The sequence below is a fragment of the Dama dama genome, chromosome 20 (genome assembly GCF_033118175.1).
Source record: "Dama dama isolate Ldn47 chromosome 20, ASM3311817v1, whole genome shotgun sequence".
NCBI lineage: Eukaryota > Metazoa > Chordata > Mammalia > Artiodactyla > Cervidae > Dama > Dama dama.
The window spans coordinates 10,752,222-10,868,122 of record NC_083700.1 but is presented as its reverse complement, the minus strand read 5'-3'; the positions used below and the strand labels follow the sequence as shown (position 1 = coordinate 10,868,122).

General features: G+C 40.7%; 2 protein-coding genes across 22 annotated transcripts; both read right to left on the bottom strand.

The window, feature by feature from the left end:
• Positions 1-18,458: 18,458 nt before the first annotated feature.
• Positions 18,459-45,355, bottom strand: SLAMF6 (SLAM family member 6). 16 transcript variants are annotated; one of them, XM_061120372.1, is made up of 10 exons: positions 45,226-45,355; positions 34,178-34,501; positions 31,518-31,781; positions 30,921-31,040; positions 30,190-30,228; positions 29,008-29,087; positions 26,993-27,067; positions 26,497-26,540; positions 20,179-20,249; positions 18,459-19,573 (listed from the first exon to the last, which is right to left on the bottom strand). In XM_061120372.1, exons 1-10 carry the CDS (start codon positions 45,329-45,331, stop codon positions 19,566-19,568), a joined length of 1,131 nt encoding a protein of 376 aa, XP_060976355.1. In that variant the 5' UTR covers positions 45,332-45,355; the 3' UTR covers positions 18,459-19,565. The 16 variants fall into 16 exon arrangements, 14 of the variants coding, with proteins under 14 accessions (XP_060976355.1, XP_060976357.1, XP_060976352.1 ...); XR_009688996.1 differs by lacking the exon at positions 20,179-20,249 and adding an exon at positions 20,748-20,922 and having other exon boundaries at positions 19,498-19,573; XR_009688994.1 differs by lacking the exon at positions 18,459-19,573 and adding an exon at positions 20,748-20,922 and having other exon boundaries at positions 20,205-20,249.
• A 13,546-nt stretch (positions 45,356-58,901) lies between these two features.
• CD84 (CD84 molecule) lies at positions 58,902-110,752 on the bottom strand. 6 transcript variants are annotated; one of them, XM_061120383.1, is made up of 8 exons: positions 110,646-110,752; positions 93,732-94,070; positions 77,720-77,971; positions 77,185-77,322; positions 76,344-76,376; positions 74,361-74,458; positions 73,402-73,464; positions 58,902-71,762 (listed from the first exon to the last, which is right to left on the bottom strand). In XM_061120383.1, the coding sequence occupies exons 1-8, from the start codon at positions 110,725-110,727 to the stop codon at positions 71,697-71,699; spliced, it is 1,071 nt and encodes a 356-aa protein (XP_060976366.1). In that variant the 5' UTR covers positions 110,728-110,752; the 3' UTR covers positions 58,902-71,696. The 6 variants fall into 6 exon arrangements, with proteins under 6 accessions (XP_060976366.1, XP_060976367.1, XP_060976368.1 ...); XM_061120384.1 differs by having other exon boundaries at positions 77,203-77,322; XM_061120385.1 differs by lacking the exon at positions 73,402-73,464.
• Between the last annotated feature and the right edge of the window lie 5,149 nt (positions 110,753-115,901).

Here is a 115,901-nt window from a genome sequence, read left to right as displayed (position 1 = left end):
TTCCTAAGGGTCAGATCTACAATGTGGTCTGAAGAGTTTCCCTCTTTCTCCAGTTCTTTCTCTTTGTCTCATAGAAATCTCCCCCAATAAATCTCTGACATCTTGTTCCTTGGAGGATCTGAACTAATATATTTATTATTATTTTATTTTTGTTTTCTGTCAGTGTAAAATTTCATTTAAATAAAAGATTCCAGATCTAAAAGTTTTTGAGATCTAGTGATCTGTTTTATGTCACTTATAGTTTAGATACTGGAGCTTAGAGGTTCCTTCTGAAAACTGAGTTTGCAAACCTAAACCAACCTATGTTATGGAAATAGGTCATAAAGACTTTTGCTCTTATCTGGTGATCTGAGGTCCTGGACAAAGAATCAGGAGCCCTGACACACTACTAACTCTTTTTAGGACCTAACAAGCTACTCAACTTCTCTAAGCTTATTAAACGGTTTGGGCTAGCTCACCTATATAGACCCTTTAACTCTAAAATGTAATTTTGTACCTGAGAAACCTTAAATAATTTACCTGTTCAATTATCCAAAATGTTGATAAGGAATACCTGGAAAGAAAAGATATACCCATCTGAATGCAGAGTTCCAAAGAATAGCAAGGAGAGATAAGAAAGCCTTCCTCATGATCAGTGCAAAGAAACAGGAAAACAACAGAATGGGAAAGACTAGAGATTTCTTCAAGAAAATTAGAGATACCAAGGGAATATTTCATGCAAAGATGGGCTCAATAAAGGACAGAAATGGTATGGATCTAACAGAAGCAGAAGATATTAAGAAGAGGTGGCAAGAATACACAGAAGAACTATACAAAAAAGATCTTCATGACCCAGATAACCGTGATGGTGTGATCACTCACCTAGAGTCAGATATCCTGAAATGCAAAGTCAAGTGGGCCTTAGAAAGCGTCACTATGAACAAAGCTAGTGGAGGTGATGGAATTCCAGTTGAGCTATTTCAAATCCTAAAAGATGATGTTGTGAAAGTGCTGCACTCACGATGCCAGCAAATTTGGAAAACTCAGCAGTGGCCACAGGACTGGAAAAGTTCGCTTTTCATCCCAATCCCAAAGAAAGGCAATGCCAAAGAATGTTTAAACTACCACACAATTGCACTCATCTCACACACTACCAAAGTAATGCTCAAAATTCTCCAAGCCAGGCTTCAACAATACATGAACTATGAGCTTCCAGAAGTTCAAGCTGGTTTTAGAAAAGGCAGAGGAACCAGAGATCAGATTGCCAACATCTGCTGGATCATCAAAAAAGCAACAGAATACCAGGAAAACATCTATTACTGCTCTATTGACTATGCCAAAGACTTTGACTGTGTGGATCACAACAAATTGTGGAAAAATTTTCAAGAGATGGGAATACCAGACCACCTTACCTGCTTCCTGAGAAATCTGTATGCAAGTCAAGAAGCAACAGTTAGAACTGGACATGGAACAACAGATTGGTTCCAAATCAGGAAAGTAGTCTGTCAAGGCTGTATATTGTCACCCTGCTTATTTAACTTATATGCAGAGTACATCATGTGAAATGCTGGGCTGGATGAAGTACAAGCTAGAATCAAGATTTCTGGGAGAAATATTAATAACCTCAGATACGCAGATGATACCACCCTTATGGCAGAAAGTGAAGAACTAAAAAGTCTCTTGATGAAAGTGAAAGAGGAGAGTGAAAAAGTTGTCTTAAAATTCAGCATTCAAAAAACTAAGATCATGGCATCTGGTCCCATCACTTCATGGCAAATAGACGGGGAAACAGTGAAAGACTTTATTTTCTTGGGCTCTCAAATCACTGCAGATGGTGACCGAAGCCATGAAATTAAAAGACACTTGCTTCTTGGAAGAAAAGCTGTGACAATCCTAGACAGCATATTAAAAAGCAGAGACATTACTTTGCCAACAAAGGTCCATCTATCAAAGCTATGGTTTTTCCAGTAGTCCTGTATGGATGTGATAGTTGGACTATAAAGAAAGCTGAGAACTGAAGAATTGATGCTTTTGCACTGTGGTGTTGGAGAAGACACTTGAGAGTCCCTTGGACTGCAAAGAGATTCAAATGAATCTTGAAGGAAGTCAGTCCTGAATATCCATTGGAAGGACTGATGCTGAAACTGAAACTCCAATACTTTGGCCACCTGATTTGAAGAAATGACTCATTGGAAAAGACCCTGGTGCTGGGAAAGATTGAGAGCAGGAGGAGAAGGGGTTAACAGAGGATGAGATGATTGGATGGCATCACTGACTCAATGGACATGAGTTTGAGCAAGCTCTGGGAGTTGGTGATGGACAGGGAAGCCTGGAGTGCTACAGTTCATGGGGTTGCAAAGAGTCAGACACAACTGAATGACTAAACTGAACTGATCTGGATTGGACTTTTTCCCCAACAGTCAACAAATGGCACAAGACTTTTCTTGTATTGAACTGTCTTTAGAAAAATACCTTGATAAACCACTCGTCGTTAAGGATGTAACCTGAGGAAATGGATTTGGGGCTAATATAATGAAAGAAGTGGCCAAACTATTGTGAGTAAAAAAGGGAAGGCATTTAATTTTGATTCTAGGAGTGAACAGAAAAGAGAAGAAAGAAGCAAGGAAAAAGTGTGAAGCTAGCAAAAGAGTAAGAAGCTATAGAGGTACTTGGGGTGAACTTTCCTGGGGGTAAAATGGGGAAGGGGCTTTTTATTCTTTTCTTTTTTTTAAACTATGAAAGTATGATCCCACATTTACAGGAGACTTGGACAATACAGAACAAAGTTACACATAGTCCCACTATATATTGCAATCATTTTTAAGTAGATAAAATAAGATTTTTAGTTGGAGTTTCTACCTCAAACTCTCAAAAATTAATAAAATTAGTATGCAGAAAAGTAGAAGCATATAGTAGACCTGAAAAGCACTATAAACCCATTCAACATAATCAAGATTTACAGAATTTTCACACAACAGTAGGATACAAATTCTATTCAAGTTCCCATGGACTATAAATGAGGAGACACTGGATCATATACAGGGACATAAAACAAGGTGCAAAAATTTCATGGTCTAAAGGCACTGAAATCATAGTCTGTTCTCTTATGAATGTGGAATTATGTTAGAAATCAATATCAAAAGATATTTGAAAATAATCCACATATTTTCAAATGCAATGTGACATTTATCAAGAGAGATCTTTGACTTAGCCATTGAAAGTCTCAATAAAGTTAGAACACTGAAAAAACACAGAAGGTGATTGCAGAGAAGAAAGCATTTAAATGAGAAGTTAATATCAAAATGAGAAATTAATATCAAAGATACTTTAAAAACTCTATGTATTTAGAGATTAAATGTCCACTTTTAAATGATGGGTATCTAAGAAGCCTTAACAAGGATAATTAGAAAGTATTTATGACAGAATAAAAATGAAAAGAGGTTTTACCAAAATTTGTTTCATGCAGCTGAAGCTGCTGGGAAAGGGCTTTTACGGCTAGAGGTGGTTTTTTTTGGGAGGTTTTTAAAAAATTTTGTATGAATTACGCTTCCTGTGTTTGAAAGTAGCACTAATCCAAATCAAAGAAGTTTCAATAAAAAAATCTTAGTGGCTCACAAAGTTTGGAAAGATTCCAGGAAAGTCTGTAGCATCTATGGAAGAGTTATGGAAACCAGAGCTGTAGGAACTGGAACCAGAAACTTGAATGAACATTGCCAGATCTCTCTCTATCTTTACCTTCTTCTCTCCTTCCTTCTCCTATCTTGCTAATCTCTGCTTGACCCTTTCTTTCTCCGCGTGGGTCTTACCCTTCTCTACTGCAAACAGGACTTTGCCATGTGGTAAGAGATGTGACTACTATCAGACACATCTCAGTGACCACAGAGAGTTTTTTCTGGGTGCTAGTATGCATGTAATGGGGCTTCCCAGGTGGCGCTAATGGTAAGGAACTAGCCTGCCAATGTAAGAGACCAGGGTTTGATGGAAGAGGGCATGGCAACCCACTCTAGTATTCTTGCTTAGAGAATCTCATGGACAGAGGAGCCTGGCTGGCTACAGTCCATAGGGCTGTAAAGAGTTGGACATAACTGAAGAGACTTAGCATATACACACACATATATATATAACAATCTTAGGGATCTTCTCTAATTAGCCTTGCTTGGATTACATGTCCATCCCTATATCAATCATCAGTGCCAGTGACATAGGGCACAATGATTGTCCTACACAAATCATGTGACTATATTTTGGCCTAGAGAGGAAGGGTCTGTTACCAGAAGAATGGAGATGGAAATGTTTACTGGGAAGATAAAAATAATAGTGGAATCTTTGTGTTGCTTAAACCACAATCTTCTTTCCAGCAACAGGTTTGTGTAAGTGGAATTTTTTTAGCTAGAAATTTTGGAAGGGATCTTAGGCCTTCCAAAGTTCTGGTTTAAGGTAGTAAAGAATAGGGAAATACACATAGGTATCAAATGATCCATAAACTGAACTAATTTAGCAGAAGCAGGATTTTTAAACTGAACTAATTTAGCAGAAGCAGGAATTTGGAGCCATAAGTGACTATGAGAATAATGCTATGAAAGAGGGTGTTGGATTGCAAAATATGTAGAGTGGAGATTTGAGCCCATCTTATGTACCTCTGTTACCTGGAAAGGGGCAGATTAATGTTGTTGGCTTATTACAATGGGGTGTTGTAGGTTCTTCCAAGTTTCTTCTGATAGGACTCTAACTGTAATTCCTGTCATGTGGGTGATGCTTCTTATCCGACTTGCTGGTTTTTAACTTCACCTCCCAGGAATGAGCCTCCTATAGTCAACATAGGGTACATCTATGGCATCATGAACTTTCAAAGTGGCTCCAGGTGAACTCCATTTTAGAAAGCCTATGTCTGGTATGAGGAAATATTCTTATTTCTGTTCTGCCATCTGTGGATGGTCAGCCTTCTTTTTTCTCTGCTCTGTGGCCCCAGGCCTGTCTATCCCCAAACTCCAGAGGACACAGATCAGGCCGAATGATCTACTGCTTATGATTCTATTGAAGCCCTTCCAGTCAGCTTAAGGGGATGGAAAATTCCCCTTCCCCGCACTGTGAACATAGCATTTACACAACTCTTCTAAAGAAATTCTGTGCTTCCTCTTCTCTTCAACTTTAAATCTTGATTACAGGGAATGTGCTAAGGGTCACAAAGCCTTTTTTTGATTATCTCCTTTGTAAACTCCTGAAAAAAGGGCAAGCTTGGTAATGTGAGGAAAGCTTGGCATCTACTGTTTTATTTTTGGTTTTGTAGACTTAGCCCAGATTCACAAAGAAAGTATACTGTTTCAAGCTCTTTTTAACAAGGATTGGGCTTTCCTGGTGGCTCAGACAGCAAAGAATCTGAGGGATCGGTTGGAGAGGGAGGTGGGAGGGGGGATCGGGATGGGGAATACATGTAAATCCATGGCTGATTCATGTCAGTGTATGACAAAAACCACTACAATGTTGTAAAGTAATTAGCCTCCAATTAATAAAAATAAATGAAAAAAAAAAAAAAAAAGAATCTGCTTGCCCTGTGGGAGACCTGGGTTTGATCCCTGGGTGGGGAAGATTCCCTGGAGAAGGGAATGGCAACCTGCTCTAGTATTCTTGCCTAGAGAATTCCATGGACAGAGGAGCCTAGGGGGCTAGAGTCCATGGGATCGCAGAGTCAGACACGGCTGAGGGACTAACAGACACACACATGTACAAGCATTACCTCACTTAAACATTTTGGTATGTTGGTCCCATTTTACACATGAGAAAATAGGTTTAGAAAGGTTAAATGACTATTTGAGATCATACAGATAGTAAGTGGCAGGGATAGAATCTGAACCCAGATCTTTCTGACTCCCAGATCTTGATGTGTCTTCAACTTTAAAAGTGTTAACTGATTACCAGGGAGGCCTAGAGTCTTGTGGTTAATGCTCTGAATCAGATGTGAGGAGCCTTGATCAAATGCTGGTGCCTCTGATTCATTATGGTGTTGGTCCATTCACCTTTGTGTCTCACTTTTCCTTTCTGTGAGCTGTGGAACATAAAAGTAATACTTCTATTTTATTTTTTTCTATTCCTTCCTGGTTGGTGTTGGTGAGGTTTATGGGTTGGTGGGTAGGAAAAAGAACTGGTAGAATTAAAGTTTATTGAACATCCACTACCATGTTCCAGGCTGGCTCTGTGAGAGGCTCTTTACTATTTAATGTAACTGGTATTGACTGAAATCATTTAGCAACAAGTATAGCACAGTCAATGGCCAATTAGGATGATACTGGCCATTAATAGTCAGTAGGCTGCACCCTTGAGATCTGCCTGAGTGTGGGCCTCAAAGAAACAGGCTTCCAGAGCAGCTCACACAGGTCAAACAACAAGTGAGGAGGGGCCTGGACAACTTCCTGGGCTGACTCACGACAAAGTCCACACTCTTTCCAGCTATTTGATGAATACTTCAGGAGAAAGCATCCACACGGAGTTGAGCTATTATTATTCTCAGATGTAGGTACTCTGATGTTACTTAGGAAAGGTAAACAAGGCTAAGGGCTTTTATTTTTATGGTTCTCCTTTCAAAGGAACACTGTTTTGCTCCTTTCTCTTATCTATCTTTTTCTCATGCCTCTGGTGAAATAACAGCAGTTCAGTTATAAGCCTCAAAACCTTATGTTCAGAATCGTACTTCCTCCTGTTGTGGCAGGACTCCCCAATCAAGATACATGTACACGACCAAGAACAACACAAGAGAAAAAAGAAAGAAGGACAGAGGGGGAACAGATCAGAAAGAAAAGGTGACAAAGACAGAGAGGGAAGGAAGGAAAGAGGGAAGAAAAAGAGCAAACAAACAAAGATGCGATCAGACCACGGCTAGTTCCGGAGCTTGTTTCTACAGATTAATGAATGGAAAGTTTGCAAATTTGTAAGTCATTTCTGACTCCCTAGCAGCTTTCAACATCAAAGTGCTTCAGAGTCCCCAGTGTATTCACCTAACACCAGGGCTCCGGTAATGCCCACCTGGGAGGGGAGGTAAGAAAGGTACAGACTCAACTGTTACTTGTGGAAAAACCAAGGCCAAACAGGAAGAATTAAAACAGGAAATGACTCATAAACCGTAGAAGGGGCACTGCCTTTACTTTGATCATTCCTCTCACAGAAAGAAGCATTTCCATTGCTTTGTTTTTAGGAGCTTTCCCTCAACAACTCAGCCTCTCCTCACTCCCTCCTATGAGGCCAGGTCAGTTTTTCCAAAGAAGTCATGACAAACTGCCCTGGCCTCTTCTTTCACTCTGACTTCTCTTGAGTTGAACACTTGTGTTGAATACTTGCTATTGAAGATAAAGAAATAGTTGCCAATTGGTAAATACATTGCTTATAAAAAGCCACAGCAGCAGCTGCAAATTTTATGGGCCTGGTAAAATCCTTCAGAGAAGTGATAGGTTTAGAAAAGCTCCTTAACAGGCCTTTTCTTGGTTCAGATGCTCTTCAGATCCCGTTCTGAAAAAGGAACTACTGTAACAGTTGAAATTGGTCTGCATAATAGAGTAACAGTTGTATTTCAGTTTTCCCCTTGGGTGTGCTACCAAATGTTTAAAAACCACTTCTCTAATAAAAACAACAACAAGCAAACAAAAACCCACAAAACCCTGATTGGAAGCACTTGTCTATTCTGTGGTAGCGTTTGCATAAAAATGTGTACCATTATGTAGTATTTCTACTTTACCTGTACAATACATGGAAATAGTCTCAAGAGCATAGAATAGTAAAGTGTAATAAAATAATTGGGAAGTGAGTACTTATTATCTTTTTAAAAATGTGTTTTATTTAAATGTAACCTTATATAACTTCGCTTTTAATAACGGCTGTGTTTAACAACAGGCTTGTGAAATTTCCAAAATTTTAACAATGGACGTAAGTGAACCTGTATGCAGTGATGGGCATACCACTAGCTTTCGGGGCCCTGAAAATTTGAGAGGAGGAGAAAGAGAGCGAGAATGGGCTCTCAGGAAGTATACATGCCAAAATGACAGCAAAATGATGCCCAATGAGAAACTCTCTGTGCATAGACACCAATGGAATTGAGGACAGTGATTTAAATAAAGTAATTTAAATTTGTTCTCTATTCCAGCCTTTTCCCTCAAATCTTAGGCCTGTTAAACAATGATTAAAGAAGACAATTTAGGTGATACAAGCAATCTTTACTTAACATTTTATAAAGTAGACAATCTCCATTTGGACAACTGCAAAATGAGGCAGAAGGCAGGAGCTTTTCTGTTTTTTCTGTTTCTCTTTTTCTTGAAGTGTAGTTGATTTACAATGTTGTGTTAGTTTCAGGTGTACGGCAATGTCTTTCATATACATACACACACATATACATTGCTGTAGGTATATGTATATGTATGTGTGTGTATATATATGCATATAACAGCATATAAACTAATGCTACACACACACACACACACACACTTTTTCAGATTCTTTTTGGCAGGAGCTTTTATATGACAAAGAATAAGGCAAAAGCAAGGAAGTATAGAGCCCAGAGTTGGCTTGCATATTCTACATTCAAGCAAGCAGAATGTAGGTGAGTAAAATGTGCCACCCTAAAATATCTCTTTGGCATGAGAATGATTTTGAGCTGAAAACAAGCCAGTTCCAAAAGACTCAGGAAGGAGCTTTGACCTTCCACCTAAATGCCTAAAAAAATTCAGATAGAGGGCTTTTTCTGGAATAGAGCTATCACCAGAGATATCTGCAAAGACTATGGGCTAGGAGTGGTGGGAAAACTCAACAGGGCCTAGCGATCAGGATCCACTCTGTGTCCCGTACTTTCTGCCTGGCCCGGAAAACATTTGTTTACCAAACATTTGCTTTCCCATCCCGGTGTGAATTGCCCTCTTCCGCCTTGAAATCCCAAACCACTACCCCCAACATCCTCTTTGTCTTCAGCTAAATATGGTATATAAGGTTAGAGTTTGGACTATTTTGCAAGTTACTCAGTTTTCCTGTGTCTTTCCCAGGTATGCATGCAGCTAAACTTTTATTTTCTTCTGATCATCTCTCTCATGCTGATTTAATTCTTGGATTAGCCAGAAGAACCTAGAAGGAAAATTTCTATTGGCTGTCTTGGGTCTTCCTGCCTGCATGAGCTTTTTTCTAGTGAGTGGGGGCTACTCTCTGGTTGTGGTGTGTGGGGTTTTCAGTGCGGTGGCTTCTCTTGATGCAGAGCATGGGCTCTAGTGTGTGCAGGCTTCAGCAGTTGTGGTTCCCGGGCTTTAGAGCACAGGGTCAATAGTTGTGGTACGCGGGCTTAGTTGCTCCAAGGCATGTGGGATCTTCCCAGACCAACGATTGAACCAATGTCTCCTGCACTGGCAGGAAGATTCTTTACCACTGAGACACCAGGGAAGCCATTCCAGAAACTTCAGACATTCAGATTACCTGACCAGGAGGAATAGTATATAAAGAAGAGCTAAGCTACTAAAATGGCTACCGCTATGCCTTTGTTTATGGCTTTGTAGGAGAGGCCCTTGGATCATCTTTCAGAGTCTACCAAATCTTAATTCACATGGAATCAATGGCAACTGTATTTCTCAGGCCACAGCAAAAGTGAAACATCAGGTTAGAAGGTACTGCGTTATAAGAGACAGTTTCTACGATAAAGGAAGTAACTATTGTTCTCCTGATACAGTAGGAGACTTTAGGAGAACATGACTGTTGTTGTTCAGTTGTTCAGTTGTGTCCAACTCTTTGTGACCCCATGGACTGTAGCATGCCAGACTTCCCTGTCCATCACGATCTCCCAGAGCTTGCTCAAACTCATGTCCATTGAGTCGATGATGCCATCCAACCATCTCATCCTCTGTCATCCCCTTCTCCTTCTCCTCCTGCCTTCAATCTTCCCCAGCTTTAGGGTCTTTTCTAATGAGTCAACTCTTTGCATCAGGTGGCCAAAGTACTGGAGCTTCAGCATCAGTCCTTCCAAAGAATATTCACGATTGATTTCCTTTACGATTGACTGGCTTGATCTCCTTGAAATCCAAGGGACTCTCAAGAGTCTTCTCCAACAACACAGTTCAAAAACATCAATTCTTCGGTGCTCACCTTTGTTATGGTCCAACTCTCACATTCTACTGGAAAACCATAGCTTTGGCCATATGGACCTTTGTTGGCAATGTGATGTCTTGCAAAATTCAGGAAAACTTGGTAGAGTTCAGTAATTAATAGTTATATTGACATACATGATTAATCAAGAAATGGCAAAATAATAGTTTCTATCTTCTGTTTAAGAAAGAGGCTGCTAGTTAACTATTCTAGACAGATTTCCATAAATGTTTATAATACAAGAAAATTGCTTAAACAATTTTAAGCAATTGTTCCTGAACAAGTTGTGTTAATACAAATCACATTGTTTCTTAAAGATCCTGGTGCATGCAGATTTATTATCTAACTTTCACATTTGAGTTTTTTTTTTTTTTTAGATTTTATTATTTATTTATTTATTCTTTTGCCACACTGCCTGGCATGTGGGATCTTATCTTCCCAACCAGGGGTCAAATCTGTGTCCTCTGCAGTGGAAGCAAGTCTTAAGCATTGGACTGCCAGAGAAGTCCCTCTGTTTGAAGGTTTTTTTTTTTTTTTAATTCTATAACCAGTTTCCTAATTTGTCAGAGTCATTTGTTTGAATATTAACAAGAAGTCTAAATTGTGCCTCTGGCCACACTTTTCCATCTGATGTTCTGCTTTCAATCTCATTCTCAATTTATTTACAAGCAGACTCATAACTCTTCCTATGAAATAGTATAAAAAAAAATTCCTCTTTCCCCAGTTCATGGCACAGAGCTCTCAAAACCCTAGCAATTTCTTAATTCTTAAGGGCACTAGGAATATCTTTTGTTTTAATATTTGGTTTTTGATTTCAGCTTCTGACACAGAGCAACTAAATATCTTGGAATTCAAGAAATTCACGTGGCAGAAATGTTTTTTGTTCTAATGACTCTTGGTGGGATCCTGGATAGTTCAGGTTGGGGACTGGTCACCAGAAAGACCAAAGTATGATTAGAAGTGTGGAACTTTCAGCTCCATCTCCCATCCTCCAGAAAGAAGAGAGGGCTGGAGACTGAATTAATGATCTATCATCTCTCTGTGATGACAACTCCATAAAAATCCCCCAAATATCGGGGTTTAGAGAGCTTCTGGGTTGCTGAACACATGGAAGTACTGGAAAGAGAGCGTGCCTAGTGAGGGTGTGAACACTTTGAGCCCTTTCCCCCATTCTTTGCCTTACACAACTCCTCCTTCTGGATATTCATCTGTATCCCTTAACATGTCCTTTTATAAGGAATGAATAAATATAAGTAAATGTTTCCTGGGTTCTGTGAAACATTTTAGTAAATTATGGGACCCAAGGAAGGAGTTGTGGGAACCTTGATTTACATCCAGTTTGGGCAGAAGTTCAGATAACAATCGAGGACTTGTGACTGGCATCTGAAATGAGAGCTGGGGTACAGTTTCATCCTACTGAGCCCTTAACCTGTTGACTGTTGCTCAGTGTGCCTGACTATTTGTGACCCCATGGACTGCAGGCCTTGCCAGGCTTCCTGTCCTTGACCATCTCCTGGAACTTGCTCAAACTCAAGTCCATTGAGTCGGTGATGCCATCCACCCATCTCATCCTCTGTTGTCCCATTCTCCTCCTGGCTTGAATCTTTCCCAGCATCAGGTCTTTTCTAATGAGTCAGGTCTTCACATCAGGTGGCCAAAGTATTGGAACTTCAGCTTCAGCATCAGTCCTTCCAATGAGTATTCAGGACTGATTTCCTTTAGTATTGACTGGTTTGATCTCCTTGCAGTCCAAGGGACTCTCAAGAGTCTTCTCCAACACCACAGTTCAAAAACATCAATTCTTCGGCACTCAGCTTTCTTTATAGTCCAACTCTCACATCCATACATGACTACTGGAAAAACCATAGCTTTGACTATATGGACCTTTGTTGACAAAGTAATGTCTCTGCTTTATAATATGCTGTCTAGGTTCGTCATAGCTTTTCTTCCAAAGATCAAGCATCCTTTAATTTCATGGCTGCAGTCACCATCTGCAGTGATTTTGGAGACCAAGAAAATAAAGTCTGTCTCTGTTTCTATTGCTTTCCCATCTATTTGCCATGAATTGATGGGACCTGTCAGATCTAACACTAGCTTCAGGTATTAATAGATAGCATCAGAACTGAATTGAATTGTAGGACACCCAGCTGATAATGGAGAATTGCTTGCTGTGTAGAATACTACATATCTGATATCAAACACATTGTGAATAGGATGGTATACTTTCTGTGTCTATGATTTTGATGACACTAGATACTTCTTGTAACTGGGGTCGTGAAGTATTTATTCTTTTGTGTCTGGCTTATTTCGCTCAACATGTCTTTAAGATGCATCCATGTTGAAGCATATAAGAGGGTTTTCTTTTTTAAGGCCTTCTTAAGGCCTTCTTTTTTAAGGCTGAATATCTATTGAACTTTCAATTTCAGTGATTATATGCTTCATTTCTAGAAATTAATTTTATAAATCTTGCTTTTTGTTTTACTTTATGTCTTTAATAATTTTAAGCATTAATCATTAGTTCTTGTCAACCTACTATTTTATGTGCTTGAGGGCTCTAATTTTAATTTTCCTTTTTTTATGTGCAGATTTTAACTTATAATGAACTGTTTCCTTGTGTGCTTTACACGTTTTAATGGGTGCTCACAGATTTTTGTTAGATAACTAATTCAGGTACCACAAATGGTTTTCCTAAGTTTATTGTTTTACTAGGTTATGACCTTAAATCTATCACTAATAATCTTAACCTAGTATTTTAATCTTCTTGACTCAGATCTTTATTTTTATCACCCTCTTCTATATCCACAAACTAGGTCTTGCTAAATGCCATCTAGAATGGTTCTACCCGTCTGGAATACTAAACTTCTATATTCTACCTTTTGACAGCTTTTAATTTTGCTAGCTTTTGTGTCATTTCTCTGCACAAATTACAAGCTTCATCAGTATCTCTAGTTCAATGACCAACTCTTTTTTCCCTCAATTTATTTGTCTTCTCTCTAGCCTCACTTTGATTCTCCGTACGCTGAATACCCATATCTTTTGGAAACTCCTTTTCTTTCCTTCTACATGGTATTGATAGGGCTGCTGGTCACATGTTTCACGTGCTCTAGCCATCCTTATCATAGATGTGCGCCCCTGACCCAGGCTGTCTGGGCAATCCTCGTTAGGGCTTGATATGTACACAATGAGAGCAACGATCAGGGTCAGTCTGTGAGGTCATGAGCTCTAAAGAATAAATAAAAGTTGAGCTTCTGGAGGTTGTCCTGCCATGCGTACTTGGAGAGATTTGGGAGAGAATGAAGTCAAACAGAAGCAAACAGAGCTGAGTGATGAGAACAAAATCCTTCCTTCTCATTTACCAGCATTCACTCCCATTTAACATCTAAATCTTCTCTTTCTCTATTGAACTAAGCTCCTCAAAAATAGTAATTTCCAATTTCAGTCTCTACTTCCATATCTTCCAGCCATTTTCTCAATTCATTGTTTACCAGCTTCAACAAACCATGTCAGTGAGGCTGTCTTTGCTACGGTTCCTTGTAACTTCCTACTTATCAAACTCACATATTATGTAAGTGTACTGCAGAATTTACATATATCCTGTTTCTTAAAAAATTCCCTTTCCTTGAATTTTTACAACAGTAGGATTTTCTGGTTTTTCTAAACTCTCTTTCGATTCCTTTTTCTTCTTCAGGTGGGAGTCTCTTCATCAACCATATTACCTAGGGCTCTGTGTAGGTAATCATCTTTTTTTTCATGTCTTTCCTTTTCATACATATATACACACTCCTTGGGTGACCTTACCAATTTATAACTTCAGCTGTCACCCAGATGCAAATTGTTCCCAAATCTATATCTCCAGCTTCAACCATTCTCTTTTGTTCAGACCAAAGAAAATGACAATTGAGCAAAGACCGGAAGGAGATGAGGGAGTGAACCATGTAAATATCTGGAAGACTATCATTCCAGAGTGTGGAAATAGCAGGTATAAAGGCCCTGAGGTGGGAGTGTACTTGGCATGTCCAAAGAATGACTGAGAGTGAGGGGAAAATTAATAGAAAATAAGGTCAGAGAAGTAATGGGTGGGAGAAGGTCGTGTCTTGTAAGATCTTATTATAGATCATTTTAATGACCCAAACTTCTGCTCAGAGTGAGATGAAAAGTCAGTGGAGAGATTTTAGCAGAGGAGTGATGTGTCCTGCCTGATGTTTTAAAAAGGATCATTCTGTGTTGAGAAGAGACTGAAAGAGTAAGATATGAAGCCAGGCTAACTGATAAGGAGGCTACTGCAGTAACTTAGAAGACAGATGTTGGTGATCTGGACCAGGGTAGTAGCAGTGAGGGAGCTGATTATGGATCTGTTTTAAAGGGAGAACCAATAGTATATGATGACAGATTGGATGTGGAGTCTGAGATCAAAGGAGTATTCAAAGATTATTGTGCCAAGTAACTGGAAGGATGGGGTCACAACTTACTGAGGTGGGGAATATTGTAGGAAAAGAAGGTTGTGGGAACCAATTATATATGAGATACCTATGAGACATTCAAGTGTAGAAGTCTTGAGGCCTCTGAATAAAGGATGGAGTTTAGTGCTTAAATGGATTAGAGATATTAATTTGGCAGTTATCTTCCATAAATAACATTTAAACTTATGACAGTAGATGAGATCATCACTGGAATGAGAATAAATAGAAAAGTTAAATACTCTAAGAACTGAGCTTTGGAGTAATCTACTGTTAAAAGGCAAGGAAGATGAGAAAACTAGCAAAAGAAACTAAGGAGTAGCCAATATAGGGGAAGAAAATCAAGAGAGTTTGATCTCCTGGAAGATGATTGAAGAAATGTTTCAAGAAGAAAGGAGGGACTGACCATCAAATGGGGCTAATAGGTCAATTAAATTGAGAACAGAGTATTTCAATGGGTTAATAAAAACAGAGATTTCACTGAAAAAAGAAGGAGTAGCTGGAGAGGGAAGTAGGATCAAGAGAGTTTCCTTTTGTTTATGTTTGTAATCTGTTAGGGACGATCCGGTAGTAACAGAATTTGTTAGAGCAAGAAGAGAAGTGGGAGAATTGCTGGAGCAATGTCCTTGAGTAGGTGAGAGGAGATGGGTTCTGGTGCATAAGGAAAAGCACAGTCCTTTTCCTGACACTGTTAAATTTGTCTATAGTAACAGGAGAGGAGACAGAGCAGGGTACAGACATAGGTAAGTAGATAGTTACAGTGGTAGCAGATGGAAATACTCTTCTGCTTTCTATTTTTCTCAATAAGGGAAATGAGAGTGAGAGGATCAGTGAAGAAGAATTGAACAAGTGATGCCCTTTATTACTTCCCTGCCCTTATCTTCTAGTTGTTTAGGAGAATGAGAGAATGCACTAGGGAAATAAAATACAATTGCCTGGCAGCATGGGCTTCCCTGGTAGCTCAGCTGGTAAAGAATCTGCTTGCAGTGCAGGGAACCCTGGTTCAGTTCCTGGGTCGGGAAGATCCCCTGGAGAAGGCATAGGCTACCCACTCTAGTATTCTTTGCCTGGAGAATCCCCAGGGACAGAGGAGCCTGGTGGGCTACATTCCATGGAGTCACAAAGAGTCAGACATGACTGAGTGACTAAACACACACGTTGAAGTCAGGGATCATAAATGTAAGGGAGACTAGTCATAGCATAGTTATATGCCTTTCTCCATCTACCTTTAGTTGTGCAAATTCAAGCATGAAAGAGCCCAACCACTGGATTTAATCAGTATTGATTTTTTTATTTTTTTTGTTAGGCAAGTACAACCCCAAATGGAACAAGGTAGTTGGGAGTGTAAGGGAGGGAGTGGGGATGATAACCAAACATGGAATTTAAACTGGGTAAGGGGAAAAGTGATAACACAAGGGACATGATGGATCATGAATAGTGGTTGGATTAATGGACCATAGATCAGAGGATGGAGCTTAAAGGATGATTGGTATTGGGGAAAAATAGGGAGTGAGATGGAAAAAAGAAAGGTGGTGGTTAGAGAGAGTGGAGTGCTTGGAATTAAATTTTAGAAGAACTGTAACTTTTGGTACTAGTGCATGGCTATAGGAGGTAACCAGTCAGTGAAATCTAGGGAGACAAGTCTATGATGGTACAAGAATCCGAAGAGAAATCAAGCCAAGGAGTGGTAAGGAGGAGCTAGAAAGGCAGAGGAATATACTAGGATGTTCAAGAGGAGAGGAGTGACAGTAGTAGTGTTGAAGGATATGAGCTAGCTAGAAGCTAAACTTTTCAGGAAATGGGGGGCAGTGACCTGAGGCTAGCAGATGACTGTAACAAGGCAGTGGTGTTATAGCCTTAAAACACAAGGCTAGAAGCTAAAATTGCTCATCTTGTGGTCATGCATGACATCGTACTTACAAAAAAATTTTGTCTTAAGTTTTCTGCAGAATTTGTCATACTTCCACTTTCTTGAACTTCTCTTTTCTTTAAACCATATGACCTTGAGATCACTTGGTTCTCCCACCTCTCTGTCAGTTCTGTTTCTTGTCATCTCTTAGATTCTCCTTCTCACGAGTGTTATCCCTGACTCCCTACATGTTCTTTTCTCATCTCACTATACACACACTCCCGGAGTGATCTCACCAATCTCATGGCTTTAGCTGTAACACAAATGCATGTGGCTCTTAAATCTGTAGCTCCAGCCACAACTATGCTCCCTTGCTCTAGACCTGTGTTTCTGATTGCTCACTGAATAGCGTTAGGATGGGTTTTCCAGGTGGTGCAGTGGTAAAGAATCTATCTGCTAATGCCAGAAACAAAGAGACACAGGTTTGATCGCTGGGTCAGGAAGATAACTTGGAGTAATAAATGGCAACCCATTCTAGTATTCTTGCCTGAAAAATTCCATGGGCAGAAGAGCGTGATGGGATACAGTTCATGGGGTCATAAAGAACTGGACATGACTGAGAGATAGCATGCACATACATGCTTCAGACAGCTTAAATTCATTCAAGACTGAATTAATTATCTTCTTCTTTAAACTTTTCTTCATCTTTGAATTTCAGTCACTAAGATGACTCATCATAATTCAATTCCTCTTTCTCACCTCCCAAATATAGTCAAGTTATGAATTTCTGTGAATTCCATTTCTCAGCTGAATTCTATTTCTGAATTGTCAACACTGATTAAATCCAACTCTTTGACTTCTTCAAGCTCATATCTGTATAACAAAAATTTGGTGAAGAAAAACACAAAAGACATTGCCCTAGTCTCATGGAAGTATAGAAAATATAGTTTACCAAATGTTCTATTTTCTATAGCACAGGAAAGCACTTGGAAGGAAGATGGAAAGGATGTTGAACGTCTACTGATTACCCTGACATATCAGTTATGGGGTATGGGGTTTCCCAAAGAGGAAGAGAATTTTTCTATTTTTTGTGTGTGTTTATATACATCAGGTAAGAAGTTTTCATTGCATTTTGATACTTGTAAATTAAAAAACAAAAATGAAAAAGTCACTACTTCAGAGAAGCCTTGTTTGATCACCCTATCTAGGTAGGCTTTTCCTTATTATTCTCTAATAGGGAGAGAATTCTCTGTTCCTTTATCGATTTATCAAATACATGAAGTACCTATTTTGCATCAGGCACTATTCAGTGGTAGGAATACAGTGAAGAAAAGGGACAATATCCATACCTTCATTGATCTTGAGACTGGTGGGGGAGTCAGACAAGAAACCTGTATGGAAAAGAAAAGTAAATCTGTATGGAAATACATAGTGTATTTCTGAATAGTGATTGTGCTATGAGAAAATAAAGGATAACAGAACAGAATAAATGGGAGCAATTTTAAGTAGGAAAATTAAGGAAAGCCTGATCTTTGAGAAGATGAGGTTTTAGTGTAGATATGAATGATGAGAAGAAGGTAGCTAGACAAGGACCTCGGGAAAGAGATCTCCACAAAGAGAGAGTGGTGATTGTACAGACCCTGAGGTGTATGAGGTTGGCATGTTCAAAGATGCTGTCAATATCTCTGAAGCCCTCCTTCAAATCACTTACCACAGGCTGTAATAACATGTTTATTTTTGTTTACCTCTTTGGATCTATATATATCTATTATCTTTTATTTGTTCATTGTCTTTTATTCCCATGATTCCTGAGGACCAAGGCTATGCTTACCTTGTTAAAGATCCATACTTAGCACCTGGCACACAGTGAGTAGTTCAATGTTTATTGAATAAATAAATAACAGCTATTTAGTAAAAAATTTTATTTGTAGTCATTGAAATGGTACTTTTTGTCTTCTAATTGTAGAATTATAATTTTTACTATCTTTTTCAAACTACATATCCTGTCCACTGTAGTAAATAGGCTCTTTTCCTGTGCTCTTCCTCCCTTGAAAATATCTATTCTAAGAAGTTTAATGTTAAAGTTTCTTTTCCCTTTGTCTTCAATTGTTGTGAATTCACCCTGTGATTTGGATTGTTATCAGACCCCAAGAAGTGCTTTCATAGAGATGCTCTCCTTTTCTTGGGTCACTATAAGCATTAATTAAGGTTAGTCTAGAAACTAATAAAGGGAGAAAGAAAAGTAGAATTTAAGGTGATTATAGGACATTCAGGAGATATCCAGTCAATAGGGAGGGGATATCTGTCTGTTTATGGAACAGGAATCATAAGAGAAGCCAAGTTAAGGAGAGGTAAGGAAGAGCCAGAAAGATGGAAAAGAAAACTAGGATGGTGCAACTGAAAGGGGGAAACTTACGGGTGGGGAGGATTCTGTGAGGTCAAATGCTGCAGCGAGCGCCAAGATACAGAGTAAAGACCTCTGTGTCTAGACATTGACACTTAGGACTGCAGCTTCAGGAGAGTGGTGAGGCTAGATGTGAGGAAGTGAAAGCTTTTACATTTGCCATTCATTCCGGAGCTCTGATAGTAAAAGATCAGTGATTTTGCTCCTCTCCTTCTTTCACACAGGGATTATCTATAGCCCATCTCCGGGAAGAGGAAAGTAAGGGGTCATACTCGCTTCCTCTCTCATTGACAAGTCACTTCTCAACCCATTGTCATCACCTTGAAATTCAGGATGAAACGTCTGTCTAGCGACTCTGGAACAGGGTTCCCTTCTCTCTGTCCCACATCCATCTGCAGCAGTCTTCTCATACACTGGAGAGGTTGGGTGGTTCTTTACTAAAAACTTCAGGTAAACATTCTAAAGCCACATAGGGTCCAAGTGTTGTTTTGAGGGTGAATTGGGGAGTGGGTAAGGAAAATCAGGCATTGTTATCTTGGGTCTGGCTAATTTGCCCCTTTTACCAACATGATGTGGGGCAAAGCTTCATGGTTTAGTCCAGGAGTTGAAAACTTAAACATTTACCAGGCAGATATAATAAATGAAAGAAATAGGCAAGCCAGGCCAGGGATGAAGTGTAGAGTGCAAGTCCCATTTAGAATAGGATTAATACTACTTCCCAATGACACTCAGCACCAGATAATTGTTTCCCTGTAGAAATGTGGTTCCACTGTGGTCAGATATCTGGAAAACATTAAAAAAAAAAAATTCAGGATCTTTAAGTGAATTGTTCTAATTTCTCATGTTACTATTTTGCTTTTGCATTTCCTTATAAATTTTATTTTCATGTTACTAATTTTTAAAAAAGCACTGTGGGAGCCAAACACCTGTAGATAGAATCCTGGTCTCCAGCTTCCAATTTGTGATTTTTTTTTTTGTTTGTTGCTGCACAGTTTGCAGAATCTTACCTCCCCAGCCAGGGATTGAACCTGGGCCCTTGGAAATGATAGCAAAGAGTCCTAACCACTGAAGTGCCAGGGAATTCTTAGTTTGTGATTTCTGGTTTAGAACATAAGAAAGTATGCCAAGAAAATATTTCAGTCCTTCCTTAATTCATACTGGCCACTCCCCACCTCTACAGTACTTCATGGTGTCCTGGGCTCCTTTTTCTAAAGCACTCACTGATTGATTCTGAATTATTTTTCCTCCATCTTTATCTGTTGGCCCCAAGGGAAATAGAAGGATGGGCAATACCCAAAAGATAAGAATGAGGAAAAGACTGTGTAGCTTTTGCAACTCTTTTAGTTTCTCAAATTCACAAGAAGGCTATTGGTTTTCTCTTACAGTACCTGAGATACCATGTGAGGTTCTGGAGAATTTTCTATCTTCTTGGAATTTTAAGTCCAGTGGAGATGTATGTCTAGATATATGGACATATAAATCATAAAATTACATAAAAGCTTATAAAATTATAAGCTTTATAAATAATTGGGAAAATACAGGAAGCTGTGAAATCATATAACAGACAGCTGACTTAACTGGGTATGAGGATGAATGTGTCAAAGAAGACTTCTCTGGAGAAATGATGTAGAAGCTAGGTCTGGAAGACTAAATAAGAATTAGCTAACCTGCTGTGTGTGCTGTGTGTCTTTGTGTGTATGTGTGTAGAAGGTATTGCAGAGGGAACTCATTATGTTAAGCCACAGAAGCAAGAGAGTTTGGATAATTCTAGGAGCTGAATTAAGACCTGTGTGATTGGGATGCTGTGAAAGAAAGAGTGACAAGGTAGTAGGGGTCTTGGAGGCCTTGCCGAAGGTTTGGAACTGCCAGTTGGTGTGACTGGGGTCTGCTTAAAAGGGAAAAGGACTTTTCTTCCTTTTTATTACCTTTCCAGGACAGCCAATCACAATTTTCTTACCTCAATCAAAGCCGTTTAGTGGTGATGCATTTTCCTCCATTTTATTAAAGAACAAGCTTATTTTCTGGACAAAGAAAAAAATCTTTGCTAGAAATTTTGTAGGCATTGCATGTTTTCTTCCCTGATTACAAATTTATCTTTTGGGAAAGGAGCACGCAGGTCTTCATGGGTTTGCCTACAGAATAGTAGATTAGTTACAGTTGGTTAATTCCTTTTGTCTCCCACAAGAAAGAAAAAGGTAATTAATTACATGGTGAGTGTTGGGTGGTTTTCAGGCCTAGAGAGAGCTCTGACTGAGAATGTCCCATAGCACTGGTGCCATTTACTCTTATGAGAAACAGTAGTAGAAGGAAAGGCTTGGAGAGGGAAGTCCAGAGATTTTAAATCTAGAGGTTTTTTTTTACCCCTCCTTTTTGACATCTTAAATTTGATATGTGAATTAGGGGTGGAGTGGAGATTCCAAATAGACAGTCTGTGAGATAAGGCCAGAGCTTAGGGTTAAGATATAAATTTGGGAACCATTAGCTTATAAATTGTATTAAGGCAATGAGAATGACTGACGTGATATAAGAAGAAAATGTAGGTAGAGAAGTAAAAGGGGCCCATGTCTGAGCCTTAGTTCCAGTCCTTACTGGTCCTGCATAGGTGAAGGGGGTTCAGAAGGAGACTGAGAAGCAGCTAATAAGGAAGGAGGAAAGCTAGGGGAATCTGGTGTCATAGATTCCAAAGGAAAAGAGTGTGTCATTGGTAATACATATGGAGGAAGTTTAAAAGGTTCAAGGAAATATAAGAATCAAGAAGTCTATCTTTTATTACCTGGTCTATACTGAAATGTAAGCTTAGTTTTTCTTATAAGCTCTTTTCTTATTTATCTCTTAGATATTCACAGACACGTTTCTAGTTCTTCTTTTAGTAGTGATTCCCTAGAGCTATCCAGACTTAAGGTGAATTCTGGTAGACTTCCTACTCTTGATGATTTAGCAGTCCCTCCCATACCATGATTTCTAATTGTTTTTGCTGTTTTTGGGCATCCTAGATGTTGAAAACATTTCTCTACCTGCCCTGACTTCCACATTATTCTCATTTTTTCCCCTTTGAAAAACCTTGGAAATCTTATTTTTTTCTTGATTTCCTTGAGAAAAAGACACTCTCTACCAAAAGAAATTTCCCCCAAGAGAATTCAACCCTGATAAAAAGGAGGATTATTTCTCAGATGAGGTAAATGAATGGAATTAGAAAATTTGAGCAGAGACAGGATAGGAAATAATGTGGAAGTGGTATACACAGTGTATCATTTTTCCTTTCTTATTGTCCTGAAGGCCTGTAAGAAGATTATATTAGTTCAAGTGAGAAACCCGTATGCAGGACAGGAAGCAACAGTTAGGACTGGACATGGAACAATAGACTGGTTCCAAATAGGAAAAGGAGTACGTCAAGGCTGTAGATTGTCACCCTGCTTATTTAACTTATATGCAGAGTACATCATGAGAAACGCTGGGCTGGAGGAAGCACAAGCTGGAATCAAGATTGCCGGGAGAAATATCAATAACCTTAGACATGCAGATGACACCACCCTTTTGGCAGAAAGTGAAGAAGAACTAAAAAGCCTCTTGATGAGAGTGAAAGAGGAGAGTGAAAAAGTTGGCTTAAAGCTCAATATTCAGAAAACTAAGATCATGGCATCCGGTCCCATCAGTGGAAACAGTGGCTGACTTTATTTTTCTGGGCTCCAAAATCACTGCAGATGGTGATTGGAGCCATGAAATTAAAAGACGCTTACTCCTTGGAAGGAAAGTTATGACCAACCTAGACAGCATATTAAAAGCAGAGACGTCACTTTGCCAACAAAGGTCCGTCTAGTCAAGGCTATGGTTTTTCCAGTGGTCATATATGGATGTGAGCTGCTGCTGCTGCTAAGTTGTTTCAGTCGTGTCTGACTCTGTGCGACCCCATAGATGGCAGCCCACCGGGCTCCCCCGTTCCTGGGATTCTCCAGGCAAGAACACTGGAGTGGGTTGCCATTTCCTTTTCCAATGCATGAAAGTGAAAAGTGAAAGTAAAGTTGCTCAGTCTTGTGAGAGTTGGACTACAAAGAAATCTGAGTGCCGAAGAATTGATACTTTTGAACTGTGGTGTTGGAGAAGACTCTTGAGAGACCCTTGGACTGCAAGGAGATGCAACCAGTCCATTCTAAAGGAGATCAGTCCTGGGTGTTCATTGGAAGGGCTGATGTTGAAGCTGAAACTCCAATACTTTGGCCACCTGATGTGGAGAGCTGACTCATTTGAAAAGACCCGATGCTGGGAAAGATTGAGGGCAGGATGATAAGGGGACAACAGAAGATGAGATTGTTGGATGGCATCACCGACACAATGGACATGGGTATGGGTAGACTCTGGGAGTTGGTGATGGACAGGGAGGCCTGGTGTTCTGTGGTTCATGGGGTTGCAAAGAGTCAGACACAACTGAGCAACTGAACTGAACTGACTGAATAATAACAACAGTAAAAATACAACAATAATGATGGCTGACTCTCAATTGATTGAGCTCTTTTATTTGCTAACCATAATGCTAAGCGTTTCAGGTGAATTGTTTTACTTAATTCTCACAAAACTCCATTACTCCATACACTCCATTTTATTTATTTATTAAGAATATTTACTGAACATTTGCTATGTGTTAGCGATATGGTGATAAACAAAATTGTCATGGCCCCTATTCTTGAAGAGCTTATGGTATAGTAGGAAAAACAGACATTAAACGAATGAAAATAAATATTTAATGACACATAATAAATGACATAGAAGGTGTGATAGAATAATAGGGGGATGTATTTCAGATAGAAGGGCACGGGAAGGTCTCTCTTGGAATGTGACATAGGTAAACTGACACCTAAAAATAAGGAGGACCCAGGCACACAGAGGAAAGGCCTTGAGGCAGAAGTAAATAACTCTATTAACATAGATCATTCTTTCCTCTAATAAGGGAGCTAAAAGAAGATCTCAGGCTAAATAAAGATAGTGGAGGAAGAATGATGCTAGTTGAGGGTGGGATGGACCAGACTGTCTAAAGCCATGTATACTCAACTTTTATCCTGAGTGCATTAGCAAGTCTTGAAGGATTTTAGGCAGACAAGTGAAGGATCTGATTAATGTTAAAAACAATACTTGGGCTATGTCATAGAGAATGGATTGGAGGGAGCCAAGAGCAGATATTGGGGAGAATTGCTCTGAGTTTATTGCAGCATTCAGGTTGAGAGGGTGATGGTTGTACGTCGGATGGTGGTTGCAGATTTGGAGAAAAGTGGAGAGGTCCACTCATTGGAGGTTGAGTCCGAAGGGCCTGGTTATAGAGAAGCTGAGTTCAGTTCAGTTCAGTTGCTCAGTTGTCTTCGACCCTTTGCGACCCCGTGGATTGAAGCCAGTGATAACTTAGGGTCTTCGTTTGTATAACAGGCCTGATCCACAGCTAGCTTCCTTTTTCAGTGTAGGAGGCCAGAGCTGGAAGAGGTTAGGTAACAAGTTCCAGGAGGTACATCTAGTAAATGATGTATTATGATAAGAGCATGGGGTCAGCTCCAGAGAAAATACACATAACCAGCACACTGTGTTCCCTCCCAGTGAGTCACAGTCCTGCTGCTTTCTAAAAGGAGAGAACTGGTTGTCTTCTGAATTATAATCTCTCTGCCAACCATGAGTCCATTTGCTTAGTTACCTAAGAGAAAGTCAATAACTAGACTTGTTTTTTTTTAACCCTTTCCCCCGGTAACCGTAAGTTCATTCTTTAAGTCTGTGAATCTGTTTCTGCTTTGTAAATAAGTTCATTTCTATCATTTTTTAAAAAGATCTGCATATCACTTAGTATAAGAATCTCCAGGTCCACCCATGTTGCTGCAAATGGCATTATTTCATTCTTTTTGATGGCTGAGTAATATTCCATTGTATAAGTGTACCACACCTTCATTATCTATTCTTCTATTGACATACACTTAGGTTGCTTCTGTGTCTTGGCTATTGTAAATCATGCTGCAATAAATGTTGGAGTGCATATATTCTTTTGAACCATGTTTTTCTTCAGATATATGCCCAATAGTGGAATTGCTGAATCTCATGGTAGCTCTATTTTTAGTTTTTTAAAGGAAACTGCTTACTCCATTGTGGCTGTATGAATTTATATTCCCACCAATAGTGTAGGAGGGTTCCCTTTTCTCCACATCCTCTCCAGTATTTATTGCTTGCAGATTTCTTTGGCTATTCCGGGTCTTTTGTGTCTTCATACAAATTTTAAGATTTTTTGTTCTAGTTCTGTGAAAAATGCCATTGGTAATTTGGCAGAGATTTCATTGAATCTGTAGATTGCCCTGGGTAATATAGTCATTTTGACAATGTTGATTCATCCAATCCAAGAACACAGTATATGTTTCCATCTGCCTGTGTGGTCTTTGGTTTCTTTCATCAGTGTATTATAGTTTTGAAGTACAGGTTTTTGTTTCCATAGGTAGGTTTGTTCCTAAGTATTTTATTCTTTTTGATGCTGTGGTAGATGGGATTATTTCTTGAATTTTTTTTCTGATCTTTTGTTGTTGATTTCTCTGCATTAATATTGTATCTTGCAACTTTACCAAATTCATTGATGAGCTCTAGTAGTTTTCTGGTTGCATCTTTAGAATATTCTATGTGTAGTATCATGTCATCTGCAAACAGTGATAATTTTACTTTTCCAATTTGGATTCCTTTTCTTTTCTTTTCTTCTCTGATTGCCATGGCTAGTTCTTCCAAAACTATTTTTTTTTCCCCGTTGGTTTTTATTAGTTGGAGGCTATTTTGAATAAAAGTGTCGAGAGTGGACATCCTTGTCTTATTCCTGATCTTAGAAGAAATGCTTTCAGCTTGACTGTTGAGTATGATGTTAGTTGCAGGTTTGTCACATGGTAAGTCACTTCAGTTGTGTCCAACTCTGTGCGACCCCATGGACAGCAGTCCACCAGGCTCCTCTGTCCACAGGATTCTCTAGGCAAGAATACTGGAGTGGGTTGCCATTTCCTTCTCCAAGGCTTGTCATATATAGCCTTTATTATGTTAGGGTAGTTTCCCTCTATGACCACTTTATGGAGAGTTTTTTTTTTTCAATTTTATTTATTTTTAAAAATTTATTTATTTTAATTGGAGGCTAATTATGTTACAATATTGTAGTGGTTTTTGCCATACATTAACATGAATCAGCCATGGGTGTACATGTGTTCCCCATACTGAAACCCCCTCCCACCACCCTCCCCAAGAGTTTTTTTAAAAATCATAAAAGGGTGTTGAATTTTGCCAAAAGCTTATTCTACTTCTATTGAGATGATCATATAATTTTTATCCTTCAATTTGTTGATGTAGTGTATCACACTGACTGATGTGCAGATATTGAAAATCCTTGCATTCCTGGGATAAATCCCACTTGATCATGGTGTATGATCCTTTCAGTGTATTGTTGAATTCAGATTGGTAGTATCTTGTTGAGAATTTTTGCAGGCATATTATCTGATGTATATTTTGGCCTGGAGCAGATTAGAAAAGGTTATTTGGGTCATATTCTGGAAATGATGTTATTCCTTAAATGTTTGACCTGGGTAAGCAGATTCAAGTCTGATAATCCTAGATATTCAAATTATGTGGTCAGTCAGAAGCCAAGCTCTGTTCTTTCTCGTGGGATCAGGAGCAGATATGTAATTCTGAAATTCCTTTGAAGTCTTTCAGAAACTTACATGACGTTGTTATGGGCAGTTGTCCTGGAATAAATGGGCTTTCTCTAATAGGAAAAAGAGAAAAATAAAGAAGGTCAAGAGAAACCAGAGTGTCAGGCCATTCCTCGTGGTTATAGAGGTGTCTGGAAGTCACTATGGGCAGATAGGGATATTCATAGCCTAAGGTAAGATTAAATTAAAAGAAAAATAAGTAGCTTACATCACTTTGCTATACAGCAGATATTGGCATAACATTGTAAACCAACCATACTTCAAATAAAAATAAACAAACAGATGTATATTTTTAAAAAGTAGGTTAAAAACTCAGTTAAGTGTGGTGATCCTAATATTAATACAAGATAACTTCCTGGATGTGTTTTAGGTATATCCTGAGACTTTCTGTATCCTGTATTTCTGGCATCTGTAAAATGGTTCCTTTACTATTACTATATTTGCAAAATCTTAGGTGTGAGAAGAGAGGTAAGAATGTAAGAACAGCTGGAAATTATGGGCTTACCTCTTGGGGATGATGAACTTCAGAATAAATTGTGTTGGAGTCATTGTTTTTCACAAGTTTTGAGATTTCTGCTTCCTGTAGAACACAATCATATTGATTTGGCTTACATAAAGAGATATGTACTCATGTACACATATATTCACATAAAGAGATATAAACTCATGCAAACAGATATATTCTTGGGAAAGGCAGTGTGACAAAAGAGGGATGATGTCAAAACTCTTCAGGAGGAAGGCTACGGAGTGTTTAGCAAGAGGAACTAGAAACCAAGCACCACTAGCTCTCAAATTTGTGAAGGATTTCCTTCACCTTTCCTGAGCCCCAGACTGAAACACAGCACGCCAGGAAACCAGTGGGCTCATGAACCCGAGAAAGACGGAAGGGTGACCTTGTTGGCAGGTGGTGTGAAGGAAAGAAAGCATTCTTGTCCTGCATTCAACTCTACTCTCTTTCCTCCATTTTTAAGAACTAACCTACAGGGACTTCCCTTGTGGTCCACCTGTTAAGAACCTTCCTGCCAAGGCAGGGGACGTGAGTTTGATCTCTGGTTTGGGAGGATCCCACATGCCATGGGGCAACTAAGCTCATGTGCCACAACTACTGAAGTCTGCGCACCCTAGAGCCCATGCTCTGCAAGAAGAGGATTCACTGCAAAATGAGAAGCCCACACACTGCAACTAGAGAGAGTAACCCCTGCTCACTGCAACTAGAGAAAGACTGTGAGCAGCAACAAATACCTAGTGCAGTCAGAAAAAAAAAAAAACTAACCTACACTGCCACATGGTTATTGTAGTACATCTTTGGTCTCAGATCTTTACTACCTATAACTGGAGGTATTGCCTGCTCTATTTTGCCCCTGTGATTCTAATAGCCTGGCCATCATGTCATTGGGGTCTCCTTGAATATGCAGAACTGTTAGAATAGGAATACCTTGTCTTAAGAATGACTCTGCTTGGAATAAAAACCCTGATGATAACAGAAGTCCCCCATGCTCATAGTTTTTGGCATTTTAAATGAATTAGGGTATATCTAGGGTGTTATTAAAACCTCTGAAACTCTCCAAAGTACCATGTTTTGCTAAAGAAAAAGTTAACAAATTTGTTGGAGATTAGATGCTTGGTTTGTTGCGAGTGATTCATCTTGTCATCAAGAGAAAATTGGAAAGGCAATTGAAATATCTGAGGTGAGAGCATCTCTTGTTTTCTATCTTTAAAGAGCCAACTTTGCAAACATCTGTAAAGGGCTTTGTGAGGGGAGATTGGCTGTGGAATCCAAGATTTCTAGCTAGACTACTGCTTCCATCATTGAAGAATGCTGGCTCTCTTGGCTTATTTTTCATTAGATGTGGAAATTGGTCTCCCAGGATGTGTAGTGTTATTTAGAAATGTACCCTCTGCCGGTGCTTTATTTTGGGGCTGATGAAGAATTACTGATGCATGATGGGGAGTTCCTGGTGCCTGACCAAGGGCATCCTGTTATGTTGCTAGAAGGGAGGGGACAATTGAGGGCTGCTCATGTCTTTAGTGTCTTTCACAGTTGAGGGATTGCCAATTCTTGTCACTCTTTCTCTCTTAAGAGACTCTTCTGAGCCCTGCTATTTCCCCTACAAAAAGATGAAAAGCCCACTGATACAGAATTGTGTCCTTTGGGAACTCTCAAACTTAACAACTTTATCCATCCAGCAGATATTTACTGGGCTTCATGCTAAGACACAGGGGAAGAGAGAGGAAGACATAATTTTCACTTCCAGGCAGCCTGTAAGTAAGCTGAAGGGACATGACTTACTGATGCATCACATAGTTAGATTAAGCAATGTAAAGCAAGGTATGACTAAACATTTCACTGGCATGAGAGCAAAAGTGTGTAGAAAGGTCCCACACATAACTCTTGTTACTGCCTTCACTTCACTTCTGCGGTGTACATCATTTGGATTTAGTCAGATAATTGCGACAAGTTCATTAATAATGACTGTAAAAATAATGACCATGATGGAGTATAAACCCGAAAGTACTCACCCTGTTTGAATGGGTGACCTGAACATACACAGTGTTCCCTGAAGAGAAGGAAGCGTACTCTAAGTTACTCACAGTTTCTGCTGTTGACACAGGAAGACACAGTCAATGACTGAAGGACTCTGGTCTGCCCTCCCAGGACCTCATCAACCCCACATCACTCTCTGGCCCCAAAGAGGTAGTTGTTTGAAACATTACCCTTCCTTAGGGTACATTCATTTTCCCAGTCTTGGGAGTTCAGGGTTGAACCAGAACCTTTTCAGCTATTTGATCTATTTCTGACCTCATCTCCTGGGGGAACGTAGTCTTGAGCTACCCTAAAGCCTCAGAGTCTCTCTGGATTCACAGGAAGGGAAGCTTCTGGGACAAAACAGCACTGGCTCCACAGGAGCTAGAGAATCTCATTGGTGAGCATAATGGAGCCAGATTGTCTCGCATTTATAATACTATCCAACTTCTCAGAGCTCCTTAGAGTGGGTTTGATTATATTAGAGATGAGAAACTGGAGGCTCAGAAAGTTTTACTGCCTCGGTGCAAATTTACACAGGAAATGATCAAATAAGAATTTGAATGCATGCCTTCTGATTCATAGCTCAGTTGGTAAAGAATCCACCTGCAATGCAGGAGACCTGGGTTCGATCCCTGGGTTGGGAAGATCCTCTGGAGAAGGGAATGGCTACCCACTCCAGTATTCTGGCCTGGAGAATTCCATGGACTGTACAGTCTGTGGGGTCACAAAGAGTCAGACACGACTGAGCGACTTTCACTTCAAACTCAATACCCAAACTCTGGCTGAATAGAGTGATGGGGTCAGGCAGTCATCTCTGGTCATTTGATGCTCTAGTCCTGTCTTTACACTGCGCCTGCTGTTGATAATGGACAGGCCACGAGCCCTTTCACTGGCACTTAGTCTCTCCATTGATAGGATGGGGAATGGCCCTAATCCCATCCCAAGAAATTGCCTGAGTGACCAGTTTGCATTCTTGTAAGGGACCCTGTAGGTCCCACAAGGGACAGACTTGCACAATTCCAGGTCTTCTTCCCTTGCACCATCTGGTCCATCTGAATAATGACATTCTGACCTCCTCCTCTCTCAGTATCTAGCTCTCTGATCACCCCACTTCATTTTCCATTTGGCTCTTGCCATCTGTTTAGTGACTGGGAACTAAGACTCTGGAAGCTCACCAGGACACTGGGTTTGCTGAGTAGAGAATTGAAAGAAACCTGAAAAATAAAATCAGGGAAATTGAAATCTGTGACTGTAGTGAGATAAGCCTCCCACCCTCTACCCCGTAGGTGTCTCTCTAGAGTAACAGTCCCCAACGCTTTTGGTGTCAGGGACGGTTGGTGGAGGGGGTAGTTTCAGGATGGTTCTAACACATTATATTTTTGTGCAATTTATTTCTATTTTGTGGCCATCTCAAGATATACTGCCTTGACTTTAGGTTAGATGTCTCATTCCTATGAGAATCTAATGCCACCCCTGATCTACAGGAGGTGGGGCTTAGGTGATGTGAGCGATGGGGAGGGGCTGGAAATACAGATGAAGATTCATTCGCTTGCTCACTGCTCACCTCTGCTATGTGAACTGGTTCCTAAGAGGCCACCGACTGGTACCAGCCTGGGGCCTGGGTGTCAGGGACCCCTGCTCTAGAGGATGTGGTGGGAAAGGGGCCCAGAAGGGAGGGCAGGCAGGCCCCAAGGCTGGGTCCTGCATTTTCTAGTAGGACACTTTCCTTAAGAGATTAGCGCATGTGTATTCACAGCCCAGGTGTCGTCCCAGTGGACTGACTGAGCCAGGTTTGCATCCTCCCCCCGCCCCCTTTATCTGTCTTCTACAAGACAGAGTCTTGTAACAACCCCAGACTCTAAGTCTCTGAAGCCTGGGAGAAGTAACAATAAGAAGAAAGGAAAACCTGCTACTTTTTTCCTCTGAACAAATATTAATATCAATGCAATGAAGAATATACATGTCAAAACAACCACAATGATAATCCATCTGATATCCAGGTATTCATTTTTCCCATTAATAACACCTGAAAAGAAAAAAAAAAAAAAAAAGAAGCTGCATTTGAGACACATCGAGCGAGGCCCAGAGTGGTATTTTAGAGCCTCCATTGCATCTCTTCTAGACCGTCTTTGGGGGTTGGGTGGGTTCATCTATACACAGAGGTTCTGGGGGTCTGGGCAGGATTTCTGCAAGTGGGAGTCTCATTTAGGCTCACAGGGCAGGGTGGAGCCTGGTAGAGACAGAGAGAAGAAGCAATCTTGCCCTCCTAAGGACTTTGCTCTTGGGCTCTGGGAGGCTTAGAGAAATGGTTGGTGGAGGGGGAGGGAAAAGGAGGGTGTTCTAGAAGAGTAAGAGACCCAGAGTTCCAGGGGGTGTCTGTCCTCTCACAGCATCACTCAGCCGTCTCCCATGGGGCCACTATTATAGGAATCATAAAGGGCATGAGGGACACCCCACACCCCACAACACTCAAGGCCCTCAGAGAGACCCGAGATGGACTTACCTTTACAGACACTCTTGTCAGAGACAGAGGAGGATAAATTGCTGACAGGATTCTCAGCTATGCAGGTGTAGGTCACTTCACTGAGGCTGTTGGGGTTCCAGGATACAGAAAGATTTGCTTCACTATGAAATGGATTTCCTGCTACCTCCCACCTGAACGAGACGTTATCATTTGGATTCTCCACAGAGCAGGCCAGCTGGATCTCACAGGTACTATTTTCAGACAGTTTGGTGTGATGGGCAACTTGTAAGTTGCGCAGTCGTCCTGTGTGCAGAGAAGAGGCCTGGATGAAGGACAAATGGCTTGGCTCAGCCCTCTGTGAAAAATCTCTATCACCCCCATGTTTCCATGTATCCCACCTGACACTGCTGTATACTCTGTAAATAACTGCATGTTCTGCCTGACTGATGGGGTTGAGGCCTGCGGTGACCAAATGGTGAGGGACGTCAGCATGAGACAGAGTAGGTGGTGGAAGAGAAGGAAGGGGGAGACTGGAGTTTCTGCCAGCTAGTCAGGTGATTTTGAGCTGATAACTTTAATTTTTGGAGCTCCAGTTTATTCCTGGGGTCCTTCCTGCCCTTGTTCACTGACCCTTGTGTAAAGATAATTTGGAGACTATGCAGCCCAGCCTTAGTTCAGAAACCAGAGGAGCAGGTGCATGAGCCCTGTTTCCTCCATTATCAGAATTTTCCTAGCTGGGATGGAAGATAAAAGCTTAACTTACTTGGAGAACCAAATTTCCCACAACTTTATTGGGATATTGGTTCTCATTGGATCTGGTGCTGCCTCAAATGATAATAAAGAGATCTTGATGCAGAGTGTCAGCAAGTCAGAAAGGGGTGTGTTGAGAACTAAAGAATTAGGGAAGGAAGGAGTGCAGAAACAGAGCAAGCAAGCAGTTTATGGGAAGGAAGAAGTGCAATGTATTTGGGCCTTTGAGAATACACATGATGCAGATACTTCTGAGAGCGGAGACCAGAAAATATTACCTAAGATTGTGTCAGAAGCTGTGAATCAGCGTGAACATGGAGGCGGTACAGGAAAACCTTCTGACCTGGACTTGGCCCAAGGGTTGAAATAAAGATGACCCAGCAAAAACTGGAATGACTCCAACTATCTCATTAGAAGAGATTAGGCAAAGCATTAAGTTTAGCTAACTGAGTAAGGGTTGTGGAACATACCTTGTTCAAACAGAATTTTCATGTCATGGCAAGAGTGGATTTGGAGTTAAGAAGACCTAGGTTAGAATCACGGCTTTGTCATTTACTGGCTACATGACCATGGACAAATTTTAGTCTCTGCTTGCCCCAATTTCTTCATCTGTAAAACTGGGCAATAATACCTACTTCTTGGAATTATGAGAATTAAATGAGATAGTACATAGCACAGCAATGGCAAATGTTTGGCTTGAATATTTACCTCCTTCAACCAATGTCCATTGCTGACCTCAAAAACCTATATTGATATCTTACTCCACTTGATGAATATATAATTACCCACTTGACATTTCCACCTGAACATAATGTATACCCCCAAGTCAACATGTGCAAAAATATCCTCTAATTGTTCTCCACCCCCCAAGAGTAGAAGCCAAAGTCCTTCTGATGGCTCCCAGAGCCTTAGATGATGTGGCTCCCTATTCCCTTACTGACCTCATTTCCTGTTACTCTCTCTTACTCTGCTCCTTGATGTTTGAGCCTGTCAGATGCAGGGAGGGCCTGTCCTGGACAGCTCTTCCCTCAGATATCTGCATGGCTCACTCTTTCACCTGCAACTGGCCTTGGCTCTAATGTCATCTTCTCAATGAGGCCTATTATAACCCCTCCATTTAAAACAGACTGCTGTGCTTTCTGGCATTTCTGGTGGTCCTTATGCTGTTCTAATCTCTTTTTCCATGAGTTTCTCTCATGGCTTACTTACTGTGTTCTTTGTTCATATATTATGTGTATTTTTATTATTGCCCCCATATCCTCTACCCAGAATGTCAGCTCCATGAGGTCAGGGATCTTTGTTTTACTCACTGATGTATCTCAAGGGCCTAAAACAGAGTCTCAAACATCATTCATGGTTAACAAATACTGTTGACTCAGTGAATAAACTTAACATGACTCATATTTTTCTTAACGCTGAATCTTACTCCCAATTAATTGATATTGGCCCATAAGATCAAATCTTTGCTATTTCTAGCCTAGTACACATAGATTAATTGGTCAATGTTTTAAAAAGCTGATAATTTTTATCTTAAAATTCCTTGGCACAATTGTAAAACATGTTGGTGTACCTTACGTTTGTTTTTGTGTATGTGCTTTTGAAGGAGAGGTACTCCAAAATGCCTTGGGAATGTATTGGCATTCAGTCTCAGGAGTGTGGTTGTTGCAGAAGTTGTACTTGGTCTTCTAAATAGTCGCAGAAGAAACTTGTCTCAACAAGTATAACAGAGCCTGGTACAGGGTCAAGGAGTCATAAGATTTCGGTTCTAACCTCAGCTCTGTCACTAACTGCTGTGCAGTGTCATTGAATTGTTTTGTTTCTGGACCTCAGTCTAGCTCCAAATGCCATACATTTTACCACAAGTCTATAGTGCATGTTTGCAGTCACATAGAATTGAAATATGTACTATTTTTTAGTCCATACAAAATTAAGCCCGAGTTTTGACTCACTGAAGATCTGCAGGTTATAATCGGTGTACAGAGAGGAGGTTGATGTGGTTATCTGGGCACGGTAATGTCCCGCGTCTGCCATTGTCAGATTGTTGAGCTGCAAGGAGTAGGACTCGATGATATTCAGTCGATCTTTCCGTGTTGGATCAGTCACCTGTATTTTTGCTTCTTTTGGCCATATGAAGATGACAGAGTTTCCCTTGTGAAGCCAGGTGATGGACGAGATATTCTCTTTCACAGGAAACTTTGAGGGGAGAGTTACAGACTCCCGCAGGACCCCGTTCACAGCCAGTGGGGTTGAGCTGGCTTCTGAAACTGAGTTCCCTGTGAACACAGAAAGCAAACTGTTGTAACTCTTCCTTCCCTCCCCCTACTTCCCACGCCCTTTCTCCTTGCTGCCAGTCTGTTAGAGCTCACTGATGCTGAAGTCCAAAGATAAGATGAAGAGGAAAAGAGCTGGGAGGAGTGCTGAAGTAGACAGTCACAGAGGCTCCACCAACAAAATGCCTGGCACCCTTGGTTGATGAGTAGTTGGTCCCAACCAGTCTACTTTCCCACACCAGCTGGTCACACCTGAGCCATAGCCATACTATCTGACCCCAGCCTCTGAGTTACCTGGGCATGAGATGGAGAGGGACAACTGTATCCAATCCCTGGCACAGATTTCAGAAACTGCAACTCTTTACTGATGAAATATAATTAAAGCTTTAGTAAATACCTGCTGTGTTCAACATAGTAGGCTTGTGAGATTTAAAGGACTAATAACAGGAATTTACAGCTCTTATACATTATTTCACCTGATGCTGACAACAATTCTGACAGGCAGGATGAATATTATCATATCCATTTACAGAAAAGGATCTGAGGCACAGAGTAGTTAGCTAATTTTCCTAAGGTTATCCAGCTAAAGAATAACAGAGTTGGGATTCAGATCCAACTCCTTTGACAATGTTTTCTGCTCCTTGCATGATACCAGAAGATATCTTTTCTGCTCCCAAAAGATAATTGTCTAGGAGTTGAGAAGATAAAAACCGATAAGTATAAAATTAATACATATAACTTCAAAGTAACATGTAATGGCTACACTCTCATGAGCCGATCTCAGAGCCATTAATGTTTGAGCAAAAAAGGTGAAATGGTTGCAATCATTTTTAAAGAAGATTCTTCCTTAACATCTTTTGCCAAATTCCTAGCACTTATTATACTATTTTGTAGCCCTCTGTTCTCTTGTTAACTTAATCATCTTATTTAATAGTTATCTTAATTATCTTTATATCTGAGCACAGAGCCTGATTCAAAGTAGGATCTGGAAATGTTTGAGTGAATCAATGAATAAGTAACCACTACCACTAGGATTCAGCAATATGTGAACTGAGAACTTCCAGGTGTTCAAGCTGGATTTAGAAAAGGTAGAAGAACCAGAGATTGAACTGCCAACATCTGCTGGATCACAGAGAAAGCAAGAGAATGCCAGAAAAACATCTACTTCTGATTCATTGACTACGCTAAAGACTTTGGCTATGTGGATCACAACAAACTGTGGAAAATTCTTAAAGAGATGGGAATATCAGACCACCTTATCTGTCTCCTGAGAAAGTTATATGCAAGACAAGATGCAACAGGTAAAACTGGACATAGAACAACAGACTGGACAAAATTGGGGAAGAAATATGTCAAGCCTGTATATTGTCACCCTAATTACTTAACTTATATGCAGACTACATCATATGAAATGCCAGGGTGGAGGAATTACAACCTGGAATCAAGATTGCCCAGAAAAATATCAGCAACCTCAGATATGCAGCTGATACCACTCTAATGGCAGAAAGTGAAGAGGAACTAAAGAGCCTCTTGATGAGAGTGAAAGAGGAGAGTGAAAAAGCTGGCTTGAAGCTCAACATTAAAAAAAAGAGCTAAGATCATGGCATCTGCTCCCATCACTTCATGGCAAATAGATGGGGAAAAAGTGGAAGCAGTGACAGATTTTATTTTCTTGGACTCCAAAATCACTGCACAGACTTACTGCAGCCATGAAGTTAAAAGATGCTTGCTCCTTGGAAGAAAAGCTATGACAAACCTAGAAAGCATATTAAAAAGCAGAAACATCACTTTGCTGACGAAGGTCCTTATAGTCAGGGCTATGGTTTTTCCAGTAGTCATGTACGGATGTGAGAATTGGACCATAAAGCAGGTTGAGTGCTGAAAAATCGATACTTTTGAATAATGGATACTTTTGAGAAGACTCCTGAGAGTCCCTTGGACAGGCAAGGAGATCAAACTAGTTCATCCTAAAGGGAGTCAACCCTGAATATTCATTGGAAGGACTGATGTTGAAGCTGAAGCTCCAATACTTTGACCACCTGATGCGAAGAGCCAACTCATTGGAAAAGACCCTGATGCTGGAAAGATTGATAGCAGGAGGAGATGGGGGCAACAGAGGATGAGATGGTTGGATGGCATCATCAACACAATGAATATGGGTTTAAGAAAGCTCTGGGAGATAGTGAAGGATAGGGAAGCCTGGCGTGCTGCAGTCCATAAGGTCGCAGAGTTGGGTGTGATTTAGAGACTCAACAGTAACAACTGTTATCACAACCTCAAGTTTCTTAAGACCCCTTAGTTCTCAGGAGAGAATCTGAGTAGGGGAGGAAATGTCTCTTAGGAATTTTGTGCTCAACTTCTGGGTGAGCTCACACTTCCTCTCTCAAATTGTCATATGCATGCCTGTCACATAAACACTGCCATAAACTTCACCCCTTACTACATTTTTCCATCAGCATTGTAACATGCTGTTGTTTGTCATTTGACCCTTCTTCCATCTTGGAATCACATGCACGAATACCACAAAGAAAATCTTGAGTGAAAAAGGAAAATTCAGATACAAATAGAATACAGTGACATGCTTCCATTTATTTAAATTTTAAAAACAAGCAAAATAAGTCTATTCTTTTAAAAGCTGGGATAGGGTTACCTTTGAGGAGGAGGGAGGGAGAGCTAGTAGGAGGGAGCATAGCGGGGGTTTTCTGGCCTGCTGGTTATGTGCCATTTCTTAACCTACGTCTGGATACACAGATTTGTTCATTTTATGATTATTCATTGAGCTGACACTTAGGATTTGCAGTTTTCTCTATTTCAGTAAAAGAGGTTAAACAACAAAAAGCAAAACAAAATAATTGCAATGGCCTATGCGGGACAAGGGCTTCCCTGGTGGCTCAGATGGTAAAGAGTCTGCCTGCAGTGTGGAAGACCTGGGTTCGATCCCTGGGTCAGGAAGATCCCCTAGAGAGGGAAATGGCAACCCACTCCAGTACTCTTGCCTGGAAAATCCCATGGACGGAGGAGCCTGGCAGGCTACAGTCCATGGGGTCACAAAGAGTCGGACATGACTGAGCGACATCTTTCTATGAGGGACAGAATGATCTGATTCTTTTTCTCTTTGGCATAATTTCTTATAACTCTCCACCTTCTTCCCTTCCCAGCTCACATTATGCTGGCCTGGTTCTTCCTTGAAAGGCCAGGGTTGTACACTTGTAATTGCCTCTGTCTGGAATGCCTTTCCCCCAGGTGTCCACATGGCTCCCTCTTTCATCTATATAAGGGCTTTAACTCAAACTTGCCCTCTCAAGGAGGTCTTCTATAACCACACTTTCCGCACCACCAGTCCTCACTGCTGTACACTCACTGCCTTTGAATTTGTTTTTCTCTGTATTATTGTCTACCACACTTTGTAACTCGCATATTTGTTTTACTGCTCTTTTCCCCTTCCACTAGAACATAAGCTCCATGAAAGCAAGGATTTTTATCTGGCTTGTTCACTGTGGTGGATGCTCTTGAACAGTGCTTGGCACCTAGTAGGCCCTGGTGGTTCAGGGAAAAGAATCTGCCTGCAATGCAAGGGATGCAGGAGATGTGGGTTCAGTCCCTGGGTTGGGAAGATTCCCTAGAGGAAGGCATGGCAATCCATTCCAGCATTCTTGCCTGAGAAATCCCACTAACAGATGCACCTGGAAGTCTGCAGCCCATGGGGTTGCAGAGTCAGACATGACTGAGAACGAGAATGAATCCTGTTAAGTGAATGAGTGCGTCACCACTCCTCATCTTGGAGTTTCTGTGCCAGGATGTTTAGGTCCAGTTCCTCTTTGTAGAGAATCTTGGCATATCCTGTGGCCCCAGGACTCTTTAGGAACTGTTCTTCTTTGTCTAGTACAGACTTTTAAGCTTCCTTTGTTTTTACAGATTGAAATCCTTCATTTATTTAGCAATCATTTTACTATTTGCTCAGCTTGATGCCAATTCGAACTTCCCTTATGGCTTAGCTGGTAAAGAATCTGCCTGCAATGTGGGAGACCTGGGTTCGATCTCTGGATTGGGAAGATCCCCTGGAGAAGGGAAAGGCCACCCACTCCAGTATTCTGGCCTGGAGAATTCCATAGTCCATGGGATTGCAAAGAGTCGGACCCAACAGAGCGACTTTCACTTTCACTTGACTCCCCTGGTGGTCCAGTGCCTAAGACTGAGCTCTCAATGCTGGGGCCCTGGGTTTGATCCCTGGTTGGGGAACTAGATACAACATGTCACAACTAAATAAATAAATAAAAATAAATATTCTGGAGAAGGAAATGGCAACCCACTCTAGTACTCTTGCCTGGAAAATCCCATGGACGGAGGAGCCTGGTAGGCTACAGTCCATGGGGTTGCAAACAGTCGGACACGACTTCACTTTCGCTTTCACTTCCATGCCAATTCAGTGAGTAAAAGTCTTAGAAATCATGGCATTGAGAGCATATTTATTAGATTCCTTTCATATACCAGTTTCTTGGCTGATGACTGTGAATACAAATATGAATAAGACCCTGTCTGTCCTCTGGGCTCACTTTGTGGTAGAGAAGCCTGACCGGTAAACATGCAGCTATGGTGTGGCGAGTTAGGCATCGACCTAGGATAGAGTTTGCTTCCGTACTGCCCTCCCATCACTGATTTCACCCTGCACGCTCAGTATCAAGTGTTTCTTTCTCTTAGCCATAATTACAAGGTTGCTTTCCTCTATTTTCCATACTCTTGAGTGTAGGGATTATGCTTATTATCTCTGCAACCCTAGCTTTTAGCACAATTTTGAGCCCAATAAATGTTGAGTTGATAAGAGGTATATGCTCTATGGGAGTGCAAATAGTGAAAATGATGGGGCAGGAAGGGTTGGAGGTTGTCAGGAAACACATCACAGGGAAGATACCATTGTAGCACGGCTTTGAATAAAAACAAGAGGTCCTTCACTGCTTGATTATTTCAAGAATGCCCAGCTCTTTATTTGCTCTGCTGTTCCCTTTGACTGAAACACCTTGCCCACATTTTCCCCTCGGGTGAGCTCCTATTTATCCTCTAAGGGTAAGTTCAAATTGCTTATATTTGTGGGGTTTTGCATCAGTCCAGGAGAGTAGAAAGCAGTTTGTAGTGGGAGAAGAGGAAAAGGTGTAGGAGGAGAAGGGGTTGGTAGGAGTAGTTCCCTGCAGGTCTAAGAATAAGATTTAAACCGCTGTGCTTAAGGAAGGTGAAGGTCAGAAACTGCTTTTGAAAAAGATCAAAATTACTTTTGAAAAAGTTCAAAAGCTCCTCTGAAAGACTTGGACTGAAGGAGAACTGTTTGGGGGTCCAGATGATGGAGTATGGCCGAGAGAGCACAAGAAGGTATTTTTCTCTACTCTACCTGGAATCAGCACTGATACTTTGGGAATGTCCTAGTTCTGTATCCTTGGCATGAACATTGATGTTCTCTGCAGAACATTGAGGTCTCCCCTAAGTGGTTCAGCTGATAGCAGATTTAATTAGGACTAGAAACAGAAGAGGCTAAGAATTGGGAAGATGCCTCATGACTGCAACAGAAGGCTGCTTTGGGGATCCATGGGAAGTTCTCTTATTAGTCACTGGGGGCCACTTGGAGCATGGGGTTGGTGCTGAGGTCTTGCTCATCCTCTGGTGTGGATGTTGAGTCAGCAGAAATTTGGGGTATGTTTGTTTACAAGTTTCACTCACTCTGGGAACATGAGTAGTTTCTTCATCAGCTCATTAAGCCCTCAGAATCTGGCCCAGGGAAACTGGAATACCGCATAGGTTGAGATTAGAATGTGAAGTGTCTTAAAAGATTATCTGAATGATTTTTTTTGAATGTAGGAAGAAAAATGGAGTATTTCTGAGAAATGAGAAGGAATAAAGAAAGCAGGTAAGACTGAGCTGATTCTGAAAAAATGTCAGAGAAACTTTGGGTCATGTAAGCTAGGGGACTGGCTCAGGCCTATCTAAAGAGAGATATAGTGGGCTGTTTCAGCTCAGCATGAAACACATTCAGAAGGAGGGTAGAAAATATATGAATAGCCAATAAGCACACGAAAAGATGCTCAATATCATTAATTGTGAGGGAAATGCAAATCAAAATCTCTATGAAATGTCTTTACATCCACTAAGATGGTGACTAATAATAATAACAACAATAAAAATAATTGGAAAATAAGTGTTGGTAAGGATGTGGAGAAATTAGAACACATTGCTGGTGGGAATGCAAACTGGTACAGCCACTGTGGAAAAATTATTTAGTGATCCCTCAAAAAATTAAGTACAGCATTATCATATGATCCAGCAGTTTCATCCCCAGAAGAACTGAAAACAAAAACTTGTACAAAAGTCATCATAATATAACTATTTGAAAAAGCCAAAAGCTGGAAACAGCACAGATGAGTAGGTGTGTGGATAAATAAGTTATGGTACACACATACAATGGAATATCATTCAGCAATAAAAAGGAATGAAGTATCGCTACATGATAAAATAGGAATAAACCTTGAATACATTTTACCAAGAGAAAGAAGTTAGACATAAAAATTCACAGATTACATGATTTCATTTATATGAAATATCCAGAATAGGTGAACTTATTGAGACAGAAAGCAGATAAATGTTTGAAGGGGGATAGTTGGGGAGAGAAATGAGAAGGGATTGCTTAATGAGTACAAGGTTTTCTTTTGGGGTGATGAAATGTTCTGGAGCAATAGAAGTGGTAGTTGCCCAATGCTGTGAATTCACTAAATGTCACTGAATTTGTACACTTTAATATTATTATTTTATGTTTTGTGAATTGCATCTTAATGAGAAAAAAAAAAAAAAGGGAGAAGGACAACAGTCTGTGCATGGAGACCCAACTGAGGCTGGATCTGGAGTGAGGCCGAACACTGGGAGGTGTGAAAGGCTGGCAGTCCAGTGGGCACTGGCTGCAGACTCTGAGAGGTGGAAAGACCCAGCTGTTCTTGATGATAATCACAAAATGTAAAACAACTCTCTGCCTGTCGTGAGCAACAATGAACACTGATAGGTGCGGATGGTTGGTAAGAAGTAGATAATGTTGCTCAGGGGAAGGGAAGTCATTGAATTATAGTCTCTGAGCAGAAAAACCTGCAAAGTTTTTGGCTCAAAACCTCAGAATCAATGGTTGGCCCATGTGTATTGGTTGTAACATATATTTCCTACTACTGTTATCTCTTGAACATCAGAATTCCTGTATCTGCTTCTTGCAAACACACTCAAAGAACTAGTTCTTGTTTCTCCATCCTTCCATCCCCACTGTGGCTAAAGTCTCATGTGTGGTCCATGGAACAGCACTGGTGTTGCTTGGGAACTTGTCATAAATGCAGAGACTTAGTCTCCTTTCCAGGATCAGCATTATAATAAGATCCCCTAATACTTTGTATGCATATTAACACTTAATAAGTTCCTACCTAGAAAGAATTAAATGTAGAAGCAAGTGAGATTCATTTTCTCCAGGGCATGATGATGTTTGATCTCAATTATATCTATTGGAATTATTTCTTAACACGGTTTATCTTTACAGCTAAATTTCCTAAAAGGAGCAAGTTATGGTGTCTGGCCCCTTGAAAGAATGTAGGCTAGCATGAGTCATCTTCCTTCATGCTTGCTTCAAGATTGATTTTATTTGTACCATACTCTTCTCACAGTGGTTTTCTTTCCCTTCCTTAATCATTCTAAACTCTTCCCTGCACCAGGGCCTTTGCACATGTAATGTCCACTGCTTTGAAAGCTTCTTCATTAGACTCCTCCCTTGTTTGACTTCTCTTTAGATATCAGTTGAGATGCTTTCCAGAAAATCCTTTCCACACCACCTCCATCTAAAGCAGGTCCTCTAGTTTTTCTATCCCATGGTCCTGAAACCAAGCAGGACCCTGTGGGGCTCATGGACACCGAAGCCTTTCTGTCCTGCATACCTTGCTTGTAGGGAATAGACTCCAGCATTCATGACCTTCACATCTTCCCTGGTGGCTCAGACGGTAAAGCGTCTGCCTACAATGCGGGAGACCTGGGTTCAATCCTTGGGTCGGGAAGATCTCCTGGAGAAGGAAATGGCAACCCACTCCAGACTGAGCAACTTCACTTTCACTTTAATGACCTTCCCTGAGTTCCTAAGGGCAGATTATAACAATTGCTAATTTGGAAAGGGAAGGGATGCAGACACAAGGGAGGAGCAGTAAAAACAATGGTGCAGCCTTGGGGAAGGGTCCTGGTTCTGCCTTAAGCATGCACAACAATATCTTTGAGCTCTTTATACTAATAGAACTAACACTCCCAACAAATGGAAGATGCCAGCACTCTTCATTCCAGATTAAAGGAACTAGAGACTCTCTTCTAGAAGACCACCTCAGGCCAGATTAAAGGAACCATAGAAACTCATCAAATTATCTGAGAAGAGATTAAAATAGTACAGGCCCTGCACACACCCTAATCTTATTAGCAACCCTACCCTTGAATGGTTGCTATAAAACTCCTCGCCAAATCCTCCCAGGTTGGAACACATGGTTTTTGAGAGCAGAAGCCTGCTGTGTCTCCCTTTTCCTGGCAAACCAATAAAACTATTCTTTTCTACTTCACCCAAAACTCTGTCTCTGAGATTTGATTCAGCAGCAATGCACAGGGGCCAAGTTTTCAGCATCAATACCCTGCTTATTATCTTCTTAGTATCACAGTTTATAATTACAAATACATTTATGTGAACATATAGCTGTTTGTAAACTATGCAGCATAGTAAAATGGTTATGAATAGACTCTGGAGCCAGTCTCCCTAAATTATAACCCCACAAATTACTGCTTTCTTCCTGGACCTCAGAACACCTGCAAACACATTCAAGTATATTTCATTTCCTATATCAGCCTCACTTCCCCCACAACAGTGTGACATTAAGCAAATTATTCAAGCGTTGTATGCCTCATTCCTCTTCCTTAAAGTGGGGATAGGAATAGTGTATATTTCATAGGGTCCTTATGAGAAATATTCATGGGAATGGGGAGAAAAATGGGAATTTTAACCTGAGGACAATCAGAATATTGAATTCTAGAGATGAGTTCAATTTTGCAAGGAGGCAAAGACAGGGATCTCTTGTCTTTGCCTCCATGGCTCCTGGGCAGGGAGTAGCTCTTGAATGCATAATTTTTTTCTCTTTCTGCTCTTGTACATATTCCCCAAGTTTCTGTCCTCCTTACAATTTTCTCCTTAGCTTTATTTATTATTTCTATGCTGTGAGTTCAAAGCCTCCAGCCTCAGCTCTACCTCTGGTCCTAAAATTCCAGCTACTTCCAGGAAATCTTCTCACGAATATCACACTAACATCTTAAAATTAGTAGGTCCAAAGTTGAAATCATCTTCTCATCATGGCTGCTCCCTCCCCCCTCTCGACTTTGTAAACTTTCTGGCTGTTCTGTCTGAAATGTCACTGCTCCCAATATTTAATTTCTCCTTTCTTTGCTTGATTTATTTCCTCCTTGTCTTTTATCACTATCCAATATACTTATTTATTTTGTTTCACCTGTTTATTTTGTTTACAGTTTGTTTCCTCTGCTAAATGTTAACTCTGTGAGGACAGAAATGTTTTTCTGCTTCATTCATGGTGTGCACTCAGACCCTAGAACAGTGCCAGGCATCCAGTAGGTGCTCAATGATTGCTTATTGGATGACAATGAATTCCCTGCCACCCTCATTCCCATTGCCAGGTAATTAGCTAATTCTACATCTGTGGCGATTCTTGCTTCTGTCCTTTCTTTTGTGCTGCTGCCATTTTGATTCAACCATCACTGTTCCTCAGAACTATCACAAGACCTTGCCACCTACTGGCTAATGAAGTCTGTGCAAGTTATTTCAAAAGGGGATAATAATAGCACAGGCTCCTAGAACTGTCAAAAACGTTACGTCTATGATGTCAGTATAGCATTTGACCCAGTGCCTGGAACAGTACGAGCCCACAGTGAATAGTAACTAGTTTTACCTGCTACCCTGGGCTAGTTCTGGGATAGCTTTCTTGTCTTGTCTCCTGCCCCTTCCTGCACTTTGGCCCCAGCGGACCACTTGTGTTTCCCCAAAACCTGACATGAACCTTCAAGTTTTACACATAATGGACAGCAGGGGATGAGAGGCATGTAGGATCTGAGAATTCCTGTCTGGCAGATTAGGTATTGCTGGTCTAGCTAGTCCCTGATTTGCATCAAAGGAGAGGAAAGCTGGAGAGTAGTTTTTTCAAAGTATGCAAAAACCGAGAACACTATCTCAAGTGTTTTAGTTGGGTTCGGAAATTTCAGCTAAGCAGAACCATAGATTTTCAATATTTTCAATGAGGCTAAGAAGGAACATGTCGCCTACTTGTGATCCCACAGTAAGATAGTAGCTACTCTGGTGAGAAGGCTTCTTTTCTTAACCTTAGCTCTCTTTATACCACAACATGCTGGTTGTAGACCCCCGTCGTGTCTTAGAAAAGCTCATTTCCCATGCCCCGTCATATAATTCATTTAAATGAAGACACAGTTCAAGCTGTTAACTCTAAATGATCTCAGGCTGTAAGCTTTTAAGTTGAGAAGCAATGACAGTTTATCAGGCATCTCTGTGAGCCCCACCAGATCCCTTAGTAGAGATACAGACAGACACCTACATGTAGGTGATTTAGATCGAGCAAACTGCACAAAACCAGGAGTCAAACATGACTACATGGGTATACTTCAGCATTTACCTGGGCCAAGGAAGGAGACAAGCGTGAGAGACTGGATCAGCCGTATCATGCTCTTAGCAGTGGAGAATGGTGTTGGAGGCTTCAAGACTGTCAGCGTTCTTGCCATTCTCTCATAAACTGAAAGTGCTTCTTATCGACACTGCCTGTTTCCTCTCAGAGGCGTGGCAAGACCTTCTTCCCCCACACTAAAAGTCCCAATCTTATTTTGTAAATTTGTTTACTTTTTTCTGAGCTAAGTGCAAAAATCATGTGTGATGTGAATTGGAACCTTCACTACTGTCAACTTAAAAAAGAGTTACAACCTAAAAGTTGAGAGTTATGTTTTATTTGGCAGAAATTTTTAGGACTTCAGACCTGGGAGACAGCATCTCAAGAAACCCCGAGAGAGCTGTTCTGAGGAGGTGGTGGGGAGGAATTAGGCTATACAGAAGTTTACATCAAGGGGCAGGTAGTTCGAACATCAAAAGATTACTGTTAAATAAAGAAATATCTCAAGTTAAAGAATTTAGCACTTTTCTATGTATGGAATATGCAAGAGTCTGGGCTTATAGAAATCATTCCATTCATATGCATCTCAGCTACCTGGGGCCAGCATCCTGCATTTTTTTACATCCTTGGTTCCTTGAAGTGAGTGGAGGCAGCATGATAGCTGTTGGATCTCAGGTATTCTTCTCTTTTATGGTTGCCCTGGAGGACTGGAATCACTGATGACTGTGACATTCTTGTTTATTGATATGGCAGGAAATACTCCATTTCTTACTATCTATATCCTTTTTTCTTTTGTTTTGATTTTTTTTTAATCGTGGTAAAACAACTGTCCACTACAAATTGGCACTTGCCATGGGCACTTGCTGTCTTCCTTTACAATGGTTAAATCATGTGTTGCTGCAGCTGCTGGTCTTCAACAGCTCCTGAAAGAAGTTCAGGATGGGGAGCAAAAATGAGGCACTTCTGTGTTCTGGGAAAAACTGGCAGGACAGGTCTTCAAATAGTTAGGTTGCAAGAAGGGGGACCCCTTCCAGGGCTTGAAAGTGGACTCTTGCCTAACACTCAGAAATGAACTGTCTGAGGAGACACATGTGCTGACAAAGGAGTCTTTATTGGGAAGTGGTACCCAGGCAGAGAGCAGGAGGGTGAGGGGACCTGAGAGGACAGCTCTGCCATGTGGTTTGCAGTCCTGGGTTTTATGGTGATGGGGTGAGTTTCTGGGTTGTTTCTAGCCAATCAGTCTGATTCAGGGTCCATCCTGGTGGCACACATGTTATGCGGCCAAGAAGGATGTCAGTGAGAAGGATTCTGGGAGGTGGTGGGACACATGGCATCTCCTTTGACCTTTGCCAAACTCTTCTGGTTGGTGGTGGCTTACTAGTTCTGTATTCCTTGCCAAGACCTCCTGTTGTAAAATAACTCATGCAAATGGTTACTATGGTGCCTGGCCAGGGTGGGTGGTTTCAGTCAGCGAGTTTACTCTAACAGTTAGATATTTTCAGGAGTCAGTTTTATGAGCCCGATTCTTGTATCTCCTTATATCTAGAAAAACACTAAAATCCTTCCTGGTGACAACTGTTCCTTGATGTCAATCCAGGATTTTGGACTGACTCATTGGATTGACAAATCCAGTTAGCAGAAAGTTTCACCAGACTAGCAGAAACCTTCTGGGAAAATACATGCTTGATTGCATGTATTTCTCCTTCACCGAAACCACATGCATACCTTCTTCCCCTGCCTCTTTGGAACAGTTTCTCAGAGCTATCTGAGGTGCTGTCTCCTGGGCTGCAGTCCTCATTTTTGCAACAAATAAAACTTAACTTGCAACTCTCATGTTCTGCATTTTTTTAAGTCGATTCAACCTAGATTGTATATTGTGGTTATGTAATCCAAAACTTACTGTTTTAACTGTCTCAGTAACATAAAAAAAAAAAAACAAAAACGTGTTTTGCAACTTCCAACATTATACATTTCCAAAATGTTTAATTGCCTTCAATATTGTGATTCAACTGTATCATTCAGATGACCAAATATATGTGAGATATATCTATTTCACATATATTCGGTCTTGGTCCACAATTCCTGGCTCACAGCTCTCAAAATCTTCAGAATTTCCTGAGCTATTAGAATAATGCAAACATCTTTTGCTATACTATTTGATCCCTTGTCTTCAATTTCTGAAATCACTTTTGTTGTTCAGTCATTAAGTCATATCCGAGCCTGTGTGACCCCATGGACTAGAGCACTCTAGGCTTCCCTGTCCTTCAGTATTTTCTGGAGTTTGCCCAAACTCATGTCCATTGAGTCAGAGATGCCATCTAACCATCTCATCCTCTGTCAACCCCTTTTCCTCCTGCCCTCAAGTTTTTCCAGCATCAAGGTCTTTCCTGATGAATTGACTCTTTGCATCAGGTGGCCAAAGCCTGAGGAAGTGTTCATTGGAAACTCTGATATGTAGCTGGTAGGTCAAAAGCCCAAGTGACACCCTGCACTTGTGACTGGCATCTGAGGTGGTGGTGTGGGGTGGGGGCAGTCTTGTGGGACTGAACCTGTAACCAAGCAGGACCCTATGGAGCCTTCCCCAGACTCACCCTCCCATCCCATGGCTTCTGCCTGCCTCTTTTTTTGTAGAAAAGTTTAATTCTCCAAGGTCTCCCCTGAGTCACAAAAGATGAGCTCAAGAATTGATTGAATTGATGTGAATATGAAGTAACAACAACAACAAAGATTTGGGCCAGGAAAACTGGTAATGAATCAAACCGAATCAGCCACAAAGCAGTCACAGAATGTTGAGCTCTTCCCTGAAGGACATAGATAGTGTCTGATGCACATTCCCCAGTTGTGTGACAGATACTAAAACCCTCACCAAACTGAAGAAGCTAACTAGATAATGACAATGAGCCCCCAGACTGGCTGGAGTCTGAGGACTTACGATGTTAACACTGGTGACACCCTATTATTCACCATTAACCAGTCAGAATTGTGCATGAGGTGATCATACAACCTGTGAATCCCTTCCATCACTCTGCCCTTTAAAAAGGTTCCCTGAGAGCCATGAGGGACTTCAGGTTTTCTGAGCATCAGTTGTCTGCACTCTTTGTTTGGCAGCTACAAAAAACACTGTACTTTCCTTCAGCATAGCCCAGTATCAGTAGGCTGGTTTACTTTGCATAGGCGAGTGGACTGAAGTTTGGTTCAGTAACAAACCCTTAACCTACGGAACCTGATGTTATTTCTAGGCAGAGAGTGTCCAAATTGGGTTGTATTATAGGCTACCACTAATGGAATTCTCCATTCAGTTCAGTTCAGTCGCTCAGTCGTGTCCGACTCTTTGAGACTCCATGGACTGCAGCACGCCAGGCCTTACTGTCCATCACCAACTCCTGGAGTTTACTCAAACTCAACTCCACTGAGTCGGTGATGCCATCCAACTGTCTCATCGTCTATCATCCCCTTCTCCTCCACCTTCAATCTTTCCCAGCATCAGGGTCTTTTCCAGTGAGTCAGATCTTTGAACCTGGTGGCCAAAGTATTGGAGTTTCAGCTTCAACATCAGTCCTTCCAATGAACACTCAGGACTGATTTCCTTTAGGATGAACTGGTTGGATCTCCTTGCAGTCCAGGGGACTCACAAAAGTCTTCTCCAACATCATAGTTCAAAAGCATCAATTCTTTGGTGCTCAGCTTTCTTTATAGCCCAACTCTCACATCAATACATGACTGCTGGAAAAACTTTGACTAGATGGATCTTTGTTGGCAAAGTAATGTCTCTGCTTTTTAATATGCTGTCTAGGTTGATCATAACTTTCCTTCCAAGGAGTAAGCGTCTTTTAATTTCATGGCTGCAGTCACCATCTGCAGTGACTTTGGAGCCCCCCAAAATAAAGTCTGCCACTGTTTCCCCATCTATTTGCCAAGAAGTGATGGGACTGGATGCCATGATCTTAGTTTTCTGAATGTTGAGCTTTAAGCCAACTTTTTCACTCTCCTCTTTCACTTTCATCAAGAGGCTCTTTAGTTCTTCTTCACTTTCTGCCATAAGGGTGGTATCATCTGCATATCTGAGGTTATTGATATTTCTCCCGGCAATCTTGATTCCAGCTTGTGCTTCATCCAGTCCACTGTTTCTCATGATGTACTCTGCATATAAGTTAAATAAGCATGGTAACAATATATAGCCTTGAAGTACTCCTTTTCCTATTTGGAACCAGTCTATTGTTCCATGTCCAGTTCTAACTATTGCTTCTTGATCTGCATACAGATTGCTCAAGAGGCAGGTCAGGTGGTCTGGTATTCCCATCTCTTAAAGAATTTTCCACAGTTCGTTGTGATCCACACAGTCAAAGGCTTTGGCATAGTCAATAAAGCAGAAATAGATATTTTTCTGGAACTCTATTGCTTTTTTAATGATCCATCAGATGTTGGCAATTTGATCTCTGGTTCCTCTGCCTTTTCTAAAACCAGCTTGAACTTCTGGAATTTCATGGTTCACGTATTGTTGAAGCCTGGCTTGGAGAATTTTGAGCATTAATTTACTAGTGTGTGAGATGAGTGCAATTGTGTGGTAGTTTGAGCATTCTTTGGCATTGACTTTCTTTGGGATTGGGATGAAAATTGACCTTTTCCAGTCCTGTGGCCACTGCTGAATTTTCCAAATTTGCTGGCATATTGAGTGCAGCACCTTCACAGCATAATCTTTCAGGATTTGAAGTAGCTCAACTGGAATTCCATCACCTCCACTAGCTTTGTTCATAGTGATGCTTTCTAAGGCCCACTTGACTTCACATTCCAGGATGTCTGGCTCTAGGTGAGTGGGAGTGATCACACCATTGTGATTATCTGGGTCTTGAAGATCTTTTTTGTACAGTTCTTCTGTGTATTTTTGCCCCCTCTTCTTAATATCTTCTGTTTCTGTTAGGTCCATACTATTTCTGTCCTTTATTGAGCCCATCTTTGCATGAAATGTTCCCTTGGTATCTCTAGTTTTCTTGAAGAGATCTCTAGTCATTTCCATTCTGTTGTTTTCCTCTATTTCTTTACACTGATCACTGAGGAAGGCTTTCTTATCTCTCCTTGCTATTCTTTGGAACTCTGCATTCAAATAGGAATATCTTTCCTTTTCTCCTTTGCTTTTCGCTTCTCTTCTTTTCACAGCTATTTGTAAGGCCTCCTCAGACAGCCATTTTGCTTTTTTGCTTTTCTTTTTCTTGGGGATGGTCTTGATCCCTGTCTGCTGTACAATGTCATGAACCTCCATCCATAGTTCATCAAGCACTCTGTCTATCAGATCTAGTCCCTTAAATCTATTTTTCACTTCCACTGTATGATTGTAAGAGATTTGATTTAGGTCACACCTGAATGGTCTAGTGGTTTTCCCACTTTATTCCATTTAAGTCTGAATTTGGTAATAAGGAGTTCATGACCTGAGCCACAGTCAGTCCCAGTCTTGTTTTTGCTGATTGTATAGAGTTTCCCCATCTTTGGCTGCAAAGAATATAATCAATCTGATTTTCGTGTTGACCATCTGGTGATGTCCATGTGTAGAGTCTTCTCTTGTGTTGTTGGAAGAGGGTGTTTGCTATGACCAGTGTGTTCTCCTGGCCTTTGCCCTGCTTCATTCCGTACTCCAAGGCCAAATTTGCCTGTTACTCAAGGTGTTTCTTGACTTCCTACTTTTGCATACCAGTCCCCTATAATGAAAAGGACATCTTTGTTGTGTGTTCGTTCTAAAAGGCCTTGTAGGTCTTCTTAGAACTGTTCAACTTCATCTTCTTCAGTGTTACTGGGCAGGTAATATACTTGGATTACCATGATATTGAATGGTTTGCCTTGAAAATGAACAGAGATCATTCTGTCATTTTTTTTTCTTTTTTTTTTTCAATTATTTTTATTAGTTGGAGGCTAATTACTTCGCAACATTACAGTGGGTTTTGTCGTTCATTGACATGAATCAGCCTATTCTGTCATTTTTGAGATTGCATCCAAGTACTGCATTTCAGACCCTTTTGTTGACTATGATGGCTACTCCATTTCTTCTAAGGGATTTTTGCCCACAGTAGTAGATATAATGGTAATCTGAGTTAAATTCACTCATTCCAGCCCATTATAGTTCATTGATTCCTAAAATATCGATTTCTTGCCATCTCCACTGGAGATGGAAGTGGAAGTGTTTGACCACTTCCAATTTGTCTTGATTCAAGGACCTAACATTCCAGGTTCCTATGCAATATTGCTCTTTACAGCATTGGACTTTGCTTCCATCTCTAGTCACATCCACAACTGAGTGTTGTTTTTGCTTTGGCTCTGTCTCCTCATTCTCTCTGGAGTTTTTTCTCCACTGATCTTCAGGAGCATATAGGGCACCTACTGACCTGGGGAGTTCATCTTTCAGTGTCCTATCTTTTTGCCTTTTCACACTGTTCATGGGGTTCTCAAGGCAAAAATACTGAAGTGGTTTGCCATTCCTTTCTCCAGTGGATCTCATTTTGTCAGAACTCTCTACCATGATCCGTCCGTCTTGGGTGCCCTACACTGCATGGCTCATAGTTTCATTGAGTTAGACAAGGTTCTTGTTCATGTGTTTAGATTCGTTACTTTTCTGTGACTGTAGTTTCAGTCTGTCTGTCCTCTGATGCCCTCTCCCAGGGCCTACCATCTTACTGGGGTTTCTCTGACCTTGGACATGGGGTATCTCCTCTCGGCTGCTCACCACTCACCATTAGTATGGGAGAATTCCTTATTGGTGTGAACCCTCCCCCCAACCCCTGCCCCATCAACATTGGAACTGGGTGCAGAATATTTCGTTACTCCAGACTGAATCTCTGGAACTGTTAAGCAATGATTCCTTGCTTACCTTGTCCTTCAACCTCTACCAACCTCTAATCTATGTTCCATTTCTATGAATTTTCTTTCTTGCATAGATTAAGATTTTAAGACTTTAAGATTCATCCATGTTGGAGCATGTATCAGAATTTTGTTCTATTTTTTATGGCTGAATAATATTCCATCACTCTACTTGTCAAACAACAGGTCAATTAATCAAGAGACAAGATGTTGAAACAAGGAATACAACTTTATTTGGAAAGCCAGCTGAATGAGAGAGGGGCAGACTAAAGTCTCAAAATAGCCATTTTATTGGGGTCTGGATGCCAGGCTTTTTTATAGATCAGAGAGTGGGAGAGGTGAGGAGATAAAATTAAAAAGGCCATTAATCTTACAGATATTTCCTGGAATGGCTAGCCTTGGGAGGAGGTGTGTTAATTTCTTCCTTCCTGTAGCCATCCACAGGTGGACAGGGTCCTGAACATAGACATTTTGGTTTGACATTCAAGCAGAGGGGCAGGGTTCTCTGAGACAGGTCATTCTGTATGTACAGTATCCTTTCAGTGAACAAAAGCAATGGAAAACAAAGAAAAAAAACAAACAAATCCAACATGGAGTCCATTCTTCCCTGTAACATATATACTACATTTTTTCATTTATTCATCTGCTTATGGATATTTTTTCATATCCCCTGCTTTTGAAAGATCCACTTTGTTTCTGTGAAAGACCTACATTAGTACCTGTTTTCGCTAACTGAAAGAAATTCAAAGATGATTTTTGCATTTGTGAATAAAGGCAAAAAGCAAAAATAGTATTGAACATTTGTTTTGCAAGAACTTTTACAGACGCAATATACATCCTGTGCATTGAGAGTGACGCCACCAAGCTTCTTCCCCTGGAACTACTTGGCATATCAACATCAAGCTGCTGTAACTTTGAGCTGTGTCTGTAGGTTTCTGTGATTTATCTTGATTTATTTTGTTAATAAGATGTTTCCTAAAGCAATTGCTTCTTTGCTTTATGCTCTCTCTGCTTACAAAAGGTTTCGTAGGGATACTCTAGTTTTGCATAGCCAGGGGAAATCTGTATTGTGAATAATGCTACAGTGAACATTGGAGCATAAGTGTCTGTTTGAGTGTTTCCTTTCATACAATAATTCTATATTTAGCTTTTTTCCTAAACTGTTTCCCATGGTGTTTTATACACCATTCTACATTCACACCAGCAATATGCAAGAGTTTCAATTTCTCCACATCCCTGTCAAAGTTTGTTCTTTCTTTTTTTTTGATGATAGCCATCCTAATGGATGTTAAGTAATATCTCATTGTCGTTTTGATTTGTATTTCTTTAATGATTAGTGATGTTGAACATCTTTCCATGTGCTTATTAGCCATTAGTAATTTTTCTTTGGAGAAATGTCTATTCAAGTATTTTGTCTACTCAAGCCTTAAATTTTTTGTTGTTATTGAGTTATAAGAGTTCTTTATGTATTTTATTTTATTTTTTTAAGAGCTCTTTATGTATTTTAGATCTTAATCACTTACCAGATATATGATCTGTAAATATTTTCTTCCATTTTGGAGTTGTGTTACTTAATAGTATCTTTATTTTACTTATTTATTTTTAATTGAAGGAAAATTGCTTTATAATACTGTGTTGGCCTTGGCCACACATCAACATGAGTCAGTCACAGGTATACATGTGTCTTCTCTCTCTAACTTCCCTCCCACCTCCCGCCTCTTCCCACCCTCTAGGTTGTTACAGAGCCCCGGTTTTAGTTCCTTGAGTCAAATAGCAAATTCCCATCAGTTATATATTTTACAAATAGTGTATATGCTTCCATGCTGTAGTATCATTTGATGTATGAAAGTTTTTAGTTCAAATGAAAATTGATTTATCTATCTTTTTTTCCTTTTGTTGCCTATACTTTTGGTGTCATATTCAAGAAATCATTGCCAAATCCAACATTATGAAGGCTTTCCCCTCTGTTTTCTTCTAAGAGTTTTATATTCTTAGCTTTGATATTTATCTCTTTGATACATTTGTGTTGACTATTGTATATTGTTTAAGGCAAGATTCACCTTCATTCTTTTGCATATGGATATCTAGCTTTCCCAGCACCATTTGTTGAAAAGACTGTTCTTCCCCTATTGCATGTTCTTGGCAGCCTTGTTAAAAATCATTTGTCCATATATTTGAGGGTTTGATCTGGTCTATCTGTTTTATTCCACAGGTCTCTACGTCTATCGTATGCCCCTGCCACACTATTTTGATTATTGTAGCTTTGTAGTAAGTTTTGAAATCAGAAAGTGTGAGTCCTTCAGCTTTGTTCTTTTTCAAGATTGTTTGGTCATTCAGGATTAAATTTATTCAAATACATTTTTTTGAATCTATCAAGATGATTATTTCTTTTCTCTCCTTTAATATGTATTAACAAAACGCTGCAATAAAATATTTCTCTAACAAAATATATTCAAAATCTTGAAAGAGAGAAATCTGCAACCTAGAATACTCTTACTTAATAAGATTATCACTTAGAATAGGAGAAGAAATAAAGAATTTCTAAGACAAACAAAAACTAAAACAATACTTCTAAGAGAAGTATTTAAAGGTCATCTCGGAATAGAAAAGAATCAAGAAGGAATAGGAAGGAAGAAATTGAAAAGTAAATCACTTAAATTAACCAGTATACAGATCAAAAAGAGGAAAAACTATTTGTGAAAGCAATGATAAACACAAGGAATGGCAAAAGAATAAACTTGAAGATATAAAAGGGAACATCAAAATTATAAAAGGTGGGGAAGAAGAATAACAAAACGCAGATTCTTTTTCTTTTTTTTTAGAATGTGCTTGAGCCTATATGACTATTAGTCTAAAGCAAGCACATATAGGAAGGGGTTAACATATTTGAGAAACAGGGCAACCACAAATAAAAAATATACAATAAATTCACAAAAAACCGAAGAGAGCACAAGCATAAAATTAAAGGAAAAATTTCAAGCCACAAAAAGAAAAGCAGAAAAAAAAAAAGAAAGGAACAAAGATGAAACAAAGAATCAACTGAGAAACAAGGTTTGAAATGACAATAAATATATATGTATCAGTGAAAGAGGAAGTGTTAGTCACTTAGTTGTGTCCAACTCTTGTGACACCATGGACTATATAGTCCACCAGGTTCCTCTTCCGTAGAATTCTCTAGGCAAGAATACTGGATTGGGTTGCTACCTTAAATGTCAAAGGACTAAATGCTCCAATCAAAAGACATAGAGTGACAGACTGGGTAAAAAATAAGAGCCTATAAAGTCCTGCCTGCAAGAGACCCACTTTAGGGCAAGGGACATATATGGATTTCAAGTGAGGAGCTGGAGAAAGATATTTCATGAGAACAGAAATGACAAGAAAGGAGAAATTGCAATACTAATACTAGACAAAACAAATGTTAAAGAAAAAGCTATGAAGAAAAATAAAGAAGGATACTACATAATTATAAAATGATCAATACAAAAAGAAGATTTTACACTCATCAATATATATGCATCTAATATAGAAGTGGGCTTCCCTCGTGGCTCAGCTGGTAAAGAATCTACCAGCAATGCGGGAGATGTAGGTTCGATCCCTGGGTCAGGAAGATACCCTGAAGAAGGGAATGGCTATCCACTCCAATATTCTTGCCCAGAGAATCCCGTGGACAGAGGAGCCTGGCAAGCTACAGTTCATAGGTTCACAAAGAGTTGGACATGACTTAGCAACTAAGCAAATACAAATGCTAACAGACATAAAGGGAGAAACTGATGGAATACAATAATAGTAGGAGACTTCAACACCCCACTCACATCAAAAGGTAGATCTTTCAGACAAGAATCAATAAGGCAACAGAGGTCCTAAATGATACAACAAAACATTTAGACTTAATTGATATTTTCAGGACACTACATCCAAAAAAAAAGCTAGAATACACATTTTTTCCAAGTTCACATGAAACGTTCTCCAGGCCTGACCTCATCTTAGAGCACAAAACTAACCTCAATCAAATTAAGGGTAGAGAAATTATTTTAAGCATCTCTGACCATAAAGGCATGAAACTAGAAATCAATCACAGGAAAAGAAATGAGAAAAAATGAATATATGAAGACTAAATAATATTTACTAAAAAAAGCAATGGGTTAATGAGGAATCCAAAAAGGTAATTAAAAATACTTTGAGACAAATGACAATGAAAGCACAACCTACAAAATTCTATGAGATGCAGCAAAAGAAATTCTTAGAGGGAAGTTCATAGTGATATGGGTTTTAATAAAACAAAAATAAACAAAAAACAAGAAAAATATCAAGTAAAAAAACCTAACCTACTACCAAAAGTAATTGGAAAAAAGAACAAGCAAAACTTAAACTTAGCAGAAGGAAGGAAATAATAAATATCAGGGGGGAAATAAATATAATAGATGTTAAAAATGAGAGAAAAAAATCAACAAAACCAAGAACTGGTTCTTTGAAAGGGTAAAAAAATACTGACAACCTCCTGGCCAGGTTCACCAAGAAGAAAAGAGAAAGAACTCAAATCTGACTGATAACCACAGAAATAAGAGAATACTATAAACAATTAATTATATATAAAAATATTTGACAACGTAGAAGAAATGGACAACTTTCTAGAAACAGCTCCGTAGAGTCGTTCAGTCGTGTTCCACTCTTTGCGACCACATGGACTGCAGCACACCAGACCTCGCTGTCCATCACCAACTCTCGGAGTTTACTCAAACTCATCTCCACTGAGTCAGTCATGCCATCCAATCATCTCATCCTCTGTCATCCCCTTCTCCTCCTGCCTTCAATCTTTCCCAGCACCAGGGTCTTTTCCATTGAGTCAGCTCTTTGCATCAGGTGGCCAAAATATTAGAGCTTCAGTTTCAGCATCAGTCCTTCCAATGAATATTCAGTACTGATTTCCTTTAGGATGGACTAAGTGGATCTCCTCGCAGTACAGGGGACTTACAAGAGTCTTCTCCAATACTGCAGTTCAAAAGCTTCCCTTCTTCGGCACTCAGCTTTCTTAATGAGTCAACTCTCACATCCATACATGACTACTGGAAAAATCATACCCTTGACTATACAGAAATTTGTTGGCAAAATAATGCCTCTGCTTTTTAATATGCTGTCTAGGTTGGTCATAGCTTTTTTCCCAAGGAGCAAGCGTGTTTTAATTTCATGGCTGCAGTCTCTATCTGAAATGATTTCGGAACCCAAGAAAACAAAGTCTGTCACTGTTTCCATTGTTCCCCCATCTATTTGCCTTGAAGTGATGGGACCGGATGCCATGTTCTTAGTTCTTTGAATGTTGACTTTTAAGCCAGCTTTTTCACTCTCCTCTTTCACTTTCATCAAGAGGCTTTTTAGTTCTTCTTCACTTTCTGCCATAAAGGTGGTGTCATCTGCATATCTGAGGTTATTTATATTTCTTCCGGCAATCTTGGTTCAAGCTTGTGCTTCATCCAGCCCAGCATTTCGTGTGGTGTACTCTGCATATAGGTTAAATAATCAGGGTGACAATATACAGCCTGGACCTACTTATTTCCCAATTTGGAACCAGTCTGTTGTTCCATGTCCAGTTCTAACTATTGCTTCTTGACCTGCATACAGATTTCTCAGGTGGTCTGGTATTCACATCTCTTGAAGAATTTTCCAGTTTTTTGTGATCCACACAGTCAATGGCTTTGGCATAGTCAATAAAGAAGAAGTAGATATTTTTCTGGAACTCTCTTGCTTTTTCTATGACTCAATGGACGTTGGCAATTTAATCTCTGGTTCCTCTGTCTTCTCTAAATCCAGCTAGATCATCTGGAAGTTCTCAGTTCATGTACTGTTGAAGTCTACGTTGGAGAATTTTGACCATCACTTTGCCAGCATGTGAGATGAGTGCGATTATGCAATAGTTTGAACATTCTTTGGCACTGCCTTTCTTTGGGATTGAAATGAAAATTGACCTTTTCCAGTCCAGTGGCTACTGCTGAGTTTTCCAAATTTGATGGCATACTGAGTGCAGCACTTTCACATCATCATCTTTTAGGATTTGAAAGAATTCAGCTGGAATTCCATCACCTCCACTAGCTTTGTTCATAGTGATGCTTCCTAAGGCCGACTTGACGTCATACTCCAAAATGTCTGGCTCTAGTTGAGTGATCATACTATCGTGGTTATCTGGGTCATTAAGATCTTTTTGTGTGTAGTTCTTCTGTGTATTCTTGACACCACTTCTTAATTTCTCCTGCTTCTGTTAGGTCCATATCATTTCTGTCCTTTATTGTGCTATCTTTGCATGAGATGTTCCCTTGGTATCTCTAATTTTCTTGAAGAGATGTCTGGTCTTTCCAGTTCTATTGTTTTCCTCTATTTCTTTGCATTGATCACTTAGGAAGGCTTTCACAATCTCTCCTTGCTATTCTTTAGAACTCTGCATCCAAATGGGTATATCTTGTCTTTTCTCCTTTGCCTTTAGCTTCTCTTATTTACTCAGCTATTTGTAAGGCCTCCTCAGACAACCATTTTGCCTTTTTTGCATTTCTTTTTCTTGGGGATGGTCTTGATCACTGCTTCTTGTGCCATGTCATCAACCTCTGTCCATAGTTCTTCAGGCACTCTGTCTATCAGATCTAATCCCTTGAATCTATTTCTCACTTCCACTGTATAATCTATAAGGAATTTATTTAGGTCATACCTGAGTGGTCTAGTGGTTTTCCCTACTTTCTTCAATTTAAGTCTGAATTTTGCAATAAGGAGTTCATGATTTGAGCCACAGTCAGCTCCCAGTATAGAAACATACACCTCTTCAAAATTGAATAAACAGTATATAATTTGAACACACTGATCACTAGATGTGAAGCAGAATCTTTAATAAAAAAAAAACTTTCTTCAAACAAAGGTTCAGGACCAGGGCGGCCTCAGAGTCAAATTCCATCTAACACACACAGAAGAACTTATATAGACATTTCTCCAAAGAAGACACACAGATGGCCAATAGGCACATGAAACTATACTTAACATTATTAATTATTAGAGAAATGCAATCAAAACTACAATAAGGTACCACCTCACACCAGTCAGAATGGCTATCATTAAAAGTCTACAAATAAAAAGTTCTGAGGAGGGTGTGGAGAAAAGGGAACCCTCCTACACTGTTGGGGGGAATGTAAGTTGGTACAGCCACTATGGAAAACAGTATGGAGGTTCCTCAGAAAGGTAAAAACAGAGTTACCATATGATTCAGCATTTCCACTCCTGGAAATATACCAAGGCAAAACTATAATTCAAAAAGACACATGTGAATACATGCACTATTCACAACAGCCAAAACGTGGAAATAACCTACATGTCCATTGACAGATGAATGGATAAAGACATGGTACATATATACAATGGAACCGTACTCAGGTATAAAAAGAATGAAATAATGCCATTTGCAGCAACATGGATGCAAGTAGAGATTATCATGCTAAATAAGTCATAAAAAGGAAGATAAATACCATGTGGTGTCGCTTACATGAGGAATCTAAAATATAGCACAAATGAAGCCATCTACAAAAACAGAAACAGACTCATAGACATAGAGAACAGACTCGTGGTTGCCAAGGGGAAGGTGAGGAGGGAGAGAGGTGGACTGGGAGTTTGGGGTTGATAGCTGCAAATTATTACATTTAGAATGGATGAACAACACGGTCCTAGAGTACAGCACAAGGAACTCTAATCACTATCCTGAGATAAACCACGATGGGAAAGAATATAAAAGCACAATGTACATGTGTGTCTAACTGAATCACTGCCATACAGCCGAGATTGGCACAACATTGTAAATCAACTATATTGCAAAAAGATTTCTTACAGATAAACCATTTCTGCATTTTGCAGAGAACATCTACTTGATTCTACTTTTTTCCCTTTAATTCCTTGCTTGGTTCAATTTAATAAAATTTAAATTAAGATTTTTAATATTTATATTTACAAGTAAGACTGATCTATATAACGAGTTAACAGATGACAGATTTTTTTCTGTAAAGGTCAAGATAGTGAGTATTTTAGACTTGGGGCTGTTGGGTCTCTGTTGCAACTACTCAACTTTGCTCTTGTAGCATGAAAGCGGTCACAGTCAATACAAAAATGAAAGAGTATTAGGAGTGTTCTAGTAAAATTTTATTAACACTGAATTTTGAATTTCATATAATTTTTGTATGCTACCAAATATTGTTATTCTTTTGAATTCTTCCAATTCCTAAAAGCTGTAAAAACTATTCTTAACCTATAAGCTATATAAAAGTACTTAATAGGCTCGATTTGTCCATAGGATTCAGTTTGCTGATTTCTGGTCCATATTTTTCTTTTCAGGGAATCATCCTGTTGTAGTTTGGAATCAAAGTTATTCTAATAGTGCTCAGTGAATTTTGAAACTTTCCAGTATTTTCTTTGCTTTAAAACAGTTAAAGTTACATAGAAATTATCCTTTCATTGATGGCGGTAGAACTGGTTCACAAGACCTAGGCTCGGTGCCTTTTGGGGTGTTAGATGACAATATCTTTTCCATCTTTTTCTCTGATTAAAGAAGTTCTGGTTATAAACTTTGAGCTTATGAACTACTGTGGATGGAAAGGTATATACCAGAGCAATTTATTGGTTCTTCCTACCACCAGATGGCACTGTCCCATTTGTGTTTTGGAAAGATCACTCTGGCTATGGTGTAGAGCAGTGGGGACCAGTCCTTTTGACACCCAGGATGGGTTTTGTGGAAGACAGCTTTTCCATAGACTGGTAGGGTTGGCAGGAGTCGGGATGAGGGTGGGATGGCTTCAGGATAATTCAAGCTCATTACATTTATTGCGCACTTTGTTTCTATTATTATTACATCATCTCCACCTCAAATCAGCAGGCATCAGGTCCTGGAGGTTGGGGACCCCTGGTGTAGAGAATGTGTTGGATCAAGGCAAGTGTGACTATAGGAGGTAAAGTGCTGTTGTCCAGGAAAGAGATGATAGTGGCTTGACTACTGTAGCTACTAGTGGATGAAAGAAGAAAAGTTGAATGGATTATAAAAACATTCAAGGAGGTAATTTAGGGATTTTCATGACCACTTCCATGTTCAACGGTTCACTATGAGGATGTGTAGGATTCAGCCTATGGTTATACTCATGGCTATGAGAAATTACAGTGAATAGATACAAAGTAAAATCAGTGATGGTACAAAGAATGATATCCAGGAGAAATCAAAATACAAGCTTTCAAAAGTCTTCCCTCTAGTGGAGTCACATGGGATGTCCTTAATTCCTCAAGTGACATGTGATGACAGCACATGTGTCATCACAATGTTTTCTGCTAGGGAAGTTTGCCTGAGCCTAGGATTCTAGGGTTTGTATCAGTAGTCTCTGTCTTCCTAGCATGTACAAAATTTCAGAATCCAAAAAGGAAAGCAGGTGTTCAGCACAAAGCAAATTGTTTGTATAAACAGTTTAAGTTCAGTGAATTGCTCTTAGGAAATGGTAGAATCTCCCTAAAACCAAGTTCCTAGACACTAGCTAAGAGTCAACCTTGTAAGTACACCTTTCAAAAGATAGTTGCCTTAAGTCTATATTGTTAAGGTTAACTATTTTCTGTGTTTTCTAATCCTTAACCATGCTTTTTGCAGAGGAAGTAAAGTCAGTATTTTTCTACTGTGTATCCATCCAAAGGTTGGAAACTTATTAAGGGAATATGACTTAGGAATAAATAGCTTTGTCGTTGAGACTTGTGCCAAAGGATAGTCACATTCCATGTAAGGTAAGGCAGTTAAAGGCTGAACAAACTGTTGCATCTTCACTAATTAATCAAGATATTATACATTGAGGACTTCCTCTGTAACTTTTGCAGGATCAGACATTGTGGATACAAATGATGAGCAAAATCAGACGTGATCTGCCTCCTGATGGAGCTTACAGTCTAGTGAGGAAAGAGAGAAACTAATCAAATAATCATGAGGAGAGATATTTAAAGACAAAATTTGAAAACTGCTGTTATAGAAAGAGATCTAGAACAATCAGAGTAAAAACAGGCATCAGACATGGTCTGAGGAGTAGAAGACTTCCCCAAGGAAGGGACATTTGAGCTGAGCCCTGAGGAATGAGTGGGCATTAAGAAAGCGAAGTTGTGTATTAGAAGCAGTGAGGGTAAGAAGTGGATGATAAAGCATTTCAGACAGAGGGAGAGGCTTAAGGCTAATGTTTAGATGAAATGAAATGAAACTTCAGAGGGTACTAGAAAAACACCACAAAAAATTTTAAAGTCTTCTCAAGATTATCTGTATCTGTTTATAGAGTTGCTACACAGGGATTCTGAAATTCTTCGGGTAGTGGTTCAATTTCAGTCCAACAAGAAAAGGATAAAGAGATTTATCTGTGGGAGCCTAAGTATATTTGCAAAGAGTTGCTCAGAGCAGAGGATGTGAAGCTTCTTTGATAAGTTATACTAAAGGATGTGGTTTCATATCTAGAAGCTTCCATTTGCTATTTCACGTATCACTTTTTAACAAGTCACTTCTCCCTCAAAATTTTGCAAAACATCCTGAGGCCCTTCACCCATAGTTCTGAGGGAGCCACACCTAGTGACCTCATTGAAAAAGGTGGCACTGTGGGTGATCCAGACAATCCTACTCTCCAGTTCCCTAGAAACAGACTCTGAAAGTGGTTTCCAGGACTTCTTTTCTACTCTTGATATATGGGTCCCAATCTGAGTTCAGTTCAACACATATTTATTAAGCTGTCCTGGGCAATGGCTTCTGTGATGAGTGCTGTTAGTGGAAAGATGAATAAGACGTACTCTCGTCCTGGAGGGTGATGGGCCCAAAACATATGACTAAGTGCCCAATTTCTCCGTTTCTAGGATGATCAAGGCAGAACTCCCTGTTCTATCTCTAACCATGTGGCTCTGCTGCACTCCAGTTTCTTGTTTCTGGTACCCTGTCTCTAGATTTTGCATCCTGTCTCAGGATCCTGGTCATGTCTCTTACATCAGACTTCATTCTTGCCATTCTCTTTCTGAATTCACCTGAGCCTAAGGTGCCTTTATGTCTACTCAGGGTCTGAGGTCTCAGCTGCACAGAGCCTTTGTCATATTGTTAATAGAGCATTTGCTGCTTTAGCTACTTACCTTATCCTTCTTTTCTTGTGAAAAACAAAGATAATGAAAGAATAGAAGCATCATCACATACTTTTTCTGTTTACTTGTTGAAATGAAGCCTGTGGTCTCATTTCTTAGGCACTTACAATGTGTAAATAATTTTATTAATAGAAATTTACAAATGCAAGTAATAAAAGATGACATGGAGAAAAGATAAGATACCCGGTTACAATCAGGGCGTCTAGCTTCTGAAATAGGTTTAGGTAGCATTTACTGCTAGTGAGCACGTGTGCTGCGCTTAGTCACTCAGTCGTGTCTGACTCTGCGACCCCATGGACAAGAATACTGGGGTGGGTTGCCATGCCCTCCTCCAGGGGATCTTCCCAACCCAGGGATCGAACCCAGGTCTCCCTTATTGAAGGTGGATTCTTTACCGTCTGAGCCACCAGGGAAGCCCCAAAGAGTGTGTTGCCCCCCCACCGGGGAATTGAATGCTGGTCTCCCGTATGACAAGTGGGGATACTCACCACTATACTAATGAGGACAGCACTAGTGAGCATAATCTTCATGTTTGTATTAATTAGTTAACTTATCTAATTTTTTTTTTAAGGATCCAAGGTTAATTAGGTACTGCAGACACAAGGAAGAGAAGAAAGTCTTCTGAGCCAAAACAACTTCTTGGCCAGCAGGGGACATAGTTGAGAAAGTGCCACAGCTGTATAATTATCACAGAATATGATAAATGTTACCTTTATGCACTTATGTACTAAATGTTATAGGAGTGTAAACAGGAAGCTATATATTTAGCTTTGGGTGGGAGGTTTTAGTGGAGAAGGAAATGGCAACACTCCTATATTCTTGCCTGGAAAATCCCATGGACAGAGAAGCCTGGCAGGCTACAGTCCATGGGGTTGCGAAGAGTTGCACATGACTGAAGTGACTTAGCATGCATGCATGGGAGGTTTTAGAAGGCTACACAAAGAGAGGATACTTGGTCTGATCCTTGAAATATGAAAGAGCCAGAGATGGAAGGGAGAAGAAAGGCATTTCAAGTGGAGGACACAGCATGGGCAAAGGCATGGGGGTGGGAAAGGATTTGATATGTTCATGGATCCATGATATTTCTGTGTGGCTGGAGCTAGAGAAGAGGCAGGGGAGGGGCCTGGAAACTCTTGATGGGTCAGATTGCTAAGGAGTGCGGTCCCACAGGAAAATGAAGTGATAAGTTCCATGTTTTACAATAGAAAGATTGCTCTTTATGTGATAGCAGCCCAGGTAATGACTGTTAAAGGAATGAGCTGAGAGCCCGGGATGGAGAGACAGAGTGTGTTTGAGAATTAGACATATTGAGGGGACATGGTTGAGAGGAGCCGTAGAAAGGAGCTGGAACTGACAGAACCTAACAGCTGATTAGATATAGCAGGGAAGTCGAGGTGACAAGAGGAAAGAAAGAAGACAAGCATAAAAAAGTTCTCTGCTTTTGGCAGCTGCTGATGGGTGGAGCAGTGAAGAACAGCAATTCAGGACACAGCCCTTGGAGTTGGAAGGCTAGGAATTGATCCCTAAGTTTTAATATTTGCTTGTCTGAATTACTTAGCCTTTCTGTGACTCAGTTTCTTAATTTGCAAAATGGAGGATGACTGCATTTTCTTTGGGGTAGATATGTTTTAATATTTCTTATGGGCTTTAAATGAGTGAATATATATAAAACATCAGGGTGGGAATAGCACATAGTAAGCACTCAATAATTGTCAGCTATTATGATTTTGGCAGGTCATTAACTAACACAGGGAAAACAGACTGAAAGCAAATTGGGGAGGCTGAGGAAAGATCTGTGAGTTCAATTTGGGGCACACTGAATTTAAGATGATTTCTGACATCCATGCAGAAATGATACATAAATAGTTGGAAATATAGGTTATAAATTAATCATTGTGATTATGTGTATTTGAAAAAATTCCTTGACAGATAATTTATGCAATTATTTGTCTACAATAAGATCTCATAATAAAAATTTCTCAGTTTCAAAGATATGACCATTTTCAGTTCCCAGAGTTGATTCATCCAAACCCAGAACCTTGTGCAAGGCTATTCAAAACTGACTGGACAAGCAGCCAGCAAGAGTGGTGATAGTAATTATCATTCAAAGAGAGAGTGGTTCTGTTTATGCATTGTTCTTAATAAATTTCTCAAAGTCTACAAGTCTCTAGAGAGTGTACTAGTCATTACTCTGCTTCCGCAAATCAGAACTTCAAGACTTTTACTAACGGTCTTTGTCAAAATGTATTTACACTTTAACCTGATTTGAGCAACCATCGAGGGCTCCCCACACTTGGACTGCAGATCATTAAAGTCTCAAGGTGTGTAGCTTGAGAAATAGTGTAATATTGAAATAGTGTAGCACAACTCCCTAATTCTGACCTCTTTTGTTTCTGTTTTTCTTGTGGCATAAATAGTGCAAACGTACACTGTATCTCTCTCATTTTGCAACAACTCATCAGAAATGCTTAACACCTGAATTCCTTGTTTTCTAGGAAACCAGATCTGCCCAAACTGCAGGCAGAGTTTTTATCCAAGTTTCTTTAGTGGGTGTTTCCCAAATGAAATTGAGTGGTTATCCAGAGAACAACAGAATTAATATGTGAACACATCTACTTGGAGCTGCAGTTTTAGTATCTCTAAAATATCATTATATGTACATATTCATTCAACAAATATTTGTGGGTCACCTATTATGTGCCAGGTGTGGGCTACACCTGAGGCAAACTGTCAGGCGTTGGCAATCCAGAGCAGGCAGCATGGTAGAGGCCAAGTATGGACTCTGCTCACTCTCATGGTAGCTTTCAGCAGGGCTCTTGGTGACAAGAAGTCCTAAGTTCCAATCCTTGCTAAGATTTTTATTCCCTTAGCTTTCATGTAAACTAGAAGAATTAATTTCCACTTTACAGCATCTAGTGTAGCAGCTGCTATACAAAGTAAGCTGTCAATTAGATATTATAGGCTCCCTGCCCTCAAGTAGCCCTTTATTTCCCTCACTATTATTCAGACATAGCCCCTGTTCTCTCACTAGTTGAGGAGACAGGTATACTATCAGGTAATTAGGATGTAGTGTGGTAAATGAAATAATAGGAGCAGATCTTGATCTAGGAGGATTAAGAATTAAAAGTTTGATATACAAAGTTGATTTAGCACAATATCAGATACATTTCCATTGCATGGATCTTTATTTTTATAACTTTGGTTTTAGCATCTTATAATGGTTTCAGGCCTATAATAACAGATAATATAATGATCCAGGGCTTTACTGTGTGTGGGCATGGAATACTTCATTTAATCCTCACATCAATCCTACACGGTAAGAGCCAGTATTATCCCAGTTTTATAGACGGGCAAACTGAGGCACAGAGAGGTTAAAATAAGAAACCAGAATTCAAACCCAGGTACTCTAGCATCAGAGCCAACATTTGTGACCACTCATTATACTTCTTCCTATTATGTCCTTAAGCTTCATTTTACAGTCAGAAGTTACATGAGAGAAAATTTTTACAAATCAGGGAAAAGCCAAATAGAAGGAAAGAAATGTAATCTTGAAGAAAATATAGTCCAGTCATTTCTGTTTTCCAGGAGGAACAAGAGAAGTGGTCTCTGTTGACATAGCCTGGACCAGCCAGGCTCTTTCCTATGCCCACTTTCCAGAAGTGGCCCAGTAAAACTCTTCTCCTGTGGGCTGTGCAGTTAGTAATATTCTATAGCTTTTAAAAAAAAACTCACTTAAAATCAGCTTCGCTCTCTTTTTCTGAGAGGCATGCAGAAAAATCTGCAGCATTTTTCCCTTTCTCTCCCGGGTAAAAAGCCCATGGTGACTTGAGAGGGAATGTCTTGTCTTACCACTGCTTTCCACTAGAGGCCTCTGCCCCTGAGATTTCCATTTCAGAGCACGCTAAAAAAGCGGGCACATCTTGGTCTGATACAAGTACCTGATACAAATACCTTATATTAACACGTATATACGGAATCTAGAAAAGGGGTGCTGATGAACCCAGCAGAGAATGGACTTCTGGGCATAGTGAGGGAAGGTGAGGGTGGGACGGATTGAGAAAGTAGCATTGACATATATACACTATCGTACGTAAAAGAGATAATTAGTGAGAAGTAGCCGTATAACAGGAGACGGCAATGGCACCCCACTCCAGTACTCTTGCCTGGAAAATCCCATGGACGGAGGAGCCTGGTAGGCTGCAGACCATGGGGTCGCGAAGAGTCGGACACGACTGAGCGACTTCACTTTCACTTTTCACTTTCATGCATTGGAGAAGGAAATGGCAACCCACTCCAGTGTTGTTGCCTGGAGAATCCCAGGGACGGGGGAGCCCGGTGGGCTGCCGTCTATGGGGTCGCACAGAGTCGGACATGACTGAGCGACTCAGCAGCAGCAGCCCTATAACACAGGGATCCCGGCTGGAGCTCTATGATGACCTGGAGGAGTGGGATGGGTAGAGGGGAGGGAGGCTTAAAAGGGAAGGGATATATATAATTATGACTGATTCGTGTTGCTGCATGGCAGAAACCTAAACAACATTGTAAAGCAATTGCCTATCAATTAAAAAGTAAAGATTCTGTTCCACTGAAAGAATACTTTGATTTTATAGACCTGTTGGTCACAATATAGCTTATGTGGAAAGATGTGAAGGGGAAAATAAGATCACATTCATATTTCAGAAGGATAATCTGAGAACTGATTGGGAATGGGGTGAATAGCTTATGCCTTCATAAATCAGAAGATTCATAGGAAAGAATCAAACACGGTGTTCCTGAGTCCCAAAAGTCACGTGAAGAATTTCTGTGCACTGGCTGCACCCCAGGTTTGTTCTCCTGGGAAGTCCTAAGGAACTCTTACTTCTAGTTCTTTCCTTTCTTCCTTCCTCCCTTCATCTTTCTTTCTTCCTTTCTTTCCCTTTCCTTCTTTCCTTTCTCCCCCAACCCCTACTTTCTGCTGGGGCACTAGAATACTAAGAACATGACTGAGTAAGCACGCCAGGGAGAGGCAGGGGCAGCAGCTACAGAATGAATATGTCCATGAGTGATCTCTCAACTCACATAAAGAAGTACATAAGTTTTAGGAAAAACATCTTATTCAGTATGACTTTGGAACGTCTCCATCCTTTAGGACTACGTCTCTTATTTCTTCTTCTATACCCTTCCCTAGGGTGACTGCCTTACACCTGGTTCATTGCTTTACTTGATGTCTTAGAAGATCTGTCTACCTCTGAAAATCTTTTCCCTCCAAATGCCCCTGTACTGGGAATAGCCTCTGATATTTCCATGCTGATATTTAGTGCTTGCTGTAATTTGATTCCACTATGCTTATTGGCTTCTATCCATCAGTACTTCCAATATATACCCTTTTTTCAAGCTAGCTGATCACTTTCAATTCTATTCAACAGAATTTATAGCTCAAAAAGCAAGGTACAAGGCACCATGTTGGCTGATGGTAGATGCAGAGATGAATGAAGCTAATACGTCTTGTGATCACCTCTTCATGATCATAAAGTCATGGGTTGCCTTTAAGTAATGAACAATACATAAGGAAACAAACAATTATCTATACTGTAGGGTAGAATGAAATGAGTTTTAGTGACAGAAAGACCATAGGGGTGGGGAAAGGAGTGCAAAAAGAACCATAGTTAATTTGACCAGGGAAAGCATCATAGATAAGGTGATATTTGAGCTGGGTATTGAAGGATGTATAAATGAACAAGGGATGGGGCCATACATTCCAGCTGAGCACTATGCCACACAGAGGCAAGGGACTGTGATCATGCATGGTGTATCTGGGGAGGTACCCAAAACACATGACACAGATCTTATTGTTTTCTTTCTCTACGCCTTCCTCACTTGGATGCCTTCTGTCTTCTTCATTCTCTGCCAAATCCCATCCACACCTTGAGGTCCAACCTCAGCTTCACTTCCTCTGTGAGGTCTCTTCTGATGTGTTAGGTCATGCCACTCCCTGTAGCATGTAGTTCAAGATTTAACTGTAGTGTTTGTGCTGTAGTTAGACCAAGTCAGACATCTTGTTCATCTTATACACTGGAGATCTTGAAGCTCCCAACACAGTGATAATGATAGTCAGGGCTAGATAAGTCTATGGACCCATTAATGGGGACTAACACCCTCATTCTGCCTAAAAGCAGTTCATTTCTGCTATTGAGACTGGGATTGTTCTTGGTGGTTTAGGATTTAGCTGGTTATGCTTGTTAATACATGAGGGAAACAATTTTTCAAATGCTTACCTGAAAGTTCCACTTAGGGGAAGAGGGAGGGTCACTAACCATAGCTTGAACTCCACCACTCTCTGGGCTAAACCTTAGTAACTTGGGTGGACACAGTTTCATGATGTATATCACCATCTCCCAAGTTCCCTCTGGAGAATGACTGCTTCCTTCAATGTGTTTTGTTTTGATGTTTGGGTTTCCCTGAAATGCCAGAAATACAGCTGAGTAGTTAGAAGAAGAACTAAAGAGCCTCTTGATGAAAGTGAAAGAGGAGAGTGAAAAAGTTGGCTTAAAGCTCAACATTCAGAAAACTAAGATCATGGCATCTGGTCCCATTACTTCATGGCAAATAGATGGGGAAACAGTGGCTGACTTTATTTTTTTGGGCTCCAAAATCACTGCAGATGGTGATTGCAGCCATGAAATTAAAAGACACTTACTCCTTGGAAGGAAAGTTATGACCAACATAGACAGCATATTAAAAAGCAGAGATATTACTTTGCCAACAAAGGTCCATCTAGTCAAGGCTATGGTTTTTCCAGTAGTCATGTATGGATGTGAGAATTGGACTATAAAGAAAGCTGAGCGCTGAAGAATTGATGCTTTTGAACTGTGGTGTTGGAGAAGACTCTTGAGAGTCCCTTGGACTGCAAGGAGATCCAACCAGTCCATCCTAAAGATCAGTCCTGAGTGTTCATTGGAAGGACTGATATTGAAGCTGAAACTCCAATACTTTGGCCACCTGATGTGAAGAGCTGACTCATTTGAAAAGACCCTGATGCTGGGAAAGATTGAAGGCAAGAGGAGAAGGGGATGACAGAAGATGAGATAGTTGGATGACATCACCAACTCAGTGGAGATGAGTTTGAGTAAACTCTGGAAGTTGGTGATGGACAGGGAGGCCTGGCATGCTGTGGCCCATGGGGTCGTGAAGAGTCAGACATGACTGAGTGACTGAACTGAACTGAGTTCCTTTTGGAGAATGGTTTTATTGGAGATGCCTTCTTTTTCATGATGAGGCAGTTTGGAGTGTATGGTGGTTGGTTTTGTAGAGAAACAGAACTATAGGAAATAGCTATAAAGGAATTGACTCATGTGATTACAGCGATTGAGAAATTCTGAGATCTGTAAGCAAGCTGAAGAGGTCTGAGTTGAAAGGCCTGAGAACCAGGAAAGCTGATGGTGGAAGTTCCAGTCCAAATTCAAGGCAGAAGACTAATGTCTCAACTCAAAGACAGTCAGGCAGTGAGAGAGAATAGATTCTCTCTTACTCTGCCTTTTTTTCTATTCAGATTTTCAATTGATTTGGTGATGCCCACCCACATGGAGGGGAGGATTAATCTGCTTTACAAGGTCTATCAGTTCAAATGCCTATCTGATCCTTCACACTCACACCCTGAATAATGTTTAATCAAGTTGACACACAAAATGAACCATTACACAGGGATACAGAAGAAAAACTTAGACAGAAAAAAATATTATGAGGTTTCTGAAGTGGAGTCAGAAGAAAAATGCCCCAGAAGTCTAGTCCCTACAGAAAGAACGTGTTCCAACACTCCATTGGAAGAGTGTGTCTGCACAGCTGAGACCAACATCTCTGACATCTTTCCATGCCACAGAGTGATATAGGGTTGGGCTGGTCCAGCCAGGTACACCCTGGACAAATGTTCCCGGGCAAAGGGACAGATAGCCTGAAATGCAGTCCACACTCTATACATCAAGCCATGCACTTGAGTGAGAGGCTTACCTGCCCAAGGTGCAGGGGGACTGGGTGAGGCCATGCACCAGGGCTTCTCCCATACATTGAGTGTGAACAGAGGCTCTTAAGTGCTGTGTCATGGCAGGTTACAGGTGTGTAAATATTGATCCTCCCCATATGGGGTTGCTGGGAAGAGTCATCCCCTCCAGTCATATACAGCCTCCAGCCATGAGCAATCTTGATTGCTTATTCCATTGTATCATAAAAATTATTTTCTCCATGTGCTACAGTGTGAAGAAGGATGTGAAGCACTGTTCCAAGGGATCTGCCTTGTTATTTGTTAGGAAGTGAGCCATCTTAGAAAGGGCATGATCCGTTTGTCTATTTCAGTACAAGTTATGCCCAGCAACAGAGTGTCTCCTTCTTTGCTTAGATGTTGGAATCTGGTGATCTGTAATCTCTGGGTAAGATCTGGGCAGAGCAAGTCTAGGTCTGGATCATCTGCCAGTATGTGTGGTTGCAGCTCAGTTTCCATGGGGAGAATTCCTTCTGGGAGCCTAGATCACAATTTCATAGCTTGAAGTCCCAAGAGGTTTGCTGTCCTTAGTGCTGGTTTTCTCCATCTGTACAAAAAGGAGAAGGGGGAAATGCTGACTTAAAGCCACTGCTCGGGAATTCCAGTCCCACAGGGAGCCTTTAGAGAGACACCTTAGATTTCCCTGGTTCTGGGGTAATCTGGGGTAGAGGGATCTTGCCCTTTGCTGAGTCCCTCACCTCTGTTCCAGTCACTCCATTAGGAAGCTCTCTTAACTTAGAAAAAACAGCATATGGGAATGTGGGTATCTGCATTGATTTTGATTACAGGCTTGAAGCGACATTCAGGCTCATGTGACCTGCCTTCCTTGTTCCTAGTTAAGTCTTCATTTCTTCTTTACCCCATTAACTTCACCTTGGCTTATATGTAGTGGTGAGTCACTTTCACTGGTGTCATATGCTGTAGTTACTTAGAATACTGCAGACAACTCTTACACTGGCTCATGGAGTCCTAGGTTTTAAATTACATACTAACCAAACTAGTAATTGCCAACCAACTTGTCTAGAGAGTTTACTATGAGATGTCTCAATCCAGGAGTCCCTGATTAATCCTTCAAACCTACTGCATCCCAGTGTATCTCCCACTCTCCTTCTAATCCTGGTGCAGATATGCTGGAGCCCTGCTTCTCACTTGCTTCTCCTTCCCCTTTCCTCCTCCTCCTCTTTCCTCACTCATTTTCTTCCTTTTCTTCTCTCTCCTTCCATCTTTGGTCCTTGAGGAAGTCAAAGTCCTTCTGTCTTATTCTCCAGGGCACTTGGTTTATCTTGACATTCAAACTGACCTGTGCATTGAGTTCCCTTATGACCTTCTTACTTGTCCAGCTTACAGATGACTCAGAGAACCAGCTTTTATTTCTTATTCATGAATTCATTTGCATTCCATTTTGACATCCTGATATTTCCTCCCACTCTTCACTTGTTATCATTATCATCCCTTTCCCCCAAGACAGCTGGGTTCAAATTTATCTTTCATGGTTATCTTCCTGCCTACTAGCTCAGCTATTAGATAGAAACACTTCCAAAATATTTGATTCACCCAGAGACCCTAAAGCTGTCCTGACTGTGGTGGAAACAGGGATTTTCAGATAGTAACAACACAAAACCAGGTTCCCCAAACTGAAAGTCCTGTCAGAGGTCAGGACTTACCTTCCCTCTTTGTATATTTGAAAGGAGGATGCTGGGGCACAGGGAACATGAGTGCCACTAGGGCACTACAAATGCTTATACCGGTGGCACACGGTGAAGGTCTGCTGAGGGGACCAGTGGGAACTGGGATTCAACCTGTGTTCTACTTGCCCATCTGTGCATCTGGTGTCGCCCTGTGTCTGCCTGGGGCATGGCAGACCTGCTTTCTAGTTTATACCCTGTGAGCTAGCAATGGCCCTGGGTGTTATTAGAGACTGGAGTTTCCACACTGCAGTTCAGAGACTTAGGTGCTCCTTCATAGAAAGGCTGGGAAAAGCAATCAAGGAAGCCAGCTTGTAAATGGCCTTGGACCTGGGAAGCAGAGCTGTGTGCATGTGTGGAAGGACACCAAGGCTCTTAGCAATTAATCCTAGGAAACACAGAGTTCCAAGGGAACCAGTTTATTCCTGTTTGGTTAGATAAGATGCCAAAGAAAAGTTGTAACAGACAGGACAACAGTGATAAAAATCAGAAAGACTTTACCTTATCAGAGTATTGCATTAGGGAGTAAATTGTGTTCACTGGCTCCTCCTTGGAGGGGAGCACCTGTAAAACATGCATCTTGCCCTGAGTGAGGGAGCCCAGGCGAATATCTTGCTACTGCCTCTGCCCATCAGCCCTCCCTGGTCCCACTTTTGCTAAGTGGTCTCCTCTCCCAGCTTTACCTTTGGTTCCATCCAGCTGTGGAGAGGATCAGGGTCAAGTTGGGGTGGGTATAGGTAGCAACTGGACAAGAACCTCAGAAGCCAAGAAGAACAGTCTGGTGGTTCAGACTGAGTCTTGCTTAGTCAGAATTTTAGCTTTCCATGGGCTCTACAAACCCAGCTGAACTATTGGTCCAAGTGCAGGGCTGGATTGACCAGGCAGACCTCAATTTCCCTTTCTCTCCTTGGAGACTTCAGGAGAGCCGGCTGGTAGAAGCACAGAGGAAGGTGATACCATGAGGAAGCCTGGTTCCGGGTGGAGGTGAGGGATGGGCAGGCAGGTAAAAGGAAGGTGGGAGGGCAGGCTGTGGGACAGAGTGAATCAGCCCATGGAGAATAAGCTGCTGCTGCAGCCAGACCAAGAAGTCGAGTTCAAGTGGAGCTCTCTCAGTTTTGTGCCCTTGAAATCCCCTTAGCAACTTGTTTACCGGTCAGTGGCCACATAAAAGCTCTCACCTCATATCAGAGGCTCCCCTGGTATGAGTCCCCTATAGAAAGTGCTTAACTCTTAGTCCTGACATCTAACCTAAAGCCAGGCATGAGGTCTCAAGTCCAGGAGGCTGCCAGGGGGTGACACTTGGCCACTTTCTTGTCCCCATGGAAAGACTCAAAGGACCATTTCCCTGACATGGTATTTCTTGGTTGGATCCCGCACCCCCAGCCTCTTGGTTGTGGCTGCTGCCCATGATTCCCTGTCCTGGGAGTGGTGGTGGAGACCTGTGAGTAGCACCCCCTTACCTTGCGTGGGGGGATCTCATCATAGATCCTGGACTCTGCTGGCTGGGTGTTTCTTGAAACTGTGATGTATGTGTATATTGTTTTCTTTGAGGAAGCATCTGAGTCATAAACAAGCATAGAACCACAGTACATGAAAATGTGGATGAATTTTTCGAGATGATTTACTCTAATGTTCTCTTTTTTCAAATGAAGAAATGAAATCCCAAGAGGTTAAATGACTCCTGTCCTCTTGAGATGGATGTTTGAATCCTTGCTTGACTCTTTCTTAGGGATGCCTTGTGGTACAGGAGACAATTGGCTCAGGTCTCACCCAGAGCTCAGTGGGAATTATTTTCAGTCCACGTTAAGATAAAGAGATTCTCCCCCATCTCTGTGTGGGCACTGAAGTTAGCTTTTCCACCCAGGGTCTTTCTTAGTGTCTCCAGCATTTAGCATTGACTGCCTTATATGGCTAGAATCTTTTCAAGTGAGGGTCTTAGTTTTTCAACTAGATTGATTCTCTCTAGTTGCACACTGTGTCGGTTTCTTCTGGTACATATCTTTCTTTTACCACCTCAATGTTAGACATGTAGGAGGTACTCCACACACATTTGTTACTTGACTGATTGATTCAGAGTCAAACATTTGTTAAATTCTCTACCTGCCAAGCTCTGTGTGAGGAATTTAAGAATTCTTACTTTTAAGAATTCAGGGTTCACCTAGTGACTCAGATGATAAAGAATCTGCCTGCAATGTGGGAACTGTGTTGGGCTTAGTCGTTTCTGACTCTTTGTGACCCCATGAACTGTAGCCTGCCAGGCTCCTGTGTCCTTGGAATTCTCCAGGCAAGAATACCAGAGTGGGTTGCCATGCCCTTGTCCAAGGGATCTTCCCAACCCAGGGATCGAACCCAAGTCTCCCACATTGCAAGCAGATTCTTTACCATCTGAGCCACCAGGGAAGTCCAAGAATACTGGAATGGGTAGCTTATCCCTTCTCCAGGGTATTTTCCCAACCCCGGAATACAACTGGAATCTCCTGTATTTCAGGTGGATTCTTTACCAGCTGAGCTACAAGGGGAGACCAGGGTTCAGTCTCTGGTTTGGGAAGATCCCCTGGAGGAGGGAATGGTTACCCACTCCAGTATTCTAGCCTGAAGAATTCCATGGACAGAAGAACCTGCTGGCTGCAGGCCACAGGATCGAAAAAAGTCGGACACAACTGAGCGACTAACGTTTTAAGAATTCATGGACTAATAGAGGCATTTCTCTCATTGTACTGCTTTTCTTTGCTCCTAATGCAGAACATTTGAGGGTCAAGTTGAAAACAGATAGCCAGAATTCAGGGCCTTCACATTCCAAAGCACCAACATATCTGCAGACAACAGGTCTGGGCTGAGTGCTATTATTACAGGGATCTAGTGTTTCAGAGTTTAGTTCTGTCCCAGTCCCTGCCTCAGACTTGGTGAGTGAACCAGATTCAGTGCTCTCTCTTATTTCATTTGCAGATGAAAAAATAGGCCTTCTTCCCTGCAACAAGGCTGTGAGGGATTGAGGACAAATGCCTCTTTGAGGAGCCCTGAAGATCACCTATGGCCTGAGGAGGTTGTGTGACTTCTCCCCATCAAGAGACTATTTGAGTTACAGTTCACATTACAAACTCTCTTCCCCCAGAATGCCTCCTTCTGTGCCAAGCCCAGGTGTATCAACTGAAAGGATAGTATCTAACACTGAGTACTCACAATGTACCAGGCACTGGGCCAAGTATTTTATATGTGTAATTCATTAAATCTGTTTAGTAAGTATATGTTGCACATCCTGGTTTTATGTGTATTTTACAACTGGGAAAACCAAGACAGTGATAAAATAATTGGTAGCAGATAAATGGTCAAGCTGGGACCTTCACCCCAGACTGTCTGCAAAGTACAAGCTTAGGCTTCGTCACTCTGCTGTGAACTCATCTCTTGCAATTGTCATCCAGGGAAACTAGTGGTTGAGAACTTACCAGGGTTCTTACTGAATTTCTTCAAGAAGGAACCTGAGGAATCAGACCGAAAAGAGAGTCAGCAACATGGAATCAAAGGGAGAGCCTCTCTACATCCAGGGTTGCTATTATGATGGGTGGGAAAGGAAGATTTTGAGTGGACACAGAGGAACAGGAGGGTGAAGCCCCCTAGGGCCCAAGATCAGGTTTTCTGAGTTTAGAATGGTTACAATTACAGAATGATCCAGAGGGACCCAAAGGGATCTAGTGACAACTAGTGCTTGTCCCTCAATGACATTTCAAAAGTCACAGTTTTGGTGGACTTGGAAGTGACCTTGGAGACTTAGTCCAAATCTTATTTCACGTGTGAGAACACTGAGGCAGAGAGGTAAGTACATGTGCCCCATGGAGCACAGTTTGTTAATGGCAGTGCTAAACTTGAACCCAGGGGCTCTTTTTGACTTGAGGTGTCCAATTCTAATTTCCCCTACAGGAGACCTGGAGAAGGAAATGGCAACCCACGCCAGTATTCTTGCCTGGAGAATTTCATGGACAGAGGAGCAGGCTACAGTCCATGGGACTGCACAGAGTCAGACACGACTAAGTGATTAACAGTTACTTACTCACTTAAACTTGGACTCAAGTTCTGGACCTATGGCATCCTGCTGATCCCAGAAACATGTTTGGAAGACCATTCAGGGTAATGTAATACAGTAATCGAGGCCGTCTGTCTAGGAGATGGTAAGATGGGGCACTGAGGATTCTAGAAAGACTAATTCCCTGGAACAAAGGACATTTCCACCCCACCTTGGATAACTGACTTCAGTCCCAGGAAAAACAAAGGTACATTTCTACATTTTACCTTGTGAGAAAATCCTACCTTCTCTTCTCTTGTACAAAAGGAACAAAACCACTGGGGGCAGAATGATTATAAGCAGAGAAAGCACAGCCAGCCCACTCATCAATCCAGTGCGGCGAGTATGGGGGCTCATTGTGATGTCTGAAAACAGAAGATGCAATGAGACTTAACTCTCAGGAGATGGGCTAGAGAGGTTAGGCAAGCTTGTCCACATTCAAGAGCACTATCCATACTAGGTGCCCTCCAGGGGAGTGCCAAATCTACAAGGAAAACTGTACTTCCCGCTATTAAACGTCAAGATCAGAAACTGAATCAGGCAGCTGAGTGGGAACTGCCTCAGAATACCCTGAAATGCCTGGCATCTCCCAAAAGGCTTTGGACTCTTTTCTGGGGCTTACTGGGAGGAGAAGCACCTTGGGTCCAGCCATGGCATAACGAAGGCACCTTCCTCTGGAGAACTGGGGCCAGATTCAGGCCTTGCAGCAGGTCAGAGTGAATTTTGAGACTCCAGGAGCGATGGACAGAGATGCTTGGTTACCTGCACAGAGCTGCTGGGCAGAGATGGAGTCAGAATTGTTGCTGACGGGGTTCCATGCCGTACACGTGTAAGTCTCCTCTTGGTTGTCAGGGGTCCAGAAGATTTGAAGGACATTGCCCTCTTCCCCTCGTGGACTCCAACTGTATGTCACATTCTTTTCTTCTTTATCCACAGAGCACTTCAGTGTGACGTTACAGGTGCTGTTCACAGATGTCATGAAACTCTGAGTAATTTTTGGCTTCCCAAGACGACCTGTGAGGAGATAACACATGAGCCAGTGATAAGCTGGAGATGACCTATATCAGCCTGAGGGAGTCAACTATTAAATTTTCAGACATTTTCATGAGGTTTGTTAAAAACTTACAGTGAAATACATTTTATTAATAACAAAGCTAATAAATCCTCAAAACTCATCACTTTCTAATTTTTTTGGACAATTTACTTTTTTATTTGTTTTTTTGGCAGTGACATAAGGGATCTTAGTTTCCCAGCCAGGGATCAAACCCATGCCCCCTGTGGTAAAAGTGTGGAATCTTAACCATTAGACCAATAGGGAAGTCCCAATTTACTCTTATCTATGCTCTAGGAGTTATTTATATCTATCATATTTATCCATTGTATTGATGTAAAAAGTCTTCCCAACTCTGCATGACTTAAAATCAGCCATAGTGGGAGTATTTACATCAAAGGAATTGGCAAATGCTACAAACTAGGGCTTGATTTATTGCTTTCCTGATTGTCACTCCAGACTTAAGAAAGCAATGGAGGAAAGGGTTCTAAAGCAGATTAAACAAACAAACAAACAAAAAAAATTGAAGACTTTACATTGTGAATAGCACACAAAAGTTCAGAAATATTCCTCCAGAATTTGAGAACCATTATCCAGTTCAGCAAAGAAGTTGCTCATATCATTGAGGAACAAATGAAGTTCCAATACATATGTCTTTGCTGAATCACCTTTTTCTTATTAGTAAACTTAAAATATCAACCAATATTTATGTTGATTGTGTTTATCCATTTTCACATTGGTTCATTCATCAGTTGCAACCATATGTTGGCTAGGTATATAAATGCTCAGCGAAAACCAGTAAAAGCATTCTGTGAGAACAATTGGCTATACGGAATTTACAATAAAGATTATTGTACATTATCACTTGTACAATTGTGTGCCACCTCTCCTTTATGTCAATACAGCTTATAGTGTGTGTATACAGACACACACATCATTAAGAACTAGTTGAAAATTTATCAGCACCCCGCTGTATAAAACAATCTTTAAACATTTTTGTTCAGCTCTGTTTTCTGGTGAATATGTGTTTTCTTTTTTCATTTATTTTGTTTTAAAGTGCCCATGATGAAAAGTTCAAACTTCTTTAAAAGTTCATTTCAAAAAATGTTTTTACTAAAGCAATTAAAAGGTAAATGATAAAAGTTTTAGGTGTAAAGGATTAAAAAAAACCCAATTATATATAAGTTGATGCAATAACTAGATCTGGAACTGGAAGAAGTACAGGAAAGCTCCTTTGCCAGGAGATAAGAAAAGGACCATATTCAGAGTTTATAAGTTTAGTTCCTTCTTGGCTAATCTGCTGTGATGTGGTTTGCCCCTCCACTACTGCCATGTGAGGGAGGGAATAGAGGAAGGAGCTGGCACATAACTTTCTAATTAACGTGGAGTCTGTAAAAGCAATACATTTGGCAGTGTAGAGATAGAAACCATTTGTTTGTATCTGTGAGGATGTACAAAATGGGAAGAAAGAGCTGTAAAGGCTTTGATTCCAACCTAATCAGAAACTCTGGTTCTAAGTCTCTTGTGCATGCTTGCACTCTTTGTGACCCTGTGGACTGTAGCCCAGCAGGTTTCTCTGTCCATGGGACTCTCCAGGCAAGAACACTGGAGTGGGCTGCCATGCTGTCTTCCAGGAAGAGTCTCTTAGAGGGGAACATTCCAGATCAGAATTAGTGATGACTTGGCAAAAAAGCTTCTAAATAAGTTTGGAGTAAAGACCTTGTTACTACCTTGTAACAGTGGTAGATACAGATATGCATAGTGAAAAAAGAACCAAACTGTGTGTTTCCTCAGAAACTTGATTAACAACAGTGTTTTAAGTCTTGGCTTGTTCACTTGTTTTTAGAAAGAATTTGTGTGTGTGTGTGTGTGTGTGTGAATGTTAAGGTGGTGGATAGTGGTGAAAATAGGATTCCATCTCATTTTTCTCAACAGGCAAAGAGATGTTACTGTTAGGTAGTTAGAATAGGAAAAAGAAGTCCAAAATGGTGGTGGCTAAAAGACAAAGAAAGGAAAAAGCCCACAAAAATGGAACAAAAGAAAATCTGAGGACCAGACTGAGAACCTCAGGTGAAAAAAACAGCCTTCTGGGCTAGCCCAATTTACATAGGGCATGCTCAGGGGGAGGAGACGAAACATATAAAAAGAGGAGCCAAAATTGAGCTTCTCTCCTTTTGGGTCAGCCTGTCCTCACACCTCGAGGGTGTACTATCTTTTGTTTGCCAAATAAAACTGAGCCGAAACCGAGCTGTAACACTTGTCCACCATTTCAAATCTTTGCTGCAGTGAGACAGAATCGAGGAAATTACACACTCCCCTGACGCCATATCTGGTGCCATAACTTGGATGTAGCCTGGCTGAAACAACCTCAGCTCAGCCCCAGTGAGGCAGAGATCAAGCACAGCAGAAGCCCAGCTTGGCAAAAGCTCCTGTGGTGGAAGCTGAATGTCAAGGAAACCCAGCCCAATGGAAGTAACAAGAAGCCTAGCATGCTGAAAACTGGGACAGCGAAAACAAACTCAGCAGAAAGTTCACATGGCTCAGTCCCAGGTTCCAGAAGACCTCCAGTTAAGGTAAGAGGTCCTCGCCCCAGTGGCTGGAAGGACATATGACTAACAAATCTTAATTCCTTTACAATCTCTAGTTTCTTGTTTCCTTGAACCCCATGTGAACAGGTGAGCAGTAGTGGGTGCAGTTGAGGGACTCTGGCATGGGCTACTTCCCAGTGTGTCCTGAAGGCTCCACTATCTCTATGCCTTAGTAGCTGTTGCCCAAGTGGGTGAGGGTTATTCTGTCCTTAATCTTCTTTGTGTCAAGGATCAGGCCAATGAAAACTATGGGTACAAGTCAGGCATTTAGCAGTTTTTCTGACAGGCTATGAAGGGGGTTCCTCGGCACACTTTTCCCACTGCTTTTCTCCCATTCTTCAGCTTCTGTCTCCATCTGTGACACTGTTTACAAAATATTGGGCAGATCATCATCTTTCCATCTCAAAAAGTTGTGTTTGAAACTGTTTACCTAAGATTGGGACTCAAACCCACATGGCAGGACCTAATGAAGCTCAGGTTCTTGATGTCTCATTGCAAAAAAAAAAAAAAAAAAAAAAAATCAGTGAGAGACACAGTGATAGGTAAGAGGTAGATTTGCTTGGGTTCAGAGAGAAGCACAGGCCACAGAATGTGCGCCATCACAGAGGGTAAATGTGTTGGCCATGAAATGTGTGGTTAGTTTTTGTAAGCTGGGTGATGTCATATGCTAATGGGTGGGAGGATCATTCCAACAATTGGGGAATCACCCACTCCTTGGTCTTTTGATAGTGCCTTGGAACTGTCATGGCGCCTCTGGGTGTGTCATTTAGCTTGCAGATTGAGGATCAAGGTCTAGTTGAATTTGATTTGTCTGCCATCTTGGACCCATTTGATTTTAATCAATTTATGTTATGCCTATGCCCTTGGGCTATGTCATTTTTCAAAAGTTGTGCCCTGGCCCCTTCCCTCCTGTTTCATGCTCTTTTCCTGAGCTCCTTACAGGCCCACAATGTTGCCTCTACAATCTTCTGGAGGGACAACCAGAAAATAGCTGGCCCTTGGGAGAGAAGTACTATATAATATCCAATTCGTCTAGATATTCAGACCTTCATCTTCCATGTTTCCTACAACATGTGTATCAACAGCGCCTCTCAGTGAAACTGCTAGGGTGGTGACAGGTCCACAGTGTCTGCTAGAGGTCCATCATGTTGGTGGCATCCCTTCAAGAGCAATTGGGCTTCCAGGGACAATGTTTGCCACTTTGGGAGTGAACCCTGCAAGCCATTTGGGTCCAAACCCTTACCACCCTTCTCCTAAAGTTACAAACATAACCCCGGATCAAACCTCCACTCCACTTTTGTGGTCTGTTGCCTCTTATCAATTTGTTCTTAAGTCACTTACTAACTCCTGCAACCAGGACCCTGCCCCCTTGTAGGCAATATTGCTCCACCCAGCTTATTATTGAAATACTCTTAATGCCCCTAACAGGACCAGATAACCCTCTCCTTTGCCATTACTTCTGTTATTACCTAAAGTGGGCCTATGACAATGAAATGTTTACCATTGGAGACACCCTAAACTACTCTTATGGAAGACTAGGGGAAGAAATAAGTGACTTACATTCCCTTAGAGCAATGAGAGGATAAGGCTTAAGGCTGTTTCACCAGGTTCCCAGTCTCAGGGCACAGGCTTGGGATGCTTTACATCATATTATCTATTCCCATCCATGGTGGAAAAACCAGCAATGAGTTAACATTACAGCCCTTTAATCCTACCCAGCACTAGTCACGCTGGAGATCTTGGGGATGCCCAACTCCAACCTGGGGTCCCAGGAGGTTGACCTGCTTTGACCTGCCTAGGGATCTGGTCTTCGGGAGGTTGTCATGCCTCAACCTGCCTGGGGATTTGATCTCTAGGAGATTGTCAAGCCTCAAACTTCCTAGGGTTTGAGCACCTTGACCCTTGGCTCTCAGGTTGCAACAGTACTGGGTAGGCTAATCTTCAGAAAGACACACCTCTAAGGAAGTCTACCCATAAAAATAGAAGAAGGTCTATTAGTTTCTTCTCCTTTTTTCTTTTCCTCCCTGTCATCACTGTCTTTCAGATGGGAAATAACCACTCAACTTCCTGACAGGTGCCCTTGAGATACATCCTTGATAACTGAAAGTTGTTTGATTCTCTAAGAAAAAGTTGCTTAAAATTCGTTTGTGCCACTGCGTGGCCACAGTATCCTCTGGGGAATAAGAACACTGGCCTGAGGATGGGAGTTTAAACTACAATACTATCCTGCAGTTAGACTTATTCTACCAAAGACAAGGGAAATAGACAGAGATCCCCTATGTCCAAATTTTCTTCCATCTAAGAGATATGAAGGAACTCTGTCTTAAGTATGGGATTGTTGTATGCCCTAAAACTGAGAGGCAAATGGTGTTAGGCATCAGACAATCAAGAGGAGGAAGCCTCCCATGAAGGCTCACTTCCCATGGCTCCCGATTGCCTGGTGCTCTTTCCTTTTATCCAAATGTGCCCCCATATCCGGGAGCACTGCCTCCACAAAAGCCAGCTCAAGTATGTCCCTTAGTTGAAACTGGAGGAGAATTTGGACCATCCCTTAGTTGAAACTGGAGGAGAATTTGGACCAACCTGGGTCCATAAGTTCTTCTCCCACTTAGAACTAAGACAAAACAAGACCTGGAAAGCTATCCAGATGGCCCAGGCAAATATATAGATACATTCCAACACATTACCTTGGCCTTTGACTTGACGTGGAAGGACATCATGGTCGTATTGAGTCAAGTTTTATCTGACCCTGAGTATGCTAGGGTCATAAAGGAAGCCTGAGGGTATGCTACAGGTCTTCAACAAGTCAAGCAATAAATATCCAGTGGGAGAAACTGTAGTCCCCTCCTCAGATCCTAACTGAAATTATAATGGCCCTGAGCACATCTGGGAAAGGGATCACTTTCTGATCTGTGTAAAGGCAAGACTAAAAGCAGCCCAGCAAAAAGTAATCAACTATGCCTGGGTCTCAGCAATAACTCAGGATTCCAATGAGAACCCCACTGCCTTTCTGGAAAGGCAAAAAGAGGCCCTCCAAAAGTTTACCAATCTGGACTTAGACTCTTACAAGAAACAGGTGATTTTAAAGGACAAATTCTTGTCCCAATGTGCATCAGATATTAGGATAAAGTTACTACTGCTACAGCAGCAGGACCCTTCTGCTTCTTTAGATGGGATGGTCCAGACAGCCACCAGTACCTTTTATAACAGAGAACAGGAGAGGGATGTCAAGGCTGAGGAAAGGGAGAAAAGAAAATAGACAAGGCATACCCAGATGCTGGCCATCCTCCAGGGAAGCATTATGGCAAACCCTTAGTCCTTGAAGGACAAGGCACAAGGTAAAGGCCTAATCTGTAGACAGGTGGGACATTGGGCCAAAGAGTGTCCAAACCATGACAAGTCTCCTAAATGGCTTGCTACAAATGCCATCTATTGGGATACTGAGTGGCACTCTGCCCTCGGGACCCAAGAGCCTCAAGGTCAAGTGCCAAGCCTTCCCTCATGATGGTTCAATAGGACTGAAGTGGCCCACTCCAGCCAGCCCGCCTGTCACAGAAAATCATCACAGTGCTGGAGCCAAGGGTGCAACTGGATGTGGCAGGTAGGTCTGAGAATTTCTTGGTTGACACAAGGGCTAACTACTCTGTCCTGACCTCCTATTCCGGAGGCTTCTCCTCCCAAACCTGTACCATTTTGGGTGCTACAGGAAAAAAAATTACAAAAAGATTCACTTGAGCACTTCTTTGTTGCTGAGATGGGCAAATATTTTCCCACCAGTTTCTGGTGGTCCCTGAGTGTCCTACTCCCTTATTGGGAAGAGATAAACTCACTAAACAGGGCCACCCCTGTGACGGGAAGCTTTTCTACAGCTTCTGGTTACTGCTGAGGAACCCAGTATACCCTCTCCAATAGGGAGGACCAAAAACTATGGGAGGACAAAATTAACCCCCAGATTTGGGACCAGAGGACTCTTGTGCAAGCCCACCAAACTGAACTGGTCCTCATTGTCCTCTAAGATCCCACTTGGCTTCCAAACTGGAAACAATACCCCCTCAGAAGAGAAGCTTGGGAAGGACTACAGTCTCTAATAAAATTCCTTGCCTGTGGGCCATTGGTCCTCACCAATTCACCATGTAACACCCCAATCCTCCCTGTAAAGAAAAAGGATGGGAACTGATGAATGGTTCAAGATCTGTGGATCATAAATGAAGCTGTAGTCCCCCTCCATCCCACAGTACCCAATCCCTATGTTATCTTGGAAGAAATCCCACCCAGTGCCAAGTGGTTTACAGTCCTGGATCTTAAGGATGCATTATTTTGCATACCACTGGTTAAAGAATCCCAATATCTTTTTGCCTTCAAGTGGGAGGCTCCAGGAGAAAAACACCAACAGATGACTTGGACAGTATTACCTCAGGGGTTCAGAGATAGCCCTCAACTATTTGGGCAGGCTCTGAGCCGGGGATCTCCTAGATCTGATTCTGGGACCTTTGGGAAAATATTACAATATGTAGATGACTACTATCTGCTCTCCAGATGAGAAAAATGCCCAACAACATGCAATTCAGATTCTAAACTTTTGGCAGAGAGGGGATATAAAGTCTCCTGTGCTAAGGCACAGATGGTCGAGACAAAGGTCACCTACCTGCGAGTTCAGATTACACATGAGTCCAGGAGGCTGTCCTCTGATCAAGTACAAGGAATCCTCCAGTTGCCCTCCCCCACGACTCAAAAACAATTTGAGCTTTCCTGGGGCTAACCGGGTATTGTAGAATCTGGATACCTAATTATGGTCTAATTTCCCAGTCCTTATATGAAAGCTTGAAGGGACAGGATGATTTAATTCCATTGATGTGGGGAAATCCTCAAAAGGAGGCAGAGGATGCACTAAAACAAGCCTTAACTCAAGAACACCCTTGAGATTGCCAGACCGAGAAAAAGCATTCCATCTATATGTCAATGAAAACGAAGGACTAGCCTTGGGAGTGTTAACTCAAAGGTTGGGACCTGAGCCCCAGCCTGTAGCTTACTTATCCAAGAGGCTTGACCCAACTGCCCAAGGCTGGCCTCCCTGCCTTCGAAATCTTGCTGCTATTGCAGTCCTGAAAGAAGATTTTTTAAAACTCTCTTTTGGGGGCAAACTAACTACTTTTACCAGCCACTTAGTGAAACAACCCCTGAATGGGAGAGGCCATTTATGGATGTCTGATCAAAGGATCCTCAGATATTAAGTAGTGCTGATGGAAAATCCAGGCCTGACTATATCCCCTTGTGAGGTTCTTAATCAAGCTACCCTCCTGCCTACCCCCAAGGGCTCTCTCCCCTTTCACTCTTGCCTGGAAATTTTGGATTACTGGACAAAACCCTGAGAGGGATTGTCAGAAGATCTTCTAACCAATCCTGAGGAAATCTGGTACACTGATGGAAGCAGCTTTGTCTTGGATGAAAAAAGAAGAGCCGGATATGCAGTAGTTTCCAATTTTGAGACCATAGAGGCTAAACCTTTTCCAACAGGTACTTCAGCCCAATTGGCTGAGCTCATAGCCCTGACTCAAGATTTAGAGCTGGAAAAGGAAAAAGAATAGTCATTTACACTGACTCCAAGTATGCCTTTCTGGTGGTGCTACATGCGCGTGCTGCTATTTGGAAAGAAAGGGGCCACTTGACCACCCGAGGGTCCCCAATCAAATATGGTGATCAAATTCTTAGACTCTTGGAGGCAGTCCATCTGCCCACTGAGGTTTCAGTCCCCCACTGTAAAGGACACCAGAAAGGGAACACGGAAGTGGCACGAGGGAACCAAGCAGCTGATCAGGCAGCTAAGAGAGCAGTGTTACAGAACCATGACCTAATAGGGGTGGCCATCTTAGTTCCACAGACTAATTTCTAGATTAGATTGCCAGAAACTCCTTCATATACTGAAGGTGAGACTCTTAAAGCTAAGAGCGAGGGCTTTCAAGAAGATCATATGGGGTGGTCCCAAAAGGAGGGACTCCTTTTTCTGCCTGGGAACCTCCAATGGAAGTTGGTTAACTCCTTAATACCACCACTCATTTAGGGGAGAAGGCCCTCCAAAGATTACTAGAAGGGCCCTTCAGAGGAACAGGCCTCCAAACAACTGTAAAGGCCTCCTCTTGTCCTATTTGCCAATTAAACAACCCCTAAGGAGCTCGAAGACTCCAGCTGGCCCAGCCTGTCCAACGGTGTGGGACCTACCCAGGAGAGGACTGGCAGATGGACTTCACCCAGATGCCAGTTTTTCAAGGGTATAAATACCCTACTAGCCATGATAGATATATTCACAGGATGGATTAAAGGTTTTCCCACCCAGACTGAGAAGGCCAAGGAGATGGTTAAAAAACTGCTCCATGAAATCGTTCTGAGATTTGGCCTGCCCAAGCCATCACAAAGTAACAATGGGACATCATTTACTTCTAAGGTCACCCAAGGGGTCTCTAAAGCATTGGGCATTACTTATTATCTCCATTGTGCCTGGAGGCCTCAGTCTTCAGGAAAAGTAGAAAGAGTCAACAAATTCTTAAAACCACTGATAACAAAGATAACAACCCAGGAGTTCTCCCTGGGTGGAAGGAGGCTTTACCAATAGCTCTCCTCTGCACCTCTCTTGCCCCTATGGAACAGGTTGGTCTTAGTCCTTATGAGATGCTATATGTGAGAACTTTTGTTTATGTCAATGACCTCTTCCTAGATCCAGAGGCTCAGACCCTCCATGGCCATTGGGCAATTCCAACAAGATATATGCTTGTGGGGTGTCAACCAGGACCCAAAAGATTCTAAAGAGCCACCACTATAAACTTCAGGGACTCAAGTCCTAATTAACATCTGGAATGATGGGTCCCCAAAGGCTCAACTCCAGCCCATATGGAAGGGCCCCTACCCTGTAATACTTTCTACCCCCACAGCAGTCAAGGTACCAGGACACAACTCCTGGATTCACTACTCATGAGTCAAGCCATGAAAGAAAACAGAAGAGGACACTCAATACACCTGTGAGCTCCTGGGAGATCTCAGATACCTATTCAGAACTACAAATGAGTGCCATTCTAATGAACACCCCAAAATTAAGTTTCTGGGGATAAGATTTCTCAGGACACCTCTTAAGAGCCAACACAGCTTGGCAGGGGTTATACTCCAAAATAGACAGGAGATAGATCTCCTGACCCCTGAACAAGGAGGCACTTGAGCCATCTTGAATGAAATGTGTTGTTTCTGGGTAAATACCACCAGTCAAGTTAAAGAAAGTCTCACAGTCTTCAAGAAAAACATTCCAGATCCTACAGGGCCTTGAATGAGATGGAGAGTTCTCGGGGTGGCTACAATCTCTCTTTGGGGATCCTTCTGGCGAGGGAGGATTTGGAATTGGCTAATGCCCCTACTAATCCCTGTTATCACCACATTGATGCTGCTTATGATTGCTCTGTGTATTAATTGTCTAACCCATTTTATCTCTGCCCAGGTCAACAAGCTACAACATGCAGTACCAGTTCAACAAGGATATATAAAACTACACCCAATCATGGGAAATATCACTCACCCTTAGATGGACACTGCTATAAGTACTCTGAGGATTGCGATAAGCAAGAGGAGGAGGCTCAATGCCCCTTGCTGTCCCAGCTCAGCAGGAAGTAGCCAGAGAGACCTCAACACCCCTATTCACGAAGAATTGGGCCTCCCACCTCTTGAGGGGGGGAATGTTAGGTAGTTAGAATAGGGAAAAGGAGTCCAAAATGGTGGTGGCTAAAAGACAAAGAAATGGAAAAGCCCACAAAAATGGAACAAAAGAAAATCTGAGGGCTGGAGTGAGAACCTCAGATGAAACAAACAACATTCCTGGCTAGCCTACACAGAGCAGGCTCAGGGGGAGGAGAAAAAACATTTAAAAAGAAGAGCCAAGATTGAACCTCTCTCCTTTTGGGTTAGCCCACCTTCACACCTTGAGGGTGTACTATCCTTTGACTGCCAAATAAAACTGAGCTGTAACTGAGCTGTAACACTGGTCTGCCATTTCTTTCTTTTTTTTTTTTTCATATAAAAATTATCAAATTTTATTTTGAAATGATTAAAAATTTACAGAAAAGTTGGAACTATATTTAAAAAAAAGTAAACCAAAACTTTTTCTCCCTGAATGATTTAATTGTAAGTTTTTGATCTAATGCCCCATTACCTGAATACTTTAGAGTCTGTTCCCTACAAAGACATTCCATGCATAGCCACGATGTGATGATCAAAATCAGAAAAGTAAATAAAATATATTACTTCTATCTAATCATTTTATTATTCAAGTTTTGTCAATTGCCCCAATAATGACTTTTATAGCAAAAGAATCCAGTTCAGAATCACAGGTTGCATTTAGTTCTCTGGTCTTTCTAGCCTGCTTCCATGTTGAACATGGTCTGCCATTTCAAACCTTTGCTGCAGTGAGACAGAACTGAGGAAATTACACACTCCCCCAACAGATCCTACACAAATCTGATGGGCAGTGAAGATCAGAGTTATGGCTGACAGGCCTTCATCTTTCCAAGTCAAAGAGTGGGGAGGCCATTGGAGACCAGCTTCAGAACCCAGGCTCCACTGTTCTCTAACTTTGAAATTGTGGAGAAGGTATCCAGTGGTACTGAGCTTCAGCTCCCTCAATTATAACATTGGGACAACAAATTTCTCTAGCTAGGGTGATTGAGAGGATTAAATGAGTTATTACGCAGATAGACCACTCTACTATCCATCAATTTGTCTATCTACCATCACTCTATTTATGCTTATATGTACTTTAATTTTCTATTGAAGAGGCAAAATAACCTGGCAATAGTGACTGCCCCTGAGAAGGGAGAGTTGTATTTCACTGTATTATCTTTTGTGCATATGTTGCCTAAATATGTATAATCTTTATGTATTTTTAAAAATTAGTAGAATGTCAGACAAGTAGTGTCCAGGAAATGTCAGTTTTTCTCTCTTTGTCTTCTAAGCTCACTACTCCAAAAGCACAGATTTTGTTGTATGGGAATTCTCTAAGATTTTACGGCAGTCTGCCTTAACTACAGATGGTAAAACATCTAGACTGAGTGGGTAAAACTAAACATATAAAGGAATGAAAACAAATCATAAAATTGAATGCCCACTTTATTTTCACAAGCAAAGGTCTTGAATGAGTCAGATATTTTCTGAAGTGTCCAACTTGGGTATGGTTCTTTCAATTATGCTATATTAATTGAGCACTTACAATTGCCAGACATTGTATTAGGACCCAGAACTACTATGCTTAACTCATTCTTTCATTCAATAGGTACTTCTGCAGCACCTACTGTATGCCCAGCAAGATGGGAGCTGGGGATATAGTGATACACATCATACATAAGTCTCTGCCTTTATGTAGCTTGAATTTTAGTGGACTAACTATATACCTGAATTGTATTAGCCACATTTCTGTGTTTTCCTACTGTGGGACAGATGGAGATGGTAAAACCCTTGAGACATGGTTCAAATATTCTCTATGCTAGAAATTAGTGCTGAAAAAATGTTACTCACTTATGTCATTTAAGGTTTTCTAATGATGAAAATAAACAGGTGATGTAATAATATATTTTATTTAACTCAATATATCCAACATGGAACCAATATAGAAATAATTAATGAGATATTTTATGGGTTTCTTTTTTGATGATAAGACTTCAAAATTGAGAGGGTAACAGGCAGGAAGGTTAGGGGTCCCCAAGCGGAGGAAATAGACTGCAAGTGTCAGATGCTTTTTTTTCACTCTTTTCAGCGGCAGGAAGAAACAAACTGTTTTTTTTTCCTCCTCTGTACAAAATTAAAAGGAGGTTTCTTTTAAAATGCTGTGTTGCCATGACGACATCTGGTTCCCCCGAACTTTTCTCAAACCTTGAGCTAGTCAATGCGTTTTTCTTATGGAGATGTTCTCTTAACCTATGTTAATGAAACTATGTATTTGCTTGGAAATCTGCCTTTCCTCAAGATTCATGTCAATTGTTTTATTATGGCCCAGGATAACTCACCTTGTGCCAATGCTATCTTAAAATGCATGTTGTGGGTGAAGTGCCTGGTGCAACTTTCTCAGTTTTGAGGCATTTCCTTTCTCTAATTAGCAGCTTGCTAATAGCGACTTCATTTTCACATTTCACTTTCTCGCATTGGAGAAGGAAATGGCAACCCACTCCAGTTTCTTGCCTGGAGAATCCCAGGGACGGGGCAGCCTGGTGGGCTGCCGTCTATGGGGTCGCACAGAGTTGGACATGGCTGAAGCAACTTAGCAGCAGCAGCAATAGGTATAAAACTCCTTGCTAAAATCCAGCAAGGGGGCACTCTTTCCGTCTGCTTCTGATATCCATGTCAGAAGCTTTCTCTATATCTTTTATACTTTAATAAAGCTGTATTGCACAAAAAGCTCTGAGTGATCAAGCCTCATCACTGGCCCTGAATCAAATTTTTCTCCTTCAGAGGCTAAGAATCCCAGTGTCGTTCACGGCTTATAGCAGCAACCTTTCAAAATCTAGTGTGTATTTTTACATTTATAGCACATCTCGATTTGTAGTCATCATGTTTCAAATACTTAAGAGCTACATGTAGCTACTGACTGCCATACGGGACAGGGCAGTTCTAGATGAACACTTCTAACTGCAGCACACATAGGAATAGTCCAGAGAGAATGTTAAAATGCAGATTCCTGGGCTTCACCACCAAAGGCAAGGATTGGGGCCTGAGAGTTTGCATTTCCAATAAGATGCTGCCACATACAGACCATATCTTGAATAACACTGCATAACACATCACACACCTGCCAGTGACTTCAATTTTAGCGATAATAACCGTACTAATATTTTACCTCTTAAAAGCATTTTGCATTAGCTACTGGTGAAATTAAGATTAAAAACCAAAATGAAATATTACTACACACTTATCAGAATGGCCAAAATAAAATATACTGACAACATTAAATGCTAGAGACACCAAATCATTCATAGATTTTTGATGGGAATGCAAAATGATTTGGCAATACTTTTAACACTAAAAATGACTCAAAAGTTTTGGAGAGCATTATCAAGCCATGAAAAGGTATGAAGAGAACTTAATTGTATTTTATAATGTGGAAGAACCCAACCTGAAAGGGTTACATACTATGTGATTCCAACTAGATATTCTGAAAAAGGCAAAACCATGGAGACAGTTTCCTCTTTGAAAAAACCCTGATGCAGGGAAAGATTGAAGCAAAAGGGGAAGAGGGTGGCAGAGGATGAGCTGGTTAGATAGCATCACCAACTCAATAGACAAGAATCTGAGAAAACTCTGGGAGACAGTGAAGGACAGAGGAGCCTGGCATGCTGCAGTCCATGGCAGTGGCAAAAAGTCAGATATGACTTAGTGATGAAACAACAACAATGGAGACAGTAAAAAGATCAGTGGTTGCCAGGGGTGGTGTGGAGGGGTGAATAAACAGAACATGGAGGGTTTTCAAGGCAATGAAACTATTCTGAATGATACTATAACAGTGGATAAATATCATTATACTTTTACCATTACCCATAGAATGTACAACAGTAAGAGCAAACCCTAATGTAAACTATGAACTTTGGTTGTTAATGATGTACCAATATACATTATTAATTGTAATGAATGTAGCACTCTAATGGGAGATATAGATAATGTAGGAGTCTAGGTATGTTGTTGGCGGCAGGATGCATATGGGAACTCCTGTACTTTTACTTAATTTTTTTCATGAACTTTGAACTGCTCTAAAAAATAGAATCTACTTAAAAGGGGAAAACAAAGTTCTGAAGAGTGTTGATGATTGCACAACAATGTGAACGTATGTAATGCCACTGAGCGTTACACTTAAAAATAATTAACATGTTAAATGTTATGTATATTTAATCACAATAAAAAGTGAAAAAAAGAAAAATGGATTTACCATATGATTTAATTCTTGGGCATTTATCTTAAAGAAACAGAAAGTCATTTAATGTAGGAACTTGTACACAAATATTCATAGCAACTTATTTATAATTGCCCCCAAACTAGAATAGCTTCTCAGGTGATGCCAATGCAGGAGACATAAGAGATGCAGATTTGATCCCTGGGTTGGGAAGCTTTCTGGAGAAGAAAATAGCAACCCATTCCTGTATTCTTGCCTGAAGAATCCCACAGACAGAGAAGTCTGGTGGGCTACAGCCCATGGGGTTGCAAACAGTTGCACACTACTGAAGTGATTTAGCACCAAACTAGAAACAACTAAAATATCCCTCAGTAGGTGAATGGTTAAACAAAGTAGCATATCTATACCATGAAATACTATATAGCAATAAATATATAACCTATTGATAGTTGCAATAATTAGGATGACTCAAAGAAATTATGATGAATGAAAAAAGCCAATCTCAAAAGCATGCATGCTGCATGATTCTATCCATGTAACGTTTGTGAAGTAGCATAATCCTAGATATGAAGAATGGATTAATGTCTTCCAGGAGTTTAGGAGGAGAAAGAGGGTGGTAATGAGTGACTGTAAAGGATGAAGGAATCTTGTGACATTGGTTCACTTGTTTGTTGATTAGGTAGTGGTTACATGAAGCTATTAATGCAAATAAGTTGTACAGAACTTCACACATACACATAAATGAGTGCCTCTACAACTGCTGAAATCTAAATAAGCTGTATAGGTTGAACCAAGGCCAATTTCCTGGCTTTGACACTGTACTCTAGTTATGTAAGCTGTTACCATTGGGAAAAGATGGGTGAAATGTACACAGACACTCCCTATACATTTCTTTACACCTTTCTATGCCTCTATAATTCTTTCAAAATAAAAAGAGTTTTTTAAAAGTACTTTGCATACTCTATCTTACTTGAGCCTCGCAATAACTATGGGAAGTAAATAGTATGATTATTTGCATTTTATAGAAAAGAAAAACAAGGTACACAGGAAGGGTACATTGCTAAGTGCAAGCAAAGCCATATCCTCCCCATAAGCATCAATACGTTTATGTAATTACTTGTAAGTATGAAAAGATTTAGGGAACTCTACTGTCAGAAATAAAGGTGTTTTTACATAGCAAATTGCAAAGTTAAAATAAAAAAACAAGCCTTCTCTCTTTCCACAACTTACGATAGACTTGAAGGTTGTAGGACCTGGTGGTGGTCGTTTTAGAGGTCTCTACATTTATGTCAGCTTTGTAGATCCCTGAGTCTTCAATCCTCAGATTTCTGAGCTCCAGGTTATAGTTCTGACCCAAGACACTTATTCGTTCACGGTAATTTTGGTGGGTTATGGTAACTGTGGGTTCTGCTCCGAAGTTTCCTGGTATTACGAAAGCAACAGATGTTTTGGAATGCCAAGAAATGCTGGCAACTTTCTGTGATGGTTGGATATTTAAGGGAAAAGTAGCTGACTCCCCCAGAATCCCATTCACTATGATGTCTGTGTCGCTTCCAGAGGCTTCCAGACCTGAGAACATAAATAGAAAACCATAAACATTTGAAAAAACCATAACCATTTGACTGTTGCTCCTTTCAGAATTCTCTATTCTCTCCAGGCTTGAATCTCCCTGAGGAGCAGCTGATCCAGCTTCTTGATGACATCTTTTTTCCTCTTTTTTTGGATTTTACTTTAAACATATTTAACATGCTATGATGGCTAAATTTTCTAAAAGATTCTCATTCAAAACCTAATTTTCCCAATGAATTTTTAAGCAATCCATTTCATTAAAACATATTTATCTAGACACCTTGATTCTAAGAGTTAGATAGAATTTGAGAGATTAAGGCCATAAATCTCCATATTTAAACCTCTGAGGTCTGAGATATTAAATATTTTCTTTCCCAAGGTCATATTGCCAAGTGGTAAAAGAGTTGGGAATGAGAGCTTATGATGGCTGCCATGGTCTTTGCAAAAAAAGAGTTACATTTATGCCTCTATTCCTAGAAGATATAGGCAGAGAGTGCTTTAGAGGTTCTGGAGTAAATATTCCCCAAGTTAGTGATTTTGAGGGCTCTTTTTGCTCACTGTTATAACCCTAGTCTGTAGATGAGTACCTGACACATAGAAAGTGCTTAGCAAATATTTGTGGGATGATTTAATAAATTAAATTCAGTTATGTGTTGTCTAGGCTCTTTTGGAGCAACTTCTGAAGTAAGCAAAGTTCGTTTATTCATTCATACTTTTGTGAATGAATGGACATATTTATTCAAGGACATCTTTGTTCTAGATCTCATAGTGAGTATTTATTAATTTGAAAATAATACAAATACTTGTTGAGCCTCTACTCTTTAAAGCATGATGTAAGGAGACTGGGATACAATGGTGAGTAAAAATAGACATAGTTCCTGTTCCCTGGAACTTAAACGAAGAGAACAAGTTTGATAAGGTAACTACAAATAAGATAAGTGTTATGGCACTTTGAGAGAGAATAGGAAAGGGACTTGATTCACTCTAGGAATCCAGGAATAATTTTGGGATTGTAGTATTCACTATAAAACCGAAGGATGAAAATCTAACATAGAAAAAAAAACAAAAAAGTTTATTTTGTTCTCTTCTCCTCCATTACCTTATGAAGATAAACTGATTTAATACATAGCTTGTAAAATGAATGGCAATATAATTATAAGGTGTTATTTTCTCCCTTTTCTTCTATTCTTTCATTACTCTGTTATTCTCACTGAGCTTTATGGTGTGAGAGGGTGTTTTGAGCCAACATGTATGATATTCAAAACCTTTAATAACCAATAGGCACAAGCAATGATCGATCAAGAAGAGCTTCAGTCATAAACACTAACAGGGCCATTCTGATGAGTACTGACTACATATAAGCCCCAAAGAGCAGAACAAAACTTTTCACGTAAGTGGGGTCAGCATGACTCTAAAGTTTATTCAGGGCTTGGCATAAAGAGGATAAGAATAAAGGTCACTGAGAATACAAGTCATTGTGATGTGTCAGAAAAGCAAAGCGACTTCTTAAACCGATGGTGCTGTCTCACTATGACCACCCTTGCACTCTAGCCCAGTACTTTCTGGACAAGCCAGGGACTGCTTACTTTCAGGGACTTCTTTCCTTTCAGAACATCCAAGATATTCCCTTAGAAGGAATATCCCAGGCAAGGACTGGTGACTTAGTTGGGGTGGGCTAAGTACAGATGGAAATGTAACAAGGTCCTAGGGGGAAGAAGGAGACTAAGGACCCTTATCTACAAACATTGATTAGGTGCTAGGGCTTCCCAGGTGGCTCAGTGGTAAAGAATCTGCCTGGATTGGGAAGATGCCCTGGAGAAAGAAATGGCAAGCCACTCCAGTATTCTTGCCTGGGAAATCTCATGGACAGAGGAGCCTAGTTATAACCCTGTTATAACTAGGTGGGCCACAGTCCACCGGATCGCGAAAGAATGGGACATGACTAAACAAGTGCCACTCAGGGACGAATAGGACATGGTGGCAGCTCTGAGTAACTCAGAGCCCAGAGAATAAGATGCATGTGCATACGTGTGAACAGTAATACAATATGATGAGTACTAAACAGTAAAAGCAATAGGAACCCAAGTACTGGGGGAACAGAAAGAGAGTAAGCTTGTCATTGGTGGCAGGAGTCAGAGTTTATCAAAATCCATTCCTGGAAGATTAACTCTCCCCAGATAATCTCTGCCACTGTGTTGATGAGATCTGGTAGTGTCCCAGCCTGAATCCTTGAATGTCCCCTACTGGACATGTGACCTGGGCAGGGTACAGAGCCTTGAGCTCAGAAAGACCTGAACTTGATTTAATGCTGTTGTGTTGTCATGAACTTCTTAATATTACTTGTAAAAGGACCCTATATTTTCATATTCTACTGGGTTCCACAAAGTGTACAGCTGGCCCTGGTGCCAGATCTCACAAGTTTTTTTTCTTTTTTTTTGATATCAAGTCCTTGTGCCTAATTTCCATTTCACTCTTTAGATTCAGGTTCAGTGTAAGAAGATGGAAAAGGTGGGGGTTCCACAGACTCATAATTCTGGTGTGTTTTCTCATCAAACCCCAGGAAATGGTGGGCAGTTTGCTAAGGCTGAGATCTTAGTAGGAGGGCAGTTGTGGAGTCACAGGATGGTTGGCGGGTGGTGTTGCTCTTTGAAGTATATCTTGTCTCCTCTCACGAGTCACTCAGGAAGTGGTGCTGGGGTATCAAAGGGTAAGGCAATGAGGGCGGCAGATAGCTAAGCTAGAGGAAGTCCTTTTACTATTTTGTTCTGTGGTGCTGTTGGTGAGACTCCTGGGCTTTCTGAGAAAAAGTGTAGGGCTTGCACAAGCATAATATGACCTTGAACACCCAATGGAGGTCTGAGGCAGCCACAAAACAGCAGCACATGAAGGAAAGAAGGGAGGATGAAGTCACAGGTGCTATGAGTAGCCATAGCTGCTACTTCTACATGTGAGCTGGTCAACCTTAACAAAGTCACAAGGCTTGTCTCAGTCTCAGTTTCTTCATCCACAGAATGGAAATAGTAACTGTAAAATTTGCCTACCTAATCAGTGATCAGAAAAATCATATATAAGTGGAAATTCTTTTTTGACCATCAAGGCAAAACAAATGCTAGTTATTTCTGATTCTCATTCTCATCCTCATCTTAACAATGAGGATATGTCCTTTAGGACTTCCCTAGTCCACCTCTGTGATGACCTTGGTAACACCAAGACCATACTGAAGAGTGTATGAAGAATCATTATTAAGGGCTAATTCAGGTAAAGCACGGAGGGACAGTTTTCAGTACCATTGCACTCGGTGGCCTTTATTCTTCTCTTAAAGACTTTGGTGTTTTAAGAATCTCCATATCAACCAATGCTAATGTTTATTTTTCTAGGTGCTGAGGGGACTGAAGCACTATATTAATGTTGGAGGCAACCTTAAGAAAACCTAATTTCAGAGAGAATTTGTGGCACAAAAATGTCTTAAGGACTTACTACGAAAAGCCCTATGCAAGTTTATGACCAAGACAAGTTCTCTGTCTTTTTAAAAATTTCATATATGGTTCAGGAAATAAGACACACACACACACACACACACTCATAACTCACCTTTGCAATATGAACTGGTAAATGATAAATTCAAATGAATGGTAGAGACAGTAATTACAATGAGAATTTGTAGAAGGATAGATCACTTTGATCTGCAGTGGTTAGAGAAAACTTCTTGGAGGAAATAGAAGTTGAAGAGGACCTTGAAGAGTGAAAAGAATGTTACTGGATAGAAAGGGGAAGGATTAGTGTCTCAGGTCTTCAGGTTCTGAATAAAGGTTTAGAAAGAGAAGAATGTGTGATGTAGGTTGAATAAGTATAGATTTGCTTAACAAAGTAGAGAGCAATCAGGCTAGAAATATAAATGAGATTTAGATTTAGGACAGACCTGAGTTTGAAGTCTACACCACAGGCAGGGGAAGCTATTAAAGTTTTTGAGAACAAAGACTAATAATGCTTTAGGGTTAGAGTCACATGGTAATAATGTGTAGGGGGAATAAGAGGAAAGAAAAGCTGGGCTTGAAAGACCATTTCAGAGGCTGCTATAGCCATCTGGGCCTGAATCGAGGGGAGATAATGGGAATGGAAAGGAAGGGATGAATTTGAGAGATAGCACAAAGAAAGGCAAGGAATGAAGAGGCACGTCATAAAATTCAACAGTATGTTGGGTGTCTACTTCATGAGAGTGGAAAACTAATAGCTACTGGAATTTGATGAAGTTCATGCTTGAAAGAAGTCAAAAGGAGAAGACAAGTTTAGAGTCAGAAACACCGAATGTGAGATGATGGTGCACCACTAAACAAGAAATTAGAAGAATGGAAGATAAGAAAAGTTAATGTATTCAAAGCATTCTTTGGGGGCTGTGGCAGAATCTGCTGGCTGTTTTCTGCTTCATTCTTAGTAACAGGATCCCTAATTTTTAGCAAGGTGTATGGTCACCCAGAATAAAGATTATATCGCCCAGCCTTCTGCAATCTCAGTTTGGTCATGTGATGAAGTTCAGGTCCATGGGACGAAAGTGCAAGTACTGTATTGACTTTTATGTCATTAAGAAGAGGGCACTTGGGGGTTCAGGATAGGGAACACATGTACACCCGTGGCGGATTCATGTCAATGTATGGCAAAACCAATACAACATTATAAAGTAATTAGCCTCCAATTAAAATAAGTTAAAAAAAGAAAAGAAGAGGGCGCTTGCTTTCTTCATCTCTTCCTTGCTTCTTATAGGCTGGAATGCCATGACAGTGGATCTTGGACATTTTGGATCAAGAAGAGGAAGCCAAGTACTGAGAGTCATGAGCAGGAAGACTCAAAAAGTGTGGATCCCTGATGACCTTGTGAACTATTCTACCAACTTAACTGCCAACTCCAGCCATTTTACACTAACAAGAAATAAATTTCTTTCTTCTTTAAGGAATTCTTATTTTTGAGTCTCTGTCACTTGCCATCAAACTGAAATCCAAGTGGTTTAGGGATCATCTATGGAGAGGAAGTGCTTGAAGGAAAGGCTCACTCAGGAAGAGTAGGCTGAAGTCCAAGGCTGAACCTTGTGATAAGTGCTTACAGTTACAGAAGAGGCACTATCAAAAGAAACTGAATAGATAAAGTGATACAGTGGCAAGAGAGGCACCAATAGCAGACAGAATCATGAAACCTAGGAGGAGAAAGAATCTCAAGAAGGTAACTGTCACTGACGTCTAGTGATCCAGAGTCTTCAAGTGAGTTAAAGACTGAACATGACCCCTAGATTTGTCCATTAGGAGGTTATTTATGGCCTTTGAGAATGTAGTTCAAGTTAGGATGATTCAAATGGAAGCCAGAATGTAGAGGATTGAGGATAGAAAAAGTGGTAAAGAAGTGGAGAAGCTTCATAGTGAAAGAAAGGTTATAAAATAGAACAAATAGCTAGCTAGAGGGCCAAACAAAACTAATTTATTTGATTTTGTTTTAAAATAGAAGGTATTGAGGGGCGAAGTGTGGTAAGGAGAAAAAGAAGATAGAGACTTCCCTGATCATGCCTACTCTAGAATAGATGTCCCTACACATGGAGTTTTTTGTTTCTATCTCATAATACTTGCCACACTGAGTGGTAGTCATGAACCCACCTGTCTGTTTCTGGACACTGAGTCACTTTAATTCAGGAATCTTGTCTTAAAATCCCAAGCACCAAGCACAGTGAAGTATACACAGGCCACTAAAGCTTGTGTGGAACAAAAAATGGAAGGGAAATGGTGTGCAGAGAAAGATATATGTTTTCAGTCAAATGAGGGTCATGCCTTCACCTGAAGTGGAAGGAAAAAAGGAAAGGATGAGTGAAAGGATACTGATATTTTGAGGTCTTGTTGGGAGTAAGGACAGAAGAAAATTTGCTTGGCAAGATGGAAGAAGCACATGGTTTGAGTCAGATGGGCCTGTGTTCAATTCCTGACAGTTACGGAGGCCCTTATCTTACTTAGCATCTGCTGCTGCTGCTAAGTCGCTTCAGTTGTGTCCGACTCTGAGCGACCCCATAGAGGGCAGCCCACCAGGCTCCACTGTCCCTGGGATTCTCCAGGCAAGAACACTGGAGTGGGTTGCCATTAAGGTGTACCTCATGAAATTGTTGGGAGGACACATAGATGTTGCTTAATATGTAGTGGACATTTTGGAGTAGAGAAGATAAAATGGTAGCTAGTAATGCTTCATGACCTTCATATCTTCAGTAATGTAGGAAGCAAGAGGAGGCAGGAGTGGGACTACTTAAGAAGTATAAAGTTAGGGGCACAGATCTTGAATCTAGGTATATTTGAACCTAGATATGTTATTTGGGGAAAACAATTGAAATTCTCTGATTCTTAGGTTCCTTACCTTTAAAATATAGGTAATTATTAAATGCAATTATGGAGAAAGAATACAGCACAAATTCCTGACACATAAAAATGGTAGTTGCTATTATCATTTTGATGAATGTAAAATTTTTGAGGAAATGTTACTCTAGGGAACACCCCCAGGGAGTTAACAGGTTGACTGAGGGGATGAAGGGACTGGTGAGCCAGCTTGGGGCCCAATGAAAAAGAGATGACCCACATTTATAATATCTCCTAATGAGTGTGAAGAAAGCAAAGAACTAAAGAGCTTTTTGATGAAAGTGAAAGAGGAGAGTGAAAAATTTGGCTTAAAACTCAACATTCAAAAAACTAAGATCATTGCCTCTGGTCCCATCACTTCATGGCAAATAGATGGGGAAACAATGGAAACAGTGAGATACTATATTTTCTTGGGCTCCCAAATCACTGCAGATGGTGACTGCAGCCATAAAATTAAAAGATGCTTGCTCCTTGGAAGAAAAGCTATGACCAACCTAGACAGCATATTAAAAAACAGAGACATTACTTTGCCAACTAAGGTCAGTATAAGTCAAAACTATGTACGTGATGTGAGAGCTGGACTATAAAGAAAGCTGAGCGCCAAAGAATTGATGTTTTTGAACTGTGGTGCTGGAGAAGACTCTTGAGAGTCCCTTGGACTGCAAGGGAATCCAACTAGTCAGTCCTAAAGGAAATCAATCCTGAATATTCATTGGAAGGACTGATGCTGAAGCTGAAACTCCAATACTTTGGCCACCTGGTGCAAACTGACTCATTGGAAAAGACTCTGATGCTGGGAAAGATTGAAAGCAGGAGGAGAAGGGGACGACAGAAGATAAGATGGTTGGATGGCATCACTGACTCGATGGACACGAGTCTGAACAAGCTCCAGGAGTTGGTGATGGATAGGGAAGCCTGATGTGCTGCAGTCCATGGGGTTGCAAAGAGTCATACACGACTGAATGACTAAACTGAATGAGTGTGATTTCCTGATTCCCATAGCCAGACCACAGCAGGATAGGGTGGGAGAAAGGCAATACTTCTAGAAGAGAAGCAAAGGCAAGAAAAGGCTTGAACTCCGTGATGTGGGCTTGGATGGAAAAATAGGTTCCCCAAGATCTCTAGGTAACTATGGTGAAGAGGTAACCAGAGGGTCAGGATGACACCAGCTTGAACAGAGAACACCATGGACAGGCTATTCACTGGAGCTGGATTTCCCCTCCTGGAAGGGAAGCTGAACATCTTTCTCAGCCTTATATATCTTTTGTGTTTTAGATAACTCCTGTGTCCCTGGATGAACCCATGTGAATGGGTGAACTTTACAAACGTACATTTTATGATAAAGTAGCTGCCCAAAATCACTGATTGAAAGAAGGAAATAGAGAATATGAGAATAAGAAATGTGTTTGGAAATAATAAAGAATCGGAAAGTTCATCTGGGTTAGAAATATTGATGGGGTAGGAGGAGGTTAACTGGCTAAAAGGAAATTCTTCAGACCTGAGTAAGGGAAACACTGAGAAATAAATTTACTGAGAATTTGGGCGAAACCCAAAGAGATTACAAAATAAGTATTGATGGCAACAGAGAGGGCATTTAGACCTAAACTTCATAGTTCTCCTTAGAGTCTATTGAAAACAAAGACAGTGTACATTTGGGGTTTCAAGGGACTCCCTAGTCTCCTAGATCCTATCTGTTCTGACCCCTCTCCTCCCACCTGATCTCATATCCTTCTCTCCCCTGCCCACTCCAACCACACTGACTTTCTCATTCTTCAAATTGGGTAAGAACACCTTAGAACCTTTTTTTTTTTTTTAATTAAATATTTGCTGTCCTCCTTTTTTACAACACCCTTTCCAGCACTCCTTCACTGTGAAACTGTTCCAGTGTCGTATCTTCAGAGAGAGCTTCACCATGTTTAAGTAGTTGTCTCTTTCCCATCACTCCCTATTGCCTTGCCTTATTTATTTTTCTTCACAGCAGTTATGACTACTAAAGCATTGCATGTGCATATTTACTTATTGTCTTCCCCACCTTGAACCCCCATGAGAATATAATTGCCATGTAGTCTTTTTCTGTTTTGGTCACTAGTATTTCCCTTACAATTCAGTTCCATTCAGTTCAGTCACTCAGTCCTGTCCAACTCTCTGCGACCCTATGAATCGCAGCACGCCAGGCCTCCCTGTCCATCACCAACTCCCGGAGTTTACTCAAACTCATGCCCATCGAGTTGGTGATGCCATCCAGCCATCTCATCCTCTGTCGTCCCCTTCTCCTCCTGCCCCCAATCCCTCCCAGCATCAGGGTCTTTTCCAATGAGTCAACTCTTTGCATGAGGCGGCCAAAGTACTGGAGTTTCAGCTTCAGCATAAGTCCTTCCAATTAGTGGATGATTATTAAATATTTGTTAAAAGAATAAATACATTTTTGGCAACTGACCCACTTTCCCTTTTTCTAGCAATAAAAAGCAAGATAGAAAACTTAGAGTAAGAGAAACAGTGAGGGCAAGAAATAACTCTATAGGTCTCTGGACCTTGGTAAGGAAGGTTCAGAGGGTAAACTGATTAATAAGAAAGAGCAGTTGGCTAACAGTAAATTCTTTGCACTCCAATATTCTCATATTGTTAACACAAATTTGCATATGTCCACAGGCTAGGGATTCATAGCATAGTGAGTAAAAGGTCAAGAAACAAGTTTGAGCCAAGGTTCTATTGCCAATTAGCTAAATGACCATGACTAAGCCAATTACCTGCTAAATCACAGGATTCTATTGGTAAACGAAATAAAATTTCTCTACTACTTTTGAGGAAGTATGAAAATTAGTTGACGTGACACTGCTCTCAGGTATATACAGCAATAGAGAAGAAACTAGAAACCCCACAGGGGGAGTTGCCCTGAGGGACACTCTCTTTCTGGCCCTGTGTCAGGCACCATGACTTGGTGATGAAAACCTAGACTGCCTGAGCTTGAATCCTGCTCCTGCCAGGTTCTAACCATGAGAGCTTGGGAAAGTTAATCTCTCTGTTAACCTCTCTGTGCCTCGGTTTTATCAGCTTCTAAATAGACTAACAGGAGTACTTCATAGAAGTGTTATATTAAATGAGTGAATATTTGTAAACCTATTAGAAAAGTACTTAGCATATACTAGGCACCATAAGTGCTTGTTATGTAAAATAAGAAAACATTGTTACAGAGATTAAAATAATACTCCCAGACAACTCTTATGGAAAAAAGGAGACCTGGAGGATTATGGAGATGTTACAAAAGGCCAGCATGAAGGTTTGCATGGGAATGGAAATAAGAAAGTGTGCATTGTTGCTTAATAAATACTCGAACACCCTCACTTCTTTCAGTTCAGTTCAATTCTGTTCAGTCGCTCAGTCGTGTCTGACTCTTTGCGACCCCATGAATTGTAGCACGCCAGGCCTCCCTGTTCATCACCAACTCCCGGAGTTTACTCACACTCATGCCCATCGAGTTGGTGATGCCATCCAGCCATCTCATCCTCTGTCGTCCCCTTCTCCTCCTGCCCCCAATCCCTCCCAGCATCAGGGTCTTTTCCAGTGAGTCAAATCTTCGCATGAGGTGGCCAAAGTATTGGAGTTTCAGCTTCAGCATCAGTCCTTCCAATGAACACCCAGGACTGATCTCCTTCACGATGGACTGGTTGGATCTCCTTGCAGTCCAAGGGACTCTCAAGAGTCTTTTCCAACACCACAGTTCAAAAGCATCAATTTTTTGGCGCTCAGCTTTCTTCACAGTCCAACTCTCACATCCATACATGACCACTGGAAAAACCATAGTCTTGACCAGATGGACCTTTGTTGGCAAAGTAATGTCTCTGCTTTTTAATATGCTATCTAGGTTGGTCATAACTTTCCTTCCAAAGAGTAAGCGTCTTTTAATTTCATGGCTGTAGTCACCATCTGCAGTGATTTTGGAGCCCCCCAAAAATAAAGTCTGACACCGTTTCCACTGTCTCCCCATCTATTTCCCATGAAGTGATGGGACCAGATACCATGATCTTAGTTTTATGAATGTTAAGCTCTAAGCCTCTCCTCTTTCACTTTCATCAAGAAGCTTTTTAGTTCCTCTTCACTTTCTGCCATAAGGGTGGTGTCATAAATCAGCATTTCTTGATATTTCTTCAGCCATAGCTAAATTTCCCCTTGCCTCCTCCCATCCACTGCTTCCCTGAGTACTGCAGGTCTGGAAGAGTTACCAGAGGTAGCAGCACCCAGAAGAGAGATGGTTGTAACTGGTTACTCTGAGTGAAGGGAAAGAAGGACAAGGAGGAAGCAAAGGGCTGGCAGCCAGAAGTTTTGTGTCATTCTCCATGAGAATGGAAAGCCCTTGGTTATGAGGGTTTTAAAACAAGGAACCTACCACCCCCATACAATAGCATACTATTTTCTGCTGGATTTGTTTCCCTTTACTTTATATAATCTTGATCAAGGTTTGGGTTGACATGAATCCTCTTCTGCAAAAGAAACACACACACACACACATAGATTCTCAAAGATGAGATCCTGTCACTCATCATTTTATCATTACTCAGCACTTTATGGACATGAATCTGAGCAAATTCTGGGAGACAGTGAAGAACAGGAAGCCTGGTGAGTGGCAGTCCATGGGATCGCAGAGTCAGACACAACTCAGTGACTGAACAATAACAAGCGCACTCTAAGCATATAATAAAAACTTGAGTATAATGAAGGAAACGTGTAGTAGGTATGTACATCCACTAGCATCGGGTCACCCAATTGTCTGCTCAGAACTCTTTCTTTTCTGGCTTCCACATAGTTGAATCTAGTTACCCCCAAACCTACAGATTCATCCTTCTCTTAAGTTAAAGAGAACAACAGTCTGATTTGGGAATTACTCGAGTAGCCCAAGTGACCTAGCATTGACCTTTGGGCTCCTGTTGTGGAAGCACTCTGGCTGCTCTGGGGTCACACTGATCTCCAGGGCTGCTCCGGCATATTGGATTGATGGGGTCGGGGGGGGGGTCACTATCCCCTCTACTGGAGTTTCATGCTGTTACAAGGATGCAGCCTCAAGTGTCTCTTGGAGACTAGATTTTAAAGCTAATGTCCTGATACCTAGTGTTCCCCAGATATGATATAGTCTTCCATTTCTGTAACTGGGCTTTTGTTTTTAAGCCATTCTGGAAGGTCTATGGCAGTAGTCTGCTCAAATCTCTTTCTAGAACAGAGGCTCTGTCTTTATCTTGAAAGTGAAAGTCGCTCAGTTGTGTCCAACTCTTTGCAACTCCATGGACTATATACTCCATGGAATTCTCCAGGCCAGAATACTGGAGTGGGTAGCCTTTTTCTTCTCCAGGGGATCTTCTCAACCCAGGGATCAAACCCAGGTCTCCTGTATTGCAGATGGATTCTTTACAAGCTGAGCCACAAGGGAAGCCCAAGAATACTGGAGTGGGTAGCCTATCTCTTCTCCAGCGGATCTTCCTGACCCAGGAATCGAACTGAGGTCTCCTGCATTGCAGGTGGATTCTTTACCAACTGAGCTATGAGGGAAGCTGAAGGCCCCTCTCTAATAGGACTTTGGACTAATGGCAAATTGACACTTGCCAGGACTCTTCTTCAGGCATGAAATCTTGTCTCCAACATCCTAGGATGATGGTTGGGGCCTATTTATCCATAAACAGATATCTAGAGGGGTCCACTCACCTTTCCTGGATTTATTTATTTTTTCATTCTTTTTTCCCCCTTATTTTTTGTGTCAGCTGCTGGAATGCCTCATGACTGTGTTCTACATTCAGCAGAACACTGAGATCTTGTTGATACTGGATCTTTGTTTGTTTTGAAAAAGCAAATTCCAATCATTCTATAACCATGCTCATGTGAATGGTACTTGAACCTTGTCTCGATATGGTCATTTCTTTGGATATTCTACCTTGCTGGCCCACCTAGACTTCTGTTATTGGCAAAGCCCTGCCTACCAACCTCCATCCTCCTCTGTAGGTGGGTACAGAGATAGGCCCAATCTCTGCTGAATAATCACCACTCATGATAAATCCCAAAGTGTGATAACCATCAGTCTCAGGGATAATATACTATTCTATTTCAGCATCAAAGTGGTGAAGGCAGCACTGACTCAGTGGTTAAGTCTATAGACAGGAGTTCAAATCCTACTTCCTCCACTTTTTGGCTAAATGATCTCTATTTTCTTCTGAAATATTAATATACCTATGTCAAAGGGTGTTATGAGGATTAGACAAAATAACATATGCAGACTACTTAGAGTAATGACAGATATGTAGTGACTGCTCCATAAGTGGTTAATTAGTACTATCATTGATGAGAGAGGAGAAGGCAGCAAGGGGAGGGGTTGAAGAAAGAGAAGCAAGAAATGTATGGAGAAAAGGAAGAATTAAAGGAGTATGAGAGAGAATACATAGAAGAAAGTGAGCGGACTCTTGTTTTCTCCCCCAAATGGCTGGCAGCTAGTAGAATACTTGGAAGCACAGTTAGAGTAACAGTATTCACAGGTCATGATGAGGAAGCTGAGATCACAAACATAAGACTGTGAGTCTTGGCTCTTCAAGAAAATTTTTCCAACATGGAATGGTCATGAGCTTGCAGACTCAGACTCCTCTTATTTCAGGCTCTCCAGGGAAGAACGGGATTTCTAATTCCCTTTTCCCATTGCATCTCAGCTGCTTAAATTGCTCAGAATTCATTTCAGGGAAGTAAGTACAGTCAGAGTTGCCATCTAAGCTCAGTGCTAAATATCAGGGATCATCTTTGTCAGGAATAGCAGCAAGAGGGATTTGGGGTACATTTTTGCACTCAGGAAATTTTGGTAGAATAATCTTTAAGAGGCAAACATATCCGTTCAACAAAGCCAAATGGTACATGAAAGTACTTCTGGTTTTACTGCTATAAAAACAAACTCCCACCTCTCATTAATGGGCCATTGACAAAGGGAATATCTCATCCCTGGTTTTCTCTTCAGGAACTTCAAAAGCCCACACCTAAGTTCAAATTCCTACCATCTTTTCACCTGCTCATGTTCCTTGGATCACCCTAAACAGAGGAATCTTGGCCAGGATCTCTGTGTAAGAATGCCCTGGCCCTTTCCTAATACCATATGAAAAGCAGGTGTGAGAAATGGCAGCGTTAGCTAGTATTTGGTAAGCACTTACTATATTCAGATACTGTGCCAACTGTTGTACATGGGTTATCATTTTGATTCTCAAAACAATCTTATTGTACTAACAGTTCAGTTGGCTGAACCCAACCCAGCCCAGGATGGATTGCCCCCAAATATGTCACAATGACATATGATTTTTTCTTTTCTTGGCTGCACCATTTGTGGGAATCTCAGTTCTCAGACCAGGGGTTGAAAGCCCAGAATCATAACTATTTGGTCACCAGGAGACTCTCCATATTGATTATTTTGAATAAAAGTTGATTGAGAAGAAGTCAGTGAAAGAGGAAAACTCTGATTCTTCTCTGTCCCCCTGAAAGCAGAAAATAAATCTCACAGCATCTGGAGGTATAAGGACATCCTTATCAACAAAGACAGGGAATTTGGGGGCAAGAAACTTATACGAACAAACCTTGTTATTTTAATCTACCACTTCAAGCCCCAAGTCTGTTTACATTCTTCACTAACTGAGCACCAAAAGCCTGAATTTCTTTGTCCTGTTGATTCTTCACAAATTTATTGTTTCTTTGTCTAAAAAGTAAAAGCTGTTTGTTTTGGCCACTTCTTAGTTTCCATTTCTAGAGACCTCTGTGTGCACAAATTAAAATGTGTTTCTCAGTATCACAAACTTAGAGAACGAACTTATGGTTGCCAGGAGGGAAGGATGGGGGGACAGGATAGTTAGGGAGTTTGGGATGGACATGTACACACTGCTGTATTTAAAATGGATAACCAGCGAAGACCTACTGTATAGCACAGGGATGTTATGTGACAGCCTGGATGGGAAGGGAGTTTGGGGGAGAATGGACACATGTATGCATATGGCTGGGTCCCTTTGCCGTTCACCTGAAACTATCACAACATTAATTGGTGGTGTGTGTGTGTGTGGGGGGGGTGTGTGTGTGTGCATACGCATGCATGCTCAGTCATGTCTGACTCTTAGAGACCCCATGGACTGCAGCCTGCCAGGCTCCTCTGTCCGCAGAATTTTCCAGGCAAGAAAGGGTTGTCATTTCCTACTCCAGGGAATCTTCCCATTCAGGGATCGAAACAGTGTCTCTGGTGACGCCTGCATTGTCAGGCCGACTCTTTCACCCCTGAGCCTCCAGGGAAGTACCTAATCAGCTATACTCCAATATAAAATAAAAAGTTGAAAAAATTAAAAAGAATTATTTCTTTTCTCCTGCAATCTATTCCGTGTCAGTTTTTAAAAATTTATTTATTTTTTAATTGAAGGATAATTGCTTTACAGAATTTGGGTGTTATGTCAGTTTTATTATTAGTCCAGCCACAGAACTCAAGAGGAGGAAGAGGGAAATATTCCCCTTTCTGACAACAGGTGGATTTTATATAACTTTCCCAAAGTTCTAAAGTTGATGGATGAATGATTCATTGCTAGCTGGTTCAATAACTTTGATTTCCATTTCAGTAGATGAGGCCAGAGAAGGCAATGGCACCCCACTCCAGTACTCTTGCCTGGAAAATCCCATGGACGGAGGAGCCTGGTGGGCTGACGTCTATGGGGTCGCACAGAGTCGGACATGACTGAAGCGACTTAGCAGCAGCAGCAGCAGCAGATGAGTCAAGTGTGTCTTAGAGCTGCCTTTCATGTAGTGTACAGTAGCCCTTTGAAGAGCATCAGGGACTTGAAAACTGAATGAGTGAAAGGTCAAAAAAGTGTGGAGCAGAAAGAACTAGAGCCCTGGGATTAACAGAACAAATGTCCATTTTCAGCTCTACCAATTTCAGACTGTGAAATTTTAGGTGAATTCTTTAACTCAAGTCTTAGATTCTACTTTTTTTTTTTTGCATAATGAAATTAAGAGCATTTATCTTTCTTATTTCAATGATCTGAGTATATATCACATAAGAGTGTGTACATAAAAATTGTGAATGCTTTGTTAGTTAAGTTGTATCAAATGCCTCCCTGGTCAGCCCTTCTTTGAAAGACTGGGGACATCCCTAGATTTCCACTTAGGTTCTATCCAATATTTTCCCCCATCTACTTGCATTTTCTACTTGTCTGTCAGGGTGACTAGGACAGGCTCTAAAAATTTGACCTGCCCAGTGGATACACTCTCAAGGAAGCTCACATTGAAGGAGTCATAGCCTTAAGTGGTCAAGGGAATCGGAGATACCAAAGTGCACCAATTCTACCTTTTCCAGAAATCCTAACCCACTAGATTCTCTGTAGTCTAACTCATGCCAGGAATTTGCTAGTGCATTTCCAAAACTGATAAGAGACACTATAAGTATTTTTAGAAATGACAGTTTTTACGTAAACAAGGCAATTGTTCGGATTCAGTGAGATAATATATGCAATGACAAAACACTCCCAAAGCTATGTTAATGTTATATAGTTTCCTTTGTACTAACAGCAAGCAATATTCATTTGACCATTATACTTTACCATTAAGCCTTAAGTAACAAAAACAGGATTTTTAGTTTAACTTCTCCATTTCTTTTTTGAGAACTAATTTATTTATAAAACAGGGATAATACTCTCTTCTCCATTAATTTTAGAGTTTTTGGAAGACAGAAGCAGGGTAATAGCTTTTAATGTGCTTTGAAAATCAAGGGAACTTAAAGAGATGAAGTTTTTACAATGATAATTATAGTCATGCGTCACTTTAATCTGCTGGAGCAATGAAATAATTAAGTCATATCTTTGTTAAAGTTTATATAACACATTCTAATGCCCCAAAAAATTGCTTCTAAGTTTTTCAAAGTTTTGGACTATCTATTCCTTTGTTGGTTTTCTGGGCAGATCTACCACGAGCTGACGCTTCTGAGCAGAAGAGTTTTTCTCAGATGTTTACAGGCTGAGTACAGATAAAATTCAATTCTAAAGTTGAAAAACACTTAGGTTTGGATTTTAAGTCTCTTCCCAGTCAGGAGGATCCCTTTTGAGACCCAGGGTGTTTCTATTAAAGCAGGAGAAAAGGACATTTCAATAGCCTCCTTAAGGCAATTTCCAAAATTTAATAGAAAATTAGGAGGGTATCAGCAAGGGTCAGAACTCACAGGTTTGTAGGCAAAAGAGCAAGATCCATAGGTGGTGACGAGCCATCTTTTTCACTATAAACTTCTGCACACAGCATGGCATTCTTTCAGTGGAGAATCAGTTTCACTTCAGTTTGCCTTTTTATAGCCACACTGAAGAAAAGGAAGTGAACTGATGAAAGACATACTAGTTTTTCCCTGTTGTATAGAGTGCCTAGCAACAAATATTTATTGAATGACTGCTGTGTGCCAGGCACTATGCTGGCACAGGCAGTATAAAGAGCAACAGAGCAATTTGATTTCTCTCCTTCATGGAGCTCATATTCTTGTTATGGAGATCAACATCAACAGGCAGTGTAGTGTGATATGTGTTTAAAAAGAGAAAATATGGAGAACTAGGAGGGCAGTGGGAACATCTAACCCAGGCTAGGACAGTGTCAGGGAGGCTTCCTGAAGGAACTGATGACCAAGCTGAGCCAAATCTGAAGAGTAAGTTAGCATTATTAGGAGAAAGGTGATAGGGATCAGGCAATGGGAAGAATGTGTTAACTCTGTAAGAGTTTAATAAGTGAGAGCAACTAATATTGCATGATTATTAATATTAGCTTATGCAATAATAACCATGTATAATTTATTATACAAGTGTATATAACTGTATAATTATTTGTACTATATGATAATTATAATCATATATGTAATAATAATATAATGCATATTATCAGATATGGAGGTATTATCTGATAATAATATATAGTTATATATATGTAAGTTTAATATATAAGTTTAATTATATATACAACTATATATAATATATAGATATTATCAGATATCAGATATTATCTGATAATGTATATTATCAGATACAATATGATTATATATAATTATAAAATTGTGATAAATTGTAGTGTATTGTATTACTATGTATGCATATACATATACATAGTATATATAATATATAATATAATTTGTATAATTATGATTGAACTAGACATGACTCAGGACCGTTCTCTTATAGAAACCTCCCCAGTCCCTGTTAGAAGTATAACAAGGGCCTTGTCTGGGTGATGGAGAGTGGTAATGGGAGTAAAATTTAGGACCAGATACCAAGCAGTTTGAACTTGGACCCAGCTATTTTGGGGAGCACTGGGTGGTGCTGCTGGTCCAGTTGCTCACTTGTGTCCAACACTTTGCGCCCCGTGGACTGAGCCCATCAGGCTCCTCTGCCCATGGCATTTTCCAGGCAAGAATATTGGAGTGGGTTGTCATTTCCTACTCCAGGGAATCTTTCCGACTCAGAAATTGAACCCGAGTCTCTTTTGTGTCTCCTGCATTGGCAGACAGATTCTTTACCGTTAGCACCACCTGGGAAGCCCAGTGGAGTGCTGGGAAAACTGAGAAAATAGGCCCTGAGACCTGGAGAAGTAAGATTGTATGTAGCCTTTCCCACTAAAAGGACTACTCAACCAGCTAGCTCATTTCCAGGGATTCTGAGCATTTGGAGTCATTCTCTGAGCAATCCTTCTCATTATTTCCCATATATACTTATTCAGTGTTGAACAGTTGAGTGCCTTTTTGAGATATAGTGAATTGGGAAGCTGGGACCAAAGAATGATTAAAATAAAGTTTTCCAAATTATATCCTTTCATAAAATTAAACCATATTACTTTCACAGTTTTAACAAACATATCTCCCTGTAATATGTAATTAGTACATTTGCACAACCACACATCTATCTTGTGTTAGTTGTACAGAGAAGGGAGAAAGACTATGAAGTTGCCAAGAGCTGCTGAAAACCTAACTTTGTATCCTCTTTATTCCCTGAAGGAATGTTCCTTCTTCTCTTGCGTTTAAAACTGTTGCTTGGTCTCATGTGTATGTCTTTAGAACGTTTGTATTGGTATCTTGCACGTGCGTGCTAAGAAGCTTCCATCACATTTGACTCTTTGTGACCCTATAGACTGTAGCCTGACAGGCACCTTTGTCCATGGGATTCTCCAGGCAAGAATACTGGAATGGGTTGTTATGCCCTCCTCCAAGGGATCTTTCTGACCCAGGGATCCAACTCGTGTCTCCTGCAGCTCCTGCATTGCAGGCGGATTATTTACTGCCACCAGGGAAGCCCGTGTTGGTGTTTTACTCAAGGACTTATCTGCTCTTATGCTTGGACCACTGTCTTTTCTCTGTAATTCAGCCTTAAGCTGTCAAACAAGCGATGTATTTTTTTTTTTTTTTTTAATTAAGAAGGTACTAGCTTTTGTTGAGGATCTTTTCATGTGTTTATTAGCTATCTGTATGTCTTTGCAGAAAAGTCTGTTTAGGCCTTTTCCCCACTTTTGATTGGGTTGTTTTTTTTTTTCTGGTAATTACTTGTATGAACTGGTGCTTTTATATATTGAAAATTAACCGTTTGTCAGCTGTTTCATTTGCCATTATTTTCACCCATTCTGAGGGTTGTCTCTTTACATTGTTTATAGTTTCCTTTGCTGTTCAAAAGCTTTTAAGTTTAATTAGGTCCCACTTGTTTATTTTTGTTTTTATTTCTATTACTCTAGGAGGTGGGTCATAGAGGATCTTGCTGTGATTTATGTCATCAAGTGTTCTCCCTATGGTTTCCTCTAAGAGTTTTATAGTTTCTGGCCTTACATTTAGATATACATAATCCATTTTGAGTTTATCTTTGTATGTGGCGTTAGGAAATGTTCTAATTTCACTCTTTTACACGAAAATGTCCAGTTTTTCCAGCACCACTTATTGAAGTGACTGTCTTTGTCCTATTGTATATTTTTGGCCCCTTTGTCAAAAATAAGGTACCCATAGGTGTATGGGTTTACCTCTGGACTATCTATCTTGTTCCATTGGTCTATATTTCTGTGTTTGTGCCAGTACCATACTTTCTTGATGACTGTAGCTTTGTAATATAGTCTGAAATCAGGAAGGTTGATTCCTCCAGCTCCATTCTTCTTTCTTAAGACTGCTTTGGATGTTCGGGGTTTTTTGTGTTTCCACATGAATTGTGAAATTTTTTATTCTAGTTCTGTGGAAAATGTCATTGGTAATTTGTTAGGGATTGCATTGAATCTGTAGATTGCATTTGATGGTATAGTCATTTTCACAATATTGAGTCTTCCAACCAAGGAATATGGAATATCTCTCCATCTGTTTGTTGTCTTCAATTTCTTTCATCGGTGCCTTAATTAGAGAAATGCAAATCAAAACTATAATGAGATACCACTTCACACCAGTCAGAATGGCCATCATCAAAAAAATGTACAAACAATAAAAGCTGGAGAGGGTGTGTAGAAAAGGAAACCTTCTTGCACTATTGGTAGGAATGTAAATTGATATGGCCACTATGGAAGATAGTATGGAGATTCTTTTAAAACCTAGAAACAAACCACCATATGACCCAACAATCTCACTACTAGGCACAAATCCTGAGGAAACCAAAACTGAAAAAGACACATGTACACCAGTGTTCATTGCAGCACCATTGACAAGAGCTAGGCCATGGAAGCAACCTAGATGTCCATCAACAGATGAATAGATAAAGAAGCTGTGGTACATATATACAATGGAATACTACTCAGCCATAAAAAAGAAACAGTTCAGTCAGCTCTAATGAGGTGGGTGAACCTAAAGCCTATATACAGAGTGAAGTAAGTCAGAAAGAGAAAAACAAATATTGTATACTAATGTATATATACATATATATATATATAGTGTAGTGATAGCCACTCAGTCATGTCCGACTCTCTGTGACTCCATGGACTATAGCCTGTCAGACTCCTCGGTCCATGGAATTCTCCAGGCAAGAATATTGGAGTGGGTTGCCATTTCTTTCCTCTATATGGAATCTAGAAAGATGATACTGATGAAATTATTTGCAGGACAGCAATGGATGCACAGACATAGAGAACAGTGTTATGGACATGGAGGTTGTGGTGAGGAGGAAGGAGAGGATAGGAGATATGGCAAGAATAACATGGAAACATACATTACCATATATAAAACAGATAGCTAATGGGAATTTGCTACATGACTCAAGGAACTCAAACCAGGGCTCTGTAGCAACTTAGAGGGGTGGGACGGGAGGGAGGTGGGTAGGAGTTTCAAGAAGGAAGGGACATAATATACCTATGGCTGATTCATACTGATGTTTGGCAGAAACCAACACAATACAGTAGAGTAATTATCCTTCAATTAAAAATAAATATATTGAAAAAAGAAGATACTAGCTTTTGTTCATTTTTAAAACACCTCCAGCAGGAACAATAAGTACATTTCGGACTAATCTGTATGTGGTGGTTTTGGGCAATTAAACAGTCTAGAGTGGGGAAAATATTGAATGGCTGGCAGCCATCAAGTTTCATCTGATAGTTATTGAGATTCCAAGAGTGAAGAATCAGTAAGAGACCTGCCTTTTCTGATTTCAGTTCACAGTGCACTTTTTCTTCTTTCAGGCTTCTTAAATTCTATAATATTCATCTTAAGAGCATATTTTTATCTTCCTGTTAAAATACAGACAAAGAATTTTAGAAATGGTATTTATTAGTCACTATACTATATGGCAACTCAACTATCAACCCCCCTTTTTTTTGCTTTTTCTTCAAAAGGCACATAACTATGTCACATACCTATGTGTTGCTTTTCTTCTGGTACCTCCTGTTGATTACCTGGAACAAAGAAAAGGGAAGGATAATTCACTAGATAATGGAACAGTGACAATTATTTGATTACTCTTTCTGCCATGTGACAATTTCTACTGCCTTGAAACTAATTTCAACATGCTTAAACTTTACTTTTTATTATGCCCTAAAACACTGGAGTAAAATAAAAAAGACTGATTCCTTTGGAAAAAAAAGATTCTAGCTTTTGAGACTTCCCTTGATGTGCCCTTTGTAGTTGAGCAGAGTGCCAAATAACTTGAGATCTGGGACAGGAATCTGGTCTGGGGTACAGACCACTAGAAGAGAGAGACTGCTATAGACAGAAACTTTGAGAAGGACAAATTAGATAAAATTAGGTGACACTGTGGGTTGGCAGGATAGGCTGGAATCTGGAAAAGCCTTCAATGCTAAAACATTTTTTTTTTTTTTTCAACAATTCCCATGCCCTCCAGAATTTTTCTGGGAAAGTGGCATTGACAAGGATCTGAAAAACAAAGGCAGATTGTATGACATATATAGTTGGAATTTTAATATAAAAGTGAACCAAAAATAATAAAACTACAGCCCAACCCCTTTCCACTTAAAATATTGATATGATCTAAGAGGCAGG

Bases quoted from the DNA above. Each gene is read 5' to 3' on its own strand.
- SLAMF6 (XM_061120369.1), bottom strand. From the start codon at position 45,331: ATGGCAAGAACGCTGACAGTCTTGAAGCCTCCAACACCATTCTCCACT. The intron at 26,541-26,992 runs GTAAGCCCATAA...TTTTCCTATTAG, and splicing joins AAGTTCATCATCCCCAAGAG to AGAAAGCCCATTTATTCCAG. The intron at 20,250-26,496 runs GTAAGTTTCTGA...CCATATATCTAG, and splicing joins ACTGCCCATAACAACGTCAT to ACATACATCTCCACTGGACT.
- CD84 (XM_061120383.1), bottom strand. From the start codon at position 110,727: ATGCCATGCTGTGTGCAGAAGTTTATAGTGAAAAAGATGGCTCGTCAC. The intron at 94,071-110,645 runs GTGAGTTCTGAC...TTATGTTCTCAG, and splicing joins GCTCTTTTGCCTACAAACCT to GTCTGGAAGCCTCTGGAAGC. The intron at 77,972-93,731 runs GTAAGTTGTGGA...ATCTCCTCACAG, and splicing joins CTACAACCTTCAAGTCTATC to GTCGTCTTGGGAAGCCAAAA.